Genomic DNA, 144,179 nt, shown 5'->3' with positions numbered 1-144,179 from the left:
GCCATACTCGCCACGATGCCTCGTATGATGCCCAGGTCTGCCTTGTGATGGACTCCCGTATTAACCGTCCCGCTCTTCCATAACCAGCTGCCACAAACGCGAAGGGCATTCCCGTCCCACGTCCTCTGCCTCTGGAGCTAGCGTCCGAAAACGATCCCACTGAAAACGAGACAAGGCATCTGCTATGGAATTTTGTACACCTGGAACATGTACCGCTGTAATCCAAGCGTTTAGCTTAAGACAACAAAGTACTAGTTCCCTCAGCAGCCTAATCACAGGCGGAGACGAGGCCGACAAACTGTTGATGACAGACACCACTCCCATGTTATCGCAGTGAAACCGAATTCTCCTGTTGGCGAAACACTCTCCCCAAATAGTAACCGCAACAACAATAGGAAACAATTCCAAAACTGCCAAGTTCCTCGTAAGACCCCTCTCTTTCCACACCTTCGGCCACTCGCCAACGCTCCACCGCCCTTTCCAGTAGGCCCCGTAACCAGCACCTCCTGCCGCATCCGTAAATATCTCACAATCAAAACTGTTCAAGAACTCCTGCTGGATTACTGACCTGCCTTTATAACTTTCCAAAACAATTTCCAAACTTTTAGATCCTCCTTGTGGTCCTTATTAAGGCGAATGAAATGATGCGGCGCGCGCACTCCTGCTGTCGCTCCTGACAATCTGCGACAAAATATTCTGCCCATTGGCATAATCCTGCAAGCAAAATTCAAACGCCCTACCAGCGACTGTAGCTCCCTCAGGGTAACCTTGCGCAACTTCCTGATCCTATCAACCTCCTGCTTAAGCAAACTTAATTTATCATCCGGTAACCGACACTCCATTCTTTCGGTATCAATTACAATGCCCAAAAAACTTAAAATGGTGCCAGGTCCTTCAGTTTTTTCTTCTGCTAACGGCACGCCAAAATGCTCTGCTACCCACACCATAGTACCTAACAAATTCCTACACAACAATGATTGCGGGGGGCCTATAAACAAAAAATCATCCAAATAATGAATGACTGACTTAACAGAAGCCAGGCCCTTCACTACCCATTCCAAAAAGGAGCTAAACGTTTCAAACAAAGAACACGAAATCGCACAACCCATTGGCAAACACCTATCCACATAGTACTCCCCTTCCCAAAAAGAACCTAACAACGGGATGCTATCCGGGTGAACTGGCAACAACCTAAAGGCTGACTCGATATCAGTGTTAGCTAGCAACGAGCCTGGCCCGTATCTCCGTACCCAATGCACTGCCGCGTCGAATGATGTATATTCAACCGAATACAACTCCTGCGCAATACCATCATTAACCGAAAGCCCCTTCGGTACGACAAATGCTGAATTAAACGAAACTTATTCAGCTCTTTCTTGGGCACAACCCCCAACGGCAAGATAATCACCTTGCTAATAGGCAATTCCTGAAACGGTCCAGCCATCCTGCCCAATTCCACCTCCTTAGCCAACTTCACACTAACCACTTCCGGATGAAGGGAAGCCGACGTCAAATTTTTAACTGAAAAAGGGGACCTCATGATCAGGAGGAGGGATTCTAAAACCTTCCAAAAAAACAAACAAACATCCGCAATGACCTTAGCCTTCAACTGATCCGGATACCTACTTAGAAAGGGGGCCATCGCGTGAACCCTCACCGGAGTCAGCCCTTTAACCGGTACCCACTGTCGGCTTTCCCTTACCCTTCTTAAAGCATTTTGATGCTCCGTGCGAACTTCCGTTACAATGGGAGCACACATGTTTAAATTTACAGGAGTTCCCGTACTTGCATTGGCCGTCATTAAATTGCCAGCAAGTTCCCGCTTCCTTTTTTTGTGCTGTGTGCCCCTTGACTACTTCCCCCATGTCCTGCTGACTGATTCCCGCTACTGTTGCTCCCGTGAAAGGACTGCCCATATCTCAGTGGGGCCATAACCTTCAACCACAACCCAATGTCCTTTTGATCCCATCTGATCTCTGGGCGGACTGCCTTCCTCTGCCGAAATTGCTCGTCATATCGTAACCACACCTGACCCCCATAAGTACGATGAGCCTCCCCAATAGAATCAAGGTAGCAAAATAAACCTGAGCAATTATCCGGAGCTTTTTCCCCAATAACGCTAGCCAATATTGCAAAAGCCTGTAACCAATTAACAAACGTCTGAGGAATCAACCTCCACCTACGTTTCTCTTCTTCCTCTTTTTTACTATCGTCCTTTTTACCCTTATCCAGATTAAACTTTTCCAGCGGAAGAAGGGAAAAAATTTCAACTTAGTCATCCCGCCAAACTTTTCCTTTACCTCTCTTTTTTTTTTTTTTTAAAGTGTGCCCCCAACGGCCCCTCAAAGCACACATATACCTCCCCTTTTGCCCTATCATCCAGCTTTACGGTATCCGCTTTGTCCTTCTCTGTCTGTACGCAAACCGATGCCCCAGAAGGTGTCCCGGCTGCATTCACCGCCGACTTGGCCGACTCGCTCCCCACCTGCGACAACACCGGTTGACTAGGTACCCACGCCGCCGCAGGTAACAAACCTCCTTGATTAACTCCACCACCGTCTATTCTAGCCAAAATTTGCGACATGCTAAACAAAATGTCCCTAAGACCCACTACATCTGACCCACGACCTCCCCTAGTATTTTCCCCGCTGGGCCCAGCCAACTGCCTATCACCTCCCCCATCCACTAATGACCCAGCAGGCGACAAACAATACATGGACGCATACTCACCAAGCTGCACAGGTGCTGTGTCCCTGCCAGCCGAACGTCCCGAGTCCTGATGAATCCTGGATTCGCTTTGATCCTCGCCACACTCCGATTCGCCAGACTCCTGCTGCTGCTCAAGGCCCGCGCCCCTGGCCTCCTCGTCACCAGGGGGGACCTGAGCGCGTGCCGATGTCCCCGCCGATCGTCCCCCGTCAGTCCCGGCTCCGGTCCTCCCCGCCATCTGTGGCACTCCGCGACTTCCAGACCCGGACTCCCTAGCCCGATCCGTGGTGGTCCGTGGGTGACTGCCAGGCAGCCCCATGCTGCTTCCCGCCGCTCCACCGCCCTGGATGTGCCGACTCGAGCCTGGCAGTAGGTCCTCGAATTACTGCTGCCTGCCCGTGCACCTGCGCTGCTGTATCCCTCGGCTGATGTTTCTGGCAGGCACCCCGACTGGTACATCGCCAGGTGCGCCTGCCGTGCTGGTGGTCCCTCTGGTCCCCTCATCCGCTCTGGCACTCCGTTTTCTTATGGGTAAGCGGCGTCGTGAATCGCCGACTCCTGCTGCGGGGGGTGTGTCCATGCACCCACCGCTCACTTCCTGAACGCCCCTGTCACATGACGCCGGGGCCGGAAGTGACGTAGGCCGCACTTCCGGTGAAGCCCCGCCCCCGGATGATGACGCGGCTGCAGCGCGGCCCGGGCTCTGGTATTGCGGCGCGCCGCCGGAGCAGGCCGCACTACAGCTGAGCGGGGCACTTCAGTCGCGGACCGCGACCTGATGCTGGAGGAGCCCGCAGGCCGGCTGGGCGGATTCCTGCCGCGGCGGGCGCGCTGGCGGGGGGTTCCGCCAGCATGCTCACCGGACGCAAGGTCCCATGAGGGGCTCCGCAGCCTGCGCCTGCTGCCCGTACTAACCATCTCCGGGGAAAGCCTCTCGGGGGGGGGCGCTGCGTCCTCCTGCCGCTTCTTCCGGATCCCAACGGAGAATCTTCTGCTCCGGCATTCCCCAGCAATCCAGACAGCTGGGACTCAAGCCACCCTCCACGCCTGGATCTGGCAGCCTCCCTCAGCTTGGTGATCAGGGAATCAACGGTTTCCATAAGATTGGTAAGTGTACTCAAACAATGGGAAAGTTGTAGTTTTTTTTTTTTTGAGTTCTGCAACTTTCCCCGCTGACTTCCTTCCTGGACTGACCATTTTCCCTCACTTTTCCTTATTATATCTCCCCAGCCCCTTCCAATGCCCGCCCCTCCAGGCTTATAACCAATCCGGATATTGGGATTAAAATTACACCCTCCTGGCACATCCCGGTCATGTGGGGCTTCCTTCTAGTTACACTTGCTTCCAGCCCCCTTCTTGATCTACTGTAAGTGTAAAATTGTCTTCATTTCTAAACACTTTAGTGTTGTACAATTCCTCTTTCATGGATTTTATTTCTTTAGGCACTTCTCGCCTTATCTTGTTCAGTGTTCCCACGATGATTGTTCCTTTGCTTTTTAGCTGTTTAGCTAATTTTACTGAAGTAAAATAATTATCGGTTGAAACATTGCGACCTTTTTTCAAAAACGGGTCCAATAACTTCATTACCACATGGTCAGCTAAACGGTCCTCAGCACGGCGTGTGTCATCTTTGCCTAGATGAGGGAAGCCATTTGCCAGATATCTGCTCCTCTTATCAACAGCTAGCCAATATTTGTGGCCATATTTATCTGGTTTGGAAGGCATGTACTGCGTGAATGGACACCTAGTTTTGCTTGGGAAAAGTTGCTCATCCACCGTTATGTATGGGCCAGGTTTGTAACACGCAATACAATTTTCAATAAACCTGTCCCACACAGTAGAAAATAGAGCAAACTTGTCCATTTGCAGTCTCTCCGATCGAGTAGATTTCTCATCAAATCTGAGAAACCTCATAATTTCAACAAAGCGGTCCCTAGACATTGTCGCTTTGCAAAATGGTATTCCCCAGTCATTACACCAAATACTGCTAATCGAGTGACGGTTCGTGCCAGATATTCCACGAGCATAGAATATCGCAATGAATGCATCTAGCTCCTCATCAGATAGAGTAAACTGTAAATTATTGTTCCTGCATGCTTCTGCAAGCGTACAGTTCTTTATATGTGTCAATATATATGAATCAAAAAATAAACGCCATGTGCTCAAAGGACTATCGATAATGATATTTCTTCTGGCGTATCCTGTAGGGCCAGGTGCTTCTCGAAGAATATTTTGGCTGTCACGCCTACCAGGCAAGTGTTCTCCAATTTCAACAGGTTTCCATTGAATACCATCCGCTGAAACTAGTATTCCTTCAGATTCGCCTTCTCTGGTGTTTGTTGTTGCATTACCTTCGCCGCCATCGTTATCTGTTGTTCTTTCATTTCTGGGACGTTTTGCTGATTTTTTCTTTCCACGACCAGGAGGATGGTCACGAGGCAACATAACTGCATGAGCCCGATCCCCAGTTGATGTGCTTGGAATATCTGTAAAAAAGTTGATGAATATTTAGAATTTTTGTTTTGTAAGGGTCCGTGCACACTGGCTGGATTAGCGGCGGAATATCCGACCGGATATTCTCACCACAATCCGGCCCGTACCTGCCCGCTCAGGTACAGAGCGGAGTTTCATACCTGAAGCTCCGCTCCGAACCCCGGGCTGGAGCCGCTGTCTGGGACGGAGCCGTGCTCGCGCGTAAGCAAGCGCTGCTCTGTCCCTGACAGCGGCTCCAGCCCGGGGTTCGGAGCGGAGCTTCAGGCATGAGCGGGCAGGTACGGCCTGTATTGCGGCAAGAATATCCAGATGGCTATTCAGCCAGAATTCTGCTAGTGTGCACAGCCCCTAACTCAGTGTGTGGAAGAACAAATAAATACACATAACTACTTACCTTCTGGATTTGTTCCTTCTGAGTCTTCAGATTCACTTGATATGTTCTGAGGAATGAAATCTTCATCACTGTCAGAATCAAATACATGTTCCTGCAATTCGGATTCCGATTCATCCTCCGGTATGGATTGCAAAGTAGCCAGAATATCCTGAGGCTTTATCAAACGTCTTCTCTCCATATTCCTCACAAATTCCATAATTCTATATAGTTCCCTGCTGAAAAATAGAAATGAAATGAAAACTAAAAGAAATAATAACTGTTCTGCCACCTTCAAAAGTAGGTGGGCTGAATCAGTTGACAGACAGCTAAACTATTTCATAACAATTCATACCTGTATGAGTCTTCAGAGCTCGTATGTCTGCGTCTGTTCTCTTTGTCTCTTCAGCTGAACTGAAAGTAAAGTTACTATCCAGAATACTGTCTCCTGCTAGGACCTTAGAAAAACACCACCCTTCATTAGCATAAGATAAGAGCCTAGAGTAAACAAGCTATTTTGTTCAGCATTACACAGTAATACAAGCAGGTAAAACACAAGGAAAATGTGAAAAGTTGACATGTAAATTGAACTACATCTATATGAACATTAGGGTAAATAAGACAGTGAAAAAATTATGCACAAAACTTTAAAGCAACATTTAGTGACAAAAAGGACCTCAAAATATAGTAGGCAGTCAAAATGACTCCCTTCAGTAGTTCTTGGTAAATTTTGAAAAAAACGCGCGAATTTTTCACCAAAATTATTTATTCTCACAAAATCTTTTTTCACATCATATTTGAGGAAAAGTCACCGAGTTTCAAGCCGGAATTCTGAAAAATGTAGTCACAGAAGAGAAATAAAAAACGAAAGGAGTCAAAATGACTCCATCAGTAGTTCTAGTGTTAATAAGGGGAGGCGCTTTAACACAAAGAGGAGTTTAATACAGGGAGGGGCTTTAATACAGGGAGGGGCTTAAATACAGGGAGGGGTTTTAATACAGGGAGGAACTTTACTACAGGGAGGGGCTTTAATTCAGGGAGGAGGTTTAATAGAGGGAGGGGCTTTAATACAGGGAGGAGCTTTAATACAGGGAGGAGCTTTAATACAGGGAGGGGCTTTAATACAGGGAGGGGTTTTAATACAGGGAGAGGCTTTAATACAGGGAGGAGCTTTAATACAGGGAGGGGATTAATAAAGGGAGGAGCTTTAATACAGGGAGGAGCTTTAATACAGAGAGGGGTTTTAATACAGGGAAGAGCTTTAATACAGAGAGGAGCTTTAATACAATGAGGAGCTTTTAATACAGGGAGAGGCCTTAATACAGAGAGGAGCTTTAATACAGGGAGGGGCTTAATACAGGGAGGGGTTTTAATAAGGGGAGGGGCTTTAATACAGGGAGGGCTTTAATACAGGGAGGAGCTTTAATACAGGGAGGAGCTTTAATACAGGGAGGAGCTTTTAATACAGGCAGGAGCTTTTAATACAGGGAGGGGCTTTAATACAGGGAGGAGCTTTAATACAGGGAGGGGCTTTAATACAGGGAGGAGCTTTAATACAGAGAGGAGCTTTAATACAGGGAGGAGCTTTTAATACAAGAAGGGGCTTTAATACAGGGAGGGGCTTTAAAACAGGGAGGGGCTTTAATACAGGAAGGAGCTTAAATACAGGGAGGAGCTTAAATACAGGGAGGGGCTTTAATACAGGGAGGGGCTTTAAAACAGGGAGGAGCTTTAATACAGGGAGGAGCTTTAATACAGGGAGGGGCTTTAATACAGGGAGGGGCTTTAATACAGGGAGCAGCTTTAGTACAGGGAGGGGCTTTAAAACAGGGAGGGGCTTTAATACAGAAAGGAGCTTAAATACAGAGAGGAGCTTAAATACAGGGAGGGGCTTTAATACAGGGAGGGGCTTTAATACAGGGAGGGGCTTCATTATAGGGAGGCTGATTTCTTCTTACAAATACGTCTTATTCCCAGGGTCGTGACCCCTGAAATCAAAGTTCTGAATGAGAATGCAGGAAGTCGCCTCTGTTACTCCCCATGTTGTGCAGCGACCGTCTTTGCCAAAATCCCCCACTTTGATCCGCACAGTGACGCCATCGCCTCCGGTCTGTGGCTGATAAAGGAGTTTTAGGAAGGTAAGAAGAAATCCTGAGAGGATTAGTGATAATCCCCACTGACTGCTGCATTGTGAGACCTCAGTGACATTTACCTGTGAGCTGTATGGAGCGCGGCCTTCTGCTGAACACCGAAATAACAACCCCCATCATCCAATAATCAAATGTGACAAGAACCAAAACCCTATAGAGTTCTGTTATGGTATATCAGTGATGTCATCACCAGGGGGCGGGGCTGACAACCTCTCACACATGTATACAGGCTGGTTGTCAGCAGTGATAGATGAGGAGCTGGTGCTGCAGTATAAGGGGTGTGGTCTCCTCATTATATCAGTGATGTCATCACCAGGGGGCGGGGCTGACAACCCCTCACACATGTATACAGGCTGGTTGTCAGCAGTGATAGATGAGGAGCTGGTGCTGGAGTGTAAGGGGTGTGGTCTCATCATTATATCAGTGATGTCATCACCAGGGGGCGGGGCTGACAACCCCTCACACATGTATGCAGGCTGGTTGTCAGCTGTGATAGATGAGGAGCTGGTGCTGCAGTATAAGGGGTGTGGTCTCATAATTATATCAGTGATGTCATCACCAGGAGGCGGGGCTGACAACCCCTCACACATGTATACAGGCTGGTTGTCAGCAGTGATAGATGAGGAGCTGGTGCTGCAGTATAAGGGGTGTGGTCTCATAATTATATCAGTGATGTCATCACCAGGAGGCGGGGCTGACAACCCCTCACACATGTATACAGGCTGGTTGTCAGCAGTGATAGATGAGGAGCTGGTGCTGGAGTGTAAGGGGTGTGGTCTCATCATTATATCAGTGATGTCATCACCAGGGGGCGGGGCTGACAACCCCTCACACATGTATGCAGGCTGGTTGTCAGCTGTGATAGATGAGGAGCTGGTGCTGCAGTATAAGGGGTGTGGTCTCATAATTATATCAGTGATGTCATCACCAGGAGGCGGGGCTGACAACCCCTCACACATGTATACAGGCTGGTTGTCAGCAGTGATAGATGAGGAGCTGGTGCTGCAGTATAAGGGGTGTGGTCTCATCATTATATCAGTGATGTTATCACCGGGGGGCGGGGCTGACAACCCCTCACACATGTATACAGGCTGGTTGTCAGCAGTGATAGATGAGGAGCTGGTGATGCAGTATAAGGGGTGTGGTCTCATCATTATATCAGTGATGTTATCACCAGGGGGCGGGGCTAACAACCTCTCACACATGTATACAGGCTGGTTGTCAGCAGTGATAGATGAGGAGCTGGTGATGCAGTATAAGGGGTGTGGTCTCATAATTATATCAGTGATGTCATCACCAGGAGGCGGGGCTGACAACCCCTCACACATGTATACAGGCTGGTTGTCAGCAGTGATAGATGAGGAGCTGGTGCTGCAGTATAAGGGGTGTGGTCTCATCATTATATCAGTGATGTCATCACCAGGGGGCGGGGCTAACAACCTCTCACACATGTATACAGGCTGGTTGTCAGCAGTGATAGATGAGGAGCTGGTGATGCAGTATAAGGGGTGTGGTCTCATAATTATATCAGTGATGTCATCACCAGGAGGCGGGGCTGACAACCCCTCACACATGTATACAGGCTGGTTGTCAGCAGTGATAGATGAGGAGCTGGTGCTGCAGTATAAGGGGTGTGGTCTCATCATTATATCAGTGATGTTATCACCAGGGGGCGGGGCTAACAACCTCTCACACATGTATACAGGCTGGTTGTCAGCAGTGATAGATGAGGAGCTGGTGATGCAGTATAAGGGGTGTGGTCTCATAATTATATCAGTGATGTCATCACCAGGAGGCGGGGCTGACAACCCCTCACACATGTATACAGGCTGGTTGTCAGCAGTGATAGATGAGGAGCTGGTGCTGCAGTATAAGGGGTGTGGTCTCATCATTATATCAGTGATGTCATAACCAGGGGGCGGGGCTGACAACCCCTCACACATGTATACAGGCTGGTTGTCAGCAGTGATAGATGAGGAGCTGGTGCTGCAGTATAAGGGGTGTGGTCTCATCATTATATCAGTGATGTTATCACCAGGGGGCGGGGCTAACAACCTCTCACACATGTATACAGGCTGGTTGTCAGCAGTGATAGATGAGGAGCTGGTGATGCAGTATAAGGGGTGTGGTCTCATCATTATATCAGTGATGTCATCACCAGGAGGCGGGGCTGACAACCCCTCACACATGTATACAGGCTGGTTGTCAGCAGTGATAGATGAGGAGCTGGTGCTGCAGTATAAGGGGTGTGGTCTCATCATTATATCAGTGATGTCATAACCAGGGGGCGGGGCTGACAACCTCTCACACATGTATACAGGCTGGTTGTCAGCAGTGATAGATGAGGAGCTGGTGCTGCAGTATAAGGGGCGTGGTCTCATCATTATATCAGTGATGTTATCACCAGGGGGCGGGGCTGACAACCCCTCACACATGTATACAGGCTGGTTGTCAGCAGTGATAGATGAGGAGCTGGTGATGCAGTATAAGGGGTGTGGTCTCATCATTATATCAGTGATGTTATCACCAGGGGGCGGGGCTAACAACCTCTCACACATGTATACAGGCTGGTTGTCAGCAGTGATAGATGAGGAGCTGGTGCTGCAGAATAAGGGGTGTGGTCTCATCATTATATCAGTGATGTCATCACCAGGAGGCGGGGCTGACAACCCCTCACACATGTATACAGGCTGGTTATCAGCAGTGATAGATGAGGAGCTGGTGCTGCAGTATAAGGGGTGTGGTCTCATCATTATATCAGTGATGTCATCACCAGGGGGCGGGGCTGACAACCCCTCTCACATGTATACAGGCTGGTTGTCCGCAGTGATAGATGAGGCGCTGGTGCTGCAGTATAAGGGGTGTGGTCTCATCATTATATCAGTGATGTTATCACCAGGGGGCGGGGCTAACAACCTCTCACACATGTATACAGGCTGGTTGTCAGCAGTGATAGATGAGGAGCTGGTGCTGCAGTATAAGGGGTGTGGTCTCATAATTATATCAGTGATGTCATCACCAGGGGGCGGGGCTAACAACCTCTCACACATGTATACAGGCTGGTTGTCAGCAGTGATAGATGAGGAGCTGGTGATGCAGTATAAGGGGTGTGGTCTCATAATTATATCAGTGATGTCATCACCAGGAGGCGGGGCTGACAACCCCTCACACATGTATACAGGCTGGTTGTCAGCAGTGATAGATGAGCTGGTGCTGCAGTATAAGGGGTGTGGTCTCATCATTATATCAGTGATGTCATCACCAGGGGGCGGGGCTGACAACCCCTCTCACATGTATACAGGCTGGTTGTCAGCAGTGATAGATGAGGAGCTGGTGCTGCAGTATAAGGGGTGTGGTCTCATCATTATATCAGTGATGTCATCACCAGGGGGCGGGGCTGACAACCTCTCACACATGTATACAGGCTGGTTGTCAGGATGATTATAAAGTTCTGATCTCTGAGGCTTCAAGAATCTTTGGTAACAAACTTCAGTGTACAAAGCTGAAGCCCATGGAAGGCGGCGGTCTGGCAGTGAGCGGGGGTTCATCGAACGCCGTGCACCGCGGGCAAGTCTCGGGCTGGGAACATGAACTGATCCTTTAATGTGATATCTGCGGAGCATGAAATCTGAACATGTTAATACCAAAAATAAACACAGGATAAATCCAGGAAGAGTGAGCTCAAAATGTAACCCCCACCCAACCCCCCATGCCGGGATCACACCAGACGACGCAGCAGAGCGCACACAGCAGAGCGGACACAGCACAGCCGGTGTAGCAGAGTGGACACAGCACAGCCGATGTAGCAGAGCGGACACAGCACAGCCGGTGTAGCAGAGTGGACACAGCACAGCCGATGTAGCAGAGCGGACACAGCACGGCCGGAGTAGCAGAGCGGACACAGCACGGCCGGAGTAGCAGAGCGGACACAGCACGGCCGGAGTAGCAGAGCGGACACAGCACGGCCGGAGTAGCAGAGTGGTCACAGCAGAGCCGGAGTAGCAGAGCTGAGCACAGATGGGCCTCTTCATCACCTTCCTCCTTTGCCTTCAATTTGCAATCACTTTATCCATCCCTGTTCCTGAGATTCCAGCAGCTGCGGAAACACCTGATGGAGGTTATACTCCCAGCACTGATGACAAACTGGTAACAAAACATTCATTAATTATTATATGTTTTATGACGGAAGAACCCGGAGATCAGAGGAAGAGACCCTCTTTGGTCACCAAGTAGGAACATTGCATCACATAGCAAAATATTATCAACACACACGACTGCTACGCATGCAGCTCTGGAGTATAATTCTGGATCAGTAATGTAATGTACAGTACAGACCAAAAGTTTGGACACATCTTCTCATTTAAAGATTTTTCTGTATTTTGATGACTATGAAAATTGTACATTCACACTGAAGGCATCAAAACTATGAATTACCACATGTGGAATTATATACTTAACAAAAAAGTGTGAAACAACTGAAAATATGTCTTATATTCTAGGGTCTTCACAGTAGCCCCCTTTTGCTTTGATGACTGCTTTGCACACTCTTGGCATTTGATGAGCTTCAAGAGGTAGTCACCGGAAATGGTCTTCCAACAATCTTGAAGGAGTTCCCAGAGATGCTTAGCACTTGTTGGCCCTTTTGCCTTCACTCTGCGGTCCAGCTCACCCCAAACCATCTCGATTGGGTTCAGGTCTGGTGACTGTGGAGGCCAGGTCATCTGGCGTAGCCCCCCCATCACTCTCTCTCTTGATCAAATAGCCCTTACACAGCCTGGAGGTGTGTTTGGGGTCATTGTCCTGTTGAAAAATAAATGATGGTCCAACTAAACGCAAACCGGATGGAATAGCATGCCGCTGCAAGATGCTGTGGTAGCCATGCTGGTTCAGTATGCCTTCAATTTTGAATAAATCCCCAACAGTGTCACCAGCAAAGCCCCCCACACCATCACACCTCCTCCTCCATGCTTCACGGTGGGAACCAGGCATGTAGAGTCCATCCATTCACCTTTTCTGCGTTGCACAAAGACACAGTGGTTGGAACCAAAGATCTCAAATTTGGACTCATCAGACCAAAGCACAGATTTCCACTGGTCTAATGTCCATTCCTTGTGTTCTTTAGCCCAAACAAGTCTCTTCTGCTTGTTGCCTGTCCTTAGCAGTGGTTTCCTAGCAGCTATTTTACCATGAAGGCCTGCTGCACAAAGTCTCCTCTTAACAGTTGTTGTAGAGATGTGTCTGCTGCTAGAACTCTGTGTGACATTGACCTGGTCTCTAATCTGAGCTGCTGTTAACCTGCGATTTCTGAGGCTGGTGACTCGGATAAACTTATCCTCAGAAGCAGAGGTGACTCTTGGTCTTCCTTTCCTGGGGCGGTCCTCATGTGAGCCAGTTTCTTTGTAGCGCTTGATGTTTTTTGTAACTGCACTTGGGGACACTTTCAACGTTTTCCCAATTTTTCGCACTGACTGACCTTCATTTCTTAAAGTAATGATGGCCACTCATTTTTCTTTACTTAGCTGCTTTTTTCTTGCCATAATACAAATTCTAACAGTCTATTCAGTAGGACTATCAGCTGTGTATCCACCAGACTTCTGCACAACACAACTGATGGTCCCAACCCCATTTATAAGGCAAGAAATCCCACTTATTAAACCTGACAGGGCACACCTGTGAAGTGAAGACCATTTCCGGTGACTACCTCTTGAAGCTCATCAAGAGAATGCCAAGAGTGTGCAAAGCAGTCATCAAAGCAAAAGGGGGCTACTTTGAAGAACCTAGAATATAAGACATATTTTCAGTTGTTTCACACTTTTTTGTTAAGTATATAATTCCACATGTGTTAATTCATAGTTTTGATGCCTTCAGTGTGAATGTACAATTTTCATAGTCATGAAAATATAGAAAAATCTTTAAATTAGAAGGTGTGTCCAAACTTTTGGTCTGTACTGTATATACACAGTGGCTGCACCAGCAGAATAGTGAGTGCAGCTCTGGGGTATAATACAGGATGTAATTCAGGATCAGTAATGTAATGTATGTACACAGTGACTGCACCAGCAGAATAGTGAGTGCAGCTCTGGAGTATAATACAGGAGGTAACTCAGGATCAGTAATGTAATGTATGTACACAGTGACTGCACCAGCAGAATAGTGAGTGCAGCTCTGGAGCATAATACAGGATGTAACTCAGGATCAGTAATGTAATGTATGTACACAGTGACTGCACCAGCAGAATAGTGAGTGCAGCTCTGGAGTATAATACAGGAGGTAACTCAGGATCAGTAATGTAATGTATGTACACAGTGACTGCACCAGCAGAATAGTGAGTGCAGCTCTGGAGTATAATACAGGATGTAACTCAGGATCAGTAATGTAATGTATGTACACAGTGACTGCACCAGCAGAATAGTGAGTGCAGCTCTGGAGTATAATACAGGATGTAACTCAGGATCAGTAATGTAATGTATGGACACAGTGACTGCACCAGCAGAATAGTGAGTGCAGCTCTGGAGAATAATACAGGATGTAACTCAGGATCAATAATGTAATGTATGTACGCAGTGACTGCACCAGCAGAATAGTGAGTGCAGCTCTGGAGTATAATACAGGATGTAACTCAGGATCAGTAATGTAATGTATGTACACAGTGACTGCACCAGCAGAATAGTGAGTGCAGCTCTGGAGTATAATACAGGATGTAACTCAGGATCAGTACAGGATCAGTAATGTAATGTATGTACACAGTGACTGCACCAGCAGAATAGTGAGTGCAGCTCTGGAGTATAATACAGGATGTAACTCAGGATCAGTAATGTAATGTATATACACAGTGGCTGCACCAGCAGAATAGTGAGTGCAGCTCTGGGGTATAATACAGGATGTAATTCAGGATCAGTAATGTAATGTATGTACACAGTGACTGCACCAGCAGAATAGTGAGTGCAGCTCTGGAGTATAATACAGGAGGTAACTCAGGATCAGTAATGTAATATATGTACACAGTGACTGCACCAGCAGAATAGTGAGTGCAGCTCTGGAGCATAATACAGGATGTAACTCAGGATCAGTAATGTAATGTATGTACACAGTGACTGCACCAGCAGAATAGTGAGTGCAGCTCTGGAGTATAATACAGGAGGTAACTCAGGATCAGTAATGTAATGTATGTACACAGTGACTGCACCAGCAGAATAGTGAGTGCAGCTCTGGAGTATAATACAGGATGTAACTCAGGATCAGTAATGTAATGTATGTACACAGTGACTGCACCAGCAGAATAGTGAGTGCAGCTCTGGAGTATAATACAGGATGTAACTCAGGATCAGTAATGTAATGTATGGACACAGTGACTGCACCAGCAGAATAGTGAGTGCAGCTCTGGAGAATAATACAGGATGTAACTCAGGATCAGTAATGTAATGTATGTACGCAGTGACTGCACCAGCAGAATAGTGAGTGCAGCTCTGGAGTATAATACAGGATGTAACTCAGGATCAGTAATGTAATGTATGTACACAGTGACTGCACCAGCAGAATAGTGAGTGCAGCTCTGGAGTATAATACAGGAGGTAACTCAGGATCAGTAATGTATGTACACAGTGACTGCACCAGCAGAATAGTGAGTGCAGCTCTGGAGCATAATACAGGATATAACTCAGGATCAGTAATGTAATGTATGTACACAGTGGCTGCACCAGCAGAATAGTGAGTGCAGCTCTGGAGTATAATACAGGAGGTAACTCAGGATCAGTAATGTATGTACACAGTGACTGCACCAGCAGAATAGTGAGTACAGCTCTGGAGTATAATACAGGATATAACTCAGGATCAGTAATGTAATGTATGTACACAGTGACTGCACCAGCAGAATAGTGAGTGCAGCTCTGGAGTATAATACATGATGTAACTCAGGATCAGAAATGTAATGTATGTACACAGTGACTGCACCAGCAGAATAGTGAGTGCAGCTCTGGAGAATAATACAGGATGTAACTCAGGATCAGTAATGTAATGTATGTACGCAGTGACTGCACCAGCAGAATAGTGAGTGCAGCTCTGGAGTATAATGCAGGATATAACTCAGGATCAGTAATGTAATGTATGTACACAGTGACTCCACCAGCAGAATAGTGAGTGCAGCTCTGGAGTAAAATACAGGATGTAACTCAGGATCAGTAATGTAATGTATGTACACAGTGACTCCACCAGCAGAATAGTGAGTGCAGCTCTGGAGTATAATACAGGATGTAACTCAGGATCAGTAATGTAATATATGTACACAGTGACTGCACCAGCAGAATAGTGAGTGCAGCTCTGGAGTATAATACAGGATGTAACTCAGGATCAGTAATGTAATGTATGTACACAGTGACTGCACCAGCAGAATAGTGAGTGCAGCTCTGTAGTATAATACAGGATGTAACTCAGGATCAGTAATGTAATGTATTTACACAGTGACTGCACCAGCAGAATAGTGAGTGCAGCTCTGGAGTATAATACAGGATGTAACTCAGGATCAGTAATGTAATGTATGTACACAGTGACTGCACCAGCAGAATAGTGAGTGCAGCTCTGGAGTATAATACAGGATGTAACTCAGGATCAGTAATGTAATGTATGTACACAGTGACTGCACCAGCAGAATAGTGAGTGCAGCTCTGTAGTATAATACAGGATGTAACTCAGGATCAGTAATGTAATGTATGTACACAGTGACTGCACCAGCAGAATAGTGAGTGCAGCTCTGTAGTATAATACAGGATGTAACTCAGGATCAGTAATGTAATGTATTTACACAGTGACTGCACCAGCAGAATAGTGAGTGCAGCTCTGGAGTATAATACAGGATGTAACTCAGGATCAGTAATGTAATGTATTTACACAGTGACTGCACCAGCAGAATAGTGAGTGCAGCTCTGGAGTATAATACAGGATGTAACTCAGGATCAGTAATGTAATGTATGTACACAGTGACTCCACCAGCAGAATAGTGAGTGCAGCTCTGGAGTATAATACAGGATGTAACTCAGGATCAGTAATGTATGTACACAGTGACTGCACCAGCAGAATAGTGAGTGCAGCTCTGGAGCATAATACAGGATATAACTCAGGATCAGTAATGTAATGTATGTACACAGTGGCTGCACCAGCAGAATAGTGAGTGCAGCTCTGGAGTATAATACAGGAGGTAACTCAGGATCAGTAATGTATGTACACAGTGACTGCACCAGCAGAATAGTGAGTACAGCTCTGGAGTATAATACAGGATATAACTCAGGATCAGTAATGTAATGTATGTACACAGTGACTGCACCAGCAGAATAGTGAGTGCAGCTCTGGAGTATAATACAGGATATAACTCAGGATCAGTAATGTAATGTATGTACACAGTGACTGCACCAGCAGAATAGTGAGTGCAGCTCTGGAGTATAATACATGATGTAACTCAGGATCAGTAATGTAATGTATGTACACAGTGACTGCACCAGCAGAATAGTGAGTGCAGCTCTGGAGAATAATACAGGGTGTAACTCAGGATCAGTAATGTAATGTATGTACGCAGTGACTGCACCAGCAGAATAGTGAGTGCAGCTCTGGAGTATAATACAGGATATAACTCAGGATCAGTAATGTAATGTATGTACACAGTGACTCCACCAGCAGAATAGTGAGTGCAGCTCTGGAGTATAATACAGGATGTAACTCAGGATCAGTAATGTAATGTATGTACACAGTGACTCCACCAGCAGAATAGTGAGTGCAGCTCTGGAGTATAATACAGGATGTAACTCAGGATCAGTAATGTAATGTATGTACACAGTGACTGCACCAGCAGAATAGTGAGTGCAGCTCTGGGGTATAATACAGGATGTAACTCAGTATCAGTTATGTAATGTATGTACACAGTGACTGCACCAGCAGAATAGTGAGTGCAGCTCTAGATTATAATACAGGAGGTAACTCAGGATCAGTAATGTAATGTATGTACACAGTGACTGCACCAGCAGAATAGTGAGTGCAGCTCTGGAGTATAATACAGGAGGTAACTCAGTATCAGTTATGTAATGTATGTACACAGTGACTGCACCAGCAGAATAGTGAGTGCAGCTCTGGAGTATAATACAGGATGTAACTCAGGATCAGTAATGTAATGTATGTACACAGTGACTGCACCAGCAGAATAGTGAGCACAGCTCTGGAGTATAATACAGGATGTAACTCAGGATCAGTAATGTAATGTATGTACACAGTGACTGCACCAGCAGAATAGTGAGTGCAGCTCTGGAGTATAATACAGGATGTAACTCAGGATCAGTAATGTAATGTATGTACACAGTGACTGCACCAGCAGAATAGTGAGTGCAGCTCTGGAGTATAATACAGGATGTAACTCAGGATCAGTAATGTAATGTATGTACACAGTGACTGCACCACCAGAATAGTGAGTGCAGCTCTGGAGTATAATACAGGATGTAACTCAGGATCAGTAATGTAATGTATGTACACAGTGACTGCATCAAAAGAACAGTGAGTGCAGATCTGCATTATAATAAAAAAGTCAAACTTCAGTTTAGTTAAAGCGCCGCTGTCAGCAGGATTGTGCTCACCACATACACTGTCAGGTGGGCGACACTGCACTGATTAATATGATACGTTGGTTGATGAAATCCGTCCTGTGGTTCTTGTGTAATCTGTACTTTTAGTTTAGAGATAATGATATGCTCGTGCTCTGGGGCGGCCTGTGGGGGGCGCTCTATCTGGTGCTCTGATTACATATTCTTCTGTATGCTGTTATGACAGCTCGCTGTGCCTTCACTGACCTGCCTTCTATTTTACATAATGCATTACGCCCCTGAGCAGGAGCATATCATTATCTCCAAACTGAAAGTACAGATTACACAAGAACCACAGGACGGATTTCATCAACCAAGGTATCATTTTTGTCAGGGACGACACCAGGGGGGACCATACATGCGCTTTAAGTGCTGTATGAGTCTATTATTCCTCCTCTTCTATATATGAATACGCTCTGATGCTGCTTTGGAGGAATACGCTGTTTCTACAGTAAAAGCATTAATTAATGTAGAATAATAGATTTTCCTTTTATTTAGGTCACAGATAAGGAACCTACTGAAGATCCGACAGAACCGCCAGTCACAGATTTCAACCCGGGCTCAATTCTGAAACTAAAAGAACTTTTCTCCTCCAGCTGTCTCGGCTGCATCTTTGATATTCTTGGGAGATAATGATTTTTGAAGAAAACTTCTCTGTAATCTCCAGTGATTTATAAATGTAAATAAGAAAACGACTGCTGGAAAACTAATGTGTGTCCATATTATGTATCCATATAGTGAAAGTATCTGATATATTTCTGAGTGCCCAACTTTGCCTCGACTTTCGCTCTTTGCATTTAACTTCCCCAGTGCTTTTTTCTTAATAAGATAAGGTTTAGAGGGGACAAGAGGCTCAGGAGAGAACAAAGGAGTCTGGAGGTGACAACCCTGTGACCACGAGCAGGTGACCGCGAGGGTGTGCGTGCGGCTGAGTGTAAAATCACCCCTGACAGCGGATACAGGATCACCGATCCATGGGCCGTATGTATCAGGTGCTGTATGATATCAGCCATATATGTTTAACTCTATGCCGAAACTCTGAAATGCCGCATGGGAGACTAGTCATAGGTAGGTCCCCGGCAGCTTCTCCATCCCCCCCCCCGCTGCCCTGGAGAACAGGAATCTCCTTATACACACACACGTAGGGAGAGAACTGTCAGTAAATGGCAGCGGGCGGGGAGAAACTGTACATATATAAACCATGATTATGCTCTGATCTAAACCCTCCATTGAAGCTCTGGCAGGATGTTGAGGGTTGTTGTCCTGCTGAAAGGTGAACCAATGCCCCAGGCTCGCCTTTTGCAACCTCTAACAGATTCTCCTCCAGGATTGTCCTGTATTTAGCTCCATCCATCTTCCCTGCCCCTGCTGAAGAAAAGCATCCCCACAGCAGGATGCTGCCACCACCATGTGTGACGGTTGGGATGGTGTTTTCAGGGTGATGTGCAGTCTTAGTTTGCCACCACACATAGCGTTTTGCATTTAGCCCAAAACGTTCTCCTTTGGTCTCATCTGACCAGAGCTCCTTCTTCCACACGTTCGCTGAGTCCGCTATATGTATTTTTGCAAACTGCAAATGGGACTACTTATGGCTTTCAAAAATGTCTTTCTTCTTGTCATTCTTTCATAAAGGCCAGATTTGTGGAGTATATGACTAATAGTCGTCCTGTGGACAGATTCTCCCCCCTGAGCTGTGGATCTCCAGCTCCTCCAGTTACCATGAGCCTCTTGACTGCTTCTCTACTTAGTGCCCTCCTTGCTTGTGATGTCAGGTTAGGTGGATGGCCATGTCTTGGTAGGTTTGCAGTTGTGCCATACTCCTTCCATTTTTGGATGATGACTTGATGCTTTGTGGGATATTCAGAGCTTGGGCTATTTTTTATAACCAAACCCTGCTTTATTCTTCTCCACTACTTTATCACCACTTTATCCCTGACCTGTCTGGTGTGCTCCTTGGTTTTCATGATGCTGTTTGATCCCTAATGTTCTCACACAAACCTCTGAGGCCTTCACAGAACAGCTGTAGTCCCCTCCCCACATGTTTGGTGCTGTTTTAACAGTGAATAATCATACAGGGATTGCCTGCCACTCACTGTAATGCCGTAGCCACGTTGGTTGTGGGCATTACAGTGATTGGCTGGCCGCACCACGTCATCAGGTCTATATAAGACTCGGGACCCTATGCTCATCACAGTCTACCCCAGAAACAGGCAGAGTAGTGAGAGGTGCTGCTGCGTCAGGGAGAGAATTGGCAGATTATTAGTGAGGTATTCAAGAGCTATATATACATCTGAACTAACAGTCCTTCTGAGGACTAATCCAGCTGCATATATTACTGGTGATAGCAGGAGTTAGGCAGGCAGGGTTTGTGGACAGTGTATACAGCACAATAGGGTTCATTGCACGTTCTGTCCGCTGCTGCTGTTACAGATATCCATAGCCCTACATATCAGGGGTAATTTGTTTTGCTCTTAATCCTGATTATTTGCTTAAAAAGCAATACAGTACTCCATTTTACTGCTCCATTTGCTTGTTAGCAGAATACAGCCAGATTTTTTTTTATTTTATTCGCATTGCTGTATCGTGGAAGCAGAGAAACTTGTCCATCATCAGATGTGATTCGATATTACTGCCGTAATAATACAGACATTTTTTGGAGCGTGCCAAATATTACACTCCAGTTAAAGTCGGCCAGCTGTGTGTTGTTCAACCTATACACACTTGGTTGCTGACCAATACCACATCTATAAGGCCACTTCCTAAAACCGTGGTCATCAAACGTGATCCCATATTACTGGGGTAATAATTCAGACATTTTGTGCAGCATGCCGAATATTACACTCCAGTTAAAATGGGCAAGGCACGTGGCAAGGGACGGGGAAGTGGACGTGATGCTGATGGTGCTCGCAGAGACCGCGGCTATGGGCAAGATGAAACTGTGCCTGCTGAGGGAGCACAACAAGCACCCACATCATGTCGAACTACCTTCCTGTCCCACTTTGTACGGGGCCGCGGAATACCACTCTTGAAGCCAGAGCAGTGTCAAAAGGTTGTTGGTTGGATAGCAAATAATGCTTCCAGTCACTTTGCCACCACCACCACCACCACCTTGTCTTCCACACGGTCAAGTTTCAGTAGCTGTGAGTCTGAACCGCATATTCCTTACCCTGATCCTCCTTCCTCCCACCATGCCGAGTGCCCAGAGACAACTGATCCCACACTTGGACACTCCGAAGAGCTGTTCACTTTTCCATTTATAGATTCGGGCCTCTCGCCCGGCCAGCTTTAATCGGGGCAAGAGGACAACGCGTGTAGCAATGCCCAAATATTTGAGCAGCCACGGTCACATGAAGGCAACGGTGGGAAAGTGCAATTAGTGTTGCAAGTGGTGGATGATGATGATGAGACACAATTGCAAGAAAGTCAGGAGGAGGACCAGGGTGTGGAAGTGGAAGACGAGGTGGTGGATGATATAGTGACTGACCCAACCTGGCAGGAGGACATGCAGAGCGAGGCCAGCAGCACAGAGGGGGAGGGAGGTGTAGCACCACAACAGGCAGGAAGAAGCAGTGTGGTGGCCACAGACACAAGGCAGGCAACCGTTCCCCATAACACCAACACGAGGGAAGTTGCCAGTACAACTGTTAGGTCTTCCCGAGTCTGGTTGTTTTTTAAAGACTCTGCCGATAACCCCAAAATGCCATTTGCAACATCTGCCAGGCCAGCATCAGGAGGGGTAGCAAAACTAGCAGCCTGACCACCACCAGCATGATCAGGCACATGGCAGCAAAGCACCCGACTAAGTGGGCCGAATCCCAGGGTCCAGGAACAGTGTCTGCGGGTGGCACCACTGCTTCTTCCGTTGTTGTGCGTGCACGCCAATCCCCTGTCCATGGTGCATGCGAAGATGCCTCCTGCCCTGCACCTGTCGTTGCACACTCTCAACTAGCACCATCAGCAAGCACGTCCATGTCCTTGTCCCAGCGCAACGTTCAGTTGTCCATACCCCAGTCCTTGGAACACAAGCGCAAATACGCATCCAAAGCCCCACAGACCACAGAGCTAAACTGCCACACTTCTCGACTGCTTGCAATTGAAATGTTGCCTTATAGGCTCGTGGAGACGGAAGCTTTGCGCAACCTGATGGCAGCGGCCATCCCTCGGTACTCGGTCCCCAGCCGCCACTATTTCTCACAGTCCCCGCCTTACACAAGCACGTGTCCCACAACATTAGCCGTGCCCTCAACAACACAGTTACCGGGAAAGTCCACCTAACCATGGACACATGGACAAGTGCTTGTGGGCAGGGATGGTACATCTCGCTGACGGCACACTGGGTTAACATAGTGGACGCCGGGACCCAGTCGGACCCTGGGACGGAACACATCCTCCCAACGCCGAGGATTGCGGACCCTAGGTCAATCAGGGTTGCCCCCACAGTCTACATCTCCTGCACCTCCTCCTCCTCTTCAGCTTCCATCTCCGAAATGACCACTGGAAGCACTGCAGCACTGCCTCCGCCAAGCAGCAACAGGCTGTGCTGAAGCTAATATGCATAGGTGACAAACCGCACAATGCTGAAGAGTTGTGGACAGCTCTAAAAGAGCAGGCAGATCGGTGGCTCACACCGCTGAACCTACAGCCAGGCATGGTTGTGCGTGACAATGGCCAAAACCTGGTGGCGGCTCTGAGGCGAGGAGAGCTCACACACGTACCATGCCTGGCCCATTATTATTATTATTTATTTATATAGCGCCATCGATTCCATGGCGCTGTACATAAGAAAGGGTTACAATACAAAATACAGATATCACTTACAGTAAACAAACTAACAATGAGAGACAGGTACAGGGGGAAGAGGACCCTGCCCTTGGGGGCTTACATTATACAGGATGGTGGGGAAGGAGACAGTAGGTTGGGGGGTTGCAGAAGCTCTGGTGTTGTTGAGGAGGCAGAGGGGTCATGGCAGGATGTAAGCTTGTTTGAAGAGATGGGTTTTCAGGTTCCGTGTGGTGGATAATCAGACGTGTTGAGGCACAGAATTCCATAGGATGGGGGATATTCGGCAGAAATCTTGGAGGCGATTGGATGAGGAAAGAATAAGTGTGGAGGAGAGAAGGAGGTCTTGGGAGGACCGGAGATTACGCAAGGGAATGTATCAGGAGATTAGTTCAGAGATGTACGGAGGAGAGAGGTTATGAATGGCTTTGTAGGTCATTGTTAGTAGTTTGAACTGGATACGCTGGGGGAATGGGAGCCAGTGAAGAGATTTGTAAAGTGGGATAGCAGAGGAGTAGCGAGGCGAGAGATGGACCAGTCGCGCAGTAGAGTTAAGGACAGACTGGAGGGGTGCGAGAGTGTTAGCAGGTAGGCCACAGAGGAGGATGTTGCAGTAGTCGAGGCGGTAGATGATGAGGGCATGCACAAGCAGTTTAGTAGATTGAGAGTTGAGGAAAGGACGGATTCTGGAAATGTTTTTGAGCTGGAGGCGACAGGAGGTGGAGAGAGCTTGGATGTGGGGTGTGAAGGACAGGGCAGAGTCAAGGGTTACTCCAAGGCAGCGGATTTCCGGTAAAGGGGAAAGTGTGATGTCATTTATTGTGATAGAAAGATCAGCTGGGAAAGATACACGAGATGGGGGAAAGATGATGAGTTCAGAATTGTCCACATTGAGTTTGAGGAAGCGAGAGGAGAAGAACGAGGATATGGCTGATAGAGATGGTGGGATTCTGGACAGCAGAGAGGTGACGTCTGGGCCACAGAGGTAGATCTGGGTGTCATCAGCGTACAGATCGTACTGGAAGCCATGGGATTTTATGAGTTGTACCAGGACAAGGGTATAGATTGAGAAGAGTAGGGGTCCTAGGACAGAGCCTTGAGGGACTCCAATAGAGAGGGGATGGGGTGAGGAGGTAGTGTGGGAGTGGGAGACGCTAAATGTGCGGTTGGAAAGGTATGAGGAGATCTAGGATAGGACAAGGTCTTTGATGCTGAAGGAAGAGAGGATCTGTAGTAGGAGGCAGTGGTCAACTGTATTGAAAGCAGAGGACAGGTCAAGAAGAAGGAGTACAGAGAATTGTCTGTTAGCTTTGACTGTAAGTAAGTCATTGGTGATTTTGGTAAGGGCAGTTTCGTTGGAATGGTGGGGGCGGAAACCAGATTGTCGGTTGTCGAAGAGAGAATTAGATGAGAAGAGAGAGGAAAGCTCACCGTGAACGTGTTGCTCAAGGAGTTTGGAGGCAAATGGGAGCAGCGATATGGGGCGATAGCTGGACAAGGCGGTTGGGATGGCTTTTTGAGGATGGGCGTGATTGTGGCATGTTTGAAGGAAGTGGGGAAGGTACCAGAAGTTAGTGATAGGTTGAAAAGATGGATTAGGGATGGGATGAGTGTGGGGGTGAGGTTGGGAAGGAGGTGGGATGGGGTCGAGTATACAAGTGGTGAGGTGGGATTTGGAGAGGAGACGAGTAAGGTCTCTTTCCGTAATATTGGGAAGGAAGGTTATGGGGGAAGGGCAACGGTGTGGAAAACAAAGGGGTTGTGGTGGTCGGACAGTAAAGACTTGCCGTGTTTGGTCAATCTTGTTTAAGGAAGTGTGTGGCAAAAATGTGTGGCCCATGTGCTCAACCTCGTGGTTCAGCGGTTTCCCAAAACTGACCCGGATCTGCCTGATCTGCTTGTGAAAGTACGCCGCTTGTGTGCCCATTTCCCAAAGTCACTAACAGCTTCCGCCACCCTCGCCATGCATCAGCAGTGTTTGCAGCTTCCAGCTCGCTGACTGGTGTGTGTTGTCCCCACGCGTTGGAACCCAACATTGTATATGTTGGGAAGGATTTGTGAGAAGCAGAGGGCAGTTGTTGAGTACCAGCATCAACACGGCCATCAGTATTCAGGTCAGACTCCACACATAAGACCTTAGGAGTGGACATGGATGTCTGACATCTGTGCCATCCTCCAAAACTTTGAGGACTCCACCAAGATGGTGAGCGGTGATGACACCATAATTAGCGTCCCCATCCCGCTTCTCTGTCTACTGAAACGCTTGCTGCTCACAATTAAAGAGGAGGCATTGCAGGCGGAGCACGATGAGATGGAGCAAGGAACCATACAGGGTGATTACACACAGCCCAGCCCAGCCTAATCTCATCCCAATGGGGATTGGGTGATAATGAGGAGGAGGAACAGGAGCTGTTTTCCTGCGCTACAGACGGTACTACCCACACAACATTCATACCGTCTGTTCAGCGTGGATGGCCAGAGGACAGAGAGGAGGAGGAGGAGAGCATGGACAGTCGTCCTCTTGGTCAGGACAGGGAAGTTTTGGCTGTTACCAGACTGGCACACATGGCTGAGTTTATGTTCCACTGCCTTTCCCGTGACCCTCGCCATGTACGCATTTTGGCTGACAATAATTACTGGTTGGTGACACTTCCAGACACACGCTACAAGGAGAACTTTCTATCTCTTCTTCCCGTGGCATAGAGGTCTAATAAAATGTTGCAGTACCATAAGGCCCTTGTTCAAGAATTATTGAAAAAAAATTCCCATCTGACAACACTGGCGGCAGAGGTCACAGTTCGTTGAACAACCAAGGAGTAAAGGCGAGAGAGACACAACTTCAATCCAGCAGAGGCAGGGGAACACTGTCAAAGTTCTGGGAGAGTTTTCTCAGACCCTCCCATCGCACAGGCCCTGAGGCGCGGGGTACTCTCACAAGGAGTGCAAAGTTTGGGAAGATGCTGAGGGAGTACCTTGCCAACCGTACCAACGTGCTCCGTGATTCCTCTGTGCCTTATAATTATTGGGTATCCAAGCTGGATACGTGGAATGAACTTGCTCTCTATGCCTTGGAGGTCCTGGCCTGCCCTGCCGCCAGCGTTTTATCAGAGTGGGTTTTTAGTGCCACTGGTGGAATTATAACTGATAAGCGCTTCCGCCTGTCAACTGAAAATGCTGACAGGCTGACTCTTATAAAAATGAACAAGGACTGGATTGGGCAAGACTTCTCAACACCACCGAATGATAGCAGCGTAACATAAACTCAAATCCAGTGTCTTTTTTTTGGGAGGTGTATTCCCATGCACCTCCGTTTTCACACCCACACATGGGTATACGCTTCATGATTTTGTCTATTTTATGTGGTCCTCCTCCTTCTCCTCATTCTCTACCACCATATCACCAGGGATGCAACCCCCACATCATTTTTTTTAAGGATGTTTATGACGCCCCTAAGAATTTTTTTTATACAGTATGTTCATGTATACCCCTTCCCCAGGGGTAACTGTTTCTCAGCCCATACACTTAATGCATGGGCATTACCACTATAGGAGACCCACTCCTTAATAATGGGAGCAATTTTTTTAATGAGGACCACCTTGACGTCTCTTCAAAGGGGTATTGTAGTGCGTTCTAATTTTTGTCAGCCCTTGCAGTGACTGCATACACAATAACAGTATAGGAGACACACTCCTTAATAATGGGAACAGATGGCTCTCTAACAATAGTAAGGGCCACATTATTGGCCTTGTAAAAATAGGCTTTGTGAATTTAAGAGTCCCTCCTTCATAAATGAAACAGGATGTGTCTGATCATGTCTTATACACCACAATGCCAGATAAGGGGGCAAAATGTTAAAATTACATTTACCAGTGAATGTATTTTTCATGGTTGAAAGCAATACAAAAGTGCAAATAATGCATCAAAAACGTGTGAACGAGCATTTTTGTTTTTGGTTATTTATTTTGCATTATATATAAGTCATTACCCTGGAAAGGATGTTCCTTAACATGTTTTCCAGGAAAACTCATTTTGGTTTCGTTTTTGTATGTTTTATTGTGGGTCCATAAAAGTGGCGTAATACCTCTGACAACATTGTTCACAGCAGTGACCTGGGAGTCAGAAATGCTTCCAGGCAGGGTCGTACTTGGGCACCGGAAAATTCTCCTGTGGGCCCGGGTCCTCGGCAGGCCCCCGAGCAGGACGCACCGGGGCCCGCTGGTTAACATAGCCGCCGATGCACCTGCACCGGGGCCCGAAGATGGAGGGGGGGCCCTTGCTGTGCGCCTGATGAGAGCAATCTGGCCTGCTTCTCAGACCCCCAGGCTCAGGGGGGCCCATGGCCAGATTACCCTCATAGTGTGCAGCGGGCAGGGAGCGTCCCTCCAGTTCCGCTGCTGACAGGAGGAAAATGGCAGCGGAGCTGAGGGATCCATCCTCTGCCTCCTGCCCGGCGCTTCTTCTCTGACACAGGCTCGTGCTGCTTGATGACGTCATCATGCAGCACTCACCTGTTTCAGGGAGAAAGATGACGGGCAGGAAGCAGAGGATGATGCTGCAGGGGAACAAGCAGAGAGGTAAGTGTTGTTTTTTTTAGCCAATACAATGGTGATGGAGGAAGTGGGGGGAGATGAGGGAGAGCAATGGTGATGGAGGAGGTGGGGGGGAGATGAGGGAGAGCAATGGTGGTGGAGGAGGTGGGGGGAGATGAGGGAGAGCAATGGTGATGGAGGAGGTGGGGGGAGATGAGGGAGAGCAATGGTGATGGAGGAGGTGGGGGGAGATGAGGGAGAGCAATGGTGATGGAGGAGGTGGGGGGAGATGAGGGAGAGCAATGGTGATGGAGGAGGTGGGGGGGAGATGAGGGAGAGCAATGGTGATGGAGGAGGTGGGGGGGAGATGAGGGAGAGCAATGGTGATAGAGGAGGTGGTGGGAGATGAGGGAGAGCAATGGTGATGGAGAAGGTGGGGGGGAGATGAGGGAGAGCAATGGTGATGGAGAAGGTGGGGGGGAGATGAGGGAGAGCAATGGTGATGGAGAAGGTGGGGGGAGATGAGGGAGAGCAATGGTGATGGAGGAGGTGGGGGGAGATGAGGGAGAGCAATGGTGATGGAGGAGGTGGGGGGAGATGAGGGAGAGCAATGGTGATGGAGGAGGTGGGGGGAGATATGTATGGCATGGTAAAGGAGGAGGTGGGGGGAGATGAGGGAGAGCAATGGTGATGGAGGAGGTGGGGGGAGATATGCATGGCATGGTAAAGGAGGAGGTGGGGGGAGATGAGGGAGAGCAATGGTAAAAGAGGAGGTGGGGGGAGATATGCATGGCATGGTAAAGGAGGAGGTGGGGGCAGATGAGGGAGAGCAATGGTAAAGGAGGAGGTGGGGGGAGATGAGGGAGAGTAATGGTGATGGAGGAGGTGGGGGGAGATGAGGGAGAGCAATGGTGATGGAGGAGGTGGGGGGAGATGAGGGAGAGCAATGGTGATGCAGGAAGTGGGGGGAGATGAGGGAGAGCAATGGTGATGGAGAAGGTGGGGGGAGATGAGGGAGAGCAATGGTGATGGAGAAGGTGGGGGGAGATGAGGGAGAGCAATGGTGATGGAGAAGGTGGGGGGAGATGAGGGAGAGCAATGGTGATGGAGAAGGTGGGGGGAGATGAGGGAGAGCAATGGTGATGGAGAAGGTGGGGGGAGATGAGGGAGAGCAATGGTGATGGAGGAGGCAGGGGGAGATGAGGGAGAGCAATGGTGACTGAGGAGGTGGGGGAGATATGCATGGCATGGTGATGGAGGAGGTGGGGGAGATATGCATGGCATGGTGATGGAGGAGGTGGGGGAGATATGCATGGCATGGTGATGGAGGAGGTGGGGGGAGATATGCATGACATGGTGATGGAGGAGGTGGGGGAGATATGGCAATGATGATGGAGGAGGTGGGGGAGATATGGCATGGTGACAGAGGAGGTGGGGGAGATATGCATGGCATGGTGATGGAGGAGGTGGGGGGAGATATGACATGGCAATGGTGTTGGAGGAGGTGGGGGGGATATGCATGGCATGGTGATGGAGGAGTGGGGGGGATATGGCGATGATGGAGGAGGTGGGGGGAGATATGGCAATGATGGAGGAGGTGGCGGGAGATATGACAATGATGGAGGAGGTGGCGGGAGATAAGGCAATGATGATGGAGGAGATGGGGGAGATATGGCAATGATGGAGGAGGTGGGGGAGGTATGGCAATGATTATGGAGAAGGTGGGGGAGGTATGGCAATGACGATGGAGAAGGTGGGGAGAGATATGGCAATGATGAAGAAGAAGGTGGGGGAGATATGGCAATGATGATGGAGGAGTTGGGGGAGATATGGCAATTATGGAGGATATATGAACCTGATGGAGGAGGTGGGGGAGATATGACAATGGTGGGGAAGAACAATGATGGAGGAGGTAGGGGAAGAGCAATTATGGGGATGGAGAGAGCAATGATGGAGGAGGTGGGGAGAGAGCAATGATGGGAAATTATTTGGATGCTATATGCTGTTAATATCTGGTCTGGTCACGGTGTGGTGGTATTTCTCCCTGGTATGTGGTATTATTCGGTCACTAGGTGGTGGTAATATGTGGTCTGGTAATGGTGTGGTGGTATTTCTCCCTTGTATGGGGTATTATTCTTTCATTATGTGGTGGTAATATGTGGTCTGGTCACGGTGTGGTGGTATTTCTTCCTTGTATGGGGTATTATTCGGTCACTATGTGGTGGTAATATGTGGTCTGGTCACGGTGTGGTGGTATTTCTCCATTGTATGTAGTATTCTTCGGTCACTATGTGGTGGCAATATGTGGTCTGGTCATGGTTAGGCAATATTTCTTCCTTCTATGTGGTACTATTGGTGTTGGTATAGTGGATGGCGGTCATTTGTTCTCCCTGATATTAATTAGGAGAAGATTCTTTATTTCCATTAGTGATTAAATACTTGGAACAAGATACACTTACAGGGGTTCTCCAGGGAAAACAAGTAATCACCTCTCCAAAGGATAAGTGATAAATTATTGATTAGTGGGGGTCTGACTGCTGGGACCCGCACCGATTGGTAGAATGTGGAGCTTTTATCCTCATTAGACTGGAGCTCATGTGCGACTTGACCACTGATCCATTCATTCCCTCAGTGGCTATTCTTGTTTTTTTTTTGGAAACCCCCAAGAGAATGAATGGAGCTGCAGTCAGACGTCCCACCTGCCGCTGCATTTTAAAATGGGGTTAAGTGTCCTGACAGGGATAAAACTTCCCCATTCTTCCGATAGGTGCGTTTTCCAATGTTCGGACCCAAACAATCAGTAAGTGATCACCTATCCTGTGGATCCCATGGATCGGTGATAACTTGTTTTAACCAAAGAACTCCTTTAATGCAAGTTACCGTAATTGTACATCCCAGTTATGGTGGTGCACAGTATATGTGCAGGAGCCGCCTGTGATTTACAGCCGACGCTCCACTATAACAGGGATAACGGCTAACGGGTATTTGCATATAGCTGTAGGGTGGGCCCCGAGGATCAATTCCTCCCGTGGGCCCCAGACACCCCAGTCCGACACTGCTTCCAGGGGTCTTCCCCATGCTGTTCCCATATCATTTGAGCATTGTTCCCATCGATTTGTCCAATTTCTAGGCCCCCTGCAGACCTCCGGGGGGGCAGCTGGACAAATACTTGAGTTTCCCATTGACCAACATCGGACTCGTTGCAACGAGCACCCGAGCATTTTAGTGTTTGCTCATCACAAGTTGTCGAACCTTTCCCAAAAATTGCAATAAAAAGTTATTAAAACCTGTAGTATGTTTTTTTTTTTTACCATTTCATTCCACTTGGGAGTTTTGTCCTGTTTTTCTGTATATTATATTGTAAATCTGTGGTGTCATTCAAAACTACAACTCGTGACGCAAAGAAAAAACCACAAGTCCTCCTACGGCCGTGGTGACGGAGAGATAAAAAGTGGTGGCTGCTCCTGGCACAAGGAGTAAAAGGCGAAGATGCAAAAATAAAAACCACAAAGAAGCGAAGGGGTTAAATCTGGCCATTATGAGGGAAGACTCTGGGATACAATGTAACCAGTGAGATGTATCCAGTATTAAGTGGAAGCCTCTGTGTCAGGTGTCACATATTATAACATCCTCCGGATTAATCACTTTTCATCGGATCCATTAAAGTGTCCGGTTCTGATTTTCCACTATTTGATTTTCGGGCCATGAGGCGTAAAAACCACAAAGCAAACGGGAACTCCCTGCCCCGTCCTCAGACACTTTCCTGCCCCGCGTCCAGGCGGCTGCACAGTCCGGAGCTGCCGTCCGCAGGATGCACAGGATGCTGCGCTGGATCAGGGTGCTTATACTTCTGGGGTGCTGCGCATTCACCTCCAGCACCCCCCCCCAGGAGAACGCTATCACTAACGCAATTGACAATTGTAACCAAAAGATGAACACAGATTTTGACTTAAAATTTTTGGATCTTCCAACAAAGTATCCACAGGTAATGACACAATATAACCCAGCGTCCAGGAGGGGACGGGGGATTTTTTGGATGTGAATGTGGCAATATTTGGGTGAGGACAGGGGGATTCAGCACAGATAAGTCTCCCGGATCTGCTCCTATTTATTGTAGCGGAGATGTAGCCAAGTGACTAATTCCTAATCCCCTGAGTTACAAAGTATCAATATTGGCCAAAAGAAGGATCAGGCCTTAAAGGGAAAGAAAACATTCTGAGACATTGTAATAATAAAAGAAGTTCATTCTTTGCTTTTCTCTTTCTTCCTCCACAGAACACAAGAAGGTTCTTTAAATACAGGTCGTATGGGAACCGCCACAGTCCCCTCCTCCGACGCCTCTTCCCATGGCTCTATAAGCCCCCAACATATCAATTTGTGCTGACCACGGCCTGGAAGAAACCCCTCACAGAAACCAGAAGTCCTTACCTGGAGCCGAGGAACACAAGTCACATGGTATGTAATAAGTATCCCCCTGACTCTAACGCCATGTATCAGAAGATGCCCGGGTTATACCAGCTGTACATATATAACTATATACAGGAGATGCCCGGGTTATACCAGCTGTACATATATAACTATATACAGGAGATGCCCGGGTTATATCAGCTGTACATATATAACTATATACAGGAGATGCCCGGGTTATATCGGCTGTACATATATAACTATATACAGAAGATGCCCGGGTTATACCAGCTGTACATATATAACTATATACAGAAGATGCCCAGGTTATAGCAGCTGTACATATATAATTATATACAGGAGATGCTCGGGTTATACCAGCTGTACATATATAATTACGTACGGGAGATGCCCAGGTTATACCAGCTGTACATATATAACTATATATAGGAGATGCCCGGGTTATACCAGCTGTACATATATAACTATATACAGGAGATGCCCGGGTTATATCGATTGTACATATATAACTATATACAGGAGATGCCCGGGTTATACCAGCTGTACATATATAACTATATACAGAAGATGCCCAGGTTATACCAGCTGTACATATATAATTATATACAGGAGATGCTCAGGTTATACCAGCTGTATATATATAATTATAAACAGGAGATGCCCAGGTTATACCAGCTGTACATATATAATTATAAACAGGAGATGCTCAGGTTATACCAGCTGTATATATATAATTATATACAGGAGATGACCTGGTTATACCAGCTGTACATATATAACTATATATAGGAGATGCCCAGGTTATACCAGCTGTACATATATAATTATATACAGAAGATGCCCGGGTTATACCAGCTGTACATATATAATTATATACAGGAGATGCTCAGGTTACACCAGCTGTACATATATAATTATATACAGGAGATGCCCAGGTTATACCAGCTGTACATATATAATTATATACAGAAGATGCCCGGGTTATACCAGCTGTACATATATAATTACGTACGGGAGATGCCCAGGTTATACCAGCTGTACATATATAATTATATACAGGAGATGCTCAGGTTATACCAGCTGTACATATATAATTATATACAGGAGATGCCCAGGTTATACCAGCTGTACATATATAATTATATACAGGAGATGCTCAGGTTATACCAGCTGTACATATATAACTATATACAGGAGATGCTTAGGTTATACCAGCTGTACATATATAATTATATACAGGAGCTGCTCAGGTTATACCAGCTGTACATATATAACTATATACAGAGTATGCCCAGGTTATACCAGCTGTACATATATAATTATATACAGGTGATACCAGGTTATACCAGCTGTACATATATAACTATATATAGGAGATGCCCAGGTTATACCAGCTGTACATATATAACTATATACAGAAGATGCCCAGGTTATACCAGCTGTACATATATAATTATATACAGGAGCTGCTCAGGTTATACCAGCTGTACATATATAACTATATATAGGAGATGCCCAGGTTATACCAGCTGTACATATATACTTATATACCGGAGATGCCCAGGTTATACCAGCTGTACATATATAGTTATATACAGGTGATACCCAGGTTATACCAGCTGTATATATATAACTATATATAGGAGATGCCCAGGTTATACCAGCTGTACATATATAATTATATACAGGAGATGCTCAGTTTATACCAGCTATACATATATAACAATATACAGAAGATGCCCGGGTTATACCAGCTGTACATATATAATTATATACAGGAGCTGCTCAGGTTATACCAGCTGTACATATATAACTATATATAGGAGATGCCCAGGTTATACCAGCTGTACATATATAATTATATACAGAAGATGCCCAGGTTATACCAGCTGTACATATATAATTACATACGGGAGATGCCCAGGTTATACCAGCTGTACATATATAATTATATACAGAAGATGCTCAGGTTATACCAGCTGTACATATATAATTATATACAGGAGATGCCCAGGTTATACCAGCTGTACATATATAATTATATACAGGAGATGCTCAGGTTATACCAGCTGTACATATATAACTATATACAGGAGATGCTTAGGTTATACCAGCTGTACATATATAATTATATACAGGAGATGCTCAGGTTATACCAGTTGTACATATATAACTACATACAGAAGATGCCCGGGTTATACCAGCTGTACATATATAATTATATACAGGAGCTGCTCAGGTTATACCAGCTGTACATATATAACTATATACAGAGTATGCCCAGGTTATACCAGCTGTACATATATAATTATATACAGGTGATACCAGGTTATACCAGCTGTACATATATAACTATATATAGGAGATGCCCAGGTTATACCAGCTGTACATATATAATTATATACAGGAGATGCTCAGGTTATACCAGCTGTACATATATAACTATATACAGAAGATGCCCAGGTTATACCAGCTGTACATATATAATTATATACAGGAGCTGCTCAGGTTATACCAGCTGTACATATATAACTATATATAGGAGATGCCCAGGTTATACCAGCTGTACATATATAATTATATACAGAAGATGCCCAGGATATACCAGCTGTACATATATAATTACATACGGGAGATGCCCAGGTTATACCAGCTGTACATATATAATTATATACAGAAGATGCCGGGTTATACCAGCTGTACATATATAATTACGTACGGGAGATGCCCAGGTTATACCAGCTGTACATATATACTTATATACCGGAGATGCCCAGGTTATACCAGCTGTACATATATAATTATATACAGGTGATACCCAGGTTATACCAGCTGTACATATATAACTATATATAGGAGATGCCCAGGTTATACCAGCTGGACATATATAATTATATACAGGAGATGCTCAGGTTATACCAGCTGTACATATATAACTATATATAGGAGATGCCCAGGTTATACCAGCTGTACATATATACTTATATACCGGAGATGCCCAGGTTATACCAGCTGTACATATATAACTATATATAGGAGATGCTCAGGCTATACCAGCTGTACATATATAATTATATACAGGAGATGCCCGGGTTATACCAGCTGTACATATATAATTACGTACGGGAGATGCCCAGGTTATACCAGCTGTACATATATAATTATATACAGGAGATGCTCAGGTTATACCAGCTGTACATATATAATTATATACAGGAGATGCCCAGGTTATACCAGCTGTACATATATAATTATATACAGGAGATGCTCAGGTTATACCAGCTGTACATATATAACTATATACAGGAGATGCTTAGGTTATACCAGCTGTACATATATAATTATATACAGGAGATGCTCAGGTTATACCAGTTGTACATATATAACTACATACAGAAGATGCCCGGGTTATACCAGCTGTACATATATAATTATATACAGGAGCTGCTCAGGTTATACCAGCTGTACATATATAACTATATACAGAGTATGCCCAGGTTATACCAGCTGTACATATATAATTATATACAGGTGATACCAGGTTATACCAGCTGTACATATATAACTATATATAGGAGATGCCCAGGTTATACCAGCTGTACATATATAACTATATACAGAAGATGCCCAGGTTATACCAGCTGTACATATATAATTATATACAGGAGCTGCTCAGGTTATACCAGCTGTACATATATAACTATATATAGGAGATGCCCAGGTTATACCAGCTGTACATATATACTTATATACCGGAGATGCCCAGGTTATACCAGCTGTACATATATAGTTATATACAGGTGATACCCAGGTTATACCAGCTGTACATATATAACTATATATAGGAGATGCCCAGGTTATACCAGCTGTACATATATAATTATATACAGGAGATGCTCAGTTTATACCAGCTATACATATATAACAATATACAGAAGATGCCCGGGTTATACCAGCTGTACATATATAATTATATACAGGAGCTGCTCAGGTTATACCAGCTGTACATATATAACTATATATAGGAGATGCCCAGGTTATACCAGCTGTACATATATAATTATATACAGAAGATGCCCAGGTTATACCAGCTGTACATATATAATTACATACGGGAGATGCCCAGGTTATACCAGCTGTACATATATAATTATATACAGAAGATGCTCAGGTTATACCAGCTGTACATATATAATTATATACAGGAGATGCCCAGGTTATACCAGCTGTACATATATAATTATATACAGGAGATGCTCAGGTTATACCAGCTGTACATATATAACTATATACAGGAGATGCTTAGGTTATACCAGCTGTACATATATAATTATATACAGGAGATGCTCAGGTTATACCAGTTGTACATATATAACTACATACAGAAGATGCCCGGGTTATACCAGCTGTACATATATAATTATATACAGGAGCTGCTCAGGTTATACCAGCTGTACATATATAACTATATACAGAGTATGCCCGGGTTATACCAGCTGTACATATATAATTATATACAGGTGATACCAGGTTATACCAGCTGTACATATATAACTATATATAGGAGATGCCCAGGTTATACCAGCTGTACATATATAATTATATACAGGAGATGCTCAGGTTATACCAGCTGTACATATATAACTATATACAGAAGATGCCCAGGTTATACCAGCTGTACATATATAATTATATACAGGAGCTGCTCAGGTTATACCAGCTGTACATATATAACTATATATAGGAGATGCCCAGGTTATACCAGCTGTACATATATAATTATATACAGAAGATGCCCAGGATATACCAGCTGTACATATATAATTACATACGGGAGATGCCCAGGTTATACCAGCTGTACATATATAATTATATACAGAAGATGCCGGGTTATACCAGCTGTACATATATAATTACGTATGGGAGATGCCCAGGTTATACCAGCTGTACATATATACTTATATACCGGAGATGCCCAGGTTATACCAGCTGTACATATATAATTATATACAGGTGATACCCAGGTTATACCAGCTGTACATATATAACTATATATAGGAGATGCCCAGGTTATACCAGCTGTACATATATAATTATATACAGGAGATGCTCAGGTTATACCAGCTGTACATATATAACTATATATAGGAGATGCCCAGGTTATACCAGCTGTACATATATACTTATATACCGGAGATGCCCAGGTTATACCAGCTGTACATATATAACTATATATAGGAGATGCTCAGGCTATACCAGCTGTACATATATAATTATAAACAGGAGATGCCCAGGTTACACCAGCTGTACATATATAAATATATACAGAAGATGCCCGGGTTATACCAGCTGTACATATATAATTATATACAGGAGCTGCTCAGGTTATACCAGCTGTACATATATAACTATATATAGGAGATGCCCAGGTTATACCAGCTGTACATATATACTTATATACCGGAGATGCCCAGGTTATACCAGCTGTACATATATAACTATATATAGGAGATGCTCAGGCTATACCAGCTGTACATATATAATTATATACAGGAGATGCTCAGGTTATACCAGCTGTACATATATAACTATATACAGAAGATGCCCGGGTTATACCAGCTGTACATATATAACTATATATAGGAGATGCCCGGGTTATACCAGCTGTACATATATAACTATATACAGGAGATGCCCGGATTTTATCGACTGTACATATATAACTATATACAGGAGCTGCTCAGGTTATACCAGCTGTACATATATAACTATATACAGAGTATGCCCAGGTTATACCAGCTGTACATATATAATTATATACAGGTGATACCAGGTTATACCAGCTGTACATATATAACTATATATAGGAGATGCCCAGGTTATACCAGCTGTACATATATAATTATATACAGGAGATGCTCAGGTTATACCAGCTGTACATATATAACTATATACAGAAGATGCCCAGGTTATACCAGCTGTACATATATAATTATATACAGGAGCTGCTCAGGTTATACCAGCTGTACATATATAACTATATATAGGAGATGCCCAGGTTATACCAGCTGTACATATATACTTATATACCGGAGATGCCCAGGTTATACCAGCTGTACATATATAGTTATATACAGGTGATACCCAGGTTATACCAGCTGTACATATATAACTATATATAGGAGATGCCCAGGTTATACCAGCTGTACATATATAATTATATACAGGAGATGCTCAGTTTATACCAGCTATACATATATAACAATATACAGAAGATGCCCGGGTTATACCAGCTGTACATATATAATTATATACAGGAGCTGCTCAGGTTATACCAGCTGTACATATATAACTATATATAGGAGATGCCCAGGTTATACCAGCTGTACATATATAATTATATACAGAAGATGCCCAGGTTATACCAGCTGTACATATATAATTACATACGGGAGATGCCCAGGTTATACCAGCTGTACATATATAATTATATACAGAAGATGCCCGGGTTATACCAGCTGTACATATATAATTACGTACGGGAGATGCCCAGGTTATACCAGCTGTACATATATACTTATATACCGGAGATGCCCAGGTTATACCAGCTGTACATATATAATTATATACAGGTGATACCCAGGTTATACCAGCTGTACATATATAACTATATATAGGAGATGCCCAGGTTATACCAGCTGTACATATATAATTATATACAGGAGATGCTCAGGTTATACCAGCTGTACATATATAAATATATACAGAAGATGCCCGGGTTATACCAGCTGTACATATATAATTATATACAGGAGCTGCTCAGGTTATACCAGCTGTACATATATAACTATATATAGGAGATGCCCAGGTTATACCAGCTGTACATATATACTTATATACCGGAGATGCCCAGGTTATACCAGCTGTACATATATAATTATATACAGGAGATGCCCAGGTTATACCAGCTGTACATATATAACTATATATAGGAGATGCTCAGGCTATACCAGCTGTACATATATAACTATATACAGAGTATGCCCAGGTTATACCAGCTGTACATATATAACTATATACAGGAGATGCTCAGGCTATACCAGCTGTACATACATAATTATATACAGGTGATACCCAGGTTATACCAGCTGTACATATATAAGTATATACAGGTGATACCCAGGTTATACCAGCTGTACATATATAAGTATATATAGGACATGCCCAGGTTATACCAGCTGTACATATATAACTATATACAGGAGATGCTCAGGTTATACCAGCTGTACATATATAATTATACACAGGAGATGCCCAGGTTATACCAGCTGTACATATATAATTATATACAGGTGATACCCAGGTTATACCAGCTGTACATATATAACTATATATAGGAGATGCTCAGGTTATACCAGCTGTACATATATAACTATATACAGGAGGTGCCCTGGTTATACCAGCTGTACATATATAATTATATACAGGAGACGCCCACGTTATACCAGCTGTACATATATAATTATATTCAGGAGGTGCCCAGGTTATACCAGCTGTACATATATAATTATACACAGGAGATGCCCAGGTTATACCAGCTGCATATATATAATTATATACAGGAGATGCCCAGGTTATACCAGCTGTACATATATAACTATATACAGGAGATGCTCAGGTTATACCAGCTGTACATATATAATTATATACAGGTGATACCCAGGTTATACCAGCTGTACATATATAACTATATATAGGAGATGCCCAGGTTATACCAGCTGTACATATATAATTATATACAGGAGATGCTCAGGTTATACCAGCTGTACATATATAATTATATACAGGAGATGCCCAGGTTATACCAGCTGTACATATATAACTATATATAGGAGATGCTCAGGCTATACCAGCTGTACATATATAACTATATACAGAGTATGCCCAGGTTATACCAGCTGTACATATATAACTATATACAGGAGATGCTCAGGCTATACCAGCTGTACATACATAATTATATACAGGTGATACCCAGGTTATACCAGCTGTACATATATAAGTATATACAGGTGATACCCAGGTTATACCAGCTGTACATATATAAGTATATATAGGAGATGCCCAGGTTATACCAGCTGTACATATATAACTATATACAGGAGATGCTCAGGTTATACCAGCTGTACATATATAATTATACACAGGAGATGCCCAGGTTATACCAGCTGTACATATATAATTATATACAGGTGATACCCAGGTTATACCAGCTGTACATATATAACTATATATAGGAGATGCTCAGGTTATACCAGCTGTACATATATAACTATATACAGGAGGTGCCCTGGTTATACCAGCTGTACATATATAATTATATACAGGAGACGCCCACGTTATAAAAGCTGTACATATATAATTATATTCAGGAGGTGCCCAGGTTATACCAGCTGTACATATATAATTATACACAGGAGATGCCCAGGTTATACCAGCTGCATATATATAATTATATACAGGAGATGCCCAGGTTATACCAGCTGTACATATATAACTATATACAGGAGATGCTCAGGTTATACCAGCTGTACATATATAATTATATACAGGAGATGCTCAGGTTATACCAGCTGTACATATATAACTATATATAGGAGATGCTCAGGTTATACCAGCTGTACATATATAACTATATACAGAAGATGCCCAGGTTATACCAGCTGCACATATATAATTATATACCAGCTGTATATATATAACTATATACAGGAGATGCCCAGGTTATACCAGCTGTACATATATAATTATATACAGGAGATGCCCAGGTCATACCAGCCGTATATATATAATTATATACAGAGGATGCCCAGGTTATACCGTCTGTACATAAATAATTATATATAGGAGATTCCCAGGTCATACCAACCGTACATATCTAATTATATACAGAGAATGCCCAGGTTATACCAGCTGCACATATATAATTATATACCAGCTGTACATATATAATTATATACAGGAGATACCCAGGTCATACCAGCTGTACATATATAATTATATACAGAGGATGCCCAGGTTATACCAGCTGTACATGTATAATTATATACAGGAGATGCCCGGGTTATACCAGCTGTACATATCTAATTATATACAGAGGATGCCCAGATTATACCAGCTGCACATATATAATTATATACCAGCAGTACATATATAATTATATACAGGAGATGCCCAGGTTATACCAGCTGCACATATATAATTATATACAGGAGATACCCAGGTTATACCAGCTGCACATATATAATTATATACAGGAGATGCCCAGGTTATACCAGTTGTACATATATAATTATGTACAGAAGATGCCCAGATTATACCAGCTGCACATATATAATTATATACCAGCTGTACATATATAATTATATACAGGAGATGCCCAGGTTATACCAGCTGTACATATATAATTATATACAGGAGATACCCAGGTTATACCAGCTGTACACGTATAATTATATACAGAGGATGCCCGGGTTATACCAGCTGTACATGTATAATTATATACAGGAGATGCCCGGGTTATACCAGCTGTACATATATAATTATATACAGAAGATGCCCGGGTTATACCAGCTGTATATATATAATTACGTACGGGAGATGCCCAGGTTATACCAGCTGTACATATATAATTATATACAGAAGATGCCCGGGTTATACCAGCTGTACATAAATAATTACGTACGGGAGATGCCCAGGTTATACCAGCTGTACATATATAATTATATACAGGAGATGCTCAGGTTATACCAGCTGTACATATATAATTATATACAGGAGATGCCCAGGTTATACCAGCTGTACATATATAATTATATACAGGAGATGCTCAGGTTATACCAGCTGTACATATATAACTATATACAGGAGATGCTCAGGTTATACCAGCTGTACATATATAATTATATACAGGAGATGCTCAGGTTATACCAGTTGTACATATATAACTATATACAGAAGATGCCCGGGTTATACCAGCTGTACATATATAATTATATATAGGAGCTGCTCAGGTTATACCAGCTGTACATATATAACTATATATAGGAGATGCCCAGGTTATACCAGCTGTACATATATACTTATATACCGGAGATGCCCAGGTTATACCAGCTGTACATATATAATTATATACAGGTGATACCCAGGTTATACCAGCTGTACATATATAATTATATACAGGTGATACCCAGGTTATACCAGCTGTACATATATAACTATATATAGGAGATGCCCAGGTTATACCAGCTGTACATATATAATTATATACAGGAGATGCTCAGGTTATACCAGCTGTACATATATAACTATATACAGAAGATGCCCGGGTTATACCAGCTGTACATATATAATTATATACAGGAGCTGCTCAGGTTATACCAGCTGTACATATATAACTATATATAGGAGATGCCCAGGTTATACCAGCTGTACATATATACTTATATACCGGAGATGCCCAGGTTATACCAGCTGTACATATATAATTATATACAGGTGATACCCAGGTTATACCAGCTGTACATATATAATTATATACAGGAGATGCTCAGGTTATACCAGCTGTACATATATAACTATATACAGAAGATGCCCGGGTTATACCAGCTGTACATATATAATTATATACAGGAGCTGCTCAGCTTATACCAGCTGTACATATATAACTATATATAGGAGATGCCCAGGTTATACCAGCTGTACATATATACCGGAGATGCCCAGGTTATACCAGCTGTACATATATACTTATACACAGGAGATGCCCAGGTTATACCAGCTGTACATATATAATTATATACAGGTGATACACAGGTTATACCAGCTGTACAGATATAACTATATACAGGTGATGCCCAGGTTATACCAGCTGTACATATATAACTATATATAGGAGATGCCCAGGTTATACCAGCTGTACATATATAATTATACACAGGTTATACCAGCTGTACATATATAATTATATACAGGTGATACCCAGGTTATACCAGCTGTACATATATAACTATATATAGGAGATGCTCAGGTTACACCAGCTGTACATATATAACTATATACAGGAGGTGCCCAGGTTATACCAGCTGTACATATATAATTATATACAAGAGACGCCCAGGTTATACCAGCTGTACATATATAATTATATACAGGAGGTGCACAGGTTATACCAGCTGTACATATATAATTATACACAGGAGATGCCCAGGTTATACCAGCTGCATATATATAATTATATACAGGAGATGCCCAGGTTACACCAGCTGTACATATATAATTATATACAGGAGATGCTCAGGTTATACCAGCTGTACATATATAATTATTATATACAGGAGATGCTCAGGTTATACCAGCTGTACATATATAACTATATATAGGAGATGCTCAGGTTATACCAGCTGTACATATATAACTATATACAGAAGATGCCCAGGTTATACCAGCTGCACATATATAATTATATACCAGCTGTATATATATATAACTATATACAGGAGATGCCCAGGTTATACCAGCTGTACATATATAATTATATACAGGAGATGCCCAGGTCATACCAGCCTTATATATATAATTATATACAGAGGATGCCCAGGTTATACCGTCTATACATAAATAATTATATATAGGAGATTCCCAGGTTGTACCAACCGTACATATCTAATTATATACAGAGGATGCCCAGGTTATACCAGCTGTACATGTATAATTATATACAGGAGATGCCTGGGTTATACCAGCTGTACATATCTAACTATATACAGAGGATGCCCAGGTTATACCAGCTGCACATATATAATTATATACCAGCAGTACATATATAATTATATACAGGAGAAACCCAGGTTATACCAGCTGTACATATATAATTATATACAGAGGATGCCCAGGTTATACCAGCTGTACATGTATAATTATATACAGGAGATGCCCGGGTTATACCAGCTGTACATATATAATTATATACAGAAGATGCACGGGTTATACCAGCTGTATATATATAATTACGTACGGGAGATGCCCAGGTTATACCAGCTGTACATATATAATTATATACAGAAGATGCCTGGGTTATACCAGCTGTACATATAAATTACGTACGGGAGATGCCCAGGTTATACCAGCTGTACATATATAATTATATACAGGAGATGCTCAGGTTATACCAGCTGTACATATATAATTATATACAGGAGATGCCCAGGTTATACCAGCTGTACATATATAACTATATACAGGAGATGCTCAGGTTATACCAGCTGTACATATATAATTATATACAGGAGATGCTCAGGTTATACCAGTTGTACATATATAACTATATACAGAAGATGCCCGGGTTATACCAGCTGAACATATATAATTATATATAGGAGCTGCTCAGGTTATACCAGCTGTACATATATAACTATATATAGGAGATGCCCAGGTTATACCAGCTTTACATATATACTTATATACCGGAGATGCCCAGGTTATACCAGCTGTACATATATAATTATATACAGGTGATACCCAGGTTATACCAGCTGTACATATATAACTATATATAGGAGATGCCCAGGTTATACCAGCTGTACATATATAATTATATACAGGAGATGCTCAGGTTATACCAGCTGTACATATATAACTATATACAGAAGATGCCCGGGTTATACCAGCTGTACATATATAATTATATACAGGAGCTGCTCAGGTTATACCAGCTGTACATATATAACTATATATAGGAGATGCCCAGGTTATACCAGCTGTACATATATACTTATATACCGGAGATGCCCAGGTTATACCAGCTGTACATATATAATTATATACAGGTGATACCCAGGTTATACCAGCTGTACATATATAATTATATACAGGAGATGCCCAGGTTATACCAGCTGTACATATATACCGGAGATGCCCAGGTTATACCAGCTGTACATATATACTTATACACAGGAGATGCCCAGGTTATACCAGCTGTACATATATAATCATATACAGGTGATACACAGGTTATACCAGCTGTACAGATATAACTATATACAGGTGATGCCCGGGTTATACCAGCTGTACATATATAACTATATATAGGAGATGCCCAGGTTATACCAGCTGTACATATATAATTATATACAGGTGATGCCCAGGTTATACCAGCTGTACATATATAACTATATATAGGAGATGCCCAGGTTATACCAGCTGTACATATATAACTATATACAGGAGATGCTCAGGTTATACCAGCTGTACATATATAATTATACACAGGTTATACCAGCTGTACATATATAATTATATACAGGTGATACCCAGGTTATACCAGCTGTACATATATAACTATATATAGGAGATGCTCAGGTTATACCAGCTGTACATATATAACTATATATAGGAGATGCCCAGGTTATACCAGCTGTACATATATAACTATATACAGGAGGTGCCCAGGTTATACCAGCTGTACATATATAATTATATACAGGAGACGCCCAGGTTATACCAGCTGTACATATATAATTATATACAGGAGGTGCACAGGTTATACCAGCTGTACATATATAATTATACACAGGAGATGCCCAGGTTATACCAGCTGCATATATATAATTATATACAGGAGATGCCCAGGTTACACCAGCTGTACATATATAACTATATACAGGAGATGCTCAGGTTATACCAGCTGTACATATATAATTATTATATACAGGAGATGCTCAGGTTATACCAGCTGTACATATATAACTATATATAGGAGATGCTCAGGTTATACCAGCTGTACATATATAACTATATACAGAAGATGCCCAGGTTATACCAGCTGCACATATATAATTATATACCAGCTGTATATATATAACTATATACAGGAGATGCCCAGGTTATACCAGCTGTACATATATAATTATATACAGGAGATGCCCAGGTCATACCAGCCGTATATATATATAATTATATACAGAGGATGCCCAGGTTATACCGTCTGTACATAAATAATTATATATAGGAGATTCCCAGGTTATACCAACCGTACATATCTAATTATATACAGAGGATGCCCAGGTTATACCAGTTGCACATATATAATTATATACCAGCTGTACATATATAATTATATACAGGAGAAACCCAGGTTATACCAGCTGTACATATATAATTATATACAGAGGATGCCCAGGTTATACCAGCTGTACATGTATAATTATATACAGGAGATGCCTGGGTTATACCAGCTGTACATATATAATTATATACCAGCAGTACATATATAATTATATACAGGAGATGCCCAGGTTATACCAGCTGCACATATATAATTATATACAGGAGATACCCAGGTTATACCAGCTGCACATATATAATTATATACAGGAGATTCCCAGGTTATACCAGCTGTACATATATAATTATGTACAGAAGATGCCCAGGTTATACCAGCTGTACATATATAATTATGTACAGAAGATGCCCAGGTTATACCAGCTGCACATATATAATTATATACCAGCTGTACATATATAATTATATACAGGAGATGCCCGGGTTATACCAGCTGTACATGTATAATTATATACAGGAGATGCCCGGGTTATACCAGCTGTACATGTATAATTATATACAGGAGATGCCCGGGTTATACCAGCTGTACATACGTAATTATATACAGAAGATGCCCGGGTTATACCAGCTGCACATATATAATTATATACAGGAGATGCCCAGGTTATACCAGCTGCACATATAGAATTATATACAGGAGATGCCCAGGTTATACCAGCTGCACATATATAATTATATACAGGAGATACCCAGGTTATACCAGCTGCACATATATAATTATATACAGGAGATGCCCAGGTTATACCAGCTGCACATATATAATTATATACAGAGGATGCCCAGGTTATACCAGCCTGCAGCACATTACCTTGTACACAATGATACAGTATATTCTACTAGACGTCTGTAAGACACAATCTCAGACTTCCTCTGTTTCTTCCCGCAGGTCGTCAGGACGTGTTCTGGATTCTTGACCGACCAAAAGCCGATGAAGTGGATCCTCACTTGTTACAATGTCACTCACGAGGTGCCGCCGCGTCACATTGTATCGTTTCTCCGCCGCGTCACATTGTATCGCTTCTCCACCGCGTCACATTGTATCGCTTCTCCGCCGCGTCACATTGTATCGCTTCTCCGCCGCGTCACATTGTATCGCTTCTCTGTCGCGTCACATTGTATCGCTTCTCCGCCGCGTCACATTGTATCGCTTCTCCGCCGCGTCACATTGTATCGCTTCTCTGCCGCGTCACATCGTATCGTTTCTCCGCCGCGTCACACTATCGCTTCTCTGCCGCGTCACATCGTATCGTTTCTCTGCCCCGTCACATCGTATCGTTTCTCTGCCCCGTCACATCGTATCGCTTCTCTGCCCCGTCACATCGTATCGTTTCTCCGCCGCGTCACATCGTATCGTTTCTCCGCCGCGTCACATCGTATCGTTTCTCCGCCGCGTCACATCGTATCGTTTCTCCGTCGCGTCACATCGTATCGTTTCTCTGCCCCGTCACATTGTATCGTTTCTCTGCCCCGTCACATTGTATCGTTTCTCTGCCCCGTCACATTGTATCGTTTCTCTGTCGCGTCACATTGTATCGTTTCTCTGCCCCGTCACATCGTATCGCTTCTCTGCCCCGTCACATTGTATCGTTTCTTCGCTGCGTCACATTGTATCGTTTCTCTGTCGCGTCACATTGTATCGTTTCTCTGCTGCGGCTTTTATGTGAAATGTTTTATTATTTCTTTGTGTTATATAAATAATCCACATATAGAGGGAAACATTACAGATAATGATGGGACTGGACGTCCCCGACCCCTCAGTCAGTTGTCCGCCTCCTCGGCCGGTGTTTGGCCGCCGCGTCCTATCGGTGGTTCGCTCGGACATGGTTACTGAACACTGGAGACGGAGCAGTAACTCTCCTCTATCAGCACAAATGTCCGAGAGATGAAGCAAAGCGCAGGTCCTTGTCTGACAGCAGGACGCGGCTCCTGTCCTCAGATACAGAGATCCCACCGCCCGAGCATTTATAGAGGGTCTCTCTCTGGAGGGCCAGTCCTGCATCACACAGACAAGCCATTGATGTGAAGAGACACCATGTACTACCTCATATCCCCTATGGGGGCGCTACAGAGAGATGAAACACATGCAGCTGAATGTGAAGGGCCCCTTATAAATAGTAGGGATTGTCCACATGGAGCCCCCTGGAGTCTGATGTTTCCTATTTCTCTTCTGGTTTAGGGGCCAGCTGGGTTGAAGTCTGTGGAGGTGACCCCGATCACAACCACCGAAGCCAGCGAAGCGGAGGAGGGCTCAGGCCCCGAGCAGGATGAGGCGCCCCCAGAGGACGAGCACTGGGACCTCTCCCGATGTCTGGGCTGTATATTTGGAATGTTAAATAAACCAATGAACCAGTAATGATGGTGGTGGAGCATTATGGGTCATGGGGAAGGGGCGATCCCTTTTATTGCAGGCCGCAGCTAATGATTGACATGATGGCCATGACCACCATGTAGGCACCTGCATAGGCTCCGCATTATGCTGCACACACTTGTTTTACGGCTTTCATTATCAATGTAGGATGGTCCGGGGACCCCCAGTCATAGGGGCCAAAAAGTGAGGAAGTTGAATTAGGTTATTTTATTTTTTTTACAGTAAATTTAATCAGCACAAGAGACAAATGAAATCTGCCAAAAAAAAAAACACTGGAAAAACGCAGCAAAATCTCAGGAAAACCGGCTTTTTTTGAGGCAGTAACTTCACTGCCAAGACAGCAGGTTTTGCTGCAATGCTCGCACAATGTACCGCCATACAGTGCACCCCATATTTTCTTTCACAGTTTCTTATTCTTGCTTCCCTATAAGACGTCCTTCTGGACCGGGGTGATGAGCAGCCATGATGGGGGGCTAAGTAGGTAATGGCCCCCAGCTCTTCACCTGCAAGCTTCGTCTCTCGTTCACGGCCCCGTTCATGGTGGTAGATCCTTCATAGGGCCCATAGCACTTAGATGTTGCAGTGATTTGGATACAATGTTTCATCTGCTGTGATACATTATTACAGCACATTGATTCCCCAGTTCTGTAGATGAGGGGGATACACACAGGATAACAGGGGCGTAACTACAATAGGTGCAGGGGCTGCCATCACACCCGGGCCCTAAAACTCCCTTTGGCCTACATGAAAAGACCAATATTATTAATAACTTGCAATAATTGGGGGCTACATGAACTTCAAGTTACACCACTGAAGACACATATATAAATGACAGAACGGGATACACGGCAGTGAGGGCGACGTTGTAACCGTTCTCCACTCTTATACACGGGCAGCAGCTGCCATCGCTGTCTGTATGTACGGTGCCCCCGGCGGCTGTCACTCATCCGGCCACACAGGCTTATGTCCTGAGCTTTTACTACTATATCAATATCTCAGATATATCTTCCAAGAACCAGGAGGATCAGGATGAACACAGCGATCAGCTACTGTGGTGAATGGAGGCTTCAGGAATAGAAACCTTACGACATAGTTTCTTCTTAAGACACAGAAATCCGCAGTTTTCTGCTAAGAATTTTCATTTATCAGACAAATCCGGGGGTTTCCATCACCCCAATATCCAAGGTGTGGAGCGACCTTGGCCCCATACATACAGGCGTATCTTATAATTACTGTTTTGGGGCCGGGGCCGAAGTTCAGGCCTCGGGGGCCGGGGCCGAAGTTCAGGCCTCGGGGGCCGGGGCCGAAGTTCAGGCCTCGGGGGCCGGGGCCGAAGTTCAGGTCTCGGCTGTAAATAAAATGTTCCCATTCACAGACAGCAAGCAGAGCTAGAAGTGAGGAAACTGACAGTATCCTATAAAGACGCAAATCCTGTTATTAAACCCAAAATCCACTGTGCGCAGAGAAGATTAGAGTCCAAAAGAAGACACGGTCCACAGAAAAATGCTCCAAACTTACTGTGCGGCCCGAGGATCTCAGCAAGTAGCAGCCCAAGTGAAGGTGAAAGAAGCGGAACCGCGGCCTCGTGTGGGTCCGCACACAGATCAGGGATCGTGAGCATCGCCAGGACTGACCCTCGATCTGCTCAAATCCTGTACAGAGATGAGATCTTCTGATCCAGGTCTCAGAGTGAGATCACATTATTGTTCAGAGTGCGCACCAGCCCAAGAAAAGCTGCGACTGCATCTGAAAGGACGCACCGCATGTCCATGGGTGATCCGCACAGAGACGTATAGCGCACATGGGATTTCTACAATATCCACTATGCTGTAACATCGGGACGCTGCGGGATTGACGCTGCACAGACACGCGTCATCAAACCCGCAGCGGCTCCTGACCGTGTGCACAGACCCTATGAGACTGACTGTGCAGAGCAAGCACAGGCGCTCGGTGCATCATACCGGGGCCATTTAACGCCCCCTTCTCACCTGCTTGTTTCCCGTTATCCCCCTTCCCTCGGTGATTGACAGCTCCGGCTTCATACAGCAGATAAGGGAGGAGACAGATGGAAAACAAGCAGGTGGGAACGTGCACTTAAAGGTTTGGCGACCATGATGCACCGAGCGCCTGTGCTTGGTTTGAACAGTCATTCTGTGATGAGAAAAAAAAAGGACTCTTTATTTAAAGGGGTTGTCCATTGGTGGAAAACCCATGTTTAACCTCTTAACGACTCTGGACATATTAGGTACGTCCAAAGTAGTCTCCCTCCCTTTGGTGCAGGCTCCGGCGCTGAGCCCGCACGTATTCAGGCACATGACGGCTGATCTGAGCATGTGCCCCTAACAACCCCGGGTGGAATAGTGATCCACCCGCGGCTATTAACAAGTTAAATGCCGCTGTCGAACTGCAAGATCAGCATTCAACATGGCCGCACCAGAAACACATCACTAATCCCACCCATCACATGATCGCATGCTACCCATGGGTTGGCAAGGCAAACCCGGGATCTGCAGGAGACCCCTGTGGTTGTCATAGCGGATCTGCTATGAGCGTCACCCAGTGGTCAGTGCTCATAGCAGGGCACAAGCCGTATATGTAGCACAGGCGATCAGATGATCGCAGCTTCTCGTCTCCCATGGAGACTATTGAAGCAAGTTAAAAAACAAAAAAAAACAATTAAAAAAAAAATTACACATTTGCTATCGCCGCTTTCAGAATCGCCCGATCAATATATAAAATAAATAATTAATCCGATCAGTAAACGGCGTAACGAGAAAAAGAATGGAAACAGAACTACATTTTTTTTTGGTCGCCGCAACATTGCAATAAAATGCAATAACGGGCGATCAAAACATCGCATCTACCCCAAAATGGTATCAATAAAAAGGACAGCTCGGCACGCAAAAAATAAGACTTCACCCGGCCCCAGATCCTGAAAAATGGAGACTTTTTTGGGGGATTTATTTTTCCACTACTTAAATTAAACAACCTATACATGTTTGGTATCTACAAACTCGTAATGACCTGGAGAATTATAATGGCAGGTTAGTTTTAGGAATTATAATGGCAGGTTAGTTTTAGTGTTTAGGGAAAACGCTAAAACTTTTTTTTTTTTTTTTTTTTGCAATTTCACAGCCCTTGGAATTTTTTTTCCCATTTTCCAGTGCACGATATGATAAAACCAATGGTGTCGTGCAAAAGTACAACTTGCCCCGCAAAAAATAATCCCTCACACGGCCATATTATGTGGCTCTGAAGTGATGAAGCAGGGGTTGCCCAGGACTTACGAGCTCCCAGCCAGCAGGGCGGCAGCACACACCATCGTGCACAACACCCAGATCACATTGGTGTATTTACTATGATCAACAAGTTCACACATCTTTGTGAAATCCAACACTTGTAATCTTGGGGGTTGTGGTGGACTCCATGGCGGTTCCTCTTGACTATAATTAATACATTCTCTTTATGAAGATAACGTGCATATATCACAATGGGGGGGGGGGGGGGATGGACGGACACAGATATCCTGATCTGATTGATGCATTACTCACCCATCACTATAGATATATAGCACAAGTGCTGAGCAGGACGGACCGGACGACACCCAGAAGGAAAAGCATAAGCGATAAGGTGCTCAATAGTCCCAGATTTAGGAGTCACAGTGAGAGGACCCAAACAACCTCATGTAAAATGGAAAAATGGCGGTTCTCCCAGCCCCTCCCCCACTTACCAATTTAATGGGATGTCATATCTGTTGAGGCCAAGGAAGAAATGACTATCGGAGTCTAAAACACTTCACTCAAAGAGGTCAGAGGAGCCCAACCAAAAGAAAGGAGGTCATCAACCCCAGAAATAAAGTAACACGCTCACAATGTTCACCAGTTTATTGTGTAGTAAAGCATTGAAAACTACCCAGAATTCCTTATAATACAGGCTGTGCTTCCTCTATGACAGCGCCCCCTAGAGTCTGCATCATGTAACTCACCTCACTAGGAATAGAAATCACAAAACCAATTCACAGCTAAAACCTGGAACATGGGGGAGAATCATGCGAGAAAGGAAGGGAAAGCCGAGGAGATTGCATCCAGCGGGACCAACAGCCGCACGTCCTGAGGCATCTACACAATGGCCATAAAGGGTTAAACTGGGAGGTGTTAAAGGCACCCCAGGCCAACTGGAGAGAAGGCGTTTACCATAACAGAGGTCACTTGCCTTCCTCCCGATTATCCCTTTAAGTACATCATTTATTTGCCCCATAGACTTACACATGTAGACCATTAGATCTGCACATGTACAGCGCCCTCTGGTGGAGACATCATGGAATAACCCAGATGGAAAGTCTCCCTGCAGCACAATTCAGCATCCATATTTGTATTTATTGCAGCCCCTTATTTCTGGGAGTATAACACCCATCATTGCACTACGATAAACAAGAGGGGAGGTCATCAAATCCACTGGACAGTAGAGAGCCACTTCCGATTATGTAACAGGTTCAATCCACACGGTGAGGACTCTGTTAACTGTCAGGCTGCAGAACGGCACCGCTCTCTACTGCCTCCTACTGGTACAGTTTCCCCAGCATAAGCTGAGACATGTATAAAGATCACATCGCACTCCGAAAAAATGAAAGCAGCTCTGGATGTGACTGGAGTACAGGAGCAAACTCAAGGATAAAGCAACATTTTTGGATCAGTTGCATTCATTTTTAGTGAACTATTAAATATTGGATTTGATTTAGAGAATCATAATGCATCGATCGTGATATAATTCTCCATATCTCACTAGAGAAGGAGATGGCGGCAGGTAGGTGGCGGCATGAAGGGAAACCTTTCAGGAGCTGTGGAAGTTTCGTTGGTCATTACAGGTAACTTTATGGCACTATAATCTTCACAATAATAGGTAAACCTGTAGTCAAAGATCATTAAGAAAGTAACTTTTTACTTGACTGCAAGCTCCCGGACAGTCAGACTACAGCGCACAGCATGGTGCACAACACTCGCATCACTTTGGTGCATAAGCTATAATCAGCAAGTTCACACATCTTTGCGAAATCCAACACTTGTAAGTCTGGGGTTGTGGTTGACCCCATGGCGGTCCCTCAAGTATAGTCCTTACATACCTTCTTATGCAGACAACACAAGCATATATCACAATGGAGGAGACACGAGCACCAGGGCACCTCATACCTTAGGGTCCTTAAGTTCACATTAATATAAAAAACAGACATTGAGCCCGTTTCCCATAGAAGAGGAATATGTTCTTGCAGCAGTCCACCAACTGCTATATTGTCAGAAGCGGTATACAGCCCACCCCTACACCCCCTTCATGACAAACCATGGGAGCCATAAACGTCCATCGATTGGTCTCAGGGTCATACATTTCTACAGAGTTCAAGTTGGACTGACCATCATAGCCACCCACAGCATACAGGCGGCCACAATTGGCTACTAAAGAGACACGGCTGCGCCTAGTGTTCATAGGAGTGATGAGGTACCATTGGTCCCCCATGGAGTTGTAAACCTCTGCAACGCTCAAGAAGGCAGAACCATCATAACCGCCACTGATGAACATCTTGCTGCCCAGTGAAGCCGCTCCATGACGGCAGCGTTTGTTCAGCATACTCGCCACCGGGTGCCAAGTAGCCGTGTGGTGGTTGTAATACTCCACCTGTGGAATAACAGAAGGCAGGGGTTATAATCTCTAATCTGAGGGCAGCATATTATAGCGGGAACGAGGCCTTAATCTGTGCGAGCGGGAGGAAGGGGACGGGGCCTCGCCGGGAGGGAAGGGAGGGAAGGGAGGGAAGGGAGGGAAGGGAGGGAAGGGAGGGAAGGGAGGGAAGGGAGGGAAGGGAGGGAAGGAAGGGAAGGAAGGGAAGGGAGGGAAGGAAGGGAAGGAAGGGAAGGAAGGGAAGGAAGGGAAGGAAGGGAAGGAAGGGAAGGAAGGGAAGGGGACAGGGCCTCGGTCTGTGCGAGCGGGAGGAAGGGGACGGGGCCTCGCCGGGACCGATGGACGGACGGACGAACGAACGAACGAAAGAATGGGGACAGGGCCTCAGTCTGTGCGAGCGGGAGGAAGGAGACACGACCTTGCCAGGACGGAGGGAAGGAAGGATGGGGACAGGGCCTCGGTCTGTGCGAGCGGGAGGAAGGGGATGGGGCCTCGCCGGGACCGACGGACGGACGGACGAACGAACGAACGAAAGAATGGGGACAGGGCCTCGGTCTGTGTGAGCGGGAGGGACGGAGGGAAGGGGACGGGGCCTTGCCGGGACAGAAGGAAGGAAGGAAGGATGGGGCCTCGGTCTGTGCGAGCAGGAGGAAGGAGACAGGGCCTCGCCGGGATGGAAGGAAGGATGGGGACAGGGCCTCGGTCTGTGCGAGCGGGAGGGAAAGAGGGGATGAGGCCCCGCCAGGACGGAAGGAAGGATGGATGGGGACAGGGCCTCGGTCTGTGCGAGCAGGAGGGACGGAGGGTATGCGGCCTCGCCGGGACGGAGGGAAGGAAGGATGGGGACGGGGCCTCGGTCTCGGTCTGTGTGAGCGGGAGGGACAGAGGGGATGAGGCCTCGCAGGGATGGAAGGAAGGATGGGGACAGGGCCTCGGTCTGTGTGAGCGGGAGGAAGGGAAAGAAGGATGGGGACAGGGCCTCGGTCTGTGCGAGCGGGAGGGATGGAGGGGACGAGGCCTCGCTGGGACGGAAGGAAGGATGGGGACAGGGCCTCGGTCTGTGCGAGCGGGAGGGAAAGAGGGGGATGAGGCCCCGCCGGGACGGAAGGAAGGATGGGGACAGGGCCTCGGTCTGTGCGAGAAGAAGGGACAGAGGGTATGCGGCCTCGCCGGTACGGAGGGAAGGATGGGGACGGGGCCTCTGTCTGTGTGAACGAGAGTGACGGAGGGGATGAGGCCTCGCAGGGATGGAAGGAAGGATGGGGACAGGGCCTCGGTCTGTGTGAGCGAGAGTGACGGAGGGGATGCGGCCACGCCGGCTCAGTCTGCGTAAACGGGAAAATTTACATGGTTAGTATATTGATAAGGGGAAGGACTCACAAGCTTTGTATATGAGCAGCAGGAAAATTGGGACAGGTGTTGGCTCGGAGTATGGAGGGGGCGGGGAGGGAAGGAGGTCTTGTTCCTTATTTTTTTCACTTTATGTAAAAATGTTTAAGAATCAAAAACAACCCACCGTGTGTCCCATAGCTCGGTATTTGCCCCACAAGCTCGGCGTCGGCCCCTCCATCACACGCTGCTGTCATACGCCCGGTACCAGTGGTGCACAATATGGCTATACTGACGCGTTTCATGCCGGATCGGCTGTAATTTGCATTACGGGGCGGGGTGTTGGTCAGGTGACCCCGTTTTAGCGGCTGCCTCGTGTAAAGCCATTATGGCTGCTCGGTAACACTGCTACATGTCACCGACTGGCTTCACTACTGCAGCAGCCACAGACAGCGATAGGGTCGACGCTGGTGATGGGGGAGACGTGCGGAAATCCTACAGAACGGGGGTCCCATCACATCACTTAGTATTGCACTTACAGTGTTGAAGATCTGCAGCCCGTCATGGCCGCCCGACACGTAAATCCGCCCTTCGAACACAGTAACTCCTGCCGCGCTGCGATTGGAGCTCATGGGGGTCACCACGGACCACCTGGACAAAGAGGAGAAAGCAGCAAGTAGTGGGGCATCCTCCATCCATACAAATACCTGAGCTCCCCCATTATCGGTGCCGTCATTCACTGACAGCAGAGCTCAGGATTCATCCATCACTATAGGAAAGCCTCAACTGTGCTGACAGTTTGTTACAAAGTATCAGTGATCAGGGATCCAGCCAGGCAGGTCCAGAGGACTGTGTAATCTGGACACAATTGTAACAAACCCACAGCTGCGGTCAGAATACAGTAGAGGTTAACCCTCCGCCTCCCGAGTCTTACTTGTCGGTCTCTGGGGAATAGGTCTCCACGGAGTTCAGCGAGCAGTTGCCGTCGTATCCGCCGCAGACGTAGATCTGTCCGTCCAGCACCACCGTCCCCATCGCACTGCGGCCAGAAGACACGGATCACAGGGGTAAGTCCGATGGTCCGCAGTCCTGTACTCCGGCAGCGACTGCTCTCTGGACTCACCTCCTCTTACTGTTCATGCTCCCGACCTTCGTCCACGAGTCGCTCTCAGGGTTGTAGACCTCCACCGTGCTGAGCCGCGATTGGCCGTCGTAGCCACCAATGGCGTACAGGAGTCCATTCACCACAGCCACGCCCACCCTGCTGCGAGCCGTCGTCATTGGCTGGCACTTCTCCCAGCGGTTGGCGATTGGGTCAAAGACTTCAACCACGTTCAGCGAATCGCCTGCGTAGAAATGCGCTACTCGTCTTACATAGTGATCGCTGTGCGGCACGTCAGCACACGCCTTACATGGGACTGCAGGTGACACCTGCTACACTATCTGTACTCAGAGAGTTATCACTGTGTTATCTGTGGTGTTACATAGGACTGCAGGTGACATCTACTACATTATCTGTACTCAGAGAGTTATCACTGTGTTATCTGTGGTGTTACATAGGACTGCAGGTGACATCTACTACATTATCTGTACTCAGAGAGATATCACTGTGTTATCTGTGGTGTTACATAGGACTGCAGGTGACATCTACTACATTATCTGCACTCAGAGAGTTATCACTATGTTATCTGTAGTGTTACATAGGACTGCCAGCCCATGTAGGAATGGCTTTCCCGCAGTTCGGGCGGAGGATTAGTCGGGGGCCATGGCTCAGACGGCTCAGCGGTCCCCTCCTCGTGGCTTGTGCCGCCCTCCCGTCTGCTCATCCATAATCCAGGCCCGGACTAATCGCTGCCCCGCTGTAACCCCTTCCTTGCCTGACTGATGAGAGGCTCGGCCTCTGGGTGAAGGTGCCTGCTCCAGTCGGAGGCTGCCGCTTACAGCTGCCGCACAGCAGGGCAGAGTATTTCAGCACAGCCCCATATGCAGACGGCTGACATTGCCGCTCAGTGTTCCGGATTACAAGATACCTGCAGAGTTCAGGCCTCCCACAGCGTAGATGAGGCCGGCGATGGAGGTGCAGCAGCGGGGGCGGGTCTTGAACGCCAGGAGGTGTGGCCTCCGCTCCGGCATCAGGTGGTAGTCCTTTGCCTCGTCCACCAGGTCCCTGAAATCCACAGACACCATTAAGGTGGGGATCGGAGGAGCCGCGGACCCCTCACACACGGCGGCCCCTTACCGGCATTTATGGCAGCAGCGCACCAGGTCGTCCTGCTGCACCCGGTCCGTGAGGAAATGCGGCCGGCAGAGGGGCAGCCGGACCCTCGTCAGCAGCTCGGGGAGGAAGAGCTCGCGCTGCTCCCGGTCATAACGCACCCAGGCCAGGACCGCCTCAAACACCTGGGGAGAGAGGAGGGTCAGGGGAGAGCCGGCGCCTGAAATACTCTGTGCTGCTGGGGACCCGGCTCCTTCTACTGTGACCTCCTGTAATACTCTGTGCTGCTGGGGACCCGGCTCCTTCTACTGTGACCTCCTGTAATACTCTGTGCTGCTGGGGACCCGGCTCCTTCTACTGTGACCTCCTGTAATACTCTGTGCTGCTGGGGACCCGGCTCCTTCTACTGTGACCTCCTGTAATACTCTGTGCTGCTGGGGACCCGGCTCCTTCTACTGTGACCTCCTGTAATACTCTGTGCTGCTGGGGACCCGGCTCCTTCTACTGTGATCTCCTGTAATACTCTGTGCTGCTGGGGACCCGGCTCCTTCTACTGTGACCTCCTGTAATACTCTGTGCTGCTGGGGACCCGGCTCCTTCTACTGTGATCTCCTGTAATACTCTGTGCTGCTGGGGACCCGGCTCCTTCTACTGTGACCTCCTGTAATACTCTGTGCTGCTGGGGACCCGGCTCCTTCTACTGTGACCTCCTGTAATACTCTGTGCTGCTGGGGACCCGGCTCCTTCTACTGTGACCTCCTGTAATACTCTGTGCTGCTGGGGACCCGGCTGCTTCTACTGTGACCTCCTGTAATACTCTGTGCTGCTGGGGACCCGGCTGCTTCTACTGTGACCTCCTGTAATACTCTGTGCTGCTGGGGACCCGGCTCCTTCTACTGTGATCTCCTGTAATACTCTGTGCTGCTGGGGACCCGGCTCCTTCTACTGTGACCTCCTGTAATACTCTGTGCTGCTGGGGATCCGGCTCCTTCTACTGTGACCTCCTGAAATACTCTGTGCTGCTAGGTCCCTAGCAGCGCAGAGTATTTCAGCACAGCGATGAGTTAATCTTGTGTAATATTACATAATTGAAGGATGAAATCCCTTCGCAGCACAGAGTATTTCAGAAAATTAGAGGTAATCATGGTGGAGGGTGGGTGGTGTGATACTTATGATGAGGGTCGGTGGGGGTCACAGGACTGCGGGGGTCTCCCTCTTACCTGCTCCTCCGCCTTCACGTTCAGCTCGTCTCTGGACACCAGCTCCAGGACCTCATCGAAGGAGAGAGCCAGGAACTCCTCCGACATGGAGACCTCCACAAAGTGCTCGTGGATGAAGCGGTTGGCGGCGTCGTACAGCACTGCGCACATCATCGTCTCCGCAAACTGCCGCACTCCCAGGCAATTCTTAGGGTGCAACCTTAGAGGAGAGCAGAGACGTCAGGACAGAAGCCCCCCGCCTGCAACTCCGATCACAAGGGCCCCCGGGAGATGGGACGTGTCAGATGGGGGGGCCCCCCCAGGCTCACCACCAGGGGAGCGGACCCTAAGCTCACCACCGGGGAGGCGGTACATCTCAGCCCCTCACCAGGCAGACAGTCTGCGTCCCGTGCGGTGGGCAGAGAGATGCAGTATTACTTTTAGGAATGTAAAACTGCACTGCAGGTTTGGATGTGACTGGAGAACGAGGCCTCGGGTCCGCGATGTTACAGCTCCACTTACCGCTCCTTCAGGAAGGCGCAGCAGGCATCCTTGATGTTCTGCAGCTGCAGGAAGCTGGCGCCCATCAGGAGGGACTGCACGTTCTGCTGGTCGATGGCCAGGTGCCCGTTATACGCAAAGTTAATCAAAGCCTCCAGGGCGCTGGGGACGGAGAGAGAGAGGGGGCAATTACCTTACACCGGGGGGCACCTATAGGGGGCGATCACTCCACACCCAGGGTCATCTATAGGACCAGAGAGGGCAATTATCTTACACCGGGGGGCACCTATAGGGGGCGATCACTCCACACCCGGAGGTCACCTATAGGGGGCGATTACCTCCCACCAGGGGTCATCTATAGGACCAGAGGGGGCAATTACCTTACACCGGGGGGCACCTATAGGGGGAGATGACTCCACACCTGGGGTCATCTATAGGACCAGAGGGGGCAATTACCTTACACAGGGGGGCACCTATAAGGGGCGATCACTCCACAACCGGGGGTCACCTATAGGGGGCGACTACCTCCCACCAGGGGTCATCTATAGGACCAGAGGGGGCAATTACCTTACACCTGGGGGGCACCTATAGGGGGCGATTACCTCCCACCAGGGGGGTGGTGGGTCACCTACAGGCGCTGACGTCTGAGGGTTTGTTACAATGTGTCGGCCCGGCTCCTCACCTGGGGTCCATTCCCTGCATGACGATCTCGTCCTGCTTGCACTCCATCATGTCGTTGGTGAACATGGCGTGGAAGTAGGGGATGGAGGCCGCCAGCACGATGCGGTGCGCGCTGAACTTGTGCTCCCCGACCTGAGAAACAAATAACATCTGTCACTGGATCCGTGGGACCACCAGCGCTACTCCAGACACATCCAGAGCTGCATTCACACTGCTCCAGGTTTCTTATCCGCCTCGGTATCTGCTGGCTCAGGGTCTGGCATGTTGTGTTATGGATGGTGTAGTGTCTTTCCCCGCACACTCAGCTCTGCTACACTATACACATCACCTTCACTCAGCCGTCCAATGAATTCCCACAACTGTCAGGAAACTGCAGCTTTGGATGTGACTGGAGGATCACACATGAGAAAAGCCAAAGCCACAAGGATCCTGAAGTCATGAACTTTCCACAAGCAGGAAATGGCGGGGACACCTGGTGACATCGCTGGTAAGGGGATGATGGGGGTTGTTAGCGTCAGTCACTACATAGTAGTGAGGATCAGCCCCCACCTCCGCGCCGGCATTAACCAGTAATCTGCCGAGCTGACGGCAAGAGAGCGGACAGAGTCCGATAATCCAGACGCCACGTGGCATCAATGGGGCCGCAGATCCCGCATTACCAGACCGGGACTATCTGGAGGAGGGCGATTCCTTGCCCGGCGGTCACCTGGTATCTGGCACCGCGTTGGCACACAGCCCGGCTGCTCTAATATGTTCCACCGCCGGAGCGATGACGAGGGGTGGCCAGTAGCACCCCGCAGGTGACCGGAGGACAGACGGGCATCAGAGGGCGGCACAGGGGGATTATCTCTGATGAGAACGTAAACCCGCAGCTCGTTTAATCAACACCGCTTTACGTCACCGCACTCATCCCCAGACGCCACGTGCTGCCGGGACCCGAAGAAAGGAAACGCCGGGTCCGGCTCAACGTAGAGAGGGTCCGAAAACCGGAAAAGTGACCCCAGGAATACCAACAAAGATTACCGCCCAGGCTGTGGCGCCGCCCCCGGCTCTGCCCAGTGTGTAATGCTGCGGTGCACGGTTTGGCGGTAACACGTACAGTCATGGCCAAAAGTTTTGAGAATGACACCAAAATTCTATTTTCCCATGATCTGCTGGCCTCTGGTTTTTATTAGTGTTTGTCTGATGTTTATATCACATACAGAAATATAATTGCAATCATATTATGAGTACCAATAGGTTATATTGACAGTTAGAATGAGTTAATGCAGCAAGTCAATATTTGCAGTGTTGCCCCTTCTTCTTCAAGACCTCTGTAATTCTCCCTGGCTGCTCTCAATCAACTTTTGGACCAAATCCTGACTGATAGCAGTCCATTCTTGCATAATCAATGCTTGCATTTTGCCAGAATTTGTTGGTTTTTGTTGGTCCACCCGTCTCTTGATGATTGACCACAAGTTCTCAATGGGATTAAGATCTGGGGAGTTTCCAGGCCATGGACCCAAAATCTCTATGTTTTGTTCCATGAGCCATTTAGTTATCACCTTTGCTTTATGGCAAGGTGCTCCATCATGCTGGAAAAGGCATTGTTGGGCGCCAAACTGCTCTTGGACGGTTGGGAGAAGTTGCTCTTGGAGGACATTCTGGTACCATTCTTTATTCATGGCTGTGTTTTTAGGCAAGACTGTGAGTGAGCCGATTCCCTTGGCTGAGAAGCAACCCCACACATGAATGGTTTCAGGATGCTTTACAGTTGGCATGAGACAAGACTGGTGGTAGTGGTCACCTCTTCTTCTCCGAATAAGCTGTTTTCCAGATGTCCCAAACAATCGAAAAGGGGATTCATCAGAGAAAATGACTTTGCCCCAGTCCTCAGCAGTCCACTCCCTGTACCTTTTGCAGAATATCAGTCGGTCTCTGATGTTTTTTCTGGAGAGAAGTGGCTTCTTTGCTGCCCTCCTTGAAACCAGCCCTTGCTCAAAGAGTCTCCACCTCACAGTGCGTGCAGAAGCACTCACCAGCCTGCTGCCATTCCTGAGCAAGCTCGGCACTGCTGGTAGTCCGATCCCGCAGCTGAAACAGTTTTAAGATACGGTCCTGGCGCTTGCTGGTCTTTCTTGGGCGCCCTGGAGCCTTGTTGACAACAATGGAAGCTCTCTCCTTGAAGTTCTTGATGATGCGATAGATTGTTGACTGAGGTACAATCTTTGTAGCTGCAATACTCTTCCCTGTTAGGCCATTTTTGTGCAGTGCAATGATGGCTGCACGTGTTTCTTTAGAGATAACCATGGTTAACTGAAGAGAAACAATGATACCAAGAACCAGCCTCCTTTTAAAGTGTCCAGTGATGTCATTCTTACTTAATCATGACTGATTGATCGCCAGCCCTGTCCTCATCAACACCCACACCTGTGTTAATGGATCAATCACTAAAACGATGTTAGCTGCTCCTTTTAAGGCAGGACTGCAATGATGTTGAAATGTGTTTTGGGGGTTAAAGTTCATTTTCTGGGCAAATATTGACTTTGCAAGTACAGTAATTGCTGTTAAGCTGATCACTCTTTGACATTCAGGAGTATATGCAAATTGCCATTACAAAAAATGAAGCAGTAAACTCTGGAAAAATTACTATTTGTCTCATTCTCAATACTTTTGGCCATGACTGTACAATCCACCCATCATTCCTGTAGGACGAGCAGCAGTTGGGATATTGCCTGGCAGTGATCCGGAGCGCCCCGTGCAGGCTGGTGGCTCTGCAGAGTGACGGTGCCGCACCCTGGTAACCAGGACGGGTGATGTGGGTATAACCTTGGCAGCCGAGCGCGGGCACACCCCGAGAAACGCCTCTGGCATCAATGCACAACTGCTCTGCAGACAACAGGCGCTGTGTACACAGGACGGCAGAACCGCCAGCATGGACACTGCCATATACCTGATGCCTCACAGCTGGGGTGTTGTTACAATTGTGTCCAGTCCAGACAGTGCTGCTCAGAAGCTGAGACATTGTAACAACACAGGAAACAAGCAACAACCAGCAGAGGGGAGGGGGCAGGAGGGGAGAGGAGGACAGTCAGGTACTGGGGGGGGGGGGGAGAGGAGGAAGGGTCCGGTATTAGGAGGGGGGACAGACGGACAGGAGAGGAGGAAGGGTCCGGTATTAGGAGGGGGGACAGACGGACAGGAGAGGAGGAAGGGTCCGGTATTAGGAGGGGGGACAGACAGGAGAGGAGGAAGGGTCTGTTATTAGGAGGAGGGGACAGACGGACAGGAGAGGAGGAAGGGTCCGGTATTAGGAGGAGGGGACAGGAGAGGAGGACGGGTCCGGTAATAGGAGGAGGGGGGACAGGAGAGGAGGACGGGTCCGGTAATAGGAGGAGGGGGGACAGGAGAGGAGGACGGGTCCGGTAATAGGAGGAGGGGGGACAGGAGAGGAGGACGGGTCCAGTATTGTGGGGGGACGACAACAAGAGGGCACGATATTTTGGGGGAGGGGGACAGGAGAGGAGGATGGGTCTGGTATTGGAGGGGGGAGAGGGGAGGGGGGAGGAGGACGAGTCCAGTATTTTATTTTGGGGGGGACAGGAGGGGGGACGGACGGACAGGAGGACGGGTCCTGTATTTTTTTTGAAAGGGGGGGGGGGGGACACACACACACGACAGGAGAGGAGGACGGGTCCGGTATTTGGGGGGGGGCAGGAGAGGAGGACGGGTCAGGTATTGAGGGGGGGGGAACAAGAGGACAGGTACGGTATTTTAGGAGAGGGGGACAAGAGGATGGGTCTGGTATTTGAGGGGGAGGGGACAGGAGAGGAGGACGGGTCCGGTATTTTTATTTGGGGGGGGGGGGCAGGAGAGGAGGACGGGTCCAGTATTTGGGGGGGGGGTGGGGTGGGGACAGGACGACGGATCCGGTATTGATGGGGACAGGAGAGGAGGATGGGTCTGGTATTGGGAGGGGGCGGGGGTTGGAGGACGGGTCTGGTATTTTGGGGGGCGCGGACAGGAGAGGAGGACGGGTCCGGTATTTTTTTTTTGGGGGGGGGACAGGAAAGGAGGACTGGTCCAGTATTTTGGGGGGGACAGGAGGACGGGTCCGGTATTTTGGGGGAGGGGAGCAGGAGAGGAGGAAGGGTCCGGTATTTTGGGGGGGGGGGCAAGAGAGGAGGACGGGTCCGGTATTTTAGGGAGAGGGGCAGGAGAGGAGGACGGGTCCGGTATTTTTGGGGAGAAGGGGGGACAGGAGAGTTGGACGGGTCCGGTATTTTGGGGGGGGGGGGGGGACAGGAGAGGAGGATGGGTCCGGTATTGGGGTGACTGGGAGATACCACTCCTGAGCGGGGGGTGCGCTCACCTTCAGGGTGACGTCACACAGCTTCCCCTGCCGCCGGATCTCCTCCATCACCCCGTAGCCCCGGTTGGGGAGGTCGCCCACCGTGACATGCACCAGGTCTTCCAGCTCCTCCAATTCGTCCACCATCTTGTGACCCGGCGGGAAACGATCTGACACCGCTCACCCTGTGACCCGCGCTGGCTCCGCCTGCCTCCCGTGACCCCGCCCCTTACACAGAGCCGGTGACGTCACTTCCGATGAGCGCGGGCCGCCGCTGTCCGTGACCATGCCCGGTGCCGGCTGCTGCGGGGGAGTGTGCAGAGAAAAGGGGGGGACAGGGGAGGCAGAACAACCGGAGCCCGAAAAGACCACCGGGGACAGAGGAAGGTCACCTGACCGGATGGAAGCGGCTCTCACTTCCGGCTCCCTGACTGTTACTATGGAGACCGAGAGTTTACACTGAGGATCCCGAGAGCGGTAGGTGTGAGATGCTGGCAGTTGCAGTTCTGTAGCGACAACTGCTGTGTCCTGTATACCGTGTCATTATATCAGTGTATACTGTATATACAGGGGGAGGAGCTGTGCCCCGCAGTGTATACTGTATATACAGGGAGGGGAGGAGCTGTGCCCGGCAGTGTACACTGTATATACAGGGGGAGGGGAGGAGCTGTGCCTGGCAGTGTACACTGTATATACAGGGAGGGGAGGAGCTGTGCCCGGCAGTGTATACTGTATATACAGGGGGAGGGGAGGAGCTGTGCCCGGCAGTGTATACTGTATATACAGGGGGAGGAGCTGTGCCCGGCAGTGTACACTGTATATACAGGGGGAGGGGAGGAGCTGTGCCCGGCAGTGTATACTGTATATACAGGGGGAGGGGAGGAGCTGTGCCCGGCAGTGTATACTGTATATACAGGAGGAGGGGAAGAGCTGTGCCCGGCAGTGTATACTGTATATACAGGGGGAGGGGAGGAGCTGTGCCCGGCAGTGTATACTGTATATACAGGGGGAGGGGAGGAGCTGTGCCCGGCAGTGTATACTGTATATACAGGGGGAGGGGAGAAGCTGTGCCCGGCAGTGTACACTGTATATACAGGGGGAGGGGAGGAGCTGTGCCCGGCAGTGTATACTGTATATACAGGGGGAGGGGAGGAGCTGTGCCCGGTAGTGTACACTGTATATACAGGGAGGGGAGGAGCTGTGCCCGGCAGTGTACACTGTATATACAGGGGGAGGGGAGAAGCTGTGCCCGGCAGTGTACACTGTATATACAGGGGGAGGGGAGGAGCTGTGCCCGGCAGTGTATACTGTATATACAGGGGGAGGGGAGGAGCTGTGCCCGGCAGTGTATACTGTATATACAGGGGGAGGGGAGGAGCTGTGCCCGGCAGTGTATACTGTATATACAGGGGGAGGGGAGAAGCTGTGCCCGGCAGTGTACACTGTATATACAGGGGGAGGGCAGGAGCTGTGCCCGGCAGTGTACTGTATGTACAGGGGGAGGGCAGGAGCTGTGCCCGGCAGTGTACACTGTATATACAGGGGGAGGGGAGGAGCTGTGCCCGGCAGTGTATACTGTATATACAGGGGGAGGGGAGGAGCTGTGCCCGGCAGTGTACACTGTATATACAGGGAGAGGGGAGGAGCTGTGCCCGGCAGTGTATACTGTATATACAGGGGGAGGGGAGGAGCTGTGCCCGGCAGTGTATACTGTATATACAGGGGGAGGAGCTGTGCCCGGCTGTGTATACTGTATATACAGGGGGAGGAGCTGTGCCCGGCAGTGTACTGTATGTACAGGGGGAGGGGAGGAGCTGTGCCCGGCAGTGTACACTGTATATACAGGGGGAGGGGAGGAGCTGTGCCCGGCCGTGTATACTGTATATACAGGGGGAGGAGAGGAGCTGTGCCCGGCAGTGTGCAGTGTATATACAGGGGGAGGGGAGGAGCTGTGCCCGGCAGTGTATACTGTATATACAGGGGGAGGGGAGGAGCTGTGCCCGGCAGTGTACACTGTATATACAGGGGGAGGGGAGGAGCTGTGCCCGGCAGTATACACTGTATATACAGGGGGAGGGGAGGAGCTGTGCCCGGCAGTGTATACTGTATATACAGGGGGAGGGGAGGAGCTGTGCCCGGCAGTGTATACTGTATATACAGGGGGAGGGGAGGAGCTGTGCCCGGCAGTGTATACTGTATATACAGGGGGAGGGGAGGAGCTGTGCCCGGCAGTGTATACTGTATATACAGGGGGAGGGGAGAAGCTGTGCCCGGCAGTGTATACTGTATATACAGGGGGAGGAGCTGTGCCCGGCTGTGTATACTGTATATACAGGGGGAGGAGCTGTGCCCGGCAGTGTATACTGTATATACAGGGGGAGGAGCTGTGCCCGGCCGTGTATACTGTATATACAGGGGGAGGGGAGAAGCTGTGCCCGGCAGTGTATACTGTATATACAGGGGGAGGAGCTGTGCCCGGCAGTGTATACTGTATATACAGGGGGAGGAGCTGTGCCCGACTGTGTATACTGTATATACAGTGGGAGGAGCTGTGCCCAGCAGTGTATACTGTATATACAGGGGGAGGAGCTGTGCCCGGCCGTGTATACTGTATATACAGGGGGAGGAGAGGAGCTGGGCCCGGCAGTGTACACTGTATATACAGGGGGAGGGGAGGAGCTGTGCCCGGCAGTGTATACTGTATATACAGGGGGAGGGGAGGAGCTGTGCCCGGCAGTGTATACTGTATATACAGGGGGAGGGGAGGAGCTGTGCCCGGCAGTGTATACTGTATATACAGGGGGAGGGGAGGAGCTGTGCCCCGCAGTGTGCACTGTATATACAGGGAGGGGAGGAGCTGTGCCCGGCAGTGTACACTGTATATACAGGGGGAGGGGAGGAGCTGTGCCCGGCAGTGTATACTGTATATACAGGGGGAGGAGCTGTGCCCGGCAGTGTATACTGTATATACAGGGGGAGGAGCTGTGCCCGGCAGTGTATACTGTATATACAGGGGGAGGAGCTGTGCCCGGCCGTGTATACTGTATATACAGGGGGAGGAGAGGAGCTGTGCCCGGCAGTGTACACTGTATATACAGGGGGAGGGGAGGAGCTGTGCCCGGCAGTGTATACTGTATATACAGGGGGAGGGGAGGAGCTGTGCCCGGCAGTGTATACTGTATATACAGGGGGAGGGGAGGAGCTGTGCCCGGCAGTGTATACTGTATATACAGGGGGAGGGGAGGAGCTGTGCCCGGCAGTGTATACTGTATATACAGGGGGAGGGGAGGAGCTGTGCCCGGCAGTGTATACTGTATATACAGGGGGAGGGGAGGAGCTGTGCCCCGCAGTGTGCACTGTATATACAGGGAGGGGAGGAGCTGTGCCCGGCAGTGTACACTGTATATACAGGGGGAGGGGAGGAGCTGTGCCCGGCAGTGTATACTGTATATACAGGGGGAGGAGAGGAGCTGTGCCCGGCAGTGTGCACTGTATGTACAGGAGGAGGAGCTGTGCCCGGCTGTGTACACTGTATATACAGGGGGAGGGGAGGAGCTGTGCCCGGCTGTGTACACTGTATATACAGGGGGAGGGGAGGAGCTGTGCCCGGCAGTGTATACTGTATATACAGGGGGAGGGGAGGAGCTGTGCCCGGCAGTGTATACTGTATATACAGGGGGAGGGGAGAAGCTGTGCCCGGCAGTGTGCACTGTATATACAGGGAGGGGAGGAGCTGTGCCCGGCAGTGTATACTGTATATACAGGAGGAGGGGAGGAGCTGTGCCCGGCAGTGTGCACTGTATGTACAGGGAGGGGAGGAGCTGTGCCCGGCAGTGTGCACTGTATGTACAGGGGGAGGGGAGGAGCTGTGCCCGGCAGTGTATACTGTATATACAGGGGGAGGGGAGGAGCTGTGCCCGGCAGTGTATACTGTATATACAGGGGGAGGGGAGGAGCTGTGCCCGGCAGTGTACACTGTATATACAGGGGGAGGAGCTGTGCCCGGCAGTGTATACTGTATATACAGGGGGAGGGAAGGAGCTGTGACCGGCAGTGTATACTGTATATACAGGGAGGGGAGGAGCTGTGCCCAGCAGTGTATACTGTATATACAGGGGGAGGGGAGGAGCTGTGCCCGGCAGTGTACACTGTATATACAGGGGGAGGGGAGGAGCTGTGCCCGGCAGTGTACTGTATATACAGGGAGGGGAGGAGCTGTGCCCGGCAGTGTATACTGTATATACAGGGAGAGGAGCTGTGCCCGGCAGTGTATACTGTATATACAGGGGGAGGGGAGGAGCTGTGCCCGGCAGTGTACACTGTATATACAGGGGGAGGGGAGGAGCTGTGCCTGGCAGTGTACACTGTATATACAGGGGGAGGGGAGGAGCTGTGCCTGGCAGTGTGCACTGTATATACAGGGGGAGGGGAGGAGCTGTGCCCGGCAGTGTATACTGTATATACAGGGGGAGGGGAGGAGCTGTGCCCGGCAGTGTACACTGTATATACAGGGGGAGGGGAGGAGCTGTGCCCGGCAGTGCATGCTGTATATACAGGGGGAGGGGAGAAGCTGTGCCCGGCAGTGTGCACTGTATATACAGGGAGGGGAGGAGCTGTGCCCGTCAGTGTGCACTGTATATACAGGGGGAGGGGAGGAGCTGTGCCCGGCAGTGTATACTGTATATACAGGAGGAGGGGAGGAGCTGTGCCCGGCAGTGTACACTGTATATACAGGGGGAGGGGAGGAGCTGTGCCCGGCAGTGTATACTGTATATACAGGGGGAGGGGAGGAGCTGTGCCCGGCAGTGTATACTGTATATACAGGGGGAGGAGCTGTGCCCGGCAGTGTATACTCTATATACAGGGGGAGGGGAGTAGCTGTGCCCGGCAGTGTATACTGTATATACAGGGGGAGGAGCTGTGCCCGGCATTGTATACTGTATATACAGGGGGAGGAGCTGTGCCCGGCATTGTATACTGTATATACAGGGGGAGGGGCTGTGCCCGGCAGTGTATACTGTATATACAGGGGGAGGAGCTGTGCCCGGCAGTGTATACTGTATATACAGGGGGAGGAGCTGTGCCCGGCATTGTATACTGTATATACAGGGGGAGGGGAGGAGCTGTGCCCGGCAGTGTACTGTATATACAGGGGGAGGGGAGGAGCTGTGCCCGGCAGTGTATACTGTATATACAGGGAGGGGAGGAGCTGTGCCCGGCTGTGTACACTGTATATACAGGGGGAGGGGAGGAGCTGTGCCCGGCAGTGTATACTGTATATACAGGGGGAGGAGCTGTGCCCGGCTGTGTACACTGTATATACAGGGGTAGGGGAGGAGCTGTGCCCGGCAGTGTATACTGTATATACAGGGGGAGGGGAGGAGCTGTGCCCGGCAGTGTACACTGTATATACAGGGGGAGGAGCTGTGCCCGGCAGTGTACACTGTATATACAGGGGGAGGGGAGGAGCTGTGCCCGGCAGTGTATACTGTATATACAGGGGGAGGGGAGGAGCTGTGCCCGGCAGTGTATACTCTATATACAGGGGGAGGGGAGGAGCTGTGCCCGGCAGTGTATACTGTATATACAGGGGGAGGAGCTGTGCCCGGCTGTGTACACTGTATATACAGGGGTAGGGGAGGAGCTGTGCCCGGCAGTGTATACTGTGCCCGGCAGTGTACACTGTATATACAGGGGGAGGGGAGGAGCTGTGCCCGGCAGTGTACACTGTATATACAGGGGGAGGAGCTGTGCCCGGCAGTGTACACTGTATATACAGGGGGAGGGGAGGAGCTGTGCCCGGCAGTGTATACTGTATATACAGGGGGAGGGGAGGAGCTGTGCCCGGCAGTGTATACTCTATATATAGGGGGAGGGGAGGAGCTGTGCCCGGCAGTGTTCACTGTATATACAGGGGGAGGGGAGGAGCTGCACCCAGCAGTGTATACTGTATATACAGGGGGAGGGGAGGAGCTGTGCCCGGCAGTGTATACTGTATATACAGGGGGAGGAGCTGTGCCCGGCAGTGTATACTGTATATACAGGGGGAGGGGAGGAGCTGTGCCCGGCAGTGTACTGTATATACAGGGGGAAGGGAGGAGCTGTGCCCGGCAGTGTATACTGTATATACAGGGAGGGGAGGAGCTGTGCCCGGCTGTGTACACTGTATATGCAGGGGGAGGGGAGGAGCTGTGCCCGGCAGTGTATACTGTATATGCAGGGGGAGGGGAGGAGCTGTGCCCGGCAGTGTATACTGTAAATACAGGGGGAGGGGAGGAGCTGTGCCCGGCAGTGTACACTGCATATACAGGGGGAGGGGAGGAGCTGTGCCCGGCAGTGCATGCTGTATATACAGGGGGAGGGGAGGAGCTGCGCCCAGCAGTGTATACTGTATATACAGGGGGAGGGGAAGAGCTGTGCCCGGCAGTGTATACTGTATATACAGGGGGAGGAGCTGTGCCCGGCAGTGTATACTGTATATACAGGGGGAGGGAAGGAGCTGTGCCCGGCAGTGTACTGTATATACAGGGGGAGGGGAGGAGCTGTGCCTGGCAGTGTACTGTATATACAGGGGGAGGGGAGGAGCTGTGCCCGGCAGTGTATACTGTATATACAGGGGGAGGGGAGGAGCTGTGCCTGGAAGTGTACACTGTATATACAGGGGGAGGGGAGGAGCTGTGCCTGGCAGTGTACACTGTATATACAGGGGGAGGGGAGGAGCTGTGCCTGGCAGTGTGCACTGTATATACAGGGGGAGGGGAGGAGCTGTGCCCGGCAGTGTATACTGTATATACAGGGGGAGGGGAGGAGCTGTGCCCGGCAGTGTACACTGTATATACAGGGGGAGGGGAGGAGCTGTGCCCGGCAGTGCATGCTGTATATACAGGGGGAGGGGAGAAGCTGTGCCCGGCAGTGTGCACTGTATATACAGGGAGGGGAGGAGCTGTGCCTGGCAGTGTGCACTGTATATACAGGGGGAGGGGAGGAGCTGTGCCCGGCAGTGTATACTGTATATACAGGAGGAGCTGTGCCCGGCAGTGTGCACTGTATGTACAGGGAGGGGAGGAGCTGTGCCCGGCAGTGTACACTGTATATACAGGGGGAGGGGAGGAGCTGTGCCCGGCAGTGTATACTGTATATACAGGAGGAGGGGAGGAGCTGTGCCCGGCAGTGTGCACTGTATGTACAGGGATTGGAGGAGCTGTGCCCGGCAGTGTACACTGTATATACAGGGGGAGGGGAGGAGCTGTGCCCGGCAGTGTATACTGTATATACAGGGGGAGGGGAGGAGCTGTGCCCGGCAGTGTATACTGTATATACAGGGGGAGGAGCTGTGCCCGGCAGTGTATACTGTATATACAGGGGGAGGGGAGGAGCTGTGCCCGGCAGTGTACACTGTATATACAGGGGGAGGGGAGGAGCTGTGCCCGGCAGTGTATACTGTATATACAGGGGGAGGAGCTGTGCCCGGCATTGTATACTGTATATACAGGGGGAGGAGCTGTGCCCGGCATTGTATACTGTATATACAGGGGGAGGGGCTGTGCCCGGCAGTGTATACTGTATATACAGGGGGAGGAGCTGTGCCCGGCAGTGTATACTGTATATACAGGGGGAGGAGCTGTGCCCGGCATTGTATACTGTATATACAGGGGGAGGGGAGGAGCTGTGCCCGGCAGTGTACTGTATATACAGGGGGAGGGGAGGAGTTGTGCCCGGCAGTGTATACTGTATATACAGGGAGGGGAGGAGCTGTGCCCGGCTGTGTACACTGTATATACAGGGGGAGGGGAGGAGCTGTGCCCGGCAGTGTATACTGTATATACAGGGAGGGGAGGAGCTGTGCCCGGCTGTGTACACTGTATATACAGGGGTAGGGGAGGAGCTGTGCCCGGCAGTGTATACTGTATATACAGGGGGAGGAGCTGTCCCCGGCTGTGTACACTGTATATACAGGGGTAGGGGAGGAGCTGTGCCCGGCAGTGTATACTGTATATACAGGGGGAGGAGAGGAGCTGTGCCCGGCAGTGTACACTGTATATACAGGGGGAGGGGAGGAGCTGTGCCCGGCAGTGTACACTGTATATACAGGGGGAGGAGCTGTGCCCGGCAGTGTACACTGTATATACAGGGGGAGGGGAGGAGCTGTGCCCGGCAGTGTATACTGTATATACAGGGGGAGGGGAGGAGCTGTGCCCGGCAGTGTATACTCTATATACAGGGGGAGGGGAGGAGCTGTGCCCGGCAGTGTATACTGTATATACAGGGGGAGGAGCTGTGCCCGGCTGTGTACACTGTATATACAGGGGTAGGGGAGGAGCTGTGCCCGGCAGTGTATACTGTATATACAGGGGGAGGGGAGGAGCTGTGCCCGGCAGTGTACACTGTATATACAGGGGGAGGGGAGGAGCTGTGCCCGGCAGTGTACACTGTATATACAGGGGGAGGAGCTGTGCCCGGCAGTGTACACTGTATATACAGGGGGAGGGGAGGAGCTGTGCCCGGCAGTGTATACTGTATATACAGGGGGAGGGGAGGAGCTGTGCCCGGCAGTGTATACTCTATATACAGGGGTAGGGGAGGAGCTGTGCCCGGCAGTGTTCACTGTATATACAGGGGGAGGGGAGGAGCTGTGCCCGGCAGTGTACACTGCATATACAGGGGGAGGGGAGGAGCTGCGCCCAGCAGTGTATACTGTATATACAGGGGGAGGGGAAGAGCTGTGCCCGGCAGTGTATACTGTATATACAGGGGGAGGAGCTGTGCCTGGCAGTGTATACTGTATATACAGGGAGAGGGGAGGAGCTGTGCCCGGCAGTGTACTGTATATACAGGGGGAGGGGAGGAGCTGTGCCCGGCAGTGTACTGTATATACAGGGGGAGGGGAGGAGCTGTGCCCGGCAGTGTATACTGTATATACAGGGGGAGGGGAGGAGCTGTTCCCGGCAGTGTACTGTATATACAGGGGGAGGGGAGGAGCTGTGCCCAGCAGTGTGCACTGTATATACAGGGGGAGGGGAGAAGCTGTGCCCGGCAGTGTATACTGTATATACAGGGGGAGGGGAGGAGCAGAGCCCGGCAGTGTGCACTGTATATACAGGGGGAGGGGAGGAGCTGTGCCCGGCAGTGTGCACTGTATATACAGGGGGAGGGGAGGAACTGTGCCCGGCAGTTTGCGCTGTATATACAGGGGGAGGGGAGGAGCTGTGCCCGGCAGTGTACACTGTATATACAGGGGGAGGGGAGGAGCTGTGCCCGGCAGTGTACTGTATATACAGGGGGAGGGGAGGAGCTGTGCCCGGCAGTGTACTGTATATACAGGGGGAGGGGAGGAGCTGTGCCCGGCAGTGTATACTGTATATACAGGGGGAGGGGAGGAGCTGTGCCCGGCAGTGTATACTGTATATACAGGGGGAGGGGAGAAGCTGTGCCTGGCAGTGTACACTGTATATACAGGGGGAGGGGAGGAGCTGCACCCAGCAGTGTATACTGTATATACAGGGGGAGGGGAGGAGCTGTGCCCGGCAGTGTACTGTATATACAGGGGGAGGGGAGGAGCTGTGCCCGGCAGTGTACTGTATATACAGGGGGAGGGGAGGAGCTGTGCCCGGCAGTGTATACTGTATATACAGGGGGAGGGGAGGAGCTGTGCCTGGCAGTGTACACTGTATATACAGGGGGAGGGGAGGAGCTGCACCCAGCAGTGTATACTGTATATACAGGGGAGGGGAGGAGCTGTGCCCGGCAGTGTATACTGTATATACAGGGGGAGGAGCTGTGCCCGGCAGTGTATACTGTATATACAGGGGGAGGAGCTGTGCCCGGCAGTGTATACTGTATATACAGGGGGAGGAGAGGAGCTGTGCCCGGCAGTGTATACTGTATATACAGGAGGAGGGGAGGAGCTGTGCCCGACAGTGTACACTGTATATACAGGGGGAGGGGAGGAGCTGTGCCTGGCAGTGTACACTGTATATACAGGGGGAGGGGAGGAGCTGTGCCCGGCAGTGTATACTGTATATACAGGGGGAGGGGAGGAGCTGTGCCCGGCAGTGTATACTGTATATACAGGGGGAGGGGAGGAGCTGTGCCCGGCAGTGTGCACTGTATATACAGGGGGAGGGCAGGAGCTGTGCCCGGCAGTGTACACTGTATATACAGGGGGAGGGGAGGAGCTGTGCCCGGCAGTGTACACTGTATATACAGGGGGAGGAGAGGAGCTGTGCCCGGCAGTGTATACTGTATATACAGGGGGAGGGGAGGAGCTGTGCCCGGCAGTGTATACTGTATATACAGGGGGAGGGGAGGAGCTGTGCCCGACAGTGTATACTGTATATACAGGGGGAGGGGAGGAGCTGTGCCCGGCAGTGTACTGTATATACAGGGGGATGGGAGGAGCTGTGCCTGGCAGTGTACACTGTATATACAGGGGGAGGGGAGGAGCTGTGCCCGGCAGTGTGCACTGTATGTACAGGGGGAGGGGAGGAGCTGTGCCCGGCAGTGTATACTGTATATACAGATGGAGGAGCTGTGCCCGGCAGTGTATACTGTATATACAGGGGGAGGAGCTGTGCCCGGCAGTGTATACTGTATATACAGGGGGAAGAGCTGTGCCCGGCAGTGTATGCTCTATATACAGGGGGAGGGGAGGAGCTGTGCCCGGCATTGTACTGTATATACAGGGGGAGGGGAGGAGCTGTGCCCAGCAGTGTATACTGTATATACAGGGAGGGGAGAAGCTGTGCCCGGCTGTGTACACTATATATACAGGGGGAGAGGAGGAGCTGTGCCCGGCAGTGTATACTGTATATACAGGGGGAGGAGCTGTCCCCGGCTGTGTACACTGTATATACAGGGGGAGGGGAGGAGCTGTGCCCGGCAGTGTATACTGTATATACAGGGGGAGGAGCTGTGCCCGGCAGTGTATACTGTATATACAGGGGGAGGGGAGGAGCTGTGCCCGGCAGTGTACTGTGTATACAGGGGGAGGGGAGGAGCTGTGCCCGGCAGTGTATACTGTATATACAGGGAGGGGAGGAGCTGTGCCCTGCAGTGTACACTGCATATACAGGGGGAGGGGAGGAGCTGCGCCCAGCAGTGTATACTGTATATACAGGGGGAGGGGAAGAGCTGTGCCCGGCAGTGTATACTGTATATACAGGGGGAGGAGCTGTGCCTGGCAGTGTATACTGTATATACAGGGGGAGGGGAGGAGCTGTGCCCGGCAGTGTACTGTATATACAGGGGGAGGGGAGGAGCTGTGCCCGGCAGTGTACTGTGTATACAGGGGGAGGGGAGGAGCTGTGCCCGGCAGTGTATACTGTATATACAGGGGGAGGGGAGGAGCTGTGCCTGGCAGTGTACACTGTATATACAGGGGGAGGGGAGGAGCTGCACCCAGCAGTGTATACTGTATATACAGGGGGAGGGGAGGAGCTGTGCCCGGCAATGTATACTGTATATACAGGGGGAGGAGCTGTGCCCGGCAGTGTATACTGTATATACAGGGGGAGGAGCTGTGCCCGGCAGTGTATACTGTATATACAGGGGGAGGAGCTGTGCCCGGCAGTGTATACTGTATATACAGGGGGAGGAGAGGAGCTGTGCCCGGCAGTGTATACTGTATATACAGGGGGAGGGGAGGAGCTGTGCCCGACAGTGTACACTGTATATACAGGGGGAGGGGAGGAGCTGTGCCCGGCAGTGTACACTGTATATACAGCTGGAGGGGAGGAGCTGTGCCCGGCAGTGTACACTGTATATACAGGGGGAGGGGAGGAGCTGTGCCCGGCAGTGTATACTGTATATACAGGGGGAGGGGAGGAGCTGTGCCCGGCAGTGTGCACTGTATATACAGGGGGAGGGCAGGAGCTGTGCCCGGCAATGTACACTGTATATACAGGGGGAGGGGAGGAGCTGTGCCCGGCAGTGTACACTGTATATACAGGGGGAGGAGAGGAGCTGTGCCCGGCAGTGTATACTGTATATACAGGGGGAGGGGAGGAGCTGTGCCCGGCAGTGTATACTGTATATACAGGGGGAGGGGAGGAGCTGTGCCCGGCAGTGTATACTGTATATACAGGGGGAGGGGAGGAGCTGTGCCTGGCAGTGTACACTGTATATACAGGGGGAGGGGAGGAGCTGTGCCCGGCAGTGTGCACTGTATATACAGGGGGAGGGGAGGAGCTGTGCCCGGCAGTGTATACTGTATATACAGGGTGAGGAGCTGTGCCCGGCAGTGTATACTGTATATACAGGGGGAGGAGCTGTGCCCGGCAGTGTATACTGTATATACAGGGGGAGGAGCTGTGCCCGGCAGTGTATACTGTATATACAGTGGGAAGAGCTGTGCCCGGCAGTGTATACTGTATATACAGGGGGAGGAGCTGTGCCCGGCAGTGTATACTGTATATACAGGGGGAGAGGAGGAGCTGTGCCCGGCAGTGTATACTGTATATACAGGGGGAGGGGAGGAGCTGTGCCCGGCAGTGTACTGTATATACAGGGGGAGGGGAGGAGCTCTGCCCGGCAGTGTATACTGTATATACAGGGGGAGGGGAAGAGCTGTGCCCGGCAGTGTATACTGTATATACAGGGGGAGGGGAAGAGCTGTGCCCGGCAGTGTATACTGTATATACAGGGGGAGGGGGAAGAGCTGTGCCCGGCAGTGTATACTGTATATACAGGGGTAGGAGCTGTGCCCGGCAGTGTATACTGTATATACAGGGGGAGGGGAGGAGCTGTGCCCGGCAGTGTGCACTGTATATACAGGGGGAGGGGAGGAGCTGTGCCCGGCAGTGTGCACTGTATATACAGGGGGAGGGGAGGAGCTGTGCCCGGCAGTGTACTGTATATACAGGGGGAGGGGAGGAGCTGTGCCCGGCAGTGTATACTGTATATACAGGGGGAGGGGAGGAGCTGTGCCCGGCAGTGTGCACTGTATATACAGGGGGAGGGGAGGAGCTGTGCCCGGCAGTGTGCACTGTATATACAGGGGGAGGGCAGGAGCTGTGCCCGGCAGTGTACACTGTATATACAGGGGGAGGGGAGGAGCTGTGCCCGGCAGTGTACACTGTATATACAGGGGGAGGAGAGGAGCTGTGCCCGGCAGTGTATACTGTATATACAGGGGGAGGGGAGGAGCTGTGCCCGGCAGTGTATACTGTATATACAGGGGGAGGGGAGGAGCTGTGCCCGACAGTGTATACTGTATATACAGGGGGAGGGGAGGAGCTGTGCCCGGCAGTGTACTGTATATACAGGGGGATGGGAGGAGCTGTGCCTGGCAGTGTACACTGTATATACAGGGGGAGGGGAGGAGCTGCACCCAGCAGTGTATACTGTATATACAGGGGGAGGGGAGGAGCTGTGCCCGGCAGTGTATACTGTATATACAGGGGGAGGAGCTGTGCCCGGCAGTGTATACTGTATATACAGGGGGAGGAGCTGTGCCCGGCAGTGTATACTGTATATACAGGGGGAGGGGAGGAACTGTGCCCGGCAGTTTGCGCTGTATATACAGGGGGAGGGGAGGAGCTGTGCCCGGCAGTGTACACTGTATATACAGGGGGAGGGGAGGAGCTGTGCCCGGCAGTGTACTGTATATACAGGGGGAGGGGAGGAGCTGTGCCCGGCAGTGTACTGTATATACAGGGGGAGGGGAGGAGCTGTGCCCGGCAGTGTATACTGTATATACAGGGGGAGGGGAGGAGCTGTGCCCGGCAGTGTATACTGTATATACAGGGGGAGGGGAGAAGCTGTGCCTGGCAGTGTACACTGTATATACAGGGGGAGGGGAGGAGCTGCACCCAGCAGTGTATACTGTATATACAGGGGGAGGGGAGGAGCTGTGCCCGGCAGTGTACTGTATATACAGGGGGAGGGGAGGAGCTGTGCCCGGCAGTGTACTGTATATACAGGGGGAGGGGAGGAGCTGTGCCCGGCAGTGTATACTGTATATACAGGGGGAGGGGAGGAGCTGTGCCTGGCAGTGTACACTGTATATACAGGGGGAGGGGAGGAGCTGCACCCAGCAGTGTATACTGTATATACAGGGGAGGGGAGGAGCTGTGCCCGGCAGTGTATACTGTATATACAGGGGGAGGAGCTGTGCCCGGCAGTGTATACTGTATATACAGGGGGAGGAGCTGTGCCCGGCAGTGTATACTGTATATACAGGGGGAGGAGAGGAGCTGTGCCCGGCAGTGTATACTGTATATACAGGAGGAGGGGAGGAGCTGTGCCCGACAGTGTACACTGTATATACAGGGGGAGGGGAGGAGCTGTGCCTGGCAGTGTACACTGTATATACAGGGGGAGGGGAGGAGCTGTGCCCGGCAGTGTATACTGTATATACAGGGGGAGGGGAGGAGCTGTGCCCGGCAGTGTATACTGTATATACAGGGGGAGGGGAGGAGCTGTGCCCGGCAGTGTGCACTGTATATACAGGGGGAGGGCAGGAGCTGTGCCCGGCAGTGTACACTGTATATACAGGGGGAGGGGAGGAGCTGTGCCCGGCAGTGTACACTGTATATACAGGGGGAGGAGAGGAGCTGTGCCCGGCAGTGTATACTGTATATACAGGGGGAGGGGAGGAGCTGTGCCCGGCAGTGTATACTGTATATACAGGGGGAGGGGAGGAGCTGTGCCCGACAGTGTATACTGTATATACAGGGGGAGGGGAGGAGCTGTGCCCGGCAGTGTACTGTATATACAGGGGGATGGGAGGAGCTGTGCCTGGCAGTGTACACTGTATATACAGGGGGAGGGGAGGAGCTGTGCCCGGCAGTGTGCACTGTATGTACAGGGGGAGGGGAGGAGCTGTGCCCGGCAGTGTATACTGTATATACAGATGGAGGAGCTGTGCCCGGCAGTGTATACTGTATATACAGGGGGAGGAGCTGTGCCCGGCAGTGTATACTGTATATACAGGGGGAAGAGCTGTGCCCGGCAGTGTATGCTCTATATACAGGGGGAGGGGAGGAGCTGTGCCCGGCATTGTACTGTATATACAGGGGGAGGGGAGGAGCTGTGCCCAGCAGTGTATACTGTATATACAGGGAGGGGAGAAGCTGTGCCCGGCTGTGTACACTATATATACAGGGGGAGAGGAGGAGCTGTGCCCGGCAGTGTATACTGTATATACAGGGGGAGGAGCTGTCCCCGGCTGTGTACACTGTATATACAGGGGGAGGGGAGGAGCTGTGCCCGGCAGTGTATACTGTATATACAGGGGGAGGAGCTGTGCCCGGCAGTGTATACTGTATATACAGGGGGAGGGGAGGAGCTGTGCCCGGCAGTGTACTGTGTATACAGGGGGAGGGGAGGAGCTGTGCCCGGCAGTGTATACTGTATATACAGGGAGGGGAGGAGCTGTGCCCTGCAGTGTACACTGCATATACAGGGGGAGGGGAGGAGCTGCGCCCAGCAGTGTATACTGTATATACAGGGGGAGGGGAAGAGCTGTGCCCGGCAGTGTATACTGTATATACAGGGGGAGGAGCTGTGCCTGGCAGTGTATACTGTATATACAGGGGGAGGGGAGGAGCTGTGCTCGGCAGTGTACTGTATATACAGGGGGAGGGGAGGAGCTGTGCCCGGCAGTGTACTGTGTATACAGGGGGAGGGGAGGAGCTGTGCCCGGCAGTGTATACTGTATATACAGGGGGAGGGGAGGAGCTGTGCCTGGCAGTGTACACTGTATATACAGGGGGAGGGGAGGAGCTGCACCCAGCAGTGTATACTGTATATACAGGGGGAGGGGAGGAGCTGTGCCCGGCAATGTATACTGTATATACAGGGGGAGGAGCTGTGCCCGGCAGTGTATACTGTATATACAGGGGGAGGAGCTGTGCCCGGCAGTGTATACTGTATATACAGGGGGAGGAGCTGTGCCCGGCAGTGTATACTGTATATACAGGGGGAGGAGAGGAGCTGTGCCCGGCAGTGTATACTGTATATACAGGGGGAGGGGAGGAGCTGTGCCCGACAGTGTACACTGTATATACAGGGGGAGGGGAGGAGCTGTGCCCGGCAGTGTACACTGTATATACAGGGGGAGGGGAGGAGCTGTGCCCGGCAGTGTACACTGTATATACAGGGGGAGGGGAGGAGCTGTGCCCGGCAGTGTATACTGTATATACAGGGGGAGGGGAGGAGCTGTGCCCGGCAGTGTGCACTGTATATACAGGGGGAGGGCAGGAGCTGTGCCCGGCAATGTACACTGTATATACAGGGGGAGGGGAGGAGCTGTGCCCGGCAGTGTACACTGTATATACAGGGGGAGGAGAGGAGCTGTGCCCGGCAGTGTATACTGTATATACAGGGGGAGGGGAGGAGCTGTGCCCGGCAGTGTATACTGTATATACAGGGGGAGGGGAGGAGCTGTGCCCGGCAGTGTATACTGTATATACAGGGGGAGGGGAGGAGCTGTGCCTGGCAGTGTACACTGTATATACAGGGGGAGGGGAGGAGCTGTGCCCGGCAGTGTGCACTGTATATACAGGGGGAGGGGAGGAGCTGTGCCCGGCAGTGTATACTGTATATACAGGGTGAGGAGCTGTGCCCGGCAGTGTATACTGTATATACAGGGGGAGGAGCTGTGCCCGGCAGTGTATACTGTATATACAGGGGGAGGAGCTGTGCCCGGCAGTGTATACTGTATATACAGTGGGAAGAGCTGTGCCCGGCAGTGTATACTGTATATACAGGGGGAGGAGCTGTGCCCGGCAGTGTATACTGTATATACAGGGGGAGAGGAGGAGCTGTGCCCGGCAGTGTATACTGTATATACAGGGGGAGGGGAGGAGCTGTGCCCGGCAGTGTACTGTATATACAGGGGGAGGGGAGGAGCTCTGCCCGGCAGTGTATACTGTATATACAGGGGGAGGGGAAGAGCTGTGCCCGGCAGTGTATACTGTATATACAGGGGGAGGGGAAGAGCTGTGCCCGGCAGTGTATACTGTATATACAGGGGGAGGGGGAAGAGCTGTGCCCGGCAGTGTATACTGTATATACAGGGGTAGGAGCTGTGCCCGGCAGTGTATACTGTATATACAGGGGGAGGGGAGGAGCTGTGCCCGGCAGTGTGCACTGTATATACAGGGGGAGGGGAGGAGCTGTGCCCGGCAGTGTGCACTGTATATACAGGGGGAGGGGAGGAGCTGTGCCCGGCAGTGTACTGTATATACAGGGGGAGGGGAGGAGCTGTGCCCGGCAGTGTATACTGTATATACAGGGGGAGGGGAGGAGCTGTGCCCGGCAGTGTGCACTGTATATACAGGGGGAGGGGAGGAGCTGTGCCCGGCAGTGTGCACTGTATATACAGGGGGAGGGCAGGAGCTGTGCCCGGCAGTGTACACTGTATATACAGGGGGAGGGGAGGAGCTGTGCCCGGCAGTGTACACTGTATATACAGGGGGAGGAGAGGAGCTGTGCCCGGCAGTGTATACTGTATATACAGGGGGAGGGGAGGAGCTGTGCCCGGCAGTGTATACTGTATATACAGGGGGAGGGGAGGAGCTGTGCCCGACAGTGTATACTGTATATACAGGGGGAGGGGAGGAGCTGTGCCCGGCAGTGTACTGTATATACAGGGGGATGGGAGGAGCTGTGCCTGGCAGTGTACACTGTATATACAGGGGGAGGGGAGGAGCTGCACCCAGCAGTGTATACTGTATATACAGGGGGAGGGGAGGAGCTGTGCCCGGCAGTGTATACTGTATATACAGGGGGAGGAGCTGTGCCCGGCAGTGTATACTGTATATACAGGGGGAGGAGCTGTGCCCGGCAGTGTATACTGTATATACAGGGGGAGGAGAGGAGCTGTGCCCGGCAGTGTATACTGTATATACAGGGGGAGGGGAGGAGCTGTGCCCGGCAGTGTGCACTGTATATACAGGGGGAGGGCAGGAGCTGTGCCCGGCAGTGTACACTGTATATACAGGGGGAGGGGAGGAGCTGTGCCCGGCAGTGTACACTGTATATACAGGGGGAGGAGAGGAGCTGTGCCCGGCAGTGTATACTGTATATACAGGGGGAGGGGAGGAGCTGTGCCCGGCAGTGTATACTGTATATACAGGGGGAGGGGAGGAGCTGTGCCCGACAGTGTATACTGTATATACAGGGGGAGGGGAGGAGCTGTGCCCGGCAGTGTACTGTATATACAGGGGGATGGGAGGAGCTGTGCCTGGCAGTGTACACTGTATATACAGGGGGAGGGGAGGAGCTGTGCCCGGCAGTGTGCACTGTATGTACAGGGGGAGGGGAGGAGCTGTGCCCGGCAGTGTATACTGTATATACAGGGGGAGGAGCTGTGCCCGGCAGTGTATACTGTATATACAGGGGGAGGAGCTGTGCCCGGCAGTGTATACTGTATATACAGGGGGAAGAGCTGTGCCCGGCAGTGTATACTCTATATACAGGGGGAGGGGAGGAGCTGTGCCCGGCAGTGTACTGTATATACAGGGGGAGGGGAGGAGCTGTGCCCAGCAGTGTATACTGTATATACAGGGAGGGGAGGAGCTGTGCCCGGCTGTGTACACTATATATACAGGGGGAGAGGAGGAGCTGTGCCCGGCAGTGTATACTGTATATACAGGGGGAGGAGCTGTCCCCGGCTGTGTACACTGTATATACAGGGGGAGGGGAGGAGCTGTGCCCGGCAGTGTATACTGTATATACAGGGGGAGGAGCTGTGCCCGGCAGTGTATACTGTATATACAGGGGGAGGGGAGGAGCTGTGCCCGGCAGTGTACTGTGTATACAGGGGGAGGGGAGGAGCTGTGCCCGGCAGTGTATGCTGTATATACAGGGAGGGGAGGAGCTGTGCCCGGCTGTGTACACTGTATATACAGGGGGGGGGGGGGGGGGGGAGCTGTGCCCGGCAGTGTATACTGTATATACAGGGGGAGGGGAGGAGCTGTGCCCGGCAGTGTATACTGTATATACAGGGGGAGGGGAGGAGCTGTGCCCGGCAATGTACACTGTATATACAGGGGGAGGGGAGGAGCTGCACCCAGCAGTGTATACTGTATATACAGGGGGAGGGGAAGAGCTGTGCCCGGCAGTGTATACTGTATATACAGGGGGAGGAGCTGTGCCCGGCAGTGTATACTGTATATACAGGGGGAGGGGAGGGGAGGAGCTGTGCCCGGCAGTGTACTGTATATACAGGGGGAGGGGAGGAGCTGTGCCCGGCAGTGTACTGTATGTACAGGGGGAGGGGAGGAGCTGTGCCCGGCAGTGTATACTGTATATACAGGGGGAGGAGAGGAGCTGTGCCCGGCAGTGTATACTGTATATACAGGGGGAGGGGAGGAGCTGTGCCAGACAGTGTACACTGTATATACAGGGGGAGGGAAGGAGCTGTGCCCGGCAGTGTACACTGTATATACAGGGGGAGGAGAGGAGCTGTGCCCGGCAGTGTATACTGTATATACAGGGGGAGGGGAGGAGCTGTGCCCAGCAGTGTGCACTGTATATACAGGGGGAGGGGAGGAGCTGTGCCCGGCAGTGTATACTGTATATACAGGGAGGGGAGGAGCTGTGCCCGGCAGTGTACTGTATATACAAGGAGGGGAGGAGCTGTGCCCGGCAGTGTACACTGTATATACAAGGAGGGGAGGAGCTGTGCCCGGCAGTGTACTCTGTATATACAGGGGGAGGGGAGGAGCTGTGCCCGGCAGTGTGCACTGTATATACAGGGGGAGGGGAGGAGCTGTGCCCGGCAGTGTATACTGTATATACAGGGAGGGGAAGAGCTGTGCCCGGCAGTGTACTGTATATACAGGGAGGGGAGGAGCTGTGTCCGGCAGTGTGCACTGTATATACAGGGGGAGGGGAGGAGCTGTGCCCGGCAGTGTGCACTGTATATACAGGGGGAGGGGAGGAGCTGTGCCCAGCAGTGTATACTGTATATACAGGGGGAGGGGAGGAGCTGTGCCCGGCAGTGTACACTGTATATACAGGGGAAGAGGAGGAGCTGTGCCCGGCAGTGTACACTGTATATACAGGGGGAGGGGAGGAGCTGTGCCTGGCAGTGTACACTGTATATACAGGGGGAGGGGAGGAGCTGTGCCCAGCAGTGTGCACTGTATATACAGGGGGAGGGGAGAAGCTGTGCCCGGCAGTGTATACTGTATATACAGGGGGAGAGGAGGAGCTGTGCCCGGCAGTGTGCACTGTATATACAGGGGGAGGGGAGGAGCTGTGCCCGGCAGTGTGCACTGTATATACAGGGGGAGGGGAGGAGCTGTGCCCGGCAGTGTGCACTGTATATACAGGGGGAGGGGAGGAGCTGTGCCCGGCAGTGTACACTGTATATACAGGGGGAGGGGAGGAGCTGTGCCCGGCAATGTACTGTATATACATGGGGAGGGGAGGAACTGTGCCCGGCAGTTTGCGCTGTATATACAGGGGGAGGGGAGGAGCTGTGCCCGGCAGTGTACACTGTATATAAAGGGGGAGGGGAGGAGCTGTGCCCGGCAGTGTACTGTATATACAGGGGGAGGGGAGGAACTGTGCCCAGCAGTTTGCGCTGTATATACAGAGGGAGGGGAGGAGCTGTGCCCGGCAGTGTATACTGTATATACAGGGGGAGGGGAGGAGCTGTGCCTGGCAGTGTACACTGTATATACAGGGGGAGGGGAGGAGCTGTGCTCGGCAGTGTACACTGTATATACAGGGGGAGGGGAGGAGCTGTGCCCGGCAGTGTGCACTGTATATACAGGGGGAGGGGAGGAGCTGTGCTTGGCAGTGTACACTGTATTTACAGGGGGAGGGGAGGAGCTGTGCCTGGCAGTGTGCACTGTATATACTGGGGGAGGGGAGGAGCTGTACCCGGCAGTGTGCACTGTATATACTGGGGGAGGGGAGGAGCTGTGCCCGGCAGTGTGCACTGTATATACAGGGGGAGGGGAGGAGCTGTGCCCGGCAGTGTATACTGTATATACAGGGGGAGGGGAGGAGCTGTGCCCGGCAGTGTACACTGTATGTACAGGGGAAGAGGAGGAGCTGTGCCCGGCAGTGTACACTGTATATACAGGGGGAGGGGAGGAGCTGTGCCCGGCAGTGTACACTGTATATACAGGGGGAGGGGAGGAGCTGTGCCTGGCAGTGTACACTGTATATACAGGGGGAGGGGAGGAGCTGTGCCCGGCAGTGTGCACTGTATATACAGGGGGAGGGGAGAAGCTGTGCCCGGCAGTGTATACTGTATATACAGGGGGAGGGGAGGAGCTGTGCCCGGCAGTGTATACTGTATATACAGGGGGAGGGGAGGAGCTGTGCCCGGCAGTGTGCACTGTATATACAGGGGGAGGGGAGGAGCTGTGCCCGGCAGTGTACACTGTATATACAGGGGGAGGGGAGGAGCTGTGCCCGGCAGTGTACTGTATATACAGGGGGAGGGGAGGAACTGTGCCCGGCAGTTTGCGCTGTATATACAGGGGGAGGGGAGGAGCTGTGCCCGGCAGTGTATACTGTATATACAGGGGGAGGGGAGGAGCTGTGCCCGGCAGTGTACTGTATATACAGGGGGAGGGGAGGAACTGTGCCCGGCAGTTTGCGCTGTATATACAGGGGGAGTGGAGGAACTGTGCCCGGCAGTGTATACTGTATATACAGGGGGAGGGGAGGAGCTGTGCCTGGCAGTGTACACTGTATATACAGGGGGAGGGGAGGAGCTGTGCTCGGCAGTGTACACTGTATATACAGGGGGAGGGGAGGAGCTGTGCCCGGCAGTGTGCACTGTATATACAGGGGGAGGTGAGGAGCTGTGCTCGGCAGTGTACACTGTATATACAGGGGGAGGGGAGGAGCTGTGCCCGGCAGTGTGCACTGTATATACAGGGGGAGGGGAGGAGCTGTGCCCGGCAGTGTACACTGTATATACAGGGGGAGGGGAGGAGCTGTGCCCGGCAGTGTGCAGTGTATATACAGGGGGAGGGGAGGAGCTGTGCCCGGCAGTGTACACTGTATATACAGGGGGAGGGGAGGAGCTGTGCCTGGCAGTGTACACTGTATATACAGGGGGAGGGGAGGAGCTGTGCCCGGCAGTGTATACTGTATATACAGGGGGAGGGGTGGAGCTGTGCCCGGCAGTGTATACTGTATATACAGGGGGAGGGGAGGAGCTGTGCCTGGCAGTGTACACTGTATATACAGGGGGAGGGGAGGAGCTGTGCCTGGCAGTGTACACTGTATATACAGGGGGAGGGGAGGAGCTGTGCCCGGCAGTGTATACTGTATATACAGGGGGAGGGGAGGAGCTGTGCCTGGCAGTGTACACTGTATATACAGGGGGAGGGGAGGAGCTGTGCCCGGCAGTGTACACTGTATATACAGGGGGAGGGGAGGAGCTATGCCTGGCAGTGTACACTGTATATACCGGGAGAGGGGAGGTTAGGAGCACCGACAATAGTGACTTTGGCATCTAGATGGTTAACAGAGTGGGGGGGTGCTCCATTTTAAACCCCCCTAACCTGAAGGGTTAATAAACTACCTGACTGTAAGGCTGAGTATGTTGGGGGCTCTCTTCTTATTATTGTGTCAATTTGGGTTTTTTCCAATACACAAGACCCCAATAGTCACAAACTACATACGTCCCTAAAAAATAAGTTTTGTAAATTTCCTTGTAAGGAGGCGAATTCCTGCCGCAATTGTCACATTCTGAGGCCATAAGAAGGTTACAGACGGTGCTGACGAGGCCGACAGGACTGTGCTGTAACCATGGGATAAAGGGACAATCATTCAAGGTTTGAAAATTAGAAATTTTTGTCAAATTTCCAATATTTTTTTTTTATAAATAAGCGCAAAACATATCTACCTAAGCTTACCATAATCATAAAATATAATGTGCCGCGAAAAAACAAGAGTCACTGGGATATGTGGAATCATTGCAGAGTTATTGCCACATAAAGTGACACTGGTCAGAATTGAAACATTTGGCTTGGTCAGTAAGAGGTTAACATCATCACAAACCCTGTGCCCCTGCCGGGAGCTTCATGGCCGAGCAGCTGTGTACAGCCGTACATCACCAAGCACAATGCTGAGTGTCGGATGGAGTGGTGTAAAGCCGCCTCCACTGGACTCTGGAGGAGACGTGCTCTGTGCAGTGATGGATCACACTTCTCTGATGGAGGAGTCTGGGTCTGGTGATTCCAGGAGGACGTTACCCCCTGACTGCATTGTGCCCCTGTACAGATGGTGGAGGAGGATAATGCTGTGGGCTGTTATCAGGGGGCGGCCGCGGACCCTCTGCTCCAGTGATGGGAAATCTTCATCTTCAGCACAAGACAATGTGGACAGTTGTAACTCCAGCTTTGTGGGAAGAGTTTGGGGAAGACTCTTATGTGTCCCCCATGACTGTGCCCAGTGCACAAGCTCCATACAGACATGGTGGGAGAACATGAGCGGCCGCACAGAGCCCGGACCCCAGCCCATCTTACAATGGAGATTGTGAGCCCCGACCTCACACCCGTCCTACAATGGAGATTGTGAGCCCCGACCTCACACCCGTCCTACAATGGAGATTGTGAGCCCCGACCTCACACCCATCCTACAATGGAGATTGTGAGCCCCGACCTCACACCCATCCTACAATGGAGATTGTGAGCCCCGACCTCACACCCATCCTACAATGGAGATTGTGAGCCCCGACCTCACACCCATCCTACAATGGAGATTGTGAGCCCCGACCTCACACCCATCCTACAATGGAGATTGTGAGCCCCGACCTCACACCCATCCTACAATGGAGATTGTGAGCCCCGACCTCACACCCGTCCTACAATGGAGATTGTGAGCCCCGACCTCACACCCGTCCTACAATGGAGATTGTGAGCCCCGACCTCACACCCGTCCTACAATGGAGATTGTGAGCCCCGACCTCACACCCGTCCTACAATGGAGATTGTGAGCCCCGACCTCACACCCGTCCTACAATGGAGATTGTGAGCCCCGACCTCACACCCGTCCTACAATGGAGATTGTGAGCCCCGACCTCACACCCGTCCTACAATGGAGATTGTGAGCCCCGACCTCACACCCGTCCTACAATGGAGATTGTGAGCCCCGACCTCACACCCATCCTACAATGGAGATTGTGAGCCCCGACCTCACACCCATCCTACAATGGAGATTGTGAGCCCCGACCTCGGACCCATCCTACAATGGAGATTGTGAGCCCCGACCTCACACCCGTCCTATATTGGAGATTGTGAGCCCCGACCTCGGATCCGTCCTATATTGGAGATTGTGAGCCCTGACCTCGGACCCGTCCTATATTGGAGATTGTGAGCCCCGACCTCGGACCCGTCCTATATTGGAGATTGTGAGCCCCGACCTCACACCCGTCCTATAATGGAGATTGTGAAATGTTAGGAGCGGCCAAATCAATGGTTTGATACATTCTGCAAAAAGAAAGAGCGCTCTGGTGATCTGGGAACTGAAAGAGGCCTGGACGTCCCGAGAAGACACCATAAAGAGAAGACGTCACAAGAGCAAATACAGAGGGGTCACCACAAGGTGCAAACCATTAATCAGCCAGAAAATAGGCCAGATTAGACTTTATCAAAAACATCTAAAGAATCCGCCAGGGCTGGAAAAGCAAAACACAGATCAACCTGCACCAGAATGATGGGAGAGAAAGTCTGGAGACGGCTTGGAGCGGCTCCTGGTCCTCGGCACGTCCTGTGTAACACATGGTGGAGGCGGTGTGATGGCCCGGGCATGCATGGCGTCCATTGGCATTGGGTCACTAGTGGTTATTGATGATGAGACTGAGGACAGAAGCAGCTGGATGATTCCTGTGTGTACAGGATGATAATGCCTGCTCAGATTCACACAAATGCAGCAAGATTGAGTGGACGATTCTTCACAGGACAATGACCCAAAACATCCTGCGAAAGCAAAGAATAGGAATATTCTGCAATGGCCGAATCCTCACCGGATCTCAGCCCATCGAGCCGCATTTCACAGGATGAAGACAAAACTGACGACAGGAAGAGCCACAAACAAGCGAGAACTGAAGTCACTGCAATAAAGACGGCAAAGCCTCACACCGGAGGAGACCAGCGATGGTGATGTCCATGGCCTCCAGACTTCAGGCTGTCATTACAACAAAGCCTCAGACCGGAGGAGACCAGCGATGGTGACGTCCATGGCCTCCAGACTTCAGGCCATCATTACCACAAAGCCTCACACCAGAGGAGACCAGCGATGCTGACGTCCATGGCCTCCAGACTTCAGGCTGTCATTACAACAAAGCCTCAGACCGGAGGAGACCAGCGATGGTGACGTCCATGGCCTCCAGACTTCAGGCCGTCATTACCACAAAGCCTCACACTGGAGGAGACCAGCGATGGTGACGTCCATGGCCTCCAGACTTCAGGCCGTCATTACCACAAAGCCTCACACTGGAGGAGACCAGCGATGGTGACGTCCATGGCCTCCAGACTTCAGGCCGTCATTACCACAAAGCCTCACACCGGAGGAGACCAGCGATGGTGATGTCCATGGCCTCCAGACTTCAGGCCGTCATTACCACAAAGCCTCACACCGGAGGAGACCAGCGATGGTGATGTCCATGGCCTCCAGACTTCAGGCCGTCATTACCACAAAGCCTCACATCGGAGGAACCCAGCGATGGTGACGTCCATGGCCTCCAGACTTCAGGCCGTCATTACCAAAAAGCCTCATACCGGAGGAGACCAGCGATGGCCTCCAGACTAAAGGCCGCCATTGCTGCAAAGGATTAAACATGAACATTTTATTTATGCGAAAGTGAATTTGTCCTATTACTTCTGAGCCCTGAAATGAGGAAGATTTGTAGAAAAATAGCTGGAATTCTTAAACGTTTCACAGGAGATTTCTGTACAACCCCTTTAATTAGACCTGAAACTCTCCACTATTCTAATGTATGTACACAGTGACTGCACCAGCAGAATAGTGAGTCCAGCTCTGGAGTATAATACAGGATGTAACTCAGGATCAGTAATGTAATGTATGTACACAGTGACTGCACCAGCAGAATAGTGAGTGCAGCTCTGGGGTATAATACAGGAGGTAACTCAGGATCAGTAATGTAATGTATGTACACAGCGACTGCACCAGCAGAATAGTGAGTGCAGCTCTGGAGTATAATACAGGATGTAACTCAGGATCAGTAATGTAATGTATGTACACAGTGACTGCACAAGCAGAATAGTGAGTCCAGCTCTGGAGTATAATACAGGATGTAACTCAGGATCAGTAATGTAATGTATGTACACAGTGACTGCACCAGCAGAATAGTGAGTGCAGCTCTGGAGTATAATACAGGATGTAACTCAGGATCAGTAATGTAATGTATGTACACAGTGAAGGCACCAGCAGAATAGTGAGTGCAGCTCTGGAGTATAATACAGGAGGTAACTCAGGATCAGTAATGTAATGTATGTACACAGTGACTGCACCAGCAGAATAGTGAGTGCAGCTCTGGAGTATAATGCAGGATGTAACTCAGGATCAGTTATGTAATGTATGTACACAGTGACTGCACCAGCAGAATAGTGAGTGCAGCTCTGGAGTATAATACAGGATGTAACTCAGGATCAGTAATGTAATGTATGTACACAGTGACTGCACCAGCAGAATAGTGAGTCCAGCTCTGGAGTATAATACAGGATGTAACTCAGGATCAGTAATGTAATGTATGTACACAGCGACTGCACCAGCAGAATAGCGAGTGCAGCTCTGGAGTATAATACAGGATGTAACTCAGGATCAGTAATGTAATGTATGTACACAGTGACTGCACCAGCAGAATAGTGAGTCCAGCTCTGGAGTATAATACAGGATGTAACTCAGGATCAGTAATGTAATGTATGTACACAGTGACTGCACCAGCAGAATAGTGAGTGCAGCTCTGGAGTATAATACAGGATGTAACTCAGGATCAGTAATGTAATGTATGTACACAGTGACGGCACCAGCAGAATAGTGAGTGCAGCTCTGGAGTATAATACAGGAGGTAACTCAGGATCAGTAATGTAATGTATGTACACAGTGACTGCACCAGCAGAATAGTGAGTGCAGCTCTGGAGTATAATACAGGATGTAACTCAGGATCAGTAATGTAATGTATGTACACAGTGACTGCACCAGCAGAATAGTGAGTGCAGCTCTGGGGTATAATACAGAATGTAACTCAGGATCAGTAATGTAATGTATGTACACAGTGACTGCACCAGCAGAATAGTGAGTGCTGCTCTGGAGTATAATACAGGATGTAACTCAGGATCAGTAATGTAATGTATGTACACAGTGACTGCACCAGCAGAATAGTGAGTGCAGCTCTGGAGTATAATACAGGATGTAACTCAAGATCAGTAATGTAATGTATGTACACAGTGACTGTACCAGCAGAATAGTGAGTGCAGCTCTGGAGTATAATACAGGAGGTAACTCAGGATCAGTAATGTAATGTATGTACACAGTGACTGCACCAGCAGAATAGTGAGTGCAGCTCTGGAGTATAATACAGGATGTAACTCAGGATCAGTAATGTAATGTATGCACACAGTGACTCCACCAGCAGAATAGTGAGTACAGCTCTGGAGTATAATACAGGATGTAACTCAGGATCAGTAATGTAATGTATGTACACAGTGACTGCACCAGCAGAATAGTGAGTGCAGCTCTGGGGTATAATACAGGATGTAACTCAGGATCAGTAATGTAATGTATGTACACAGTGACTGCACCAGCAGAATAGTGAGTGCAGCTCTGGAGTATAATGCTGGATGTAACTCAGGATCAGTTATGTAATGTATGTACACAGTGACTGCACCAGCAGAATAGTGAGTGCTGCTCTGGGGTATAATACAGAATGTAACTCAGGATCAGTAATGTAATGTATGTACACAGTGACTGCACCAGCAGAATAGTGAGTGCTGCTCTGGAGTATAATACAGGATGTAACTCGGGATCAGTAATGTAATGTATGTACACAGTGACTGCACCAGCAGAATAGTGAGTGCAGCTCTGGAGTATAATACAGGATGTAACTCAAGATCAGTAATGTAATGTATGTACACAGTGACTGTACCAGCAGAATAGTGAGTGCAGCTCTGGAGTATAATACAGGATGTAACTCAGGATCAGTAATGTAATGTATGTACACAGTGACTGCACCAGCAGAATAGTGAGTGCAGCTCTGGAGTATAATACAGGATGTAACTCAGGATCAGTAATGTAATGTATGTACACAGTGACTACACCAGCAGAATAGTGAGTGCAGCTCTGGAGTATAATGCAGGATGTAACTCAGGATCAGTAATGTATGTACACAGTGACTGCACCAGCAGAATAGTGAGTCCAGCTCTGGAGTATAATACAGGATGTAACTCAGGATCAGTAATGTAATGTATGTACACAGTGACTCCACCAGCAGAATAGTGAGTGCAGCTCTGGAGTATAATACAGGGTGTGACTCAGGATCAGTAATGTAATGTATGTACACAGTGACTGCACCAGCAGAATAGTGAGTACAGCTCTGGAGTATAATACAGGATGTAACTCAGGATCAGTAATGTAATGTATGTACACAGTGACTCCACCAGCAGAATAATGAGTGCAGCTCTGGAGTATAATACAGGATGTAACTCAGGATCAGTAATGTAATGTATGTACACAGTGACTGCACCAGCAGAATAGTGAGTGCAGCTCTGGAGTATAATACAGGATGTAACTCAGGATCAGTAATGTAATGTATGTATATAGTGACTGCACCAGAAGAATAGTGAGTGCAGCTCTGGAGTATAATACAGGAGGTAACTCAGGATCAGTAATGTAATGCATGTACACAGAGACTGCACCAGCAGAATAGTGAGCGCAGCTCTGGAGTATAATACAGGATGTAACTCAGGATCAGTAATGTAATGTATGTATATAGTGACTGCACCAGCAGAATAGTGAGTGCAGCTCTGGAGTATAATACAGGAGGTAACTCAGGATCAGTAATGTAATGTATGTACACAGTGACTGCACCAGCTGAATAGTGAGTCCAGCTCTGGAGTATAATACAGGATGTAACTCAGGATCAGTAATGTAATGTATGTACACAGTGACTCCACCAGCAGAATAGTGAGTGCAGCTCTGGAGTATAATACAGGATGTAACTCAGGATCAGTAATGTAATGTATGTACACACTGACTGCACTAGCAGAATAGTGAGTGCAGCTCTGGAGTATAATACTGGATGTAACTCAGGATTAGTACAGGATCAGTAATGTAATGTATGTATATAGTGACTGCACCAGCAGAATAGTGAGTGCAGCTCTGGAGTATAATACAGGAGGTAACTCAGGATCAGTAATGTAATGTATGTACACAGTGACTGCACCAGCAGAATAGTGAGTGCAGCTCTGGAGTATAATACAGGATGTAACTCAGGATCAGTAATGTAATGTATGTACACAGTGACTGCACCAGCAGAATAGTGAGTGCAGCTCTGGAGTATAATACAGGATGTAACTCTGGATAAGTAATGTAATGTATGTACACAGTGACTGCACCAGCTGAATAGTGAGTGCAGCTCTGGAGTATAATACAGGAGGTAACTCAGGATCAGTAATGTAATGTATGTACACAGTGACTGCACCAGCAGAATAGTGAGTGCAGCTCTGGAGTATAATATAGGATATAACTCAGGATCAGTAATGTAATGTATGTACACAGTGACTGCACCAGCAGAATAGTGAGTGCAGCTCTGGAGTATAATACAGGAGGTAACTCAGGATCAGTAATGTAATGTATGTACACAGTGACTGCACCAGCAGAATAGTGAGTGCAGCTCTGGAGTATAATACAGGATGTAACTCAGGATCAGTAATGTAATGTATGTACACAGTGACTGCACCAGCAGAATAGTGAGTGCAGCTCTGGAGTATAATACAGGATGTAACTCAGGATCAGTAATGTAATGTATGTACACAGTGACTGCACCAGCAGAATAGTGAGTGCAGCTCTGGAGTATAATACAGGATGTAACTCAGGATCAGTAATGTAATGTATGTACACAGTGACTGCACCAGCAGAATAGTGAATGCAGCTCTGGAGTATAATACAGGATGTAACTCAGGATCAGTAATGTAATGTATGTACACAGTGACTGCACCAGCAGAATAGTGAATGCAGCTCTGGAGTATAATACAGGATGTAACTCAGGATCAGTAATGTAATGTATGTACACAGTGACTGCACCAGCAGAATAGTGAGTGCAGCTCTGGAGTATAATATAGGATCAGTGTAACGTACGTTGTCCGGTCTTGCAGGGCAGCGAGATGAGTGCCGGCAGCAGTGATGTACACGTGTTCGTCCGTTTCCGTCCCACCCCTCGTTTTGCTCAGGACATCATCCGTCTTGATGCTGATAATAAGGTGAGGGTAGGGTGGGGGGTGATTGCTGACTGCCCCTCGGTTCCGGCCTCGTATAATGGACGTCTTCTCTCCGTTAGGCCGTTGACATTCACCTCCAGAAGGATGATAAATTCGGCGTGGTCAATAACAAGCGATACGATTGGTCGTTCAGAGTGGACGGCGTCCTTCACGATGCGTCCCAGGCCTCGGTGTACGATGCGGTGGCCAAGTCTGTGGTGACACGAGGGTTACAAGGCTACAATGGTGAGTGGTGTTCCGGCAATGTATGCGGGGATACTGACGACGGTCTTAACCCTTTCATCCCTGTAGTTCTTTGTCAGTGACTGTGCTGTTTCTCCAGGTACAATCATGTGCTATGGACAGACAGGAGCCGGAAAGACGCACTCCATCACCGGGGCCACGGAGAACTACAAGAACCGCGGCGTCATACCCAGAGCGCTGCAGCAGGTACTGATCCCGGGGGAGCGGACAGGTGTGTAATCTCCTGCCACACAGCAGGTAGTGAGCAGCTCTGTGAGCGCAGCTCTGGATGTGGCTGGCGATGATGAGCACGAGGTCCTTTCACCCGGCCTGACATGATTCTGCCTCCGTCCTGCAGGTGTTTAAAGAGATCGATGAGCAGAGTGATCGCACGGTGACCGTGAGGATCTCCTACCTGGAGATCTACAACGAGACGCTGTTCGACCTCCTGTCCACCATGGACGTCCCGGCCTCCGGCCCATCGATGACCATAGTGGACGAGCCGCAGGGGGTGTCTGTGAAGGGGCTGTCGCTCCACCACGCTGCAGATGAGGAGCGCGCCCTGAACCTGCTGTTTGAGGTGAGACGCCGCCTGTGTATACAGCCACATTCTGGATAATCGGCAGCTGAAGTGTAGACTGTCGGCTGTCACACATCACACGAGCGCTGTGCACGGTGTCTGCACCACAGGTCACTACATCAGACGAGCGCGCTGCACGGTGTCTGCTCTGCACCACAGGTCACTATCACACGGGCGCTCTGCACGGTGTCTGCACCACAGGTCACTATCACACGGGGCGCTCTGCACGGTGTCTGCTCTGCACCACAGGTCACTATCACACGGGGCGCTCTGCACGGTGTCTGCTCTGCACCACAGGTCACTATCACACGGGGCGCTCTGAACGGTGTCTGCTCTGCACCACAGGTCACTATCACACGGGCGCTCTGCACGGTGTCTGCACCACAGGTCACTACATCACACGGGCGCGCTGCACGGTGTCTGCTCTGCACCACAGGTCACTATCACACGGGCGCTGTGCACAGTGTCTGCACCACAGGTCACTACATCACACGGGCGCTCTGCACGGTGTCTGCTCTGCACCACACGTCACTATCACACGGGGCTCTCTGCACGGTGTCTGCTCTGCACCACAGGTCACTATCACACATCACACGGGCGCTCTGCACGGTGTCTGCTCTGCACCACAGGTCACTATCACACGGGCGCTCTGCACGGTGTCTGCACCACAGGTCACTATCACACATCACACGGGCGCTCTGCACGGTGTCTGCACCACAGGTCACTATCACACGGGCGCTCTGCACCACAGGTCACTATCACACGGACGCTCTGCACGGTGTCTGCACCACAGGTCACTATCACACGGACGCTCTGCACGGTGTCTGCACCACAGGTCACTATCACACGGGCGCTCTGCACGGTGTCTGCTCTGCACCACAGGTCACTATCACATGGGCGCTCTGCACGGTGTCTGCACCACAGGTCACTATCACACATCACACGGGCGCTCTGCACGGTGTCTGCACCACAGGTCACTATCACACGGACGCTCTGCACCACAGGTCACTATCACACGGACGCTCTGCACGGTGTCTGCACCACAGGTCACTATCACACGGACGCTCTGCACGGTGTCTGCTCTGCACCACAGGTCACTATCACACGGACGCTCTGCACGGTGTCTGCACCACAGGTCACTATCACACGGACGCTCTGCACGGTGTCTGCTCTGCACCACAGGTCACTATCACACGGACGCTCTGCACGGTGTCTGCACCACAGGTCACTATCACACGGACGCTCTGCACGGTGTCTGCTCTGCACCACAGGTCACTATCACACGGACGCTCTGCACGGTGTCTGCACCACAGGTCACTATCACACGGACGCTCTGCACGGTGTCTGCTCTGCACCACAGGTCACTACATCACACGGGCGCTCTGCACGGTGTCTGCACCACAGGTCACTATCACACGGACGCTCTGCACCACAGGTCACTATCACACGGACGCTCTGCACGGTGTCTGCACCACAGGTCACTATCACACGGACGCTCTGCACCACAGGTCACTATCACACGGGCGCTCTGCACGGTGTCTGCACCACAGGTCACTATCACACGGACGCTCTGCACGGTGTCTGCTCTGCACCACAGGTCACTATCACACGGACGCTCTGCACGGTGTCTGCACCACAGGTCACTATCACACGGACGCTCTGCACGGTGTCTGCTCTGCACCACAGGTCACTACATCACACGGGCGCTCTGCACGGTGTCTGCACCACAGGTCACTACATCACATGGGCGCTCTGCACGGTGTCTGCTCTGCACCACAGGTCACTATCACACATCACACGGGCGCTCTGCACGGTGTCTGCTCTGCACCACAGGTCACTATCACACGGGCGCTCTGCACGGTGTCTGCTCTGCACCACAGGTCACTATCACACGGGCGCTCTGCACGGTGTCTGCTCTGCACCACAGGTCACTATCACACGGGCGCTCTGCACGGTGTCTGCTCTGCACCACAGGTCACTATCACACGGGCGCTCTGCACGGTGTCTGCTCTGCACCACAGGTCACTATCACACGGGCGCTCTGCACGGTGTCTGCTCTGCACCACAGGTCACTACATCACACGGGCGCTCTGCACTTTGTCTGCTCTGCACCACAGGTCACTATCACACGGGCGCTCTGCACGGTGTCTGCACCACAGGTCACTATCACACATCACACGGACGCTCTGCACGGTGTCTGCTCTGCACCACAGGTCACTATCACATGGGCGCTCTGCACGGTGTCTGCTCTGCACCACAGGTCACTATCACACGGGCGCTCTGCACGGTGTCTGCACCACAGGTCACTATCACACGGGCGCTCTGCACGGTGTCTGCACCACAGGTCACTATCACACATCACACGGGCGCTCTGCACGGTGTCTGCTCTGCACCACAGGTCACTATCACACGGGCGCTCTGCACGGTGTCTGCACCACGGGTCACTACCTCACAGTGTCGTTATATCCCTGCAGGGCGAGACCAACAGGATCATCGGGTCACACACCCTGAATAAGAACTCCTCCCGATCCCACTGCATATTCACCATCCACCTGGAGGTGAGTAACGTACTGCAAGTGACGCACGGCGTCCGCGAGTAACGTGCAGCATCCTCAGCCACGTCATTCTGTGTATACTATGTGTATGTCTGCTACAGGGCCTCATGTCTCATCCTCCAGTCACAGCCAGAGCTGCACTCACTATTCTGCTGTTATGTTGTGTCTTATCCTCCAGACACCTCCAGAGCTGCACTCACTATTCTGCTGTTACATCATGTCTCGTACCCGGGACCTGCTCTGGGTGGACGCTGACGTCCACAGGACCTGATCATATTGCTCTCACAGATGAGGATGGATTTGAGGGGTCCCCACAGACCACCCGCTTTACAATATAAAGCATTAACCCCTTATGATCTCTCTCAGCAGTTAGCTCTGCCCCCACAGGACTTTGGTGAATTTCTGCACCTTGTTCTGGGAGTCTTGAAGATTGTGGCAGTGAATGAGTTAATTAACCTGTTATTCTCCAGTCTCACTCCCGGACTTTATCTGATGCAAAATACACGGTATCGAAGATTAACCTGGTGGACCTGGCGGGATCTGAGAGACTCGGCAAAACCGGGGTGAGTGCACGGGCGGCGGTCTGTGCAGCGCGGCCACAAACTGAGTCCCTGTGCCGGGGAGCCATGCCTGGGCGGAGCCGGGCCTGCAAGGAAATCATGCTCACACCGTCCTGCACGGTCCAGGGTTCCAGAAAATGGCGATGCATGTCTGTGACCCTCGCATCTGTGCGGCCCCCCCAGTCATCCTCCAGGGTCTGGAAGACTCTCATCCATCAGACGTTACTCCGTTCATCAGATGAACAGTTCTGCAGCTTCTCAATGTGCTTTGTAATCCAGTGTGTCGCCATTTTCAGCACCGCTGCTTGCTGTCAGTGACGCTGAGTGTCTGCACCGCTGCTTGCTGTCAGTGACGCAGAGTGTCGGCACCGCTGCTTGCTGTCAGTGACGCAGAGTGTCTGCACCGCTGCTTGCTGTCAGTGACGCTGAGTGTCGGCACCGCTGCTTGCTGTCAGTGACGCAGAGTGTCGGCACCGCTGCTTGCTGTCAGTGACGCAGAGTGTCGGCACCGCTGCTTGCTGTCAGTGACGCAGAGTGTCGGCACCGCTGCTTGCTGTCATTGACGCAGAGTGTCGGCACCGCTGCTTGCTGTCAGTGACGCAGAGTGTCGGCACCGCTGCTTGCTGTCAGTGACGCAGAGTGTCGGCACCGCTGCTTGCTGTCAGTGACGCAGAGTGTCGGCACCGCTGCTTGCTGTCAGTGACGCAGAGTGTCGGCACCGCTGCTTGCTGTCAGTGACGCAGAGTGTCGGCACCGCTGCTTGCTGTCAGTGACGCAGAGTGTCGGCACCGCTGCTTGCTGTCAGTGACGCAGAGTGTCGGCACCGCTGCTTGCTGTCAGTGACGCAGAGTGTCGGCACCGCTGCTTGCTGTCAGTGACGCAGAGTGTCGGCACCGCTGCTTGCTGTCAGTGACGCAGAGTGTCGGCACCGCTGCTTGCTGTCAGTGACGCAGAGTGTCGGCACCGCTGCTTGCTGTCATTGACGCAGAGTGTCGGCACCGCTGCTTGCTGTCAGTGACGCAGAGTGTCGGCACCGCTGCTTGCTGTCAGTGACGCAGAGTGTCGGCACCGCTGCTTGCGGTCATTGACGCAGAGTGTCGGCACCGCTGCTTGCTGTCATTGACGCAGAGTGTCGGCACCGCTGCTTGCTGTCAGTGACGCAGAGTGTCGGCACCGCTGCTTGCTGTCAGTGACGCTGAGTGTCTGCACCGCTGCTTGCTGTCAGTGACGCTGAGTGTCGGCACCGCTGCTTGCTGTCAGTGACGCAGAGTGTCGGCACCGCTGCTTGCTGTCAGTGACGCAGAGTGTCTGCACCGCTGCTTGCTGTCAGTGACGCAGAGTGTCTGCACCGCTGCTTGCTGTCAGTGACGCTGAGTGTCTGCACCGCTGCTTGCTGTCAGTGACGCAGAGTGTCGGCACCGCTGCTTGCTGTCAGTGACGCAGAGTGTCTGCACCGCTGCTTGCTGTCAGTGACGCTGAGTGTCGGCACCGCTGCTTGCTGTCAGTGACGCAGAGTGTCGGCACCGCTGCTTGCTGTCAGTGACGCAGAGTGTCGGCACCGCTGCTTGCTGTCAGTGACGCAGAGTGTCTGCACCGCTGCTTGCTGTCAGTGACGCTGAGTGTCTGCACCGCTGCTTGCTGTCAGTGACGCTGAGTGTCTGCACCGCTGCTTGCTGTCAGTGACGCAGAGTGTCGGCACCGCTGCTTGCTGTCAGTGACGCAGAGTGTCGGCACCGCTGCTTGCTGTCAGTGACGCAGAGTGTCTGCACCGCTGCTTGCTGTCAGTGACGCAGAGTGTCGGCACCGCTGCTTGCTGTCAGTGACGCAGAGTGTCGGCACCGCTGCTTGCTGTCAGTGACGCAGAGTGTCGGCACCGCTGCTTGCTGTCAGTGACGCAGAGTGTCGGCACCGCTGCTTGCTGTCAGCTCTGACCTTTTGCTCCGTTCCTCAGTCTGAAGGTCAAGTCCTGAGAGAAGCCACTTACATCAACAAGTCTCTGTCCTTCCTGGAGCAGACGATCATCGCTCTGGCCGACCGCCGCGACCACGTGCCGTACCGGCAGAGTAAGCTCACTCACGCCCTCAAGGACTCCATCGGTAAGGACCGGCGAGGAAACAGTCAGCAGCTCAGCCCATAATACAGGGGGGCCGGGTGTCACCACAAATCCCACCACTAGTGATGGGCGAGCAGTTAAATGCTCGGGTGCTCGATGCTCGGGTTGAGCACATTGGAATACTCGGGTGATCGACCCGAGTAACGAGCCCAATGTAAGTCTATGGGAAACTCCAGCATTTTTCAGGCGGCTCCCCCCGCGGTCTGCAGGGGCCTAAAAATTGCCCAAATCGATGGGAACAGTGCTCAAATGACATGGGAACAGCATGGGGAAGACCCCTGGAAGCATTTCTGACTCACAGGTCACTGCTGTCAGCAATGTGGTCAGAGTATTACACCACTTTTACGGACTCACAATAAAACATACAAAAACTAAACCAAAATGGATTTTCCTGGGAAATATGTTAAGGAACATCCTTTCCAGGGTAATGACTTGTATATGAGGCAAAATAAATAACCAAAAACAAAAATTCTCCTCCACACCTTGGGCTATGTTCACACTTAGCATTTTTGATGCGTTTTTGCACTTTTGCATTGCTTTCAACCAAGACAAATGCATTCACTGGGAAATGTCATTTTAACATTTTACAACCTTATCTGGCCATGTGGTGTGTGACACATCATCAGACACATGCATACAGTGCTGAAAAGACATGGGAACAGCATGGGGAAGACCCCTGGAAGTATCTCTGACTCCCAGGGAACTGTCTAAAACTGAGGTCATCTCATCAGACTTGATCCTATATTACTGCGGTAATAATACAGACATTTTTGGCAAAGAGACAGATCTTAAACTCCATTTAAAATGGACAAGGTGTGTGTCAACGGATGGGGAAGTGGACGTGATGGTGATAGTGCACGCAGAGGCCGTGGGCAAGATGAGACTGTGCCTGCTCAGGGAGCACAACAAACACCCATGTCATGTCGAACTACCTTCCTGTCCCAATTTCTAGGGGGCCGCAGAACACCACTATTGAAGCCAGAGCACTGTGAAAAGGTTGTTGGTTGGATAGCAGATAAAGCTTCCAGTCACTCTGCCACCACCACCACCACCATGTCTTCCACATGGTCCAGTCTCCGTAGATGTGAGTCTGGAACACACACTATTATTATTATTACTTTATCGCCATTTATTCCATGGCACTTTACATGTTAAAAAGGGGTATAGATCGCAAAAACAATTGCAATAATTTTGAACAAAAATGTGACGGTGACTGGTACAGGAGAGGAGAGGACCCTGCCCGCGAGGGCTCACAGTCTACAGGGGATGGGTGAGGATACAGTAGGTGAGGATAGAGCTGGTCGTGCAGCGGTGTGGTGGAGGGAGGACCCGGCCCGCGAGGGCTCACAGTCTACAGGGGATGGGTGAGGATACAGTAGGTGAGGATAGAGCTGGTCGTGCAGCGGTATGGTGGAGCGAGGACCCTGCCCGCGAGGGCTCACAGTCTACAGGGGATGGGTGAGGATACAGTAGGTGAGGGTAGAGCTGGTCGTGCAGCGGTATGGTGGAGCGAGGACCCTGCCCGCGAGGGCTCACAGTCTACAGGGGATGGGTGAGGATACAGTAGGTGAGGGCAGAGCTGGTCGTGCAGCGGTATGGTGGAGCGAGGACCCTGCCTGCGAGGGCTCACAGTCTACAGGGGATGGGTGAGGATACAGTAGGTGAGGGTAGAGCTGGTCGTGTAGCGGTGTGGTGGAGGGAGGACCCGGCCCGCGAGGGCTCACAGTCTACAGGGGATGGGTGAGGATACAGTAGGTGAGGGTAGAGCTGGTCGTGCAGCGGTATGGTGGAGCGAGGACCCTGCCCGCGAGGGCTCACAGTCTACAGGGGATGGGTGAGGATACAGTAGGTGAGGATAGAGCTGGTCGTGCAGCGGTATGGTGGAGCGAGGACCCTGCCCGCGAGGGCTCACAGTCTACAGGGGATGGGTGAGGATACAGTAGGTGAGGGCAGAGCTGGTCGTGCAGCGGTATGGTGGAGCGAGGACCCTGCCTGCGAGGGCTCACAGTCTACAGGGGATGGGTGAGGATACAGTAGGTGAGGGTAGAGCTGGTCGTGTAGCGGTGTGGTGGAGGGAGGACCCGGCCCGCGAGGGCTCACAGTCTACAGGGGATGGGTGAGGATACAGTAGGTGAGGATAGAGCTGGTCGTGCAGCGGTGTGGTGGAGGGAGGACCCGGCCCGCGAGGGCTCACAGTCTACAGGGGATGTGTAAGGATACAGTAGGTGAGGATAGAGCTGGTCGTGCAGCGGTGTGGTGGAGGGAGGACCCGGCCCGCGAGGGCTCACAGTCTACAGGGGATGGGTGAGGATACAGTAGGTGAGGGTAGAGCTGGTCGTGCAGCGGTATGGTGGAGCGAGGACCCTGCCCGCGAGGGCTCACAGTCTACAGGGGATGGGTGAGGATACAGTAGGTGAGGGTAGAGCTGGTCGTGCAGCGGTATGGTGGAGCGAGGACCCTGCCTGCGAGGGCTCACAGTCTACAGGGGATGGGTGAGGATACAGTAGGTGAGGGTAGAGCTGGTCGTGCAGCGGTATGGTGGAGCGAGGACCCGGCCCGCGAGGGCTCACAGTCTACAGGGGATGGGTGAGGATACAGTAGGTGAGGGTAGAGCTGGTCGTGCAGCGGTATGGTGGAGCGAGGACCCTGCCCGCGAGGGCTCACAATCTACAGGGGATGGGTGAGGATACAGTAGGTGAGGGTACAGTTGGTCGTGCAGCGGTATGGTGGAGCGAGGACCCTGCCCGCGAGGGCTCACAGTCTTCAGGGGATGGGTGAGGATACAGTAGGTGAGGGCAGAGCTGGTCGTGCAGCGGGATGGTGGAGCGGTGGTTACTGTAGGTTGTAGGCTTGTCGGAAGAGGTGGGTCTTCAGGTTCCTTTTGAAGGTTTCCACGGTCGGCGAGAGTCTGATATATTGGGGTAGAGAGTTCCAGAGTAGGGGGGAAGCACGGGAGAAATCTTGTATGCGATTGTGGGAGGAGGAGATAAGAGGGGAGTAGAGAAGGAGATCTTGTGAGGATCGGAGGCTGCATGCAGGTATGTACCGGGAGACTAGGTCAGAGATCTATGGAGGAGACAGGTTGTGAATGGCTTTGTATGTCATGGTTAGGGTTTTGAACTGAAGTCTCTGAGCAATGGGGAGCCAGTGAAGAGATTGACAGAGAGGAGAGGCCGGGGAATAGCGGGGGGACAGGTGGATTAGTCGGGCAGCAGAGTTTAGGATAGATTGGAGGGGTGCGAGAGTGTTGGAAGGGAGGCCACGGAGCAGGAGGTTGCAGTAGTCGAGGCGGGAGATGATGGGGGCGTGCACTAGTGTATTTGCAGTTTTTGGAGTCGGCATCTTTATCACCCTGATGCTCCTTCCTCCCACCATGCCGAGTGCCCGGAGACAACTGATCCCACACTTGGACACTCCGGAGAGCTGTTCACATTTCCATTTATAGATTCTGGCCTCTCACTCGCTCCACTTTAATCTGGGCAACAGGAAATCGCGTGTAGTGATGCCCAAATATTTCAGAAGTCACTGTCACACAAAGGTGACTTTGGGAAAGTGCAATTACTGTCGCTAGAGGTGGATGATGATGAGACACAGTGGACAGAAAGTCAGGAGGAGGACCAGGGTGCGTACGTGGAAGACGAGGTGGTGGATGATATAGTAACTGACCCAACGTGGCAGGAGGACATGCAGAGCGAGGACAGCAGCACACAGGGGGAGGGAGGCAGAGCACCCCAACAGGCAGGAAGAAGCAGTGTGGTGGCCGCAGACAGAAGGCAGGCAACTGTTCCCGGAACACCAATACCAGGGAAGTTACCAGTACAACTGTTAGGTCTTCCCGAGTCTGGCTCTTTTTTAAAGACTGTCCAGTTAACCCCAAAAAGGCCATTTGCAACATCTGCCATGCCAGCAGGGGCAGCAAAACTAACAGCCTGACCACCACCAGCATGATCAGGCACATGGCAACAAAGCACCCGACTAGGTGGGCCGGAAGCCAGGGTCCAGGAACAGTGGCTGCAGGTGACACCATGGCTTCTCCCGCTGTTGTACATGCACGCCAAGCCTCCATCCATGATGCAAGCGAAGATGTCTCCCACCCTGCACCTGTCGTTGCAGACTTGCAACCGTCACCATCCACGTTGTCTTAGCGTTCAGTTGTCGATACCCCAGTCCTTGGAACGCAAGCGCAGATAAGCAGCCAATGCCCCACAGGCCACGATACTAAACTGCCACATTTCTCGAATGCTTACACTACAAATGTTGCCTTTTAGGCTCGTGGAGACTGAATCTTTCCACAACATCATGGTGACGTCTGGCCCTCGGTACTCTGTCCCCAGCTGCCACTATTTCTCCCGGTGTGTCGTCCCCGCATTACACAAGCACTTGTCCCAGAACATTTCCCGTGCCCTCACCAATGCAGTTACTGGGAAAGTCCACCTAACCACAAACACGTGGATAAGTGCTTTTGGCCAGGGACGGTACATCTCTCTGATGGCACACTGGGTTAATATAGTGAAGCCAGGACCCTCTTGGGCCCTGGGATGGAACACGTCCTCCCGACTCCAAGGATTTTGGGTCCTGGGTCAATCAGTGTTGCCCCCACATTCTACAGCTCCTGCACCTCCTCCTCCTCAGCCTCCTCCTCCTCTTCAGCCTCCATCTCCGAAATGACCACATCAGTCACAAGCTGGAAGCACTGCAGCACTGCCTCGGCCAAGCGGCTACAGGCTGTGCTGAAGCTAATATGCTTTGGTGACAAACCGCACAATGCTGAAGAGTTGTGGACAGCTCTGAAAGAGCAGGCAGATCTGTGGCTCACACCGCTGAACCTACAGCCAGGCATGGTCGTGTGTGACAATGGCCGAAACCTGGTGGCGGCTCTGAGGCGAGGCGGGCTCACATGTACCATGCCTGGCTCATGTGCTCAACTTAGTGGTTCAGCGGTTTCTCAAAACCTACCCGGATCTGCCTGAGCTGCTAGTGAAAGTACGTTGCCTGTGTGCCCATTTCGGAAAGTCAGCTACAGCTTCCGCCACCCTGGCAGGGCTTCAGCGGCGTTTGCAGCTTCCAGCTCATCGACTGGTGTGTGATGGCCCCACGCGTTGGAACTCAACGTTGCAAATGCTGGGAAGGAATTGTGAGCAGAAGAGGGCAGTTGTTGAGTACCAGCTTCAACACACTCGTCGTTATTCAGGTCAGCCTCCGCACATAAGACCTCAGGAGTGGATATGGATGTCAGACATCTGTACCATCCTCCAAAACTTTGAGGACTCCACCAAGATGGTGAGCGGCGATGACGCCATAATTAGCGTCACCATCCCGCTTCTCTGCATGCATTGCTTATGGAACAAGCTGCGTTAGAGGACTTCCTGGGAGAAATGACAGCCGGATTAGATATGGTTTCCCTCTATGCCAGTCCTTTTATTGACCTAAAGAATATGGCTGTGGTGAAATACAGCTCTCACCGAGAAGCAACCCTGGCTAAGAAAAGTCTGTGTGAAGGTTCCCGGACACTTTATGGCTGCTTTTTTACTGCGGACTGGTACCAGCAATCTATAATACTTAAGATGCAATCTGGCACCTTGGCAAAGCCCAATTCTGTTCTCCCTCTGATATCTAACAATAACTAACAGGTCATGCTGGAGAAACTTGCACCTACTGCCACTCAGTGTCTTCAGCTCCTTTGTGAGAAACTAATGTTTGGGCAGCCACTCAGTCTACCAAATAAAACTACTGAGATATGGAAATTGTGGATGGCTTCGTTTCTGGTACTGGGTGCTAATACCAAACCGTGGCGTGCCATTCACTGGATATTCCTGGCTGGTTGGAGACAAGCTCATTCCCACAGAAAAGTACCAGCAAGCTAAGGAGATGGTGGCCTATATCATCATGAAGGAGTTAGCTCGTTATCTAGGAGACCGACCACCACTGCTGTCTACCTTGTGAACATTTCGTTGAAGCTTGCAAGGATTAAGAGGTTACATTGTACATTGGCGAGCCTGGTTTTTATACTAAAGATCCTACTGTGCTTTTATAGTGTTGTGTTTTTTTTTATGTCTTTTCAAATGTGTATTAGAGTTCGTCCTAATTTTTGACAGCCCTTGAAATTGCTGCTTATGCAATAACAGTATAGGAGACCCACTCCCTAATAATGGGAAGGACAATTCAATTAGATTCCATCTTTTAGAATATTACCTGTCTTATCTGAAATTCTTTTACGGGTGAGGTATCGCAGTATGGATAGCGTATTACACCGATCCAGACAGGTATTATTGTCTTATACTGCGTGCTGCTGGTGCTGCCCAAAAAAGATACAAATCTATTCTCTTCCTTATTGATAATGCTGTTAGATGCATTTACAATAGGGACAGGTGCTGCTAGGTGGTATGATCACCAGCTACAGATGAGTGTTCATTCTGGTCGCATAAATCTCTTCCACAGTCCATACCTTTATTTATTTATTTATTTGGGCTTATATACAAGTCATGACCCTGCAAAGAATGTTTCTTAACATTTCTTCTATGAAAATCCATTTTAGCTTTGTTTTTGTATGTTTTATTGTCAGTTCGTAAAAATGGCGTAACACTCTGACAATGTTGTTCACAGGTATGCTATTTGTCAGCGACCAAGTGTGAATGAGTTTGAACACACAACTGGCAGACTTTAAATGGAGTGTAATATCTGGCCTGCTCCCAAAATATTCTGTATTATTACCACAGTAATATAGGATCACGTCTGATCACCACGGTTTTAGGAGGTGGCCTTATAGATGTGGTATTGGTCAGTTACTAAGTGTGAATAGGTTGAACAACACACAACTGGCAGACTTTAAGTGGAGTGTAATATTTGGCACGCTCCAAAAAAATGTCACGATTATTACCGCATTAATGTGGGATCACCTGAGATGATAGACAAGTTTCTCTGCTTCCACTATACAGCCCTGATATGTAGGGCTATGGATATCTGTAAGAGCAGCAGACAGAACGTGCAATGGACCCTATTGTGCTGTATACACTGTCCACAAACCCTCCCTGCCTAACTCCTGCTATCACCAGTAATATATGCAGCTGGATTAGTCCTCAGAAGGACTGTTAGTTCAGTTGGATATATATATATCGTGACAGTCAGGTCGCGTAGAGGCGGGGGTCCCCCACAGTCAGGTCGCGTAGAGGCGGGGGTCCCCCACAGTCAGGTCGCGTAGAGGCAGGGGTCCCCCACAGTCAGGTCGTGTAGAGACGGGGGTCCCCCACAGTCAGGTCGCATAGAGGCGGGGGTCCCCCACAGTCAGGTCACGTAGAGGCGGGGGTTCCCCACAGTCCTCATCTTGTTTCCCTGATTTCTAGGAGGGAACTGCATCACCGTCCTGGTGGCGAATGTCTACGGCGAGGCGGCTCAGATCGAGGAGACGGTGAGTGTGCCGGGGATGTGACCGGCTCAGGGAAGGATGTGACGTGTCCGCAGAGAGCGGTGTGCGCCCCCTGACCACACGGTATCCGTCCCTTCCCCCGTCATCACTAATGATCCGATATCACCGTCCTCTCGTTTTCTCAGCTCTCCACACTTCGCTTCGCCAGCAGGATGAGATGTATCCCGGCCGAGACGGCCGTCGTTGAGCGCTGCGACCCCGTGGTAAGTCACCACCACACACCGTCGGGTACACGCACCTCCACGGAAAGAAAAAGAATGCCGGGGAACGAGAGGTTAATGGGGTCATTACTGCTGCATTCAATTGTGGGCTGCAGGGAGAGCGCTAATCTGGGCACTGCCCACAGGGGGCGCCGTCAGAAGATGGGGGCCTGCAGACACAGTGTGGCCCCAACACAGAAGAGGGAGGACTGCAGACACAGTGTGGCCCCAACACAGAAGAGGGAGGACTGCAGACACAGTGTGGCCCCAACACAAGAGGGAGGACTGCAGACACAGTGTGGCCCCAACACAGAAGAGGGAGGACTGCAGACACAGTGTGGCCCCAACACAGAAGAGAGGGGACTGCAGACACAGTGTGGCCCCAACACAGAAGAGGGAGGACTGCAGACACAGTGTGGCCCCAACACAGAAGAGGGAGGACTGCAGACACAGTGTGGCCCCAACACAGAAGAGGGAGGACTGCAGACACAGTGTGGCCCCAACACAGAAGAGGGAGGACTGCAGACACAGTGTGGCCCCAACACAAGAGGGAGGACTGCAGACACAGTGTGGCCCCAACACAGAAGAGAGGGGACTGCAGACACAGTGTGGCCCCAACACAGAAGAGAGGGGACTGCAGACACAGTGTGGCCCCAACACAGAAGAGGGGGGACTGCAGACACAGTGTGGCCCCAACACAGAAGAGAGGGGACTGCAGACACAGTGTGGCCCCAACACAGAAGAGGGAGGACTGCAGACACAGTGTGGCCCCAACACAGAAGAGAGGGGACTGCAGACACAGTGTGGCCCCAACACAAGAGGGAGGACTGCAGACACAGTGTGGCCCCAACACAGAAGAGAGGGGGGACTGCAGACACAGTGTGGCCCCAACACAGAAGAGAGGGGGGACTGCAGACACAGTGTGGCCCCAACACAGAAGAGGGAGGACTGCAGACACAGTGTGGCCCCCAACACAGAAGAGGGAGGACTGCAGACACAGTGTGGCCTCCAACACAAGAGGGAGGACTGCAGACACAGTGTGGCCTCCAACACAAGAGGGGGGACTGCAGACACAGTGTGGCCCCAACACAGAAGAGGGGGGACTGCAGACACAGTGTGGCCCCAACACAAGAGGGAGGACTGCAGACACAGTGTGGCCCCAACACAGAAGAGGGAGGACTGCAGACACAGTGTGGCCCCAACACAGAAGAGAGGGGACTGCAGACACAGTGTGGCCCCAACACAAGAGGGAGGACTGCAGACACAGTGTGGCCCCAACACAGAAGAGAGGGGGGACTGCAGACACAGTGTGGCCCCAACACGGAAGAGAGGGGGGACTGCAGACACAGTGTGGCCCCAACACAGAAGAGGGAGGACTGCAGACACAGTGTGGCCCCCAACACAGAAGAGGGAGGACTGCAGACACAGTGTGGCCTCCAACACAAGAGGGGGGACTGCAGACACAGTGTGGCCCCAACACAGAAGAGGGGGGACTGCAGACACAGTGTGGCCCCAACACAAGAGGGAGGACTGCAGACACAGTGTGGCCCCAACACAGAAGAGAGCGGGACTGCAGACACAGTGTGGCCCCAACACAGAAGAGAGGGGGGACTGCAGACACAGTGTGGCCCTAACACAGAAGAGGGAGGACTGCAGACACAGTGTGGCCCCAACACAGAAGAGGGGGGACTGCAGACACAGTGTGGCCCCAACACAGAAGAGGGGGGACTGCAGACACAGTGTGGCCCCAACACAGAAGAGGGGGGACTGCAGACACAGTGTGGCCCCAACACAGAAGAGGGGGGACTGCAGACACAGTGTGGCCCCAACACAGAAGAGAGGGGGGACTGCAGACACAGTGTGGCCCCAGCACAGAAGAGGGGGGACTGCAGACACAGTGTGGCCCCAACACAAGAGGGAGGACTGCAGACACAGTGTGGCCTCCAACACAGAAGAGAGGGGGGACTGCAGACACAGTGTGGCCCCAACACAGAAGAGGGGGGACTGCAGACACAGTGTGGCCCCAACACAAGAGGGAGGACTGCAGACACAGTGTGGCCCCAACACAGAAGAGAGCAGGACTGCAGACACAGTGTGGCCCCAACACAGAAGAGAGGGGGGACTGCAGACACAGTGTGGCCCTAACACAGAAGAGGGAGGACTGCAGACACAGTGTGGCCCCAACACAGAAGAGGGGGGACTGCAGACACAGTGTGGCCCAACACAGAAGAGAGGGGGGACTGCAGACACAGTGTGGCCCTAACACAGAAGAGGGAGGACTGCAGACACAGTGTGGCCCCAACACAGAAGAGGGGGGACTGCAGACACAGTGTGGCCCCAACACAGAAGAGGGGGGACTGCAGACACAGTGTGGCCCCAACACAGAAGAGGGGGGACTGCAGACACAGTGTGGCCCCAACACAGAAGAGGGGGGACTGCAGACACAGTGTGGCCCCAACACAGAAGAGGGGGGACTGCAGACACAGTGTGGCCCCAACACAGAAGAGGGGGGACTGCAGACACAGTGTGGCCCCAACACAGAAGAGGGGGGACTGCAGACACAGTGTGGCCCCAACACACAAGAGAGGGGACTGCAGACACAGTGTGGCCCCAACACACAAGAGGGAGGACTGCAGACACAGTGTGGCCCCAACACAGAAGAGGGAGGACTGCAGACACAGTGTGGCCCCAACACAGAAGAGGGAGGACTGCAGACACAGTGTGGCCCCAACACAGAAGAGAGGGGACTGCAGACACAGTGTGGCCCCAACACAGAAGAGAGGGGGTACTGCAGACACAGTGTGGCCCCAACACAGAAGAGAGGGGGTACTGCAGACACAGTGTGGCCCCAACACAGAAGAGAGGGGGTACTGCAGACACAGTGTGGCCCCAACACAGAAGAGAGGGGACTGCAGACACAGTGTGGCCCCAACACAGAAGAGAGGGGGCACTGCAGACACAGTGTGGCCCCAACACAGAAGAGAGGGGGCACTGCAGACACAGTGTGGCCCCAACACAGAAGAGAGGGGGGACTGCAGACACAGTGTGGCCCCAACACAGAAGAGAGGGGGGACTGCAGACACAGTGTGGCCCCAACACAGAAGAGAGGGGACTGCAGACACAGTGTGGCCCCAACACAGAAGAGAGGGGGGACTGCAGACACAGTGTGGCCCCAACACAGAAGAGGGGGGACTGCAGACACAGTGTGGCCCCAACACAGAAGAGGGGGGACTGCAGACACAGTGTGGCCCCAACACAGAAGAGGGGGGACTGCAGACACAGTGTGGCCCCAACACAGAAGAGAGGGGACTGCAGACACAGTGTGGCCCCAACACACAAGAGGGAGGACTGCAGACACAGTGTGGCCCCAACACAGAAGAGGGGGGACTGCAGACACAGTGTGGCCCCAACACAGAAGAGAGGGGGGACTGCAGACACAGTGTGGCCCCAGCACAGAAGAGGGGGGACTGCAGACACAGTGTGGCCCCAACACAAGAGGGAGGACTGCAGACACAGTGTGGCCTCCAACACAGAAGAGAGGGGGGACTGCAGACACAGTGTGGCCCCAACACAGAAGAGGGGGGACTGCAGACACAGTGTGGCCCCAACACAAGAGGGAGGACTGCAGACACAGTGTGGCCCCAACACAGAAGAGAGCAGGACTGCAGACACAGTGTGGCCCCAACACAGAAGAGAGGGGGGACTGCAGACACAGTGTGGCCCTAACACAGAAGAGGGAGGACTGCAGACACAGTGTGGCCCCAACACAGAAGAGGGGGGACTGCAGACACAGTGTGGCCCAACACAGAAGAGAGGGGGGACTGCAGACACAGTGTGGCCCTAACACAGAAGAGGGAGGACTGCAGACACAGTGTGGCCCCAACACAGAAGAGGGGGGACTGCAGACACAGTGTGGCCCCAACACAGAAGAGGGGGGACTGCAGACACAGTGTGGCCCCAACACAGAAGAGGGGGGACTGCAGACACAGTGTGGCCCCAACACAGAAGAGGGGGGACTGCAGACACAGTGTGGCCCCAACACAGAAGAGGGGGGACTGCAGACACAGTGTGGCCCCAACACAGAAGAGGGGGGACTGCAGACACAGTGTGGCCCCAACACAGAAGAGGGGGGACTGCAGACACAGTGTGGCCCCAACACACAAGAGAGGGGACTGCAGACACAGTGTGGCCCCAACACACAAGAGGGAGGACTGCAGACACAGTGTGGCCCCAACACAGAAGAGGGAGGACTGCAGACACAGTGTGGCCCCAACACAGAAGAGGGAGGACTGCAGACACAGTGTGGCCCCAACACAGAAGAGAGGGGACTGCAGACACAGTGTGGCCCCAACACAGAAGAGAGGGGGTACTGCAGACACAGTGTGGCCCCAACACAGAAGAGAGGGGGTACTGCAGACACAGTGTGGCCCCAACACAGAAGAGAGGGGGTACTGCAGACACAGTGTGGCCCCAACACAGAAGAGAGGGGACTGCAGACACAGTGTGGCCCCAACACAGAAGAGAGGGGGCACTGCAGACACAGTGTGGCCCCAACACAGAAGAGAGGGGGCACTGCAGACACAGTGTGGCCCCAACACAGAAGAGAGGGGGGACTGCAGACACAGTGTGGCCCCAACACAGAAGAGAGGGGGGACTGCAGACACAGTGTGGCCCCAACACAGAAGAGAGGGGACTGCAGACACAGTGTGGCCCCAACACAGAAGAGAGGGGGGACTGCAGACACAGTGTGGCCCCAACACAGAAGAGGGGGGACTGCAGACACAGTGTGGCCCCAACACAGAAGAGGGGGGACTGCAGACACAGTGTGGCCCCAACACAGAAGAGGGGGGACTGCAGACACAGTGTGGCCCCAACACAGAAGAGAGGGGACTGCAGACACAGTGTGGCCCCAACACACAAGAGGGAGGACTGCAGACACAGTGTGGCCCCAACACAGAAGAGAGGGGACTGCAGACACAGTGTGGCCCCAACACAGAAGAGAGCGGGACTGCAGACACAGTGTGGCCCCAACACAGAAGAGGGGGGACTGCAGACACAGTGTGGCCCCAACACAGAAGAGGGGGGACTGCAGACACAGTGTGGGCCCAACACAGAAGAGAGGGGACTGCAGACACAGTGTGGCCCCAACACAGAAGAAGGGGGACTGCAGACACAGTGTGGCCCCAACACAGAAGAGAGGGGGGACTGCAGACACAGTGTGGCCCCAACACAGAAGAGAGGGGGACTGCAGACACAGTGTGGCCCCAACACAGAAGAGAGGGGACTGCAGACACAGTGTGGCCCCAACACAGAAGAGAGGGGACTGCAGACACAGTGTGGCCCCAACACAGAAGAAGGGGGACTGCAGACACAGTGTGGCCCCAACACAGAAGAGAGGGGGCACTGCAGACACAGTGTGGCCCCAACACAGAAGAGAGGGGGACTGCAGACACAGTGTGGCCCCAACACAGAAGAGAGGGGGGACTGCAGACACAGTGTGGCCCCAACACAGAAGAGAGGGGACTGCAGACACAGTGTGGCCCCAACACAGAAGAGAGGGGACTGCAGACACAGTGTGGCCCCAACACAGAAGAGAGGGGGGACTGCAGACACAGTGTGGCCCCAACACAGAAGAGAGGGGACTGCAGACACAGTGTGGCCCCAACACAGAAGAGAGCGGGACTGCAGACACAGTGTGGCCCCAACACAGAAGAGGGAGGACTGGAGACACAGTGTGGCCCCAACACAGAAGAGAGGAGGGACTGCAGACACAGTGTGGCCCCAACACAGAAGAGAGGGGGGACTGCAGACACAGTGTGGCCCCAGCACAGAAGAGGGGGGACTGCAGACACAGTGTGGCCCCAACACAGAAGAGAGGGGGGACTGCAGACACAGTGTGGCCCCAGCACAGAAGAGGGGGGACTGCAGACACAGTGTGGCCCCAACACAGAAGAGGGGGGACTGCAGACACAGTGTGGGCCCAACACAGAAGAGAGGGGACTGCAGACACAGTGTGGCCCCAACACAGAAGAGGGAGGACTGGAGACACAGTGTGGCCCCAACACAGAAGAGAGGAGGGACTGCAGACACAGTGTGGCCCCAACACAGAAGAGGGGGGACTGCAGACACAGTGTGGGCCCAACACAGAAGAGAGGGGACTGCAGACACAGTGTGGCCCCAACACAGAAGAGAGCGGGACTGCAGACACAGTGTGGCCCCAACACAGAAGAGGGGGGACTGCAGACACAGTGTGGGCCCAACACAGAAGAGAGGGGACTGCAGACACAGTGTGGCCCCAACACAGAAGAGGGGGGACTGCAGACACAGTGTGGCCCCAACACAGAAGAGAGTGGGGACTGCAGACACAGTGTGGCCCCAACACAGAAGAGAGGGGACTGCAGACACAGTGTGGCCCCAACACAGAAGAGAGGGGACTGCAGACACAGTGTGGCCCCAACACAGAAGAGAGGGGACTGCAGACACAGTGTGGCCCCAACACAGAAGAGAGGGGACTGCAGACACAGTGTGGCCCCAACACAGAAGAGAGGGGGGACTGCAGACACAGTGTGGCCCCAACACAGAAGAGAGCGGGACTGCAGACACAGTGTGGCCCCAACACAGAAGAGAGGGGACTGCAGACACTGTGGCCCCAACACAAAAGAGAGGGGGGACTGCAGACACAGTGTGGCCCCAACACAGAAGAGAGGGGACTGCAGACACAGTGTGGCCCCAACACAGAAGAGAGGGGACTGCAGACACAGTGTGGCCCCAACACAGAAGAGAGGGGACTGCAGACACAGTGTGGCCCCAACACAGAAGAGAGGGGACTGCAGACACAGTGTGGCCCCAACACAGAAGAGGGAGGACTGCAGACACAGTGTGGCCCCAACACAGAAGAGAGGGGACTGCAGACACAGTGTGGCCCCAACACAGAAGAGGGAGGACTGCAGACACAGTGTGGCCCCAACACAGAAGAGAGGGGACTGCAGACACAGTGTGGCCCCAACACAAGAGGGAGGACTGCAGACACAGTGTGGCCCCAACACAGAAGAGAGGGGGGACTGCAGACACAGTGTGGCCCCAACACAGAAGAGAGGGGGGACTGCAGACACAGTGTGGCCCCAACACAGAAGAGGGAGGACTGCAGACACAGTGTGGCCCCCAACACAGAAGAGGGAGGACTGCAGACACAGTGTGGCCTCCAACACAAGAGGGAGGACTGCAGACACAGTGTGGCCTCCAACACAAGAGGGGGGACTGCAGACACAGTGTGGCCCCAACACAGAAGAGGGGGGACTGCAGACACAGTGTGGCCCCAACACAAGAGGGAGGACTGCAGACACAGTGTGGCCCCAACACAGAAGAGGGAGGACTGCAGACACAGTGTGGCCTCCAACACAAGAGGGGGGACTGCAGACACAGTGTGGCCCCAACACAGAAGAGAGGGGACTGCAGACACAGTGTGGCCCCAACACAAGAGGGAGGACTGCAGACACAGTGTGGCCCCAACACAGAAGAGAGGGGGGACTGCAGACACAGTGTGGCCCCAACACAGAAGAGAGGGGGGACTGCAGACACAGTGTGGCCCCAACACAGAAGAGGGAGGACTGCAGACACAGTGTGGCCCCCAACACAGAAGAGGGAGGACTGCAGACACAGTGTGGCCTCCAACACAAGAGGGAGGACTGCAGACACAGTGTGGCCTCCAACACAAGAGGGGGGACTGCAGACACAGTGTGGCCCCAACACAGAAGAGGGGGGACTGCAGACACAGTGTGGCCCCAACACAAGAGGGAGGACTGCAGACACAGTGTGGCCCCAACACAGAAGAGAGCGGGACTGCAGACACAGTGTGGCCCCAACACAGAAGAGAGGGGGGACTGCAGACACAGTGTGGCCCTAACACAGAAGAGGGAGGACTGCAGACACAGTGTGGCCCCAACACAGAAGAGGGGGGACTGCAGACACAGTGTGGCCCCAACACAGAAGAGGGGGGACTGCAGACACAGTGTGGCCCCAACACAGAAGAGAGGGGGGACTGCAGACACAGTGTGGCCCCAGCACAGAAGAGGGGGGACTGCAGACACAGTGTGGCCCCAACACAGAAGAGGGAGGACTGCAGACACAGTGTGGCCCCAACACAGAAGAGGGGGGACTGCAGACACAGTGTGGCCCCAACACAGAAGAGGGGGGACTGCAGACACAGTGTGGCCCCAACACAGAAGAGGGGGGACTGCAGACACAGTGTGGCCCCAACACAGAAGAGGGGGGACTGCAGACACAGTGTGGCCCCAACACAGAAGAGGGAGGACTGCAGACACAGTGTGGCCCCAACACAAGAGGGAGGACTGCAGACACAGTGTGGCCTCCAACACAGAAGAGAGGGGGGACTGCAGACACAGTGTGGCCCCAACACAGAAGAGGGGGGACTGCAGACACAGTGTGGCCCCAACACAAGAGGGAGGACTGCAGACACAGTGTGGCCCCAACACAGAAGAGAGCGGGACTGCAGACACAGTGTGGCCCCAACACAGAAGAGAGGGGGGACTGCAGACACAGTGTGGCCCTAACACAGAAGAGGGAGGACTGCAGACACAGTGTGGCCCCAACACAGAAGAGGGGGGACTGCAGACACAGTGTGGCCCCAACACAGAAGAGAGGGGGGACTGCAGACACAGTGTGGCCCTAACACAGAAGAGGGAGGACTGCAGACACAGTGTGGCCCCAACACAGAAGAGGGGGGACTGCAGACACAGTGTGGCCCCAACACAGAAGAGGGGGGACTGCAGACACAGTGTGGCCCCAACACAGAAGAGGGAGGACTGCAGACACAGTGTGGCCCCAACACAGAAGAGGGGGGACTGCAGACACAGTGTGGCCCCAACACAGAAGAGGGGGGACTGCAGACACAGTGTGGCCCCAACACAGAAGAGGGGGGACTGCAGACACAGTGTGGCCCCAACACAGAAGAGGGGGGACTGCAGACACAGTGTGGCCCCAACACACAAGAGAGGGGACTGCAGACACAGTGTGGCCCCAACACACAAGAGGGAGGACTGCAGACACAGTGTGGCCCCAACACAGAAGAGGGAGGACTGCAGACACAGTGTGGCCCCAACACAGAAGAGGGAGGACTGCAGACACAGTGTGGCCCCAACACAGAAGAGAGGGGACTGCAGACACAGTGTGGCCCCAACACAGAAGAGAGGGGGCACTGCAGACACAGTGTGGCCCCAACACAGAAGAGAGGGGACTGCAGACACAGTGTGGCCCCAACACAGAAGAGAGGGGGCACTGCAGACACAGTGTGGCCCCAACACAGAAGAGAGGGGGCACTGCAGACACAGTGTGGCCCCAACACAGAAGAGAGGGGGGACTGCAGACACAGTGTGGCCCCAACACAGAAGAGAGGGGGGACTGCAGACATAGTGTGGCCCCAACACAGAAGAGAGGGGACTGCAGACACAGTGTGGCCCCAACACAGAAGAGAGGGGGGACTGCAGACACAGTGTGGCCCCAACACAGAAGAGGGGGGACTGCAGACACAGTGTGGCCCCAACACAGAAGAGGGGGGACTGCAGACACAGTGTGGCCCCAACACAGAAGAGGGGGGACTGCAGACACAGTGTGGCCCCAACACAGAAGAGAGGGGACTGCAGACACAGTGTGGCCCCAACACACAAGAGGGAGGACTGCAGACACAGTGTGGCCCCAACACAGAAGAGAGGGGACTGCAGACACAGTGTGGCCCCAACACAGAAGAGAGCGGGACTGCAGACACAGTGTGGCCCCAACACAGAAGAGGGGGGACTGCAGACACAGTGTGGCCCCAACACAGAAGAGGGGGGACTGCAGACACAGTGTGGGCCCAACACAGAAGAGAGGGGACTGCAGACACAGTGTGGCCCCAACACAGAAGAAGGGGGACTGCAGACACAGTGTGGCCCCAACACAGAAGAGAGGGGGGACTGCAGACACAGTGTGGCCCCAACACAGAAGAGAGGGGACTGCAGACACAGTGTGGCCCCAACACAGAAGAGAGGGGACTGCAGACACAGTGTGGCCCCAACACAGAAGAGGGAGGACTGCAGACACAGTGTGGCCCCAACACAGAAGAAGGGGGACTGCAGACACAGTGTGGCCCCAACACAGAAGAGAGGGGGCACTGCAGACACAGTGTGGCCCCAACACAGAAGAGAGGGGGACTGCAGACACAGTGTGGCCCCAACACAGAAGAGAGGGGGGACTGCAGACACAGTGTGGCCCCAACACAGAAGAGAGGGGACTGCAGACACAGTGTGGCCCCAACACAGAATAGAGGGGACTGCAGACACTGTGGCCCCAACACAGAAGAGAGGGGACTGCAGACACAGTGTGGCCCCAACACAGAAGAGAGGGGACTGCAGACACAGTGTGGCCCAACACAGAAGAGAGCGGGACTGCAGACACAGTGTGGCCCCAACACAGAAGAGAGCGGGGACTGCAGACACAGTGTGGCCCCAACACAGAAGAGAGCGGGACTGCAGACACAGTGTGGCCCCAACACAGAAGAGAGGGGGGACTGCAGACACAGTGTGGCCCCAACACAGAAGAGAGGGGGGACTGCAGACACAGTGTGGCCCCAACACAGAAGAGAGGGGGGACTGCAGACACAGTGTGGCCCCAACACAGAAGAGAGGGGGGACTGCAGACACAGTGTGGCCCCAACACAGAAGAGAGCGGGACTGCAGACACAGTGTGGCCCCAACACAGAAGAGAGGGGACTGCAGACACAGTGTGGCCCCAACACAGAAGAGAGGGGGGACTGCAGACACAGTGTGGCCCCAACACAGAAGAGGGAGGACTGCAGACACAGTGTGGCCCCAACACAGAAGAGGGAGGACTGCAGACACAGTGTGGCCCCAACACAGAAGAGAGGGGGGACTGCAGACACAGTGTGGCCCCAACACAGAAGAGGGGGGACTGCAGACACAGTGTGGCCCCAACACAGAAGAGGGGGGACTGCAGACACAGTGTGGCCCCAACACAGAAGAGGGGGGACTGCAGACACAGTGTGGCCCCAACACAGAAGAGAGGGGACTGCAGACACAGTGTGGCCCCAACACAGAAGAGAGGGGGGCCTGCAGACACAGTGTGGCCCCAACACAGAAGAGGGGGGACTGCAGACACAGTGTGGCCCCAACACAGAAGAGGGGGGACTGCAGACACAGTGTGGCCCCAACACAGAAGAGGGAGGACTACAGACACAGTGTGGCCCCAACACAGAAGAGAGGGGGGACTGCAGACACAGTGTGGCCCCAACACAGAAGAGAGGGGGGACTGCAGACACAGTGTGGCCCCAACACAGAAGAGGGAGGACTGCAGACACAGTGTGGCCCCAACACAGAAGAGAGGGGGGACTGCAAACACAGTGTGGCCCCAACACAGAAGAGGGGGGACTGCAGACACAGTGTGGCCCCAACACAGAAGAGGGAGGACTGCAGACACAGTGTGGCCTCCAACACAGAAGAGGGGGGACTGCAGACACAGTGTGGCCTCCAACACAGAAGAGGGGGGACTGCAGACACAGTGTGGCCCCAACACAGAAGAGAGGGGGGACTGCAGACACAGTGTGGCCCCAACACAGAAGAGAGGGGGGACTGCAGACACAGTGTGGCCCCAACACAGAAGAGGGAGGACTGCAGACACAGTGTGGCCCCAACACAGAAGAGAGGGGGGACTGCAGACACAGTGTGGCCCCAACACAGAAGAGAGGGGGGACTGCAGACACAGTGTGGCCCCAACACAGAAGAGGGGGGATTGCAGACACAGTGTGGCCCCAACACAGAAGAGAGGGGGGACTGCAGACACAGTGTGGCCCCAACACAGAAGAGGGGGGATTGCAGACACAGTGTGGCCCCAACACAGAAGAGGGAGGACTGCAGACACAGTGTGGCCCCAACACAGAAGAGAGGGGGGACTGCAGACACAGTGTGGCCCCAACACAGAAGAGAGGGGGGACTGCAGACACAGTGTGGCCCCAACACAGAAGAGGGGGGATTGCAGACACAGTGTGGCCCCAACACAGAAGAGAGGGGGGACTGCAGACACAGTGTGGCCTCCAACACAGAAGAGAGGGGGGACTGCAGACACAGTGTGGCCCCAACACAGAAGAGAGGGGGGACTGCAGACACAGTGTGGCCCCCAACAGAGAAGAGAGGAGGACTGCAGACACAGTGTGGCCCCAACACAGAAGAGGGAGGACTGCAGACACAGTGTGGCCCCAACACATAAGTGGGGGGCCTGCAGACACAGTGTGGCCCCAACACATAAGTGGGGGGCCTGCAGACAGTGTGGCCCCGTCTGACACACAAACCTGAATAATCTCTCCATGTTAATAAATACGGGGCACAGAGGGGCCCCCACAGACCGGAGAACCTCATGTCTCCCCGAAAACCCTTATTAATTTCAAATTTCTCTTCCATCCTCAGCGAGTCTGTAAGAACTTGCAGAAAGAGATCGAGCACCTGAGGCGGGAGCTGGCCATCCACGACACCCTGGTAAGGTGCAGCTCTGGATGTGACTGGGGGATGGTGAGTGCAGCTCTGCATGTGACTGGGGGATGGTGAGTGCAGCTCTGGATGTGACTGGGGGACGGTGAATGTTCCTCTGGATGTGACTGGGGGATGGTGAGTGCAGCTCTGGATGTGACTGGGGGGTGGTGAGTGCAGCTCTGGATGTGACTAGGGGGTGCTGAGTGCAGCTCTGGATGTGACTGGGGGATGGTGAGTGCAGCTCTGGATGTGACTGGGGGATGGTGAGTGCAGCTCTGGATGTGACTGGGGGATGGTGAGTGCAGCTCTGGATGTGACTGGGGGATGGTGAGTGCAGCTCTGGATGTGACTGGGGGATGGTGAGTGCAGCTCTGGATGTGACTGGGGGATGGTGAGTGCAGCTCTGGATGTGACTGGGGGATGGTGAGTGCAGCTCTGGATGTGACTGGGGGATGGTGAGTGCAGCTCTGGATGTGACTGGGGGATGGTGAGTGCAGCTCTGGATGTGACTGGGGGACGGTGAATGTTCCTCTGGATGTGACTGGGGGATGGTGAGTGCAGCTCTGGATGTGACTGGGGGGTGGTGAGTGCAGCTCTGGATGTGACTGGGGGGTGGTGAGTGCAGCTCTGGATGTGACTGGGGGGTGGTGAGTGCAGCTCTGGATGTGACTGGGGGATGGTGAGTGCAGCTCTGGATGTGACTGGGGGATGGTGAGTGCAGCTCTGGATGTGACTGGGGGATGGTGAGTGCAGCTCTGGATGTGACTGGGGGATGGTGAGTGCAGCTCTGGATGTGACTGGGGAATGGTGAGTGCAGCTCTGGATGTGACTGGGGGATGGTGAGTGCAGCTCTGGATGTGACTGGGGAATGGTGAGTGCAGCTCTGGATGTGACTGGGGGATGGTGAGTGCAGCTCTGGATGTGACTGGGGGATGGTGAGTGCAGCTCTGGATGTGACTGGGGGATGGTGAGTGCAGCTCTGGATGTGACTGGGGGATGGTGAGTGCAGCTCTGGATGTGACTGGGGGATGGTCAGTGCAGCTCTGGATGTGACTGGGGGATGGTGAGTGCAGCTCTGGATGTGACTGGGGGATGGTGAGTGCAGCTCTGGATGTGACTGGGGGATGGTGAGTGCAGCTCTGGATGTGACTGGGGGATGGTGAGTGCAGCTCTGGATGTGACTGGGGGATGGTGAGTGCAGCTCTGGATGTGACTGGGGGATGGTGAGTGCAGCTCTGGATGTGACTGGGGGATGGTGAGTGCAGCTCTGGATGTGACTGGGGGATGGTGAGTGCAGCTCTGGATGTGACTGGGGGATGGTGAGTGCAGCTCTGGATGTGACTGGGGGATGGTGAGTGCAGCTCTGGATGTGACTGGGGGATGGTGAGTGCAGCTCTGGATGTGACTGGGGGATGGTGAGTGCAGCTCTGGATGTGACTGGGGGATGGTGAGTGCAGCTCTGGATGTGACTGGGGGATGGTGACTGTTGCTCTGGATGTGACAGGGGGACGGTGACTGTTGCTCTGGATGTGACTGGGAGATGGTGACTGTTGCTCTGGATGTGACTGGGAGATGGTGAATGTTGCTCTGGATGTGACTGGGGGATGGTGAGTGCAGCTCTGGATGTGACTGGGGGATGGTTAGTGCAGCTCTGGATGTGACTGGGGGATGGTTAGTGCAGCTCTGGATGTGACTGGGGGGTGGTGAGTGCAGCTCTGGATGTGACTGGGGGATGGTGAGTGCAGCTCTGTATGTGACTGGAGGATGGTGAATGCAGCTCTGGATGTGACTGGGGGATGGTGAGTGCAGCTCTGGATGTGACTGGGGGATGGTGAGTGCAGCTCTGGATGTGACTGGGGGATGGTGAGTGCAGCTCTGGATGTGACTGGGGAATGGTGAGTGCAGCTCTGGATGTGACTGGGGAATGGTGAGTGCAGCTCTGGATGTGACTGGGGGATGGTTAGTGCAGCTCTGGATGTGACTGGGGGATGGTTAGTGCAGCTCTGGATGTGACTGGGGGATGGTTAGTGCAGCTCTGGATGTGACTGGGGGATGGTTAGTGCAGCTCTGGATGTGACTGGGGGATGGTTAGTGCAGCTCTGGATGTGGCTGGGGGATGGTGAGTGCAGCTCTGGATGTGACTGGGGGATGGTGAGTGCAGCTCTGGATGTGACTGGGGGATGGTGAGTGCAGCTCTGGATGTGACTGGGGGATGGTGAGTGCAGCTCTGGATGTGACTGGGGGATGGTGAGTGCAGCTCTGGATGTGACTGGGGGATGGTGAGTGCAGCTCTGGATGTGACTGGGGGATGGTGAGTGCAGCTCTGGATGTGACTGGGGGATGGTGAGTGCAGCTCTGGATGTGACTGGGGGATGGTGAGTGCAGCTCTGGATGTGACTGGGGGATGGTGAGTGCAGCTCTGGATGTGACTGGGGGATGGTGAGTGCAGCTCTGGATGTGACTGGGGGATGGTGAGTGCAGCTCTGGATGTGACTGGGGGACGGTGAGTGCAGCTCTGGATGTGACTGGGGGACGGTGAGTGCAGCTCTGGATGTGACTGGGGGACGGTGAATGTTGCTCTGGATGTGACTGGGAGATGGTGAATGTTGCTCTGGATGTGACTGGGGGATGGTGAGTGCAGCTCTGGATGTGACTGGGGGATGGTGAGTGCAGCTCTGGATGTGACTGGGGGATGGTGAGTGCAGCTCTGGATGTGACTGGGGGATGGTCAGTGCAGCTCTGGATGTGACTGGGGGATGGTGAGTGCAGCTCTGGATGTGACTGGGGGATGGTGAGTGCAGCTCTGGATGTGACTGGGGGATGGTGAGTGCAGCTCTGGATGTGACTGGGGGATGGTGAGTGCAGCTCTGGATGTGACTGGGGGATGGTGAGTGCAGCTCTGGATGTGACTGGGGGATGGTGAGTGCAGCTCTGGATGTGACTGGGGGATGGTGAGTGCAGCTCTGGATGTGACTGGGGGATGGTGAGTGCAGCTCTGGATGTGACTGGGGGATGGTGAGTGCAGCTCTGGATGTGACTGGGGGATGGTGAGTGCAGCTCTGGATGTGACTGGGGGATAGTGAATGCAGCTCTGGATGTGACTGGAGTAACTACTTGATACAATTAGTGCTGTTCGTGGCGTATTGCACTGGTGTATTTTTGGTCTGCACACATCTTCTGCACTGCTTTCTTGTGCCCTGTGCTTTATACTGCAGCTCTGCTTATATTGAGGGGCTGGAGCTGGATACGGTGTGACGTCTATGTAACGTTATGGGGGTCCTGTTCTTATATTCTCAGAGCAGACGCCCCCCCTCCAGCCACGAGCCCTTCACCGATGCCCAGATGGCTGAGATCCGCACTCAGGTCCACCGGTATCTGGACGGGACGCTGGACGAGATCGATGTGAGACGCCGACACCTGGATGAGCGCGGCCGGCGCAGACGCTATTATTAACCCTTCATTCTTTCCTCCAGATTGTGAACCTGAGACAGATCCAGGAGGTTTTCTCCCAGTTCAAGATGATTGTGAAGTGAGTGACTACAGCCGCTTTCGTGCTCCGCCTCCTCATACAAGCCCCTCCCCTTGTGGATGCTCAGCCTCCTTATACAAGCCCCTCCCCTTGTGGAGGCTCAGCCTCCTCATACAAGCCCCTCCCCTTGTGGAGGCTCAGCCTCCTTATACAAGCCCCTCCCCTTGTGGAGGCTCACCTCCTTATACAAGCCCCTTCCCTTGTGGATGCTCAGCCTCCTTATACAAGCCCCTCCCCTTGTGGAGGCTCAGCCTCCTCATACAAGCCCCTCCCCTTGTGGAGGCTCAGCCTCCTTATACAAGCCCCTCCCCTTGTGGAGGCTCACCTCCTTATACAAGCCCCTCCCCTTGTGGAGGCTCAGCCTCCTTATACAAGCTCCTCCCCTTGTGGAGGCTCAGCCTCCTTATACAAGCCCCTTCCCTTGTCGAGGCTCAGCCTCCTTATACAAGCCCCTTCCCTTGTGGAGGCTCACCTCCTTATACAAGCCCCTTCCCTTGTGGAGGCTCACCTCCTTATACAAGCCCCTCCCCTTGTGGAGGCTCACCTCCTTATACAAGCCCCTCCCCTTGTGGAGGCTCAGCCTCCTTATACAAGCCCCTCCCCTTGTGGAGGCTCAGCCTCCTTATACAAGCCTCTCCCCTTGTGGAGGCTCAGCCTCCTTATACAAGCCCCTCCCCTTGTAGAGGCTCAGCCTCCTTATACAAGCCCCTCCCCTTGTGGAGGCTGAGGCTCCTTATACAAGCCCCTCCCCTTGTGGAGGCTCAGCCTCCTCATACAAGCCCCTCCCCTTGTGGAGGCTCAGCCTCCTCATACAAGCCCCTCCCCTTGTGGAGGCTCAGCCTCCTCATACAAGCCCCTCCCCTTGTGGAGGCTCAGCCTCCTTATACAAGCCTCTCCCCTTGTGGAGGCTCACCTCCTTATACAAGCCTCTCCCCTTGTGGAGGCTCAGCCTCCTTATACAAGCCCCTCCCCTTGTGGAGGCTCAGCCTCCTTATACAAGCCCCTCCCCTTGTGGAGGCTCAGCCTCCTTATACAAGCCTCTCCCCTTGTGGAGGCTCAGTCTCCTTATACAAGCCTCTCCCCTTGTGGAGGCTCAGCCTCCTTATACAAGCCCCTTCCCTTGTGGAGGCTCAGCCTCCTTATACAAGCCCCTTCCCTTGTGGAGGCTCACCTCCTTATACAAGCCCCTTCCCTTGTGGAGGCTCACCTCCTTATACAAGCCCCTTCCCTTGTGGAGGCTCACCTCCTTATACAAGCCCCTTCCCTTGTGGAGACTCACCTCCTTATACAAGCCTCTCCCCTTGTGGAGGCTCACCTCCTTATACAAGCCTCTCCCCTTGTGGAGGCTCACCTCCTTATACAAGCCCCTCCCCTTGTGGAGGCTCACCTCCTTATACAAGCCCCTCCCCTTGTGGAGGCTCACCTCCTTATACAAGCCCCTCCCCTTGTGGAGGCTCACCTCCTTATACAAGCCCCTCCCCTTGTGGAGGCTCACCTCCTTATACAAGCCCCTCCCCTTGTGGAGGCTCAGCCTCCTTATACAAGCCTCTCCCCTTGTGGAGGCTCAGCCGCCTTATACAAGCCCCTCCCCTTGTGGAGGCTCACCTCTTTATACAAGCCCCTCCCCTGGTAGAGGCACCATCTTCTCATACAAGCCCCTCCCCTTCTGGATGCTCCTCCCCTATGTCTGTGTTGCAGTTTATCGCTGGTGGTTTCGTTTCCTGTAGTTTATAACCTTCTGCCCACCCCCTTCCCTGTACAATCACCTCTGTCTTCTGCCCTCCTACTTGTACTTCTGTACAGCAGCAGAGCTGCAGTGTAAAGCATGGGGCAGAGCAGCTGGCGGGGCTGTCCTCTATAACGAGCGGTGCTATTCAGACTTCCATAGTCAGTTCAGCTCAGCTGGAGTCACTGATAGTAGATGTTCCCTTATGGAGCAGAGCTGCAGTGTAAAGCACGGGGAGCACTAGACGTTGATTGCTCTCCAGGATCTGCAGGGATAGGTCACCGGCTGCTGATTCTCACAGATTACTTTTTCCATGTGAGATTTTTCCTCTGGACCTGATGGGGCTGGGACATGGATTAACTCCAATGTTCACACCTATCCCATGATCTGTGTCTAATCTGCACGTGCTCTAAGGGGTTAAACGTGGGCGTGCGAGGGGACGCCGGAGCGTGGACATGGAGGGTCCGGGATTGATCCGGTCGCTGTGCTTCAGCCATCAGGAGCAGGCGGTGGAGTTGCGGCTGAGGGAGAAGTACACCATGATTGATCGGAACGACTATGCCGCCATCGCTGCCGCCCAGAAGGTGAGTGACGGGGTCCGGGCGATCACAGACTGGTAGCTTGGGACACCCCTACTAATACAGGGTATTCTGAGCAACTAGCCTGGTCTGAAGAGTGCAGCTGCAGTGTAAAGCAACGGCTTACCATCTGTTATATATAAGGTGAACTCACTTAACCCCTTGATGGCATGAGCCTACCATTGATAGCGATGAAGCCTGGGGTTAATCACCAGCGTAGTGATAACGCGGGCAGGACAGCAGACTGACGGCACGACAGGACACAGGAAGGATACCGGACTGACACTGAACTGACAGCACGACAGGACACGGGAGTGACGGCACGACGGGACACGGGAGTGACGGCACGACGGGACTGACAGCACGACGGGACATGGGAATGACAGCATGACGGGAGTGACAGCACGACGGGACTGACAGCACGACGGGACACGGAAATGACAGCATGACGGGAGTGACAGCACGACGGGACACGGGAGTGACAGCACGACGGGACTGACAGCACGAGGGGACACGGGAGTGACAGCACGACGGGACTGACAGCACGACGGGACACGGGAATGACACCGGACTGACAGCATGACGGGACACGGGACTAACAGTACGACAGGCCACTGGACGGACACCGGACTGACAGCATGATACCGGACTGACAGCCTGCCGCCCACACAACTGCCGAGATCTGAGATTACTCTGATCTCACTGGTCAATCATGATCTAAGTGATCAAAACATGGAGAGACTCGCTACATTGTGTCATTGGCAGCACGGGTGATGCAATCGCATGGGGCAACGACTCAAAGGAGTTATCCACCACTTGGACACCCCCCTCCTACACCGAGTAAAATAAGAAAACTTTATACGCCTCTCCCAAACTAGCAATGTCACGTGACCTTGTTATGTGATGTAAGTGCTGGAAGCTAACGGGCTGCAGCGCTTACATCTCCCATGGACGTCCCAGTTTCATCCCACGGAAGCGCAAGTGATGCTACCGCTAATTGGCTGCAGCGCTTATATGACAATGTCACGCGAGCTTCGATAGACCTGGACATGACTAGTGGCGCCGATGCAGGGGGCGAGTATTCGGGTTCATTACTTTACTCCTGGGAGCGCAGTATAAAATAACATGGTGGCAGCCAGAGCCGTAAGAAAGGCCGATATAACCGCCCCATCCCGCTGTGAACTCATGTCCCGTATAGATGACATAACCCGTACAGAGGTTGGGTTCACGCAGTGAACTTGATGCTCTGCAATGGGGACTAAGAGGCCCCCAACCTCCAAAACAGCAGAGCTGCACTGAACTAGAGGGCACAGGGGGCATTACAGACCCGGAGACATCGGCCCCTGAGGTCTGATCTTGGCGAAACCTTGGACTTATGTTGCCCCGTCAGGAGCAGATGTTGTCCGCCAGCTTCCCACAGGATAGCCGTGTCTGGATTGTTGTGCCGCGGTGCCGTCCGCATCCCCTTACCACGTGTTTCTCCTCCAGGCTGGCGTGCTGGACGCAGATGGGCATCTGGTTGGGGAGATGGACGGCAGCAGCTTTGGCATCGGAGTCGCTCCGTTTTCTTCCAAGACGAACCGTTCCGTGTCCGCAAAAAAGTCCAAACGCCGGAAATCAAAGGATCTGTCTAGGTGAGAGGTAACGGGTCCTGACATGTGCGGGGGGCCACAGGAGGGGACGCTCGGGAAGGTCTGACATGTGCGGGGGGCCACAGGAGGGGACGCTCGGGAAGGTCTGACGTGTGCGGGGGCCACAGGAGGGGACGCTCGGGAAGGTCTGACGCGTGCGGGGGCCACAGGAGGGGACGCTCGGGAAGGTCTGACGTGTGCGGGGGCCACAGGAGGGGACGCTCGGGAAGGTCTGACATGTGCGGGGGGCCACAGGAGGGGACGCTCGGGAAGGTCTGACGTGTGCGGGGGCCACAGGAGGGGACGCTCGGGAAGGTCTGACGCGTGCGGGGGCCACAGGAGGGGACGCTCGGGAAGGTCTGACGTGTGCGGGGGCCACAGGAGGGAACGCTCTGGAAGGTCTGACGTGTGCGAGGGCCACAGGAGGGGACGCTCGGGAAGGTCTGACGTGTGCGGGGGCCATAGGAGGGGACGCTCGGGAAGGTCTGACATGTGCGGGGGCCATAGGAGGGGACGCTCGGGAAGGTCTGACGTGTGCGGGGGCCACAGGAGGGGACGCTCGGGAAGGTCTGACATGTGTGTGGGCCACAGGAGGGGACGCATGGGAAGGTCTGACGTGTGCGGGGGCCACAGGAGGGGACGCTCGGGAAGGTCTGACGTGTGCGGGGGCCACAGGAGGGGACGCTCGGGAAGGTCTGACGTGTGCGGGGGCCACAGGAGGGGACGCTCGGGAAGGTCTGACGTGTGCGGGGGCCACAGGAGGGGACGCTCGGGAAGGTCTGACATGTGCGGGGGCCATAGGAGGGGACGCTCGGGAAGGTCTGACGTGTGCGGGGGCCACAGGAGGGGACGCTCGGGAAGGTCTGACGTGTGCGGGGGCCACAGGAGGGGACGCTCGGGAAGGTCTGACGTGTGCGGGGGCCACAGGAGGGGACGCTCGGGAAGGTCTGACTTGTGCGGGGGCCATAGGAGGGGACGCTCGGGAAGGTCTGACATGTGCGGGGGCCATAGGAGGGGACGCTCGGGAAGGTCTGACGTGTGCGGGGGCCACAGGAGGGGACGCTCGGGAAGGTCTGACGTGTGCGGGGGCCACAGGAGGGGACGCTCGGGAAGGTCTGACGTGTGCGGGGGCCACAGGAGGGGACGCTCGGGAAGGTCTGACGTGTGCGGGGGCCACAGGAGGGGACGCTCGGGAAGGTCTGACGTGTGCGGGGGCCACAGGAGGGGACGCTCGGGAAGGTCTGACGTGTGCGGGGGCCACAGGAGGGGACGCTCGGGAAGGTCTGACATGTGCGGGGGCCATAGGAGGGGACGCTCGGGAAGGTCTGACGTGTGCGGGGGCCACAGGAGGGGACGCTCGGGAAGGTCTGACGTGTGCGGGGGCCACAGGAGGGGACGCTCGGGAAGGTCTGACGTGTGCGGGGGCCACAGGAGGGGACGCTCGGGAAGGTCTGACATGTGCGGGGGCCATAGGAGGGGACGCTCGGGAAGGTCTGACGTGTGCGGGGGCCACAGGAGGGGACGCTCGGGAAGGTCTGACGTGTGCGGGGGCCACAGGAGGGGACGCTCGGGAAGGTCTGACGTGTGCGGGGGCCACAGGAGGGGACGCTCGGGAAGGTCTGACGTGTGCGGGGGCCACAGGAGGGGACGCTCGGGAAGGTCTGACGTGTGCGGGGGCCACAGGAGGGAACGCTCTGGAAGGTCTGACGTGTGCGGGGGCCACAGGAGGGGACGCTCGGGAAGGTCTGACGTGTGCGGGGGCCACAGGAGGGGACGCTCGGGAAGGTCTGACGTGTGCGGGGGCCACAGGAGGGGACGCTCGGGAAGGTCTGACGTGTGCGGGGGCCACAGGAGGGGACGCTCGGGAAGGTCTGACGTGTGCGGGGGCCACAGGAGGGGACGCTCGGGAAGGTCTGACATGTGTGTGGGCCACAGGAGGGGACGCTCGGGAAGGTCTAACGTGTGCGGGGGCCACAGGAGGGGACGCTCGGGAAGGTCTGACGTGTGTGGGCCACAGGAGGGGACGCTCGGGAAGGTCTGACGTGTGCGGGGGCCACAGGAGGGGACGCTCGGGAAGGTCTGACATGTGTGTGGGCCACAGGAGGGGACGCTCGGGAAGGTCTGACATGTGTGTGGGCCACAGGAGGGGACGCTCGGGAAGGTCTGACGTGTGCGGGGGCCACAGGAGGGGACGCTCGGGAAGGTCTGACATGTGTGTGGGCCACAGGAGGGGACGCTCGGGAAGGTCTGACATGTGCGGGGGCCACAGGAGGGGACGCTCGGGAAGGTCTGACGTGTGCGGGGGACGCATGGGAAGGTCTGACGTGTGCGGGGGCCACAGGAGGGGACGCTCGGGAAGGTTTGACATGTGCGGGGGCCATAGGAGGGGACGCTCGGGAAGGTCTGACATGTGCGGGGGCCATAGGAGGGGACGCTCGGGAGGGTCTGACGTGTGCGGGGGCCACAGGAGGGGACGCTCGGGAAGGTCTGACGTGTGCGGGGGCCATAGGAGGGGTCGCTCGGGAAGGTCTGACGTGTGCGGGGGCCATAGGAGGGGACGCTCGGGAAGGTCTGACGTGTGCGGGGGCCATAGGAGGGGTCGCTCGGGAAGGTCTGACGTGTGCGGGGGCCACAGGAGGGGACGCTCGGGAAGGTCTGACATGTGCGGGGGACGCATGGGAAGGTCTGACGTGTGCGGGTGCCACAGGAGGGGACGCTCGGGAAGGTCTGACGTGTGCGGGGGCCACAGGAGGGGAAGCTCGGGAAGGTCTGACATGTGCGGGGGACGCATGGGAAGGTCTGACGTGTGCGGGGGCCACAGGAGGGGACGCTCGGGAAGGTCTGACATGTGCGGGGGCCACAGGAGGGGACGCTCGGGAAGGTCTGACGTGTGCGGGGGCCACAGGAGGGGACGCTCGGGAAGGTCTGACGTGTGCGGGGGCCACAGGAGGGGACGCTCGGGAAGGTCTGACGTGTGTGGGGGCCACAGGAGGGGACGCATGGGAAGGTCTGACGCGTGCGGGGGCCACAGAAGGGGACGGTTGGGAAGGTCTGACATGTGCGGGGGCCACAGGAAGGGACGCTCGGGAAGGTCTGACGTGTGCGGGGGCCACAGGAGGGGACGCTTGGGAAGGTCTGACGTGTGTGCGGGGGACGCTCGGGAAGGTCTGACGTGTGCGGGGGCCACAGGAGGGACCTCCGCTGATCTCTGCACTTGTGCTCACTGGTCATGTTTCTGCCCCCCATGCGGCACTTTAGTGACGTGCTTGGTGGCTCCGGCGCACTCCGCAGATGAATGCCGCGCTCCGCACTCCAGTATTCACATTCTGCTCTCCTCCTCCGTAAGTCCCACTAGCCGCAGAGAGGGGGCAGTGAGCCCGGCCCCCGCCAGGGAGCTAGAAGCCACGTCACCTACGAAAACGATGACGTCCTTGTCTGCCCGGGAGCCGGATGTGAAGGAGCCGGCCATCAAAGAGCAGCAGGAACCCGCAGCTATGGACGCCCAGCGATCAGAGGCTGCAAAAGAGGAGGCCGGCCGGCCCGGGTGAGAGTCGTAGTGTGTGGGGTGGATGAGAGTGGTAGTACATGATAGCTCTAGGCTTCTGGTGTAGCGTGGATGTACAGTCGTAGTCCCGGTCACCTCTATTGGGGTATGAGGTGGTCTGCTTGGTTGCATTGTCTGCCGGAGTCTGAACTCCACTCATAAGAGGCTGGGGTTGCTTTTCTGTCCTTACACTATACTTTACACTGCAGGTGAATATTTTCATGGCTCATACTGATGGTTGAGCTGTAACCGTTAACCCTTTCAGGGCACTTCATAGATGCGAGCATTTCTCAGTCTCTGCTGCTCCCCTCGCAGGACCCCTCCACCCAAAGCAGCAGCGTTCGAAGACTTCAAGGCGGAAAGAGGCGGCGACCTGAACCGAATATTCAAGGAGAATAAGTCCACCCTGGCCGAGCAGCGAGGGAAACTGAAGGAGGTGACGCAGCGGATAAACCTCATCAAGAAGGAGATTGACGCAACCACCCAGAGCCTCCACATGGCCAAACTGGAGCGGGAGAAGCAAGGTGACCACCCAGCCCGAGGAGGACTACAGGTCCCAGCATGAGTTACTGTAATGTGGGTGCCAGCGTTACCTGCAGTGCCCCCTTGTGTACGGTGTGTAGCGCCCTCCTGTGGTCTCTCCCTTCAGGTGCGTACATCAGTGATGAGGGGCAGGTGATCATCGATGAGCAGGAGTTCGGGTGGATCTGCAGACTCAAGGACCTGAAGAAGCAGTACCGGGCCGACCGCGACGAGCTGCAGGATCTGAAGGCCGAGGTGCAGTACTGCCACAAGCTGGTGGATCAGTGCCGGCAGCGGCTGCTGACAGGTGAGCTGCGGACCCCGGGGGCTGTGAAATCTGCTGCCTATAACAGACCGTGCCCCCCGTCCTTGTGATGGACTCTGGAGGGCACCGATTCCATCTAGGAGCAGACACCTTCTTTATGTCACTTATATAGCGCCATTAATTCCACAGCGCTTTACAGACATCATCACTGTCCCCAATGGGGCTCACAATCTACAATCCCTATCAGTTTGCAGTGTTACAGGAAACCAGAGAACCTGGAGGAAACCCACGCAAGCACAGGGAGAACATACAAACTCCTTGCTCCTTGAACCCAGGACCCCAGCACTGAAAGGCTGCAGAGCTAACCACTGAGCCACTGTGCTGCACTATATACAGTACTGTGCTAACCACCGTGCTGCCCTATACACAGTAGTGCTAACCACTGAGCCACCGTGCTGCCCTGTATATAGTAGTGCTAACCACTGAACCACCATGCTGCCCTATATGTAGTACATTGCTAACCACTGAACTACTGTGCTGACCTATATACAGTACTGTGCTAACCACTGATCCACTGTGCTGCCCTGTATATAGTAGTGCTAACCACTGAACCACAGTACAGTGCTAACCACTGAGCCACCATATTGCCCTATATGTAGTAGTGCTAACCACTGAGCTACCATGTTGCCCTATATGTAGTACAGTGCTAACTACTGAGTCACTGTGCTGCCTATATACAGTACAGTGTTAACTACTGAGCCACCGTGTTGCCCTATATACAGTACTGTGCTAACCACTGAGCCACCGTGCTGCACTATATACAGTAGTGCTAACCACTGAGCCACCGTGCTGCCCTGTATATAGTAGTGCTAACCACTGAGCCACCATGCTGCCTATATGTAGTACAGTGCTAACCACTGAGCTACTGTGCTGCCCTATACAGTAGTGCTAACCACTGAGCCACCATGCTGCCCTGTATATAGTACAGTGCTAACCACTGAGACTCCGTGCTGCGATATATATAGTACTCTGCTAACCACTAAGCCAAAGTACAGTGCTAACCACTGAGCCATCACGTTGCCCTATATGTAGTACAGTGCTAACACTGAGCCACAGTGCTGCCTATATACAGTACAGTGCTAACTACTGAGCCACCGTGTTGCCCTATATACAGTACTGTGCTAACCACTGAGTCACCGTGCTGCCCTATATACAGTAGTGCTAACCACTGAGCCACCGTGCTGCCCTGTGTATAGTAGTGCTAACCACTGAGCCACCGTACAGTGCTAACCACTGAGCTACCGTGCTGCCATATATACAGTACAGTGCTAACTACTGAGCCACCGTGCTGCCCTATAGTACAGTGCTAACCACTGAGCAACCATGCTGCCCTATATATAGTACAGTGTTAATCACTGAGCCATTGTTTCCCCATATATAGTACAGTGGTAACCACTGAGCCACTGTGCTGCCCTATATATAGTACAATACTAGCCACTGTGTTGCCCTACAGTAGTGTTAACCACTGGTCACCGTGCTGCCCTATATACAGTACAGTGCCAACCACTGAGCCACCGTGCTGCCCTATATACAGTACAGTGCCAACCACTGAGCCACCGTGCTGCCCTATATACAGTACAGTGCCAACCACTGAGCCACCGTGCTGCCCTATATACAGTACAGTGCCAACCACTGAGCCACCGTGCTGCCCTATATACAGTACAACGCTAACCCCTGAGCCGTGCTGCCCTATATACAGTACAGTGCTAACCAGTGAGCCACCGTGCTGCCCTATATACAGTACAGTGCTAACCACTGAGCCACTGTTGCTGCCCTATATATAATACAGTGCTAACCCTGAGCCACCGTGCTGCTGTACATACAGTTATATGAAAAAGTTTGGGCACCCCTATTAATCTTAAGCTTAATGTTTTATAAAAATTGGTGTTTTTGCAGCAGCTATTTCAGTTTGATAGATGTAATAACTGTTGGACACAGTAATGTTTCTGCCTTGAAATGAGGTTTATTGTACTAACAGAAAATGTGCAATCTGCATTCAAACTAAATTTGACCGGTGCATAAGTATGGGCACCCTTATCATTTTCTTGTTTTAAATACTCCTATCTACTTTTTACTGACTTACTAAAGCACTTTTTTTGGTTTTGTAACCTCATTGAGCTTTGAACTTTATAGCCAGGTGTATGCAATCATGAGAAAAGCTACTTAAAGTGGCCACTTGCAAGTTGTTCTCCTGTTTGAATCTCCTCTGAAGAGTGGCATCATGGGCTCCTCAAAACAACTGTCAAATGATCTGAAAACAAAGATTATTCAACATAGTTGTTCAGGGGAAGGATACAAAAAGCTGTCTCAGAGATTTAACCTGTCAGTTTCCACTGTGAGGAACATAGTAAGGAAATGGAAGAACACACGGACAGTTCTTGTTAAGGCCAGAAGTGGCAGGCCAAGAAAAACATCAGAAAGGCAGAGAAGAAGAATGGTGAGATCAGTCAAGGACAATCCTCAGACCACCTCCAGAGAGCTGCAGCATCAACTTGCTGCAGATGGTGTCACTGTGCATCGGTCAACTATACAACGCACTTTGCACAAGGAGAAGCTGAGGTATGCAAAAGCACATTTGGAGAAGCCAATTTCTTTCTGGAAGAAGGTCCTGTGGACTGATGAAACCAAGATTGAGTTGTTTTTGGTCATACAAAAAGGCGTTATGCATGGCGGCAAAAAAACACAGCATTCCAAGAAAAACACTTGCTACCCACAGTAAAATATGGTGGAGGTTCCATCATGCTTTGGGGCTGTGTGGCCAATGCCGGCACCGGGAATCTTGTTAAAGTTGAGGGACGCATGGATTCCACTCAGTATCAGCAGATTCTTGACAATAATGTTCAAGAATCAGTGATAAATATGAAGTTACAAAGTGGATGGATCTTTCAGCAATACAATGATCCAAAACACCGCTCCAAATCTACTCAGGCATTCATGCAGAGGAACAATTACAATGTTCTGGAATGGCCATCCCAGTCCCCAGACCTGAATATCATTGAACATCTGTGGGATCATTTGAAGAGGGCTGTCCATGCTCGGCGACCATCAAACTTAACTGAACTGGAATTGTTTTGTAAAGAGGAATGGTCAAAAATACCTTCATCCAGGATCCAGGAAATCATTAAAAGCTACAGGAAGCGACTAGAGGCAAAAGGAGGATCTACTAAATATTAATGTCACTTTTCTGGTGAGGTGCCCATACTTATGCACCTGTCAAATTTTGTTTGAATGCAGATTGCACATTTTCTGTTAGTACAATAAACCTCATTTCAAGGCAGAAACATTACTGTGTCCAACAGTTATTACATAGATCAAACTGAAAGAGCTGCTGCAAAAACACCAATTTTTATAAAACATTAAGCTTAAGATTAATAGGGGTGCCCAAACTTTTTCATATAACTGTATAGTACAGTGCTAACCACTGAGCCACCATGTTGCCCTATATGTAGTACAGTGCTAACTATTGAGCCACCGTGCTACCCTGTATACAGTACAATGTGGTCAGGGAAATATTGAAAATAAAGAAGTCTTCCTCCCAAGCCCCTCTCCACCCCTCCTTTATCCACCTTTTGTCACAAGACAAGAGCTAGCAATCGACCACTTGTCAGTACAAGAGCCGTCTCCATGTAAATCTCAGCACAAAACCCCAATTATCACACTCATGAGTAAGGCCTTGTACACAAATGCTGGCAAGATAGGTGCCACCAACCTACTTAAAATGCGAGTAGATTTCCCCTGGCAAAGGCAGGGGACAATTAGACGCAGGCTTGCGATAAATCTACAGATACCTGTTGAAATTTCATTCCCAGGGTTTCAAAGAGAGTTTAACAAAAGTCTCCAGACTCTTCAGAGCTGAAAACTAAATATGGAATAACTAAGGTTCCATACATCCGATAATGATGGGACCCATATTTTTAGGACAGGGTCAGCTAGGGAACGATAGGGACATTTTCCTGCCTCTGTAAACCCATCCGTGGAACTGTAGTGCAAAAGCACCAGAATAATGGATTGCAGGTACGCCATGCGTGGTCTCTACGGAAAGGTAAATTCATAACAGAAAATATGGTATCACTTTTGGGCTTCTGCAAGCAACTGGGATAAGTTATCGCGGAAGTTAGTTATTTTAATAAAAACATGAAGGGTGGAGCCTGAGCCCACATGATGCCACCACAGGGGTGTGGGGGCAGATCTCCCCTTAGGCATAAAAGAGCCAACTGAAGATTGGCGCCCACCCAGGCCTGTATTATAGTTCAAATCTGGACGGTGGTAGTTTTCTGTCGTTTAGTCTTCTGTTGTATATAACCTTCCTCCTATGTAAAACAAGCAGAGCTACAGTCTAATGCATGGGGGAGAGCTAGAACCGCCTATCAGTAGGACAACGATAAGTTTGTCTTCGGCTTTGCTGCCCTGTATAACATAGCAGGAATTAATGATCATAGCTGAGTTCTAAAGGAGCAGAACAGCAGGGTAAAGCATGGCACAGACAGGACACCAATCTTGGAAGTGGATTTCGGCGATAGTAGTCTGTATTAGTCGCTGAGTTATCACTATGGAGACACAACATTATCTACGAGGGGTTACGGGGCAGAATTGGTGATGGAATATTCCTGTCCAGGGGCGATTAATAACATTATAACATCTCATCTTACAGAGTTCGAGGTCTGGTACAATGAATTGTTCGTCATCCCGGAGGGTGTGCAGAACTCTGTGAACGTCTCCGGCCCCCTGAGAGCCTCGATAATCCCTGTTAATAAGCTGCTGTCCCTGGTGAGTGTCTGCTCCCTCCATAGACAAAGGTGCAGCCTGTGGTTGCCCTGTGAGACCCTTGATGATCCCTGGTGAGTGTCTGCTCCCTCCATAGACAGAGGTGCAGCCTGTGATCGCTTCCTGAGACCTTCGATGAGCCCTGATGTTTGTCCCCCCATCCCATAGACAAAGGTGCGGCTTGTGGTCTTCTCCCGAGACCCTCAATGATCCCTGGTGAGCGTCTGCTCCTCCCCATAGACAGAGGTGCTGCCTGTGGTTACCCCCTGAGACCCTCAATTATCACTTGTGAGTGTCTGCTCCCCCCATAGACAGATGTGCAGCCTGTGGTTGCCTCCTGAGACCCTCGATGATCACTGATGTTTGCCCCCCCATAGATAGGGGTGCAGCCTGTGGTCACCCCCTGAGACCCTCGATGATTCATGGTGAGTGTCTGCTACCCCCATAGATAGAGGTGCAGCCTGTGGTTGCCCCCTGAGACCCTTGATGATGCCTAGTGAGGGTCTGCTCCTCCCCATAGATAGAGGTGCAGCCTGTGGTCACCTGATATCTCAGCCATTCATGTGATGTCATCAGCCGGGTCCAGAGAGAGATACATTGTAACAATCGTTGTCAGGGAGCTCGTCCTTAGCAACCAGACTGTCTCAGACGACTGAACTCAAGGCAGAGGAGTCACCAGAACTGAGAGCAGAGCAGACGCCGGAGACGAGAGCCCACCATTCCAGTGTCTCCAACTGCAATCAGGTTCTGAGGACGGAGGGGGGCACAACAAAGCCCGGGCAGCCCCCCAGCAGCACAGTGTATTTAACACCTTTCATCGTCTTACATTTTACAGGGTGAAGATGAGCAGGAGAGATACGACAAGCTTCAGCAGGAGTTATTAATGCAGCCGCCAGGGTCGCTCCCATTCAACAACGCGAGAATCACAACCGATCGAAAGGCGAGTGCTGATATTACTGGTGACGGTACTGTCATGTGACCACGTCGGCATAATAATAATAATACATTATTATCTCTCCGTGCAGCACAACTACACCCGCGCTCAGGCTCAGCTCACCCCGAGCAAGAAGAGAGCCGGAGTAATCACCAGCAGCACGAAGAACAAACCCCCCTCCATGCTGACGGCCATGTAAGAACTGCCTGACGGAGCCTAGTCACCGGCTCTGCCACCAGAGGGCGCCTAGTCACCGGCGCTGCCACCAGAGGGCGCCTTGTCACCGGCTCTGCCACTAGAGGGCACTGCGCTTACCTCACTCTAAAGTAAAATGGGAACAATCAGTGGTATATATGTCTCTCGTGTTCATACTGTAATAAAGGTGACGTCAGAAGCTGCGGCGAGGATTTCACATCTGTCTCTACTAGTAAAGTCAATCACCGGCGTACGTGCACACGAGCTGCGCTTCCGCAGGTTCCACTGTAGGGTATGGTCTACATCGATGGTGGTCTAGAGGAGTTTAGGGGGTATTGTTTACATCAATGGCAGTCTAGGACAGAGAAAGGATAAATGTCTGTGTCAGGGAAATATTGAGGATGTCATAGATACTGGCCATTCCTCTAAAGCCTCTCTTCACCTTCTACCTTATTCCCCTTTTGGTCAGTACACAAATGCTGGCCAGGTAGGTGCGAGCAGATTTCCCCTGGCAGAGACGCAGGGGGATGAGTAAAACGCAGGCTGGCAATAATTTACGTGTAACTGTTGGAGCTCGCTTCTCGAGCTTCAAAAAGAAATCTCCAGACACTTCGACTCCGAAACGAAATATGAAATATTGTAAAGTTCCATACGTCCGACAATAACGGGACCTATATTTTTAGTGGCAGGGTCAGCCAAGGAACGTATTCATAGTTCCTCATTGCTGTAAGCAAAATCAGGGAGCTGTAGCGCAAATAAACACCAGAATAGCAGACTGCAGCTATGCGATGTGTGGTCTCTACCTGAAGGTAAAATCATAATAGAAAATATGATACCACTTTTGGGCTTCTGGTATCAACGCGTGATAAGTTATCCCAAAAAGACAGGTTTTTGATACAAATCTGAAGGGTGGAGCCCAGCTCCTGTGATGTCATCACAGGGGGCGTCTCTCTCTTCAGCATTAAATAGTTTGAGACTAGAGCCGTGTTCTTTGTCCGAGAGTATATGCCGGTGGTGGCAGAGAATATTAATAATTGGGCTATCGTGAAGTTGACAGTGGCCGTACGGAGGGGGTAAACACGCATTCCAGGCTTTGGAACCCAGAGGTGTGACGCCATACGCTCACTGGTCGCTTGACGATACCTGAGGAGTGAGTAGTCTGGACCGTGTGCTCGCGATTCCGGACGAAATACTGACAGCGTGACGGCACGGTGAGATATTGCATGATCTCCCCGGTGTCGTTCCTGTGGAGGTCCTGACAGTTTGTGTCCCTAGTGGTCTCCAGTGAGGGTATCAATGGAAGTCTTGAAAGATTCCCTGGTGGTCTAGGGCAATGAGATGGTTAATTCCAATTCTAATTTCTGGTAGTGTGGAGCATTGAGGGGGTTAATTGTATGGACCCTGGTAGTCTAGGGGAGTGATGGGGTTATTGTATGGATACTGGTGGTCTAGGGGAGTGATGGGGTTATTGTATGGATACTGGTGGTCTAGGGCAGTGAGGGGTTATTGTACGGATCCCGGTGGTCTAGGGCAGTGATGGGTTATTGTACGGATCCCGGTGGTCTAGGGCAGTGAGGGGTTATTGTACAGGGATACTGGTGGTCTAGGGCAGTGAGGGGTTATTGTATGGATCCCGGTGGTCTAGGGCAGTGAGGGGTTATTGTACGGATCCCGGTGGTCTAGGGCAGTGAGGGGTTATTGTACGGATCCCGGTGGTCTAGGGCAGTGAGGGGTTATTGTACGGATCCCGGTGGTCTAGGGCAGTGATGGGTTATTGTACGGATCCCGGTGGGCTAGGGCAGCGAGGGGTTATTGTACGGATCCCGGTGGTCTAGGGCCATCATTTTGCTTATTTTTCGGGTGGAGGGCAGTGAGGGGTTATTGTATGGATCCTGGTGGTCTAGGGCAGTGAGGGGTTATTGTATGGATCCTGGTGATCTAGGGCAGTGAGGGGTTATTGTACAGGGATACTGGTGGTCTAGGGCAGTGAGGGGTTATTGTATGGATCCCGGTGGTCTAGGGCAGTGAAGGGTTATTGTATGGATCCCGGTGGTCTAGGGCAGTGAGGGGTTATTGTACGGATCCCGGTGGTCTAGGGCAGTGAGGGGTTATTGTACAGGGATACTGGTGGTCTAGGGCAGTGAGGGGTTATTGTACGGATCCCGGTGGTCTAGGGCAGTGAGGGGTTATTGTACGGATCCCGGTGGTCTAGGGCAGTGAGGGGTTATTGTACGGATCCCGGTGGTCTAGGGCAGTGATGGGTTATTGTACGGATCCCGGTGGTCTAGGGCAGTGAGGGGTTATTGTACAGGGATACTGGTGGTCTAGGGCAGTGAGGGGTTATTGTATGGATCCCGGTGGTCTAGGGCAGTGAGGGGTTATTGTACGGATCCCGGTGGTCTAGGGCAGTGAGGGGTTATTGTACGGATCCCGGTGGTCTAGGGCAGTGAGGGGTTATTGTACGGATCCCGGTGGTCTAGGGCAGTGAGGGGTTATTGTATGGATCCCGGTGGTCTAGGGCCATCATTTGCTTATTTTTCGGGTGGAGGGCAGTGAGGGGTTATTGTATGGATCCTGGTGGTCTAGGGCAGTGAGGGGTTATTGTATGGATCCTGGTGGTCTAGGGCAGTGAGGGGTTATTGTATGGATCCCGGTGGTCTAGGGCAGTGAGGGGTTATTGTATGGATCCCGGTGGTCTAGGGCAGTGAGGGGTTATTGTATGGATCCCGGTGGTCTAGGGCAGTGAGGGGTTATTGTACGGATCCCGGTGGTCTAGGCCAGTGAGGGGTTATTGTATGGATCCCGGTGGTCTAGGGCCATCATTTGCTTATTTTTCGGGTGGAGGGCAGTGAGGGGTTATTGTATGGATCCTTGTGGTCTAGGGCAGTGAGGGGTTATTGTACAGGGATACTGGTGGTCTAGGGCAGTGAGGGGTTATTGTACGGATCCCGGTGGTCTAGGGCAGTGAGGGGTTATTGTACGGATCCCGGTAGTCTAGGGCAGTGAGGGGTTATTGTACGGATCCCGGTGGTCTAGGGCAGTGAGGGGTTATTGTACGGATCCCGGTGGTCTAGGGCAGTGATGGGTTATTGTACGGATCCCGGTGGTCTAGGGCAGTGAGGGGTTATTGTACAGGGATACTGGTGGTCTAGGGCAGTGAGGGGTTATTGTATGGATCCCGGTGGTCTAGGGCAGTGAGGGGTTATTGTACGGATCCCGGTGGTCTAGGGCAGTGAGGGGTTATTGTACGGATCCCGGTGGTCTAGGGCAGTGAGGGGTTATTGTACGGATCCCGGTGGTCTAGGGCAGTGATGGGTTATTGTACGGATCCCGGTGGGCTAGGGCAGCGAGGGGTTATTGTACGGATCCCGGTGGTCTAGGGCAGTGAGGGGTTATTGTACGGATCCCGGTGGTCTAGGGCAGTGAGGGGTTATTGTACGGATCCCGGTGGTCTAGGGCAGTGAGGGGTTATTGTACGGATCCCGGTGGGCTAGGGCAGTGAGGGGTTATTGTACGGATCCTGGTGGGCTAGGGCAGTGAGGGGTTATTGTACGGATCCCGGTGGTCTAGGGCAGTGAGGGGTTATTGTACGGATCCCGGTGGTCTAGGGCAGTGAGGGGTTATTGTACGGATCCCGGTGGGCTAGGGCAGTGAGGGGTTATTGTACGGATCCTGGTGGTCTAGGGCCATCATTTGCTTATTTTTCGGGTGGAGGGCAGGGAGGGGGGCACAGTGCTTCCCGTCCCCCTACGTGGACCATATAGAGGGGATGGTTAGAGGCAGGACGTGGCGGCTCTATGGATGACTGCACCGTTCGCTCTGCGCCACCATATACAGGTGGACAGGTGCTCGTTGGTCTCACGGGCCGCCTTGGTGGGGTGGTGCGCTGGTTCTGTCCCCGGAGCAGCGTGCATATTGTCAGTAGCGCCCCCGGAGCAATGTGCTGCAGACAACGCATCTTACGCTAACACTCGGAGCGCTGTGCTCAGTTGTCGGCTGAGCGGTGCCATATTTACCACCACAGGTGTGAGCACTCGTGTGGGGGCGATCGGCCCGACCGCAGGGGGGCGTCAGACATCTGCATCAGGGGAACACGGGCCATGCAAACATCAAAATAATGCTGCAGACTTCAGAGCTGACATCACAGCATTCTGCCCGTGTCCGGTGTCCGCTCTGAGTGCGCTGGAGATTTCCACCGTGCAAGAAATACTCTGCCCCCTCCTCCTGGCTCTGTCCACATGCTTGCTGATGGTTTCCAATGAAATCATATGTTTGGTGTTCTGTCACCACATAGAAAATAATAAGATTTAATAAACATTTTGTGGATATAAAAAAATATTAATAAATATACTGAACATGAGAAGATACAGGGGAACCTTCAGCGAGTCCAACGGCGCCAGTGAGTGAGTCCTGGAGTTGCCAATTTTAGTTCCATCTGTTTCATGGAAAGCCGGGTGATCATCTGACAGTGAAATCTGCCTTATAGCGTGGGACCACCACCACTAACTGACTAATGCGGGGCCACCACCGGCCGGCCACTGACTAATGCGGGGCCACCTGCGGCCGGCCACTGACAAATGCGGGACCACCACCGGCCGGCCACTGACTAATGGGGGACCACCACCGGCCGGCCACTGACTAATGCGGGACCACCACCGGCCGGCCACTGACTAATGCGGGGCCACCACCGGCCGGCCACTGACTAATGCGGGGCCACCACCGGCCGGCCACTGACTAATGCGGGGCCACCACCGGCCGGCCACTGACTAATGCGGGGCCACCACCGGCCGGCCACTGACTAATGCGGGGCCACCACCGGCCGGCCACTGACTAATGCGGGGCCACCACCGGCCGGCCACTGACTAATGCGGGGCCACCACCGGCCGGCCACTGACTAATGCGGGGCCACCACCGGCCGGCCACTGACTAATGCGGGGCCACCACCGGCCGGCCACTGACTAATGCGGGGCCACCACCGGCCGGCCACTGACTAATGCGGGGCCACCACCGGCCGGCCACTGACTAATGCGGGGCCACCACCGGCCGGCCACTGACAAATGCGGGACCACCACCGGCCGGCCACTGACTAATGGGGGACCACCACCGGCCGGCCACTGACTAATGCGGGACCACCACCGGCCGGCCACTGACTAATGCGGGGCCACCACCGGCCGGCCACTGACTAATGCGGGGCCACCACCGGCCGGCCACTGACTAATGCGGGGCCACCACCGGCCGGCCACTGACTAATGCGGGGCCA

At 51.7% G+C, this 144,179-nt stretch overlaps 3 protein-coding genes and 1 long non-coding RNA gene across 6 annotated transcripts in view; 3 read left to right on the top strand and 1 right to left on the bottom strand.

Annotated features, from left to right (window-relative positions):
• The window catches only part of LOC141264793 (uncharacterized), a 21,098-nt gene extending 13,404 nt beyond the window's left edge, over nucleotides 1-7,694 (top strand). The window contains exon 3 of the long non-coding RNA XR_012320012.1: nucleotides 7,550-7,694. This is a non-coding gene — a long non-coding RNA (uncharacterized lncRNA). The remainder of the gene's footprint in view (nucleotides 1-7,549) is intronic.
• Nucleotides 7,695-31,368: 23,674 nt separating this feature from the next.
• Nucleotides 31,369-48,608, top strand: LOC141264142 (uncharacterized). The gene is made up of 4 exons (XM_073676451.1): nucleotides 31,369-31,631; nucleotides 31,922-32,101; nucleotides 47,142-47,222; nucleotides 48,432-48,608. Exons 1-4 carry the CDS (start codon nucleotides 31,458-31,460, stop codon nucleotides 48,606-48,608), a joined length of 612 nt encoding a protein of 203 aa, XP_073532552.1. The 5' UTR covers nucleotides 31,369-31,457.
• Nucleotides 48,609-52,492: 3,884 nt separating this feature from the next.
• Nucleotides 52,493-64,980, bottom strand: KLHL18 (kelch like family member 18). Of its 2 annotated transcripts, none has more exons than XM_073677102.1 (10): nucleotides 64,570-64,980; nucleotides 60,220-60,350; nucleotides 59,559-59,699; nucleotides 59,058-59,256; nucleotides 57,862-58,022; nucleotides 57,653-57,789; nucleotides 56,746-56,983; nucleotides 56,557-56,661; nucleotides 56,162-56,273; nucleotides 52,493-54,290 (listed from the first exon to the last, which is right to left on the bottom strand). In XM_073677102.1, exons 1-10 carry the CDS (start codon nucleotides 64,693-64,695, stop codon nucleotides 53,904-53,906), a joined length of 1,737 nt encoding a protein of 578 aa, XP_073533203.1. In that variant the 5' UTR covers nucleotides 64,696-64,980; the 3' UTR covers nucleotides 52,493-53,903. The 2 variants fall into 2 exon arrangements, with proteins under 2 accessions (XP_073533203.1, XP_073533204.1); XM_073677103.1 differs by having other exon boundaries at nucleotides 56,746-56,968.
• KIF9 (kinesin family member 9) lies at nucleotides 64,692-139,136 on the top strand. Of its 2 annotated transcripts, XM_073677099.1 has the most exons (21): nucleotides 64,692-65,025; nucleotides 94,863-94,967; nucleotides 95,045-95,210; nucleotides 95,308-95,414; nucleotides 95,566-95,787; nucleotides 98,262-98,345; nucleotides 98,813-98,905; nucleotides 100,854-100,998; nucleotides 108,356-108,420; nucleotides 108,564-108,641; nucleotides 121,109-121,177; nucleotides 124,469-124,573; nucleotides 124,645-124,700; nucleotides 126,920-127,010; nucleotides 128,493-128,638; nucleotides 131,982-132,179; nucleotides 132,495-132,703; nucleotides 132,829-133,008; nucleotides 137,678-137,793; nucleotides 138,626-138,730; nucleotides 138,816-139,136. In XM_073677099.1, the coding sequence occupies exons 2-21, from the start codon at nucleotides 94,872-94,874 to the stop codon at nucleotides 138,921-138,923; spliced, it is 2,439 nt and encodes an 812-aa protein (XP_073533200.1). In that variant the 5' UTR covers nucleotides 64,692-65,025; nucleotides 94,863-94,871; the 3' UTR covers nucleotides 138,924-139,136. The 2 variants fall into 2 exon arrangements, with proteins under 2 accessions (XP_073533200.1, XP_073533202.1); XM_073677101.1 differs by lacking the exon at nucleotides 98,813-98,905.
• The last annotated feature ends 5,043 nt before the right edge of the window (nucleotides 139,137-144,179 follow it).

Source organism: Phyllobates terribilis, unplaced genomic scaffold (assembly GCF_046119375.1).
Source record: "Phyllobates terribilis strain yellow unplaced genomic scaffold, ASM4611937v1 Scaffold_4__5_contigs__length_816908805, whole genome shotgun sequence".
NCBI lineage: Eukaryota > Metazoa > Chordata > Amphibia > Anura > Dendrobatidae > Phyllobates > Phyllobates terribilis.
The sequence above is the reverse complement of the archived record's forward strand: the minus strand, read 5'-3'. Positions and strand labels throughout refer to the sequence as shown.

Coding starts and splice junctions, on each gene's coding strand:
- LOC141264142 (XM_073676451.1), top strand. CDS start 31,458: ATGCACAGGATGCTGCGCTGGATCAGGGTGCTTATACTTCTGGGGTGC. Junction 31,632..31,921: donor TTCCAACAAAGTATCCACAG/GTAATGACACAA, acceptor CTTCCTCCACAG/AACACAAGAAGGTTCTTTAA. Junction 32,102..47,141: donor CGAGGAACACAAGTCACATG/GTATGTAATAAG, acceptor TTCTTCCCGCAG/GTCGTCAGGACGTGTTCTGG.
- KIF9 (XM_073677099.1), top strand. CDS start 94,872: ATGAGTGCCGGCAGCAGTGATGTACACGTGTTCGTCCGTTTCCGTCCC. Junction 94,968..95,044: donor GTCTTGATGCTGATAATAAG/GTGAGGGTAGGG, acceptor TCTCTCCGTTAG/GCCGTTGACATTCACCTCCA. Junction 121,178..124,468: donor TGGCCATCCACGACACCCTG/GTAAGGTGCAGC, acceptor TTATATTCTCAG/AGCAGACGCCCCCCCTCCAG.
- KLHL18 (XM_073677102.1), bottom strand. CDS start 64,695: ATGGTGGACGAATTGGAGGAGCTGGAAGACCTGGTGCATGTCACGGTG. Junction 59,700..60,219: donor ATGCAGGGAATGGACCCCAG/GTGAGGAGCCGG, acceptor CTCCGTCCCCAG/CGCCCTGGAGGCTTTGATTA. Junction 54,291..56,161: donor GGCTGCAGATCTTCAACACT/GTAAGTGCAATA, acceptor GTTATTCCACAG/GTGGAGTATTACAACCACCA.